At 37.4% G+C, this 144,179-nt stretch overlaps 1 long non-coding RNA gene and 1 pseudogene across 2 annotated transcripts; one reads left to right on the top strand and one right to left on the bottom strand.

Annotated features, from left to right (window-relative positions):
- Window positions 1–7,903: 7,903 nt before the first annotated feature.
- Window positions 7,904–74,790, top strand: LOC141415668 (uncharacterized). 2 transcript variants are annotated; one of them, XR_012440653.1, is made up of 7 exons: window positions 7,904–8,006; window positions 41,652–41,694; window positions 42,349–42,409; window positions 65,935–65,976; window positions 71,982–72,089; window positions 73,552–73,655; window positions 74,667–74,790. It is a non-coding gene; the product is annotated as an uncharacterized lncRNA (long non-coding RNA). The 2 variants fall into 2 exon arrangements; XR_012440654.1 differs by lacking the exon at window positions 71,982–72,089.
- Window positions 74,791–75,073: 283 nt separating this feature from the next.
- LOC109680521 (non-histone chromosomal protein HMG-14 pseudogene) lies at window positions 75,074–75,364 on the bottom strand (annotated as a pseudogene).
- Between the last annotated feature and the right edge of the window lie 68,815 nt (window positions 75,365–144,179).

A 144,179-nucleotide genomic window follows, 5' to 3' on the forward strand; every position in this document is an offset into this window, starting at 1 on the left:
CCAAACATTCTTTCCTGTCTCCCTCTCCACATTGGTAATCACATTGTACAACCATGTGGACACACACACACACACACACACACACACACACACACACACACTGTCCTTGGTTAAGCTCTTGCTCAGCTACTACAAAATGCCTGCAAAGTGTGGGCCACATAGAAGAAAAATTTAAATTATTGTCCCATTTTTTTCCTGAAAAACAGAAGGAAAAGAATTAAAAAAAAAAACCCATATTTTTAAGGCTAATACCTTACATGTGACGTGTTGCTGCACATTATTCCGAGCAAGCCAATTTCCCACCCTGGGCGGGTAGAATGACACCTCTTTGAATTTCCAAGATCCCATCCAGGACATCCTTCACTTTGTGAGTCCTGGCTAATAGTTAGGACAGGGGTTTTTAAAATATGGTAAGAAAAATTCTAATCTCTAGGAAATGATGGATTAAATTGGGGTGTGTAGGAACAAGAAACTGAAAACATTATAAACTGATTTTAACCAAATGGAATAATTTAAAAATGTTAAATATAGTATACTGTCCTTAAAATTACTGAGCTAGCATGCTGCATGGAATGTAGTAAGTGCTCAGTAAACTTTCTGCCAGCGAATCAGGCTTGGTATTAATTTCAGTCTCCCAGAGTCTTAGGCTGCTCATTTGTTCAGATACACCATTCTCGCAGGTACTTTGTTCTCCAAAACAGTCAGAGAAGGAATCTGGGGTAAACTGACCTTAGAAGATACAGTGTGTACTAGGTTAGCCTGTTAGTAGGCCTGTTAGTAGGCCTAAAGGGCTTCCAGATTTTGTTTGGTGTTATTCATGCCATGGACTGTCAATAAGGTGGGAAGGAAGCCTAATAAGAGGGAAGGCACCTGTCCAGATCCCTTGCTTTTATTATTTTATTATTATTATTTTTTAACCACTCACCCTTTTTGCCTTCAACTTGGCAAACTTACACTGGTCATTTTTTTTTTTTACCCATATGCACAAATGATCTTATGTTTCTAAATTCAGATAACCCAGACCTAACAAAATGTAGTATGGAACCCCAAGGTCCAGTTCCTAGTAATTGTCTTGATCTTTATTTCATCTTGATCTTGCCTTTTCTCATCTCTTTTCTTCTTCCTGTCTCTATATCTGTCTTTACTTGGAACTGACTTTCTTGACTCTCATCTCCTCAGCCTCTGTTTCTCTTGCTCACTTTGGACTTGATGACTAATTTTAATTTTTTTTTTTTCATCTTTAACTCCCTTGAAAATGGGTTATGTTTATCTTCTGGCTTCATAGTAGTTTGACTCTACTTCAGTCAAGTTCTTATGCCAAGATCATTGCATGGCTTTGACTTCCTCAGCGGCATCCATTTGGGGCTTGATTCCCCCAGTTTGGAGCTGGGGTGTGGAGGGAATGGGAGGAAGGATGAAGTGAGGATCCATGAAGAATATCTGGCTCAATTTGAACTATTCAGGGAACTGAAGCCTTGCCTGTTGTACCATTTATATCCCTCCATTCCTTGTTCTTCTTCCCCTCCTGTCTCTGACTCTTTCTCTTTCAAATTTTGTCATCATCTTCTTACTGGTCCATTTTCATCTGGCATCCCTTTGCAAGATGTAAGTGGGTGTGAGAGGCAGTGATATCCATTAGCCAAAGTAAGTTTGATAGCTGGGAGATAACTGCTGAATTGGTAGGGTCTTTATAGCACTTATCAAATCCCTTTTAACTGTATTAGTTGGCAAACTGCTCTGACTTGCCAGAGAGTCGGTTGGCAGGAAAGTCAATAGATATTTGTCAAATGAATGAGGGAATGAATGAATATCAACTTCTCAATGTATTCTAGTTTTATATCATTTTATCAGGCTATTTAAATAATATAAAATGTAAGGCTTAGTTCTTGGCTTAAGAAATGCTCATGCCTGTAATCCTAACTACTCAGAAGGCAGAGACTGGGAAGATCATGGTTTGAGGCCAGCTCAGGGAAACAATAAGTGAGACCACATCTTACCAATACAATGCTGGTTGTTGGTGGTATGTATTTGTCATCACAGCTAAACTGGAAATGTCATTAGGGTGATCACTCTTTAGGCTGGCTCAGGTATAAAAGTGAGACCCTATGTGAAACATAACTAAAGCAAAAAGGACTGGAGGCATAGCTCAAGTGGTAGTGTGCCTGCCTAGCCAGTGCAAGGCCCTAAGTTCAAACCCCAGTATTGCTCCCCTGTCAGCTCCCCAAATGCACCTTTTTTTTATTTTATTTTATTTTTTCATTTTTCTTTTATTATTCATATGTGCATACAAGGCTTGGTTCATTTCTCCCCCCTGCCCCCACCCCCTCCCTTACCACCCACTCCACCCCCTCCCGCTCCCCCCCTCAATACCCAGCAGAAACTATTTTGCCCTTATTTCTAATTTTGTTGTAGAGAGAGTATAAGCAATAATAGGAAGGAACAAGGGTTTTTGCTGGTTGAGATAAGGATAGCTATACAGGGCATTGACTCACATTGATTTCCTGTGCATGGGTGTTACCTTCTAGGTTAATTCTTTTTGATCTAACCTTTTCTCTAGTACCTGTTCCCCTTTTCTTGTTGGCCTCAGTCCAAATGCACCTTCTTAATAGCGTAACAAAACCACCAAATATTGTTTAAAGGGAGAGGAGGAAGAAAGAAGAATGTCAAGGAAATATAGTAGAGGGGAGTAAACTTGTTTAAAGTACACAGTATGTATCTATGGAATTATCTCATTGTCATCCCCTTGTCCTATTTAGTGTATATAATAAAAAGAAATGTATCTTCTCACGCCTATTCACCAAAGACTGTTTTAAAATAGTTCAGAGAATCAGACCAAGTTCACAATTCTTTCAGAAAACGAGAATTCATTTCTTCAAATGGGATATTAGTAGAGTCTACATTATGGCAGTAACGAACACCTGCTAATATATTGGAGAAGCTGAAAGCTTGATCGCTATTCATGTATTTTCTATACAACATCTTCACAAACAGCAAAATGCATAAAACGACATGAGTAACATGAAGTTAGCACCTATGGACCTTCCAAAGGAATATAAGTTTGACATTTTCCCAGAAGCCTCCCCTCTCCTGTCTGCATAGTAATCTTTGTATGAGTCTATTGAAATGCCTGAGGTTGTGTAAATTTACAAACAGAAGAACTTCATTTAGTTCACAGTTGTGGAAGTTCAAGGGCGTGGTCCAGGCCTCAGCTGACCTCCGATGAGGACTTCACAGCAGATGGCATCACAGTGTCTGGAGCATATGAGAGGAAGAAACCATATTACCAAACAGGAAGCCAGAGAGAGGGAAGGGGCCAAACCTGCGGCCTTTCAGTAAGCCCCCATCTCTTAAAGGGCCCATCATCTCCCACACTGAGGACCAAAGTCCCAACATGTGAACCTTGAGGTACACATCCAAACCACATCCTAACCCCAGCATTGTTTGCCTACTTTTCTTCATAATTTTCCACCTCTATAAACTTCCTTAAGTTTTATCAAATTTGAACTCAAAATAGATTTAAAAATACAAAATACAAACAACTACATGTGCTTTCAGTATTAGACTAAAAAAAGTTGTTTTTAAATAAGGTATTTTAACGTGTACTGATCTCTACTGGAGATCAAGACATTTAGTCTTGAGTCTAGTTTCATAGTTGCTTATTGTCTGTCTCTCCTCTCCTTAGTACTTCAAAGGCATCCTTTCCTAAGATGCCTTTGTCTCATACAAATGCTTTTGCAGATTCAGTGGAACTTTGAAGGATACTGAGCTCATCATGATGAAATGGATGTTGACATTCCATGATCATCACTGTAATTATTTCTCATTTGAATTTGCTTCAAAAAGTGTCTTCCTCTGGCCCCTTTAGTCTACACTTTCAAAATGGTATCCACAGCTTTAATTATACCTAACAAAAAACTATTCTAACCACAAAATCTGTTTGATCATGTACCACACCCAAATTACATAATCAGACATCATCTTCAACTATTTTACTTAAAAATACCATTAACACCAGACTCTGTTAGGTACAATATTAGTGATGGTATTCATAACTCTTCTTGTGATATTTTTCTGTGATTATTGCAAAGCAAAGTTGTGATCAATGACTGAATATTTGTTGAATTATCTGCCAAGCTGGGATAAAATGATCTTTTCAAATACTCTGTGTCAAATGAGTGTCCTAAGAAAAAATTGAAGTAAATCAGGTAGTGTAGTGTTAAAAGGACACTTTGGATCCAGAAAAATTCTGCTAGTCACATTCCTTCTAGGATGAAAAGGATCTCCTTGTGTATCCTGGTGAGATAGGTTTCAGGATAGCATCTAGTGATAAGTTCCATTGGAACAAAGGAAAGAAGACAAGAATGAGAAGTCTGTATTCACAAGAAGTGATTAGGATGCTAAATTCTATAATGCTAAAGCTTACCACATTGCCACAGTACTTTGTAAACATAGTCATTTGTTGCTTGTTGTTTTTACTTGATTTGGATGTCATCTGTTTCATAATGAATTAAATAGTGAGATTCATTCTCCTCCTTCCAATAAACATATTTTCATTCAAATACAAAGAAGTGATCTGGAAGAATCAATTGTTTCACGAAGATGTCTTGAGAAACAAGATTGGTGAGAAATATTAGGTCAGATTATGAAAACCCTTAAGTGCTTATGTTGACTTCATCTTTCAGAAGTCATTTATTGGTTGGTTATTTATATATTTGTAGTTGGTGTACTATTAGGAAACTGTTTTTAGTGGTTCCTAAGGGATAAAGATTAGCAGGGAGGCCACATAAGATGATATAGTGATAGTTTTGGCTTTTGCACACAAGGTTGCCTTAGGCTCACGTGGCAGCAATGAACTGGAAAGAAAGGGATGGACGTAGTTCACATGATAAGGGAGAATCTGGTTTCTTACTTTTTATCATTTCTGTCTCCTGGACTTGATGCTGTTCAAATTCCTGATTTTTTTCTCTTTCCATTTATGTTTTTCCTCTTCCCTCAGAAGCCTACTCCCCACCTGCATTTTCTTCTCTATTCTTCTTTGCCTACAATAAAGAAAAATCCCCTTATTATTTTCCTATATAGGATAATGACTGAATTAGTCAGGTAGGTATCAGATGGGAGGTGTGGGTGGAAATTCATTAACCAGAAGATTTATTAACTAATTAGAATATGTTGCTGCTTTTTAAAACTGACACATAAAAATTGTACATATTTATGGGGTACAGTGTGTTATTTCAATACATGATGTTACTGCTTAAAAAAATTCTCTTGTTTTCAGTTAAAAAAAGAGGTAATGAGGAGAAAAAGAGTAGAATAGAAAAGATAGAGACAGAAAGCTCTTGGAGAAAAAGACAAAACAAAAGATGCAAAGAAAACAACACAATAAAATATTTTATTGTAATCTTTTTATATATCTTTCCCCCTGATACAATTGGATAGAGTAGAGGTGCCAGGATGGGAGACAAAAGGCTAAGATGTGGTGGGTGGTCTCCTCCCCTTCCTCCATGCACAAATTTTTTTTCATTGTTATAAAATGTGTAATCTAACTCTTTTCCCTTAGAAACATGGCTGACCCCAGTGAGTGGCTGAATGAAAGGAATGTTGTGGAGGTGATCTTCTTGTTGGCAATAATGGCACCGATAGGTTTCAGTTCTTACTTAAGCTTCTGTTTTCCAGGGTCAAGGTCCTGCCTCAAGTCTAGCTTGAATCCTCCTTCTGCTCCAACCTCCAATTGGCATGAACCATAAGATCCTAACCAGTCAGATCATGCTGAGTCCCACTGAGGGGTATTTAAGCCCCTGCCCTTCCTGTTTCTCTCTCTCTTGGCTCTCTCCCTCTCCCACCTGGCAATAAAGAATCTCTTGGCCAGATCACTCCTATCCATGTGGTCATTTTGGGGCCCACATTTCCAACACCTCTGGAACTTCTGAGGGTGCCTTATAAGAAACCTGGGATGTTTGGAATATTGACTCTTGGGAGAGGCTCCCTTCTGGAGCCTCCACATTACGAGAAGCCCAGGTCACATGGGGAAGCCACATGGAGGTATTCCGGTTGGCAGCCACACTTGTGATAATAGCCAGCATCCTCTATCAGCCATGTGGTGATCCCCCTGGAAAAGCAGTCTGATTGAGACTCTGGACCATTGTAGCTCCTGCCAAAATCTGACTATATCTCCTGAAAGACCTCAAGCAAGAACTGCTTAGCCAATCCCAGTTAAGCCCCGAATAACAAGAGTGAAGAATAAATTACTGCTTTAAAGTATGGCTTGTTGAGGTTTGTTACACAGTGAGTTTATTTTTCTTGTTTTTCATCCTTATATAAGACCTAAAGAGTGCATATACTTTAATCAAATGTTTGAAACATGCATAATGTCACACAGAATGCTTGTATATTTTTTTCTGTTTATTTCTTTTCTTTTAAAGATTATTTAACCCAGTTCAGTGATGTGCACTTATAGTCCCAGATACTTGGGAGGCAGAGGGAGGACGATCACTTGAGCCAGCCCGGGCAACAACAAAAATTACTCTATTACTCATTAGCCTTGAAACTGCAATCTGAGTTGACCTGTTCTCAATCAGAAAAATTGGGGAGGATTTGAGCTAATACTGTAAGCACCATAATATTTTGAGTACTTTTCAGAGTAAAGTAATGTAGAAGTGACAATAGTAATTGATTTATAATCAGGAGATGAGCTTAAATATCCTAGTTTGAATGTCAGAACATTTATCATTGTGTGACCTAGGGCAAGTTATTTAACATCTCTGATTCCTAGTTTCCAATGCTATTGTATATGCGAAAGCATTCAGTAATGCCTGGCAAAAACATAGATATTCGATAAATGTTAATTTCCTTCCTTCCTATGAATTTGGAAATCATAAGCATAATCATGTTGCAGCTTAACATATTATCATACTGCTTCCTAAAACTGAATGTTATTATTTTTCGAACATTTCCCTTGGTAACCAATTCATGAGCTTCCATAGTATTGCCTTTCACACTGTGATCTCTCTTAGTTTTCTGTGGGGATGACTTGTTTAATGGGTTTTGGGGACTCAATTCTGTTGCTAGAATCTCACAAAGGCATTTTTGTGACAACCTCCTTTGGTTTTCAAGGTCATGACTATGTTTTACTTCTTGAACTTGGTGCCCTACCCTAGTGCAAATGTTAATAAGTTAAGTGCATATCAAATAAGAATTTTAATTCAGTTCATCATATGTTTATGTATTTAAATTTAAGAGTCAAATTGATATAATTGGTAACATTACCCATTTGCTTTGATTTGAGATGCCAAGTGATTGAAAAAATTTTTAATTTAGAAGCGAATTACCTTGCTTATTTGAATTTATCATTTTTGCATAATTAGGATGAACTAATTTAATTTGCAGTTATCCTTTTAAATGACTTAAATGATGTCTACTGAGATACTCAAGGCCACATGATTAGTGGAGTCATCCTGCATATTTCTCTCTTCTCACAGGGTTAGAAAGTATTAAAGTACAACTTGTAAAGCTTAGAAACTGAAGGCACAAGCTAGATCACAAGTTTGATCCTTTCTCCACCAATACCTGTGTTTTCTGCTTTGTACCTCACTCTAGGCTGCCTTACCTTTTCCAGAAGAACCATACTTTGCATTTGGTGGGGGGGAGTGATTTCCTTTTCAACCCTGTTCTGATTCTATGCCATTTTCCCTTAACGTTTAGCTCATTCCTCAGTTCTGCAAAGCGAAGGCTGGTTATTCATTTGGTGAGTTATGGTAGGAGTCCCTAAGACAATGCTCTTGATGGGGTCTGAGTCTCCTTCAGCAAATATTGCTTTCTGATGATGAATTTAATGAACTTTAAAAAAATTGGACTCTAGAGTAGCTGGAACCTATCATCTTAGAATCATATTTTTCAAATTTCAGGTCTGACTCTTCAGTGGATTATGAAATAATTCTGGGAGTTGTGGCAAGCACTTAGAAAGTAATGAAACAAACTGGAATAGATATTGCTAGATACACATAATACAGGTAAGTAAAGTTTAATAAAACTTTGTATTCATTGCATGCATATGTGGTGTGTGCTGGTTTGTTATGAAAGTTTCTTTTGTATATTTTTGGGTGTTGCTGTCCAAAGAGTTTGAAAGACATTGCATTGGATTTAAAGATGTCTAATGCAATTTGCCAATATTATAGTTTGAAATTACAGTAATATTTGAAATATTAAAAAATAGATAGTTTTTAGCCACATATTTTAAAAGGATGGTGGGTTGCTTTTACCCAAGAAGCCTAGCTCTGGCATGACTGGGCCCAACAGCCAGGACCCAGTTATCTTCATAAATGATAGGAGTCTAAATGCTATCTCTCTGGGAGGGTCTGAGGCCACTGGATTCTCATGTAGTCTGTGATTTTGCTGTTGTCCTGCTGAAATTGGCTGTTGACAGTGCTGTGTCTTACCTAAGGACCAGAAGGGCTCAGTTTCTCTGAGGTCTGTCAGGAAGATGGTTTCACTCCCACCTCCCGCTGTGTGTAGGTAGAACCTGTACTTTGTTTAGGGAGCTGGAAAATTCTAATTCTTAACTCCTTTCTGCTAGAGAACCTCCCCTTTCTTGCCTTCTGGGTCATAGGAAGATGACAGGCAGCATTAAAGGTTATTTCTGTTTCATTCATACCACATGAGTCTGTGTACTTGTATAAAGGCCAACTCATTTAGGGGAATGTCCCATCCCTGGAATTAAAAAATTCACTCTTAATCAGAATAATGCATGCTTTTGATCTGCTGATGATCTTGGGAGGGTTATGGCTTATTCTTCTCCAGCTGATGGATATCCCTTTTTTCGAGGTTGTCTGATAGCCTCAGGCCTTTACTCAGATGATGTGCTAGTCAGCATTCTGTTACTGTTACAAACACCTGAGATAATTAACTTATAAAGAGAAAAGATTTATTTGACTAACAATTTTGGAGGTTTCAGTCCATGATTGATTGGCACTCCTGCTTTGACCTTATGGTAAATCGGCCTATCATGGCAACCTCTCTCATCTTGTGACTGGATGCCAGAGAGGAGGGGAGGGGCGGGGAGGGGAGAGGAGAGAAGAGAAAGAGAGAGAGACATCCTTCTGTGATCTCTTTGAGGGCATGCCTCCAATGACCAGAAGACCTACTGGGCTCCATCTATAAAAGTTCCACAAACCTCCAACAGTTTCATGGCCTGGGAACTGAGCCTTTTTAATTCATGGGCCTTTGGGGGAACATTCCAGATCCAAACTGTAGCACATGAGCAGGAAGTGACCCCTTCCTTTTCTGGCTCTTGCCATTTCGCAATGTACTGTCTCACCTATTCAGATGGCTGGCCATTGAACTCATTAACAGAATTTGCCATATTGTGTCATTTAGCTTTTTCACCTTGCTTACAGTTTTAATTTTTTTTTTTTTGTTGCACAACAGGCTCTTTCCTAAATCCTTATGCTTTTTATTTGACCATTTGACTGACTAGTGAAAATCAATAAAACTGTTTCATCATGCCTTGTCCTCCCAGTCTTCATCAACCTTTCCCTGTTTCCTTGAGTACATTTTAAAATATGAACTCAAGATGACAGGTAACAAAGAAGAGAGAAAACATCAATACTTGTCTTTCTGAGTCTGGCTTATTTTACCTAATGTGATGATTTTCAGATCCACTTTCTTCTTCTTCTCCTTCTTCCTTCTTTCTTCCTTTTCCTTCTCCCTTCTCCCTTTCTCCTTTCTCCACCTGTTTCTCCTCCTCCTTCTTTTTGGTGGTACTGTGTTTTGAACTGAGGACTTCATGCTTGCAAAGTGGGCATCCCACCACTTGAGCCTCACTTCCAGTCCATTTTGTTCTGGTTATTTTGGGGTTTCATGAACTATTTGCCTGGGCTATCCTCTAACCTCTTGATCCTCCCAGTCTCAGCCTTCCAAGTAGCTAGGATTATATGCATGAGCCATGAGTGCCCAGCCATTTTATTTTTCTTAATGGCTGAATAATACTCCATATATAAGATATATATTATATTTTCTTTATCCATTCACCTATTGATGGGCACCTAGGTTGATGCATGACTTGACTATTGTGAGTAGTGCTACAATATGCAAGTTTCTATATTGTATGCTGACTTCAAATCCTTTAGGTATATACTCAGGAGTGGTAGAGCTGGATTATATGGTAGTTCTAATTCTAATTTTTTGAGAAACTTCCATAATGATTTCCATAGTGCCTGGAAGAATTTACATTGCCACCAACAGTGTATTAGGGATCTTTTTCCCCTGCATCTTGCCAGCATTTGTTATTTTTTGTTTTCTTGATGGCAGCCATCAGGACTGGGGTGAGATGGAATCTCAGTGTAGTTTTGATTTGCATTTCTCTGGTGGCTATATATTTAGAATATTATTTTTCATTTATCATTGGCTGTTTTTACTTTACCTTTTGAGAAGCATCTGTTTACTTCATTTGCTTTTTTTATTTATTGTGTTACTTTTTCTTTTGGTGTTGACTTTTATGAGTTCTTTACATATTCTGTATAGTAACCACCGATGGAAGAATAGCTGGCAAAGACACTGTCTCATCATTCTAGTAATTGTTTCCTTTGCTTTGCAGAAGCTTTTTTTTATTTGACGCAATCCCATCTGTCAATTCTTGCTTTTATTTCCTGATTTATTAAAGTTCTATTTAGTAAATCATCGCCTCTGCCTATATGTTGACATGTTTCCCTTACATTTTTCTCTAGTATGTTCATTATTGCAGGTCTTACATTAAGGGTGTTTAATCCATTTTGAGTTAATTTATGTAGGTGGTAAGAGACAGGAATCTAGCTTCAGTCTTCTTCATGTGGATGTCCAATGTTCCCAGTAACATTTCTTTAAGAGGCTTTCTTTTCTCCAAAGTATGTTTTTTGGTACCTTTGTCAAAACTCAGATTGCTGTATTTGTGCGGATTTACTTCTGGTTCTTCTAATCTGTTCCATTGTGTCTGTTCTTATGCCAGTACCATGTTGTTTTTGTTACAGGGGCTCTGATGATACTTCTTTTCTTAGTGAGCTTTCAGACAAATTAAGGGAAAAAAGTGGGTAGATTTGTTAAGGGTATTAGATCTCACAGCCGAAAACATTGCATAAGGCAGATCCCTATTTTAGGGGAATGGCCTTATAAATTGTATTGAAGACTCTTAGATTGTTTTTCAGAGCAGTCTGCTGGTAAGGATGTGAGGCATGATTTCAGGTCATGTGGAATTTAAGTGGGAAAGTGAAATGGTTGCCCAAAGTGCCAAAATTGAGCCATGAGCTCAATTTTACCCTGAGAATCTCTTTGGTTATAAAGCCTTATAATTAGAGTATAGAGAAGGAGGAAATTTGGTGTTCATTCCACCTCTTTCATTTTACATACTAGAAAATTGAGGCTTGGAGATAGGAAGTCATTAAGATTATCCAATTATTTAGTTGGCCACTTGCACTAGAGTAGTTTCAGAAGGGATGTAGGAAAGTGTATTTGAGAGATATTTAGGTGCTGTAATAGTCTGTGCTGATTGACTGGTTGATGGTGGGCTGAAGTGTTTTGGGACTCAGGAAGAGGGAAGATCAAAGTTGCTCTTTTGGGCCTTTTGTGTCAGCATTTATGCAAATGGGAAGCATTCATTTTGAAGGAGGACATAGGAGGAAAAGGAGAGAAAGACTGTGAGTTTTGCCTTTGGAAATCCAAGAAAATGAATTACAATTGAATATACCCAAGAGGAAAACCACAAGAATGTTGAGTCATGAAAATTAAGAGAGTTTAAGAGAGTATTTCCAAGAGGAAGTTATTATCATCTGTATCCTTTATGATGCCAAATGAGATAAAGATGGAAAAGTGTCCATTAGGGTTAGCTATAAGGAAGTTGTTGGTGACCTTGGCAAATGATGTTTTGATGGCACTGTGGAGCTTGACGCCAGACTGCAGTGAGCTGAGAAATGTGTGGGAGGCAAGGAAGTGGAAAAGCGATATAAACAGCTATCAAAAAGTGCGGGAGTCAAGGCGAGGGGAAGGTTGGGTGATACCTGCATGAGATGGAGAGGGATTGTTTTATTGAGATGGGAACAAGTTGGTCATGTTTCAGTGCTGATATGAAAGGGCCAATTTTTCTGCTCTTTTCTGGCTCTTGCCTTCTTTCTAAAGGCCTGTGTAGTTCCTGGAAGTTTTAGGAACAACTGAATTATCTTTGAGGAACCATCATCAGCTAACTATTAATAAATTGCTTTAAAAAATAGCCAATGCATGTTTCCTTTGGATGCCTTTCCAAATACATTCAATTAGATAAAAAAAGAAAGCATCTCTTGAATTGGCTAGTGTGGTCAAAAAGGTCAATTTTCCCACATTTCAAATTAGACTGTATCTGAATTCAAGCTGGAAAATTAACATTTTACACCTTTTTTCTAAGAAAAAAAATTTGGCTGGACAGGGTGGTACACATCTGTAATTCTCAACACTTGGGAGGCTGAAATAGGAGGATAGAGTTCAAGGCCAGGTGGGAGGCATAGCAAATTTCAGGATTTAACATTAATCACACAGCTAGTATCTATTTGCTTCACTGTTATTTATTGATCATCTACTACATAGCAGGTACTGGGCACAAAACAGCTAAAAATGACTTGAGTGTCCTGGTTCTTAAGGGCAGTAGAGTTTGAAGGCTAATATGTGAGGTTTACAGGAATTTTATACATTTTTGGTGCAATATTCTCTGCTACGTCAACACGGTATTCTTTAAGTTATAGTTGGAAAAAAATCTTTTGGTGTACTTCATTTAAATTCCCCTCCTATTTTAGATGAAGTTCCTAGTGTATGATTCTTAATGGGGAAAGTTGGCAGAGAATTGGCATGGGAGTCCTGTCCTGTGTGACAAAGGTGTGACATCCTAGGGGAGAGGCACAATCTCAGAGCCACAGTGCACCAGGGAAGCTCTGTGCCCTTTGCTGACTGGCCTCTTGGGTCCTGCCTATGCCCTGAGCCTGCTTTCTGTTGGTTCATGGAGTTCTCTGAGATCCTTCCAAGAACTTTCTCTGCAGCTTAGATTAGTTGGGGAATTCACAGGGTCACTGCAGAATAATAAAGCAACAACAAAAACATTTGCAGTCAGCTAACATTTGTGCACTATAAATATTGTGCTAAATGCTTTTAATAAATGATGTTACCAAATCCTCAGAATACAGGGTGAGGCAGGCATGTGTTCCAATTCTTTCAAGAATCATCTTCAGGGCTATCTTTTCTGTGAAGGCTTTTCTAGTTGCTTCTCCTTCTTGAAAGTAGATGTGGTTCTTTTGTGTACATTCTGTGTCTGATGAAGAGGGTGGAATGACTTGCTCTCTCTACTTATATATGATACAGATTTTATAAGGTATTATATGAAAAGATACATAAAGTATATGCATATCAACTATAATATTGTATAGACACTTTTTATTTCCTTATCACTTATTAAGCTTTTACTGTGAGTTAGATACTGTGCTCAGCAGTTCATTCACATTATCTCGTGCCATTTCCACCAGAATTCTGTGGCTTAGATTTATTATCTATTTTACAAAAGCGGAAATGAGAACAAGAAAAGTTAAATAACTTTTTCAGGACACCTCTAACAGTTACAATGTTGAGCTCTGAATGCTTGCTTTGCTTTGTTTTTTATTTTCAATGGCTCTGTTCTTAGAACTCTGCAAATTGTCCCCAGCATATCATTGTACTTCTCTGAGTAGTGTTTTCGTCTCATGCTGGAATGAGGTGAGGTCTGTATTTAACCTTCTGTTTTTTTTTTTTCCTTCCTTGATTGCCTGGGAGAGAAGGCAAATCAATGTTATTTATGCCACTTTACCCATTCCTCTGTCTACCTAAAACATCACTAGTCAATGATTATACTCTAAGCCAGGAACTGTTTCAACATTTCCTGTTCAACAGGAAGTCATGCCCAGTTCAGAGCTAAAGCCTACTTGCCATTCCTGGCCTAGAACAATGCCTCTTACACAAATGTGGTTAGTAAATGGTTAGTATCTTGCAATTTTCACCATTTTACAAATGAAGAAATGATGATTAGATAATAATAAGCCACTTACCTGTGGATATTAGCATTCAGTTTTTGAGTTTCTGTGAGGATTAGTTGAATTAACGCACGTGAAACTCTTCAAATAGTATCTTGGCCTAGGTAGGTTAGCTATTATTACTACCACTTAAAACACACAGATTTTGTCCAGAATTGGTTAATCCATTGAGACAGAAAGTATATTGGTGGTTTCCATACACTGAGAGTGAATGAGAAGTAATGGCTTAATAAAGTTTTCTTTTTGGGGACTAGATAGAGGTGAAGGTTGAATATTGTGACTGTACTAAATTCCTCTGAATTATACACCTTGAATGTGGTTTATTTTATATTATGTGAATTTCTCTTCAAGTAAATAAACAAACAAACAAGCCACACAGCTCATAATGGCTGGGGCAGGACCAGGAAGATCCTGGGAGTGAAGGCTGCCTTAAATTTCACACCCTAGACTCCTCAATCACCTTCCCCCAGCACTAGCCCTAGGACTGTAGCCAGATTTTGGCCTTTGCTTCTTGAAATAAAGTGCCGTGGTTTTTTTTTTTTTTTTCCACTTATGTGTTACTTTAGAAATCAAGGAAAGTCCTTCCTCATATGTGGATAGTTGGGTAAGTGGCTTCAATGATTCTTGCTGTAGGAGAAGTGTCTCCACCTCAGACAGGAAAATAAGGCAATTTTCAAAGCACTTTGTAATTTACAAAGCAGTTTGAAAGAACAATGGGCTCCATAGAAGAGGGACTTCTGTATGCCTGATAACCCATGCACTGTGTGGAGTGAACATGACTCAAGGGCAGGGGTGGGGTGAGAAGGTAATTCTTGTGAGTTTATGGGCAGAAACTTCTATTCCTGTATTTTGGGAATTTGTCTTCACTTCCTGAAAAGTAAACTCAGACTTCAGAACTGGGGTCCCCTCATTTGCAAGCACTGCACTGAGCTTGCACAGGCATTTATGAGACTGGAGAGGACTGCTTAGAGTTGGGTAAATACACCTCAGGGTACAGTGGGAAAACACTGGGAGAGTTCTTGCGAAAACAAAATAAAGCCTGAGATCTTCCCCTGCTAATCTCTTATTTATAAGTGAATAAAGGTGTTGTAGTAACATCCTAGTTTTTAAACATAGCTACCTCATTGCTCATTAGCAAGTAGGAAGTTATTAAAAAACAGCTACTTCTCATTTTAAGGCAACTTGACATAAAGAATTTGGGTAAGAAATTGCAAAAGAAGCTTTTAATTTATTATATGTTGCACCATGTAAATGTTTTGAAGGAATGGGAGATGATCTTAACCTGGTTTTGCCAGTGTCAAAATGGGAAGCCCTCAAGACTGCTGGTGGCTTGGTGCCTTGACTGGGATGTACCAGAGAGCACAGGGGAGGGCACAAGGATTACTTCTGTTGGCAATAATGGCGCCAATAGGTTTCTGTTCTTACTGCACCCTTAAGCTTCTGTTTCCCAGGGTCATGGTCCTGCCTCAAGTCTAGCTTGAATTCTCCCTCTGCCCCAATCTCCAATCAGCATGAACCATAAGATCCTAACCAATTAGATCATGTCGAGTCTCAATGAGGGGTATTTAAGCCCCTGCCCCCCCCTCTATCTCTCTCTGCTCTCTCCCTCTCCCACCTGGCAATAAAGAATCTCTTGGCCAGATCACTCCTCTCCGCGTGGTCACTTTTGGGGCCTACAACTTCTAGTGCTAGTGAACGCTTAAAGACATCTTGAGAATCTTTTCAGATGTTCTTTTCTTTCTTTCAGCATAAATTGTGAACCTTCTATCTCTGCCATTAAGAATATAAAAACAAATAACACAGTTTCTGTTTCCAGGAGCTAACAGTCTAATTGGGAAGATAGTCATATAACAGCTAACTGGAAGGTAGGTGATATGGACCAGTTTAAAATGTATGGACCAAGGACCAGGTAAGCAGAGGAAGGGCATGTTTAAACATGTTGGTCAGATTAGGTGTACAGGATGTACAGGTGTACAGGATGTATGGTGTGGAGTAAGATTAGTGAGGCTTGAGATACGACATTTAAGTCACATCTTGAAGGAGTTCCTTTGAAAATGTCTGTGGGAGGTTTTGTGTGTTTGTGTGTGTGTGTGGGGGGTATATCAGCAAAGACAATTTTTGACAGCAATGGAAGAACACAGAACTTTGAGCTTAGTTGAGTTTAGAAGAGAAAGAGACTTGCATGGTTGGAATGTAGGAACCAATTGAAGGAGTAGGGAAAGCATTTAATTGTATATCTCTCATTTCCTTGTTTCATCATGGAGAAAAAACAAAAATGTAGAAAACTTAGGTGACCTTTACAAGTTTCCTAAGATAAGAATGCTGAGAGTAATGGAAAAATGACACAAGGGAAAAAACGATCTTCTGAGGACAAAGATTCCTGTTACTTTCCATGTGTTTTTTACTGGCATAAATTAATTGTATGAAATAATGGACTTCTTTCTGACATTTTCATACACATAAGTAATGAACTTTGGTTGTATTCATCCCCTCCCACCTTCAAGCTTCCTGTTTTCCTGGAAGTTTGAATGATTTTAGATGGACTGCAGATGTCAGAAAATATACCACTGAAGGCTTGATAAGCCAAAAGTGTTAGGGTCAGGACTTCAGTGGTAGACACACCTAAGTGTCCACATGCTGGTCTGGGGCAATGTGAGTATGAGAGCTGTGGCCTCTTGCTGTGGCCTTAAGTAGTATCACTATTTCTTCAGTTTTCATTCTCAATCTTTTATTTTGAGATTTGTTTTAATGATTATTTTCTATCACATATTTATCCATACTCATTTTATGTGAATAACATTTGTGTTTAAACACATTTTCTGCACTCTTAAAGCTGATTTCATTGACCTGAGGTTATGTTTTTTTCCTTGAGGGATGCAATTCCATGATTTCTAAGAGATTCAATGGGAAAATTTCTACTTCATTCTACAAAATTCTATCAGTTTTATGTAATGTGAGTGTCATGTATGAATTACATTTGCATTTGCTAGAATTTGGAAGTTTGAAATATGCCACAGGTGTTGAAATTTGCCATTTGCCAATTCTAAGGCACATTTTGCCTGTCTGTCCTATTGTGTGCTCAGCACTGCCTGGGCTTCCTCTGAAGAGCATCCATGGCCAGAGCAGCTCAGCTTCATGCTTGTGGCTGGGGCAACCACTCCCTCTCCTTCCCCAGCAGACCTAGGATGCTTAAGACTCTCTACTGTTCTGGTTCTGCAATCTTTGGCTGCATAGGAATCCCTTAATCTCCCCAGATCTTTGTCACTAGTCTCTTCATTTAATTCTCCTTAGTCATTCTCTTGGAGGTTTGACCTTCCTTTGCATTATGCTACCAGGTGTTGAACCCAGAGCCTTGCACTAACTAGCAAGCACTGTACAACTGGAGCTACAGCCCAGCCTTGAGTTTCTTACAGATTTGACTGATGTGTCCTTTTGTCAAGTTCAGAAGCAGCATATTGAGTATATGCATATGGTAGCAGTTCCATAACATAAATCAGCCCCATGACATCTTAGGAATGCGGAAGCTCCCACGACTTGGGAGAAGCGAAGGAACCAGCTTGGCCAGATGACCAGGAGATACTGGAGGCCTGCACAGGAGAAGAATGGACCTACAGGATACCGCTACGAACTGTTCTTTAGTTTAGGGTGGAAGCCTTATATATATAAAATTTCCACTCCTGCACTCAGAGGGCACCCGGTTTCCAGACCCTGCTGTGCATCTCTCTGCTCAGCCTTTCTCGATCAATTAAGTTTCTTTCCTGCCTCAGGTGCTCCAGCCTCTCATTCTTGAGAGAGTTCTGAGAGCAAGAACACTTTAGTGTGTCTGTGGTTCCCCTGTTACAATATGATGCTTTGGATTTGCATATTGTTTATTAAATAATTTAAAAGGGCTATAATTAGGAAACTACTCTTCCCTTTGCATAAAAGAACGTAATGTAAAACTTTAAAAGACATTTCCATAACTAATTTCAAATATTGTTTTTTCCCCTCTTACTTCTTGAAATCAGCTTAGGTGGGATAATGTTGAAGAGTTATGTTTTCAGGAAATTAGGAAGTCCAGTCCAATATGAAAACTACCACATGTACAGCTCAATTCTGACCCAAAGTTTGGTTTTTGGCAGTGGAGAGATGGGCAGTATCTTTTCTTTTCCTCCCTTTTCCCTCTCAAGCTCTGAGATTGTGAACCTTGGCAATTGTCCAGTTTGGGTACAAGATACCAGTCCCCGCTTCTGACAAGAGGACCTCTGAGTGAGGCACTTTGGAAGCCTTCCTCAATAGCTCCAAGTGAGTGAGAGCCTTCTTTTCCTTTCTACATACAAATTCGCTTTGGGGGAACTTTCTTTCCAACTTTCTCCCCTGGAGAAATGAACAATGGATGAACTTGGCCACAGGTTCTGAGGCAGGCTAAGATGGGAAAAGTTTGGGACTCTTAAAACCTATATGACTTAATACTGCATTTCAAGGTAAACATTTTTCTCTTGCTCTGAGCCTTCTTTTCAATTGCAAATATGTGCAGATTATTTACACCCTGGCCGAGGGACAATTCAAACCCCTCCCACGTTAGCCCAGGAACCACCCATACCCCGCCCTAATCATTGTGTGGTTGGGAATCACCAGGTTTCAAAAGCACCAGCTTTTAAAAACACCTGGAAAGAGGAAGATGCTCTCTGTGTCTTGCCTCACACCTGACCTATCATGGCAGAATGTAACTTTTTCCACAACTTTTAATAAACTCTCTTACCTACCTTACTACATCCACATGTTCTGCCTGGATGCATTCATGTGGACATAAAAAATTTAGGAAACTTCTGATCAGATACTATAGCGCATAAACATTACTGTCTGGAAAGGATATGTCTGTGCCTCCCTAAGAGAACACTGTCACCTGTGCTAGCAGCTTTGAGGCTTTAGCTAAAAATGGGAGATGTCAGGAAATACCCAACCGTACATTCTGTTATATTTGTATATATTAACATATACATATTATATATAATACAAAAGCATATTGAGAAGAAAAACCGGACTAAAAATGAAAGGAAGAATGTGAGAAAAAGAAGTTTATGAGGTGGGGCATTGTGGTGGTTCTCATGTAGTGGGGTGCCTGCATTACAAGCTTGAGGCCCTGAGTTCAAATCCCAGTCCCAACAAAAGCAAAAAAGTTTATCAGGAAAATTGAGGGAGAGAAAAATAAGAGGAAATGGAAAGAAAGAACAAGAAACTAGACTCTTAACTTGGTTCTCCTGAAATTCTCGCTAGTAACCTTATCTTGCGTTAGTTGACTCTCAGCCTATGGTTGCCCTTGGATGCTAAGGTATGACAGATTATCTGGAAAGGATCTAATGTAAAAAAATAAGTAATAATTTCAAAATTATAAAAAGGCATTTAGGAACACTACTAAATTGCTAAAAATTATTTTTAATCATCAAAGTTATATGAATAATAAAAGAAAAAGGAAAAAAAAATCATTGAAGTTTTTCCTCTAACATCCATTTTAGATCTCTTGAGTGAGAGTTAAATGTTGAGGAGGGATGCACCTTATCTTCATATTGAGAAGAGGACCCTGATTGCTCTAAACCACCAGGAATAATTCCATTTCCTTGTTGTGGTGATTGATGTGCATTTAAGTCAATCAGTGCATGGCATTCTCCAGCTAAAGAAGTTGGATAAGGAAGGGTTGGTCCAATCGGAGTGAAGTTTTGGATTTTTGTTTGGTGGTTCTTTTTTTTTTTATTGTTTTATTATTCATATGTGCATGCAATGCTAGGGTCATTTCTCCCCCCTGCCCCCACCTCCTCCCTTACCAGTTTGGTGGTTCTTGACCTTCAATCTGCTATTTGTTATGAATGAGAAACCATTATGAAGGTTGCTAGCAGCAGTTTTATAAGGTCAACCTAAGAACAACATTTAGAGAAGCAGAGTTTAGAAGAATTGCAGAAAATATTGATCCAGAGCCTGGACAAAGCCATGCCTGTATTAATTAAGCCATGAAAATTTCTGTGGACTTTTCAGTTATAGAAAGCAGAAAATTCCTTTAATTGTTTAAGACAGTTGAGTAGGTATTCCTTTATTTGTTGCAGAGATAATCTCAACAAATAACACCTTTGTTGTGCTTGAGTAACTGAGGTTTAACTAGAACAAACAGGCCTCATTAGAGGTGGTACACATGAACCTTCAAAATATCAACACATACAGTCCCTCACTTATGGTGGCTTGGCTTTTGTATGATCATGTGAAGACATATTCATATAACTATTCTGGATTTCCACCTTTTCTACCATACATGAGATATTTAACACTGTATTATCAAATAGGCTTTGCATCAGATGATTTTGTCCAACTGTTGGCTAGTGAAAGAGTTCTGAGCACATTTGAGGCAGGCCAGGCTAAGCTATGGTGTTTGATAGGTTAAGTGTATTAATGCAGTTTATAATTTTGAGATTTTCAACTTACAATGGCATTATCAGGACATAACCCATCATAAGTCAAGTAGCATCTCTACATTTATAGTTTCTATATGTGCTTATAGTTTCTATATTATATATATCAAAGAATCAGAATTAGAAACTCCTAAAGCCCAACCTCACTGCGTCATATGCACAAAATAGGGACTATGGAATTTTAAGAAAAATAAACCTTCATGATTAAGGTTGTTTGGTGAGAATGGGTCAAAGCTGAAGCAGTTTGAAATAGTGACAGCTATTTTGACAGACTTCTGTCAAGTTAGTCAGAATAGAAATGAAGAACAAATGGTGGTTTCAGATTTACCTTTGCCAGTTACTGTCATATACGTTATCACCTTTAAGTCTTACAAGATTCTTTGAGATTGCTGTTGTCCCATCCCACTGCCATCTCCACTTTACATTTAGGGAAATAGGCTCAGAAAGGAAAAGTCATTTGTTCAAGATCAGTTAAGAGGAGAGGCAGGATCTGAGTCCAGAGCCTAGATTATGCTCTTCCTACAAACCTGCTGGGTCTTTGTGACGCATGACTGGAAACTTGAGGGGTCCTTAGTGCCAGCAAGTGTTGGTGGAGTTTAGAGGATACTTTCAAGCACTGGTTTCAGAATCCATTTAGCAGTTACTTCATGTGCTGGAGGAATCTTACATTGCAGACACTACAGTTTGGACATTTTGTGTATATATGTGTTCATATTGTTAAATTCACAAACAAACTTTGCCTAGGGAAAAGCAAGCACAAAGGAAGAATTGGATTCCACATAACATAACCAAACACAGGATTTCTCATTCTGATGCACTGCCTCCTTTTCGTGAAAAGATTCACTAACCCTCTGCCAATGTGATAAGTGTTGGAGAAATAAGTTCCTGAATTGTCATTCTAGGAATTGCCTTTTGCAGCTGAAACTTCACCACTTAGTTAAGCCCTCCCTTGCCATCTGCTCAGCTCTAAAACTGCAGCAAAGGTTGAGAGGAGCTGCTGAAATTACAAAGAACCATTTTTGTGATAGAAATTCCATGGCATGAAGTATTCTCTCGTGTTTACATCTTGTTGGACACTGGCTCTTAAAATTTCCAGAGCTAGTATCGTGAGGTGATGGGTCTTCAAAGGAAGACCTCTCTTCAATACCAAAATGCATCTGAACTAACTTCATAATCCATGCTTACAAACTCATCTTGTCCCCAGCTCTGGGGCCAGTCATACCTGAGAGAATATAAGGAAATGTGTTCCAGTTTTTAGGGTTTAATATTATCTTAGCCTGTTGGAACCTTTGAAAGTGACTTACACAGTGCTGGACACTCAGTAGGCATTGCACCTCATGTCTAATTGTTAGACTCTTCTGTCATCTTTGTGACCCTGTTCTAGAACCTACGTCCCCATCTCTTATGCCTGTGTCCAAGTCTTTAATCAAAGACTGAAGTTCCTTGAAAAGATCTTGTAAAGGTCTGGCTAGGTCTTTGATACCTGGTTCCATGTTGTTCCATGTTTCGCTAACATCTTCTCCATTCATTCATTCATTCATTCAGTATGTGTGTTTATTAGAGTGTTAATTTTTCTGGGTGTTAATACCAGTCAGGGAAGTTTGAAGTATCTTAGGTCATGCTTCCTAGCATCAGAGAGTAAGGTAGGAATTCTTAAGCAGAGTGAGGGAGTTGCTATAAAGGTAGGAGGTAAACAGAAAAGGGCAGGTAAAAAAGCAAGGTGATGACAGGATTTCCTGGTGCTCTGTGAAGAGTGAGTTGTACCATACAGGTCATTCTTCCCATCAGCAAGGTGGCTGGGCTAATACCCCCTTACCAGCTAGTGCTGGGCTGTAGTCCACCCCTGGGAGTGGGAAGGGGTGGAAGTTAATGTGCAGCTTCTTCAAACTAGGGTTCTGCTGAGGCAAGGACAATTCCTCTTAGGTATGAGCCACTAGCAACCAACACCCATGGCATCTGGGGGATGAGTGCACAAGAATGACACAGGGACCTGGGTGAGGAAGCAACAGCACTTTCTGCACAATGATACCTGATATTTAGTCTCTGAGGTACAGAAGCTCACCCCAGAGAGATGACTGCAAAGCAGTGGGGAGGTGGTCTGATGCACATGAGTATTAAGGAGGACACCTCAGCCCAGCTGGGCTGGGGTGCTGGAGTAGAAGTGGAGTGGGAGTAGTTGTCCAGGAAAGTTTCCCTAGGGCCATGACTTATAAGCTGAGTCTTACAGGGTGAAACAGATCTTCATCTGCAGAGGAAAAGTGAATATCAGGTAGAGTATGAGGTGAGTTCACATTAGTAAACAGGGTTGCATAAGAACTTTCGTGTGTCCTAAACTTAGACCTTTGCTTTTCTGGGACCCCCTCTGCCATAAAAAAATTTAAAATTGTATTATATTATTTCACTACAGGACTATAAATATAACTCCTAAAAGCATGGTCCTTGGCACTATGCCTGTGGGGCTCAATGGATATGTCAGCCTCACTAAGGAAGGTAGGATAGTGTGGGAAGACAGCTCAGAGTGCTTCCGAACTGCTGGAGTGTAGCATGTCTGGTGGTTCTGTGTCCTTATCTTTGCTTCTGTTCTTGCCTGGATTCCCTTACTGACCATCTCTTCCTAAGACCATGCTCTGCTGAGACTGTTCTGTGTCCAGTCCCAAATTCATGTCTACCACTATCCTCACTTATTCAGAAACAGGGACATTTATTTATTTATTTTTTTATAGGGTTGGGGTTTGAACTCAGGGCTTTGTGCTTGCAAAGAAGGCACTATACGACTTGAGCCATACCCCCAGTAAATTTTGGTTTGGTTATTTTGGAGGTAGGGTCTCTTAAAGTATTTGGCCTTGAACTGTAAACCTCCCAATCTCAGTCCCCCAAGTAACTAGATTTATAAGCATGAGCCATTGGTGTCTGGTTGAAACATGGTCTTGGCAAATGTGTTTGATTTTGGTTTAGGTGAGCATCCTGGATTCAGGTGGGCCTGAAATCTAATGACTGGTGTTCTCAGAAGAAGAGACAGCACAGAGGGAACACAGACTCACAGTCAGGTGACTATAGAAGCAGAGATTGGTGTGACATAGCTAGTAGCCAAGAAAAGCCAAGGTTTGCCAGCAGAAGCTAGGAGACAGGCACACATGTTTTTCCCTAGAGACTTTGGGGTGAGGATGAGTTTGCTGACACCTCAGTGTTGGATTTCTAGTCTCCAGAACCTTGAAAGACTAAATTTCTCTTCTTTTAACCCACATGGCTGTAGAAATTCATTACCCTAGGAACTGGTACAAACTGTCTGCAAAATGTCTCATCTGAATCTCAGGTGTCCCAGGTTTGCCTGTCTGGGCACAGTTGAGTGCAGACTCCTAAACTCTTCACTCATTGCTTTCTGAAGCTTGTTGTCTACTTTCCAGAAAGTATTTAGTTTCTCAGCACTGAAGAGCAAGCAGAGAAGTTGCTAGTGGTAACTTGTACCCTGCCCTTCCAGTAGTTTCCTTCTTTCATTCATTGCACCACACTGTTATCAGCCGTGCTGGATGCCAGAAGAAAATGGACTAGTGTCTTCAAACTTCAGAGAAAGTATTCTCTTTTGAGAATAGGAAGTGACATGTGGCCAACTGCACTTATTGTTCAATGTCTTTCTTGAGTCTCTGTTCAGAAGGAATAGTCATAAATAAATACCCTGTCTATAAAACAAGTCTCTCTCAATTTTCTAGCTATATAACAACTAAACAATTGGCTGAGAAATGCTGTAAATACATGCAGATGTGACAAGGACATTATATTGTCCCATAGACTGCATACTCCTTGTGGGGAGGGATCTCATCCTTTTCCACTCGGTGATCAGCATCTAGTACACTCCCCAGAGCACTGCTGACTTCCAGTAAAATCTTGCTGAATTAATTAATCTGCTATTACATTGATTACCAAGATTATTTAGTTTATGTGGGTCACTGGGCACATGTTTCTTGCTGTATCACATGCACAGATCCTAAATCTGCAACTTTTGAATGGGACAATGATTTCTTGGGTGGGATGTAAGAATGGCTACTTAGCTTCTTTAAACAACTACTCTGTACTTCTCAGTCCATTCACTTGGCAGAAGCACTGCCCTCTAGATACAGTGGAGACACAGAAATATCTGTACATTCTAACATCTATTGAGTGCTAAGCACTGAATATGTAATATCTCGTTTAATTGTCATAACTCATTTAATGATAACCCATAAGGTTATTATTACCAGTTTACCAACAAGAAAACAAAATATTGATGGATTGATTAATTTGCCCATTAGTGGCAGAGCCGGGATTCAGATGGTTGTTTTTCCCAACAGCAAAACACTATGATGATGAAAATGAAGCTTTAGTGAACTAAAAATAAAAATCATCAAGGGGAATTGATAAAATTACAGATTCTTAGGTTTTGCTTACACAGAATCAGTGAATCTAAGGGAAGGCTCAGGGTTTTATAGTTTTAACTATTATTTGGGTGACTTGGAGCCAAGTGATTCAATACTTTGAGAAACACTTCTCTGATACATATTCATATTTAGTAATTCATATTTAGTGTGAATTATTTTGCATCTATGCCTGTCATTCAACCCATTTCTCCCCTAGTGAATATCCAGTTGTTCCAGTACTATTTATTATAATGACCATTCTTTCCCCATTTTTGTCACAAGTCAGATGTCCTTATGTTTATGAATTCTGGACACAGCCCTTTTATTTCATTGTCTCCATATAATTTCTACCACTATCCATTGTAAACACACTTTGAGAAATTAGGCTATGGGTTAAAGTATAGAAAACCTTGGAAAATCCCATGGATCACTTATGAGTGGATATAACACCAGCAAATGTACATGGCTACTTGGAAAGCAGTGTTTAGCCTTTCCTGGATCTTTACTTAAATACATGTCAGTGGCCTACATATTCTGGTGTTTTTAGAAATTCATATGCAGTTCAGTAATATCCATCAATGACTTAATTTCTGCTCTTTATTTTTATTGCTTTTCTTCCCCAAAATGTGGCTTGCCAAATCAGTACATTTTGGAAAACAAGTCGTATTTTCTTAAGAACATCTGATCTGACACTCCAATGTCATTAGGAAAGAAAGATAAAATGTAGACTTGGTAATATTTACTTCTCAAGTATTCTACTTTTTATAGAACTTCCCTTTTCAGCAATTTGCCGCTGCCTCAAATATGGTGCCTATTGTCAATTTAGCTGGAATTAATCTATTTTAAAATGAGGCAAAAAAACCTATTTGCCTACTGGAACAATAGGATTCTATTTCAATATGGTTTGATGGCAACAAAGTAACTTTGATATACCATGAAGAAAGCTCTTATAAACATTTTTTCTTTTTATATATTATAAGAAACAAGTTTAAAGATTTTATTTGTAATGAATCCTAGGTGAGGAAACTGAGATACAAGATGTGAACTTATGTACCACAAATCATGAAGGAAATTATACCAGCAACTCACAATTCCACTACATTGCTTTTCATGAGTTCTGCAGGTGGAGGCAGTCCCCAGCTGGATTCCCAGGAAGGGTAAAAGCTTCCATAGAAATGGTTCGAGTTTGCACTACCCACATATCCATTTATATCTGCAGTCACAGATGGTGACGTGCTGACCCAGCCAGCTGGTCACAGGAAAAGCACGTGGGCGAAATGAAGGGTTGCTCTTCAAATGTTACAGTATGGCCATCTCAGACTCTGATACCTTAATAGCACAGAAAGGGTTATTATTGTTTGTTTGTTTTCTTTTTCTTTTTTCTAGTATAGGGGATGTGATGGACTCAGATGGGGCTGTTATGTAGCTTTTATCCTTTCTTCATGGTCTATCAGGAAAAACCCAGCAACTAAGTGCTGAAAGAATTTCAATTGTTGTGTAGCCAGACACACAACTCTCAAGACCTCAACTGATGCTTTAATTGATAGTCAAACCTGGGAGAAGCAAATGAGTTTGGAGACCTAAGAAATCACTCATATAGCCAGTCACTGTGGTAATGGAAAAAGTGCATGGGCTTTCTTCCTTCTCTACAGCGAATCTAGTTTCCCTACTTGCTCACTGTAATTAGCTGGGATTTCCCTCCAGTACTGTGCACACTTCTCTGAATGATCTGCTGAATACACTTATACTTTGACCGGGCTAGCCCTCTCATATTTTATTGTTATATTAGAAATAAAGGTCATTATATAAATTTTTCTTGGGCAGCACAAAAACCCACTGTCCCTGACAGGTGAGTGGATGGTGCTAGGAAAGGGTTGACAAGTTTTACCTGAAATTGGAATGGGAGTTCCCTTTGAAAATACTCAAGCTTCATAAGATCGATAATACAAGAATTCCCTGGAGTATTGGTGAAACATACAGATCCAAGCTTCTTCTTTGAGTTGAATGGGTTAAACTTTGTCTCCGAAATATGTATTTCAACAGCTGTGTGATTATTATCATTAGGGATATGAGAGAAAAACTGTAAGTATAATTTGGAGAAGGTGATTAGACACTGGGAGTCCCTGATGCCTGAGTAACCTCCAGCATTGCCTGGAAGGCATTTCTCTCTCTTCTCATTTTCTGAACCTCTGTTTTATATCCATAAATTGCATTCAGGCCCAGTTTGGCATCTTGTTCTTATGTAAGTTTCATCACATCCTCAACATTTCACTTGAGCCTACAATTTCCATCCTGTTTCAAGTCATCACTATTCCACATACCCTAAGCCACAGTGGGACCAAACACTCTGCTATTCCATCCTCTACCAACCTCCTCAAATCTTTTTTTTATTGTTTGCACATTCTACTTTCTCCACGGAATTCCTTTTCTCACTAGTTTACTCATTGCATTTCCTTTTCTTCCTCAAGAGTTCACGTCATTTCCTTAGAAGTCATCTTTAATTCCACCAGGCATTGTTAATCCTTGCTTCATCTTTTTGCATTTCAGATTTCTCAGAGCTAGATTGCATGTAATGTTATAATTATTTGCTAACTTGTCTGCCTCTGGAGGTAGCATGCATAGGGATGTTTTCACTCTATATATTTATGCGCCTAGCATTAGTATGTAGTAGGAATTTAAAAAAACATTTAGACATTTAATAACTTTATTAAACGATTATTACCAAATAAAAATATATGAATTTATTTATATAACCCTAGGTATTCATTAATTCATTGAGCTATTTACTTAGACAAAAATTTATTGGGCCCTTACATACTAAGCATGTAAGTGGAGAGAAATATTCACAAGATAATCATATAATGAATAAAGTGTGAAGTGTCAAGAATGGTAGGCAGATGGGGCAATGAAAGCATGTGGGGGCTGGTGACAACTGAACTGAGTGCTGCTGATGAAAAAGGATTATCTAGGGGAAGTAGGGAATGAAAAGCCTTCAAGACTAAGGGGAGAATCTGGGTTCAGTGTCTCACACCTGTAACCCTAGTTATTTGGAAGGTGAATATCAGAATGATTGTGATTTGAGGTCAGTCTGGGCAAAAAGTTAGTGAGACCCCCATCTCAACCAAACAAGTCATATATGATGACATGTGCCTGTCATCCCAGATGTGTGGGTGATGGTAGGTAAGAGTACTGTGATCCAAGTTTGGTCCAGGGCATAAAGCAAAACTCTATCTGAAAAATAACCTAATACAAAAAAGACTGGAGGCTTGGCTCAAGTAGTAGAGCACCCGCCTAGCAAGCATAAGGCCCTGAGTTCAAACCTCATTCCACCAAAAAAACAACCAACCAATAGACAAAAGACCAAGGGAAAAGTTTGTTCAAAGATCCTGAGGTGAGAGCTAGATAGACAAGAGCCTGAAAGACAAGATGTGTATTTGGATCAGAGAGAATAAGAGGACTTATGGTTGGAGTTAAAACTGTGTCCCAGAACAGCCAGATTCTTAAAGGTCCTTTTAGGAAGATTTGTCTTTGACCTAAATGCAGTGGGAAACCAGTGAAATGCTGATTTTGGTGGGTGTACCATCACATTTTTGTGGAGACCTATACTGGCCAAATAATAATTTTCACTATTATTTATCTTGTGTAGAGTTGCAAGTTTCTCCAGGACAGGAAGCATGTTATAGTTATTAGTGTTCATAGTATCTAGCACTAGACAATAAATAGAGTGGGTGACCAAAAAAATGTGTGCTGCTTGTTTTATTTTTGGTTCTCTTTTTGGGTGGTACTGGGGTTTGAACTAAGGGCTCTATGCTTGGTGCTGTACCACTTAGCTACTCCACCAACCCTTATTTTGGATTATTGAAAGTGGGACCTTATGTAAACACATTGAGACAGAAACTGAGTCAGCCAAATCCTTTGAAGAACTTTTAATGATTCATAATTTGTGTTAAAATTGTGATAACTGTATGTGGTGAATGGACAGCTGGCTATTCACTAGTATCCAAATGGAAAAGATTCATTCTTGAGTGTTTGGGAAGCTGATTGCCAGGGTTAGTTTCAGAAGAGCCTGATTCCTTTGTTTTATAAAGTTGTTTTTATCATTCATTATGTTGGAAGGTTTACTATTACAGAGTCAGGACTAGGTCCTTAAAGAAGTCATTGGTCTCTAAAAGTCCTTCTTAAAAAATTTAAATATGTTTTGGAGGATAAGAGATATGTTGAGTTTGTCAAATGACACATTTGGGGTACTTGGATGGGCTCCAAATATTAGAAAATCTACATAATGGGGTCAGAGTGGAGGCATCTATGATGAAGTGAGTTTGTCAAGTGGTCAGGTCTTCAGTTCTGCCTCTGCAGTCTCACCATTTTGGCAGTGACAGTATCTCTGACTCTCAATGAATCTGTCTGGATTTTGGTTTAGTGTCAACCAGAGAGTACTTTTCTCCCTAACCACTAGGACACCATGGAATTCAAAAATACTACAAGGAAAATAAGGTGAATGTTGGCAGGTAAGCTATCTTTGTCCCATAAGCTGAGCTTGTAACGTGGTCTACCTGAAGCCTGTGAGTGTCAGTGGACTTCTCCAGTCAATGTCAGAAACAAGTTCTCTTTCTAAGGCCAGAATTTCATTTGAACATAAGCATAGCTAATAATTAAAATAGAGCTTTCTGTGCTGGGGTGTTGGTCAATGGTAGAGTATATGCTTTGCACATGCAAGGCCCTGAGTTCAATCCCCTGCACCAAAAACTAAGCCAAAGCAAGAATAAAAGGTAAAGTAGTGATTTTTAAACTTTCATCATAATTTCTAGAGTTCTTTATTTGTCTCACTGCTTTGTTGAGGGAAAATGAATGAGAAGAAGGGCCTATATTGAGGTTTGGGGGGTGAGAGTGTTTTTTCTAGAATATTCTATGATGATTTGAATTTAATGAGACTTTCTTATTTCTCTGTGTTTTTCTCCACTTTGCCCTCTGCATTGCTACAGTATCATTTTCAAATGTGCCTCATTGAGTGAATTGATGACTATGGCAAACTTTGTATTGAAAATTATTTCAAATGACTAAGACCATTATATTAGAAAAGAAAATGGCTTTATTACCAGATGTATTCACAAGAGATATCATAGCTCTTATTTGGAATTTTAATAAATTAAAAAAATCATCACCTGGGAATAAGAATCTGATTTTTCAGACTACCACCCCAACCAAAGACTGATCTAGCAGCCCATGCATTGCCTCTTCCTCTGAGAGATGCTCATCTCAGGTACTATGATTTTTCTAACAGAGTCTCAATGAAGGCTCAGCAAATCATAGGCCAAATCTGCCCCTCAGGCTTTTTGGTAAACAGGTTTTGATGGGAGATTTCCTAGCCATATTTTTCAGCACTTTCTGTGGCTGTTTTGTGCAACTTCTGTTGCTCCAAGTGAAATTTCATACCCAGGGATTTCACAAAAGGATTTATAAGAATGTCCAGTCTCAGAAGCTGGACAATGTGGTCAAGCAGGGATAAACTGGACTAAGCCAGCCAGTTGGGGATGCTCCAACACCCCACTCATGCATCACAGCAGCAAATTCTGTTTCACAATTGGGTGTTGCATGAAAGTTAGATGTTTGGAAAGCACACATAGCATGTTCTCTGTACTATTTCTACCCCTGTCTGAATGCTACTGACTGACTTTCCTTACATAAGAAAATTTAGAAAGTGACCAGAACGTAAATTTGTTTTTTAAAAAATTCATATGAATATATATATATATGTATATATATATGCATGTATATTCATACATACCTTGTTTGAGTAGGCATTGGAAGGGGCTCAGAAAGAAATAATCATGGCTAATTTCCTGAATCTCCAGTCCAGAGCTGACAAATATGTACAAGTTCATCACCACTATGACTTTTACCATCCCTCTGCTGTCAGACATCACTGATAGATCCCTGCATTCCTTCAGCCCAATCCTCAGAATCCTTCTTAAAGTGTCCCAGGTGGCCGCCTCCAGGTAGTGAGAATCAGCGCATGAGGTGATTCTTCCAAAGCAGACCACGTATTTCTTCCTAAGAACCTTGTTCTGCCTATTATTTCTTCCTTCTCTGCTCCTGGCAAGTGATTGGGATCATGAAGGTAGGAACTCGAGAGGACAACAAACCAAGGCATTCTCAGCAGACTGCAGAGCACAGTCAGAGGAAAAGGGAGCAGACTAAGTGAAGCAAGGTGAACTTGGAAAGTCACAGGAATGAACTGGAAATAGGAGGAGGAGCCAAATGAAGGAAGGCTTTGACATCCAGGCCATGGCATTTAAGGAAGTAGCTCAGGTGATCATGGAAGCTGGCAAGTTCAAAATCTACAGTTGATCAGAGGAGGCCCCTCCATAGGATGAAGGGTGGACTAGTGACTAACCTGGTAATCACATCTAAAAATGACCCTCCTAACAATATCTAGGCTGATTGGTGTTTGACCAAGCAACTGGGCACCATAATGCAGCCAAATTGACACATAAAATTAACTATCACATGTATTTTGTATTCATGCATGAAAATAGAAGAATAAAACCTGTTGAAATTGTTCTAAGAAGTGGGGGGAAGAGAGAAGGAGGAGAATGATGGAGGTGATAAATCTAACTTAAATATACTGTAAGCACATATATAAATATCACAATGTATCCCTGTACAATTATTATATGCTAATAAAATAATTTTTTTAAAAAGAAAAAAAAATTAACCACAGTCAGCATAGACGGTTTTTCAGGGGCAGACAGATTGGTGCTTTAAAATTCTTATTATGTAACTTTAATTTCATTTACACAAAACTTTGGAGTTTATTAGAATTACTGCCTAGAGCAAGGGTAAAATTTTTAAAGTAAAACAGATGTGATTCAAAGAAAATTATTAGAGAAGTATCAAATGAAAATTGCATATGGATGATTCAGCAATACCACTCTTGGGGATATACCCAAATGAATGTGACACAGGTTACTCCAGAGGCACCTGCACACACATGTTTATTGCAGCACTGTTCACAATTGCCAAGTTATGGAAACAGCCAAAATGCCCCACTACTGACGGATGGATCAAGAAAATGTGATATCTATACACAATGGAATTTTATGCAGCCATGAAAAAGAACGAAAGGTTATCATTCGCTGGTAAACAGCTAGAATTGGAGAACATCATTCTGAGTGAGGTTAGCCTGGCCCAAAAGACCAAACATCATATGTTCTCTCTCATATGTGGACATTAGATCATGGGCAAACACAACAAGGGGATTGGTCTTTGAGCACATGGTAAAAGTACGAACACACAAGGGAGGTGTGAGGATAGGTAAGACACCTAAAAAACCAGATAACATTTGTTGCCCTCAACTCAGAGAAACTAAAGCAGATGCTTTAAAACAACTGAGGCCAATAGGAGAAGGGGACCAGGAACTAGAGAAAAGGTTAGATCAAGAAGAATTAACTTAGAAGGTAACACACATGCACAGAAAATCGATGTGAGTCAACTCCCTGTATAGCTATCCTTATCTCAACTAGCAAAAACCCTTGTTCCTTCCTATTATTGCTTATACTCTCTCTACAACAAAATTAGAAATAAGGGCAGAATAGTTTCTGCCTGGTAGTGAGAGTGTGAGGAGGAGAGGGAGGGGGCAGGGGGGTAAAGGATGGAGTGGGGGGAGGGGGGAGAAATGACCCAAACATTGTATGCACATATGAATAAAAAAAAAGTAAAAAGAAAATTACATATGGATATAATTGTTTACTAAAAGTTACACTGAAATGATTGAAATCAGAGAAATAGAATGAAAATGACAGAAAGCCACTGTACTCCTGTAACAGAAAATGTCCTGATGGAAATATGTTTAGAAAGATTAATTGTGCTGACTAAAATAAGCATGAATAGTAAAAAAATCAATAAATAATGAGTGTTAAAATCTTCTGTCTTGATATAGGAATATAATAATGCATTTAATACAAAATTTTCACCATCTATTGTGAGTACAATTGTTCCATTGGACCTTCCTCTTTTAAAAAAATTTTGTATGTCCGAAAATCAATAAACGTAATAAACCACATTAACAGAAGCAAAGACAAAAACCACTTGATCATCTCAATAGACACAGAAAAAGCCTTTGATAAGATCCAACATCATTTCATGATAAAAGCTCTAAGAAAACTAGGAATAGAAGGAAAGTTCCTCAACATTATAAAAGCTATATATGACAAACCTACAGCCAGCATTATACTTAACGGAGAAAAATTAAAACCGTTCCCTCTAAAATCAGGAACCAGACAAGGATGCCCACTATCTCCACTCCTATTCAACATAGTACTGGAATTCCTAGCCAGAGCAATTAGGCAAGAAGAAGGAATAAAAGGAATACAAATAGGTAAAGAAACTGTCAAAATATCCCTATTTGCAGACGACATGATCCTATACCTTAAAGACCCAAAAAACTCTACTCAGAAGCTTCTAGACATCATCAATAGCTATAGCAAAGTAGCAGGATATAAAATCAACATAGAAAAATCATTAGCATTTCTATACACTAACAATGAGCAAACGGAAAAAGAATGTATGAAAACAATTCCATTTACAATAGCCTCAAAAAAAATCAAATACCTAGGTGTAAACCTAACAAAAGATGTGAAAGACCTCTACAAGGAAAACTATACACTTCTGAAGAAAGAGATTGAGGAAGACTATAGAAAGTGGAGAGATCTCCCATGCTCATGGATTGGTAGAATCAACATAGTAAAAATGTCTATACTCCCCAAAGTAATCTACATGTTTAATGCAATTCCCATCAAAATTCCAATGACATTCATTAAAGAGATTGAAAAATCTACTGTGAAATTTATATGGAAACACAAGAGGCCACGAATAGCCAAGGCAATACTCAGTCAAAAGAACAATGCAGGAGGTATCACAATACCTGACTTCAAACTATATTACAAAGCAATAACAATAAAAACAGCATGGTACTGGCACAAAAACAGACATGAAGACCAGAACAGAATAGAGGATCCAGATATGAAGCCACACAACTATGAGCAACTTATCTTTGACAAAGGAGCTAAAAATATACGATGGAGAAATAGCAGCCTCTTCAACAAAAACTGTTGGGAAAACTGGTTAGCAGTCTGCAAAAAACTGAAACTAGATCCATGTATATCACCCTATACCAAGATTAACTCAAAATGGATCAAGGATCTTAATATCAGACCCCAAACTCTTAAGTTGATACAAGTAAGAGTAGGAAATACTCTGGAGTTAGTAGGTATAGGTAAAAACTTTCTCAATGAAACCCCAGCAGCACAGCAACTAAGAGATAGCATAGATAAATGGGACCTCATAAAACTAAAAAGCTTCTGTTCATCAAAAGAAATGGTCTCTAAACTGAAGAGAACACCCACAGAGTGGGAGAAAATATTTGCCAATTATACATCAGACAAAGGACTGATAACCAGAATATACAGGGAACTTAAAAAACTAAATTCTCCCAAAACTAATGAACCAATAAAGAAATGGGCATGTGAACTAAACAGAACTTTCTCAAAAGAAGAAATTCAAATGGCCAGAAAACACATGAAAAAATGCTCACCATCTCTAGCAATAAAGGAAATGCAAATTAAAACCACACTAAGATTCCACCTCACCCCTGTTAGAATAGCCATCATCAGCAACACCACCAACAACAGGTGTTGGCGAGGATGCGGGGAAAAAGGAACCCTTTTACACTGTTGGTGGGAATGTAGACTAGTACAACCACTCTGGAAAAAAATTTGGAGGCTACTCAAAAAGATGGACATCGATCTACCATTTGATCCAGCAATACCACTCTTGGGGATATACCCAAAAGACTGTTACTCCAGAGGCACCTGCACATCCATGTTTATTGCGGCACTATTCACAATAGCCAAGTTATGGAAACAGCCAAGATGTCCCACCACTGACGAATGGATTAAGAAAATGTGGTATCTATACACAATGGAATTTTATGCAGCCATGAAGAAGAACGAAATGTTATCATTCGCTGGTAAATGGATGGAATTGGAGAACATCATTCTGAGTGAGGTTAGCCTGGCTCAAAAGACCAAAAATCGTATGTTCTCCCTCATATGTGGACATTAGATCAAGGGCAAACACAACAAGGGGATTGGACTATGAGCACATGATAAAAGCGAGAGCACACAAGGGAGGTGTGAGGATAGGTAAGACACCTAAAAAACTAGCTAGCATTTGTTGCCCTTAACGCAGAGAAACTAAAGCAGATACCTTAAAGCAACTGAGGCCAATAGGAAAAGGGGACCAGGAACTAGAGAAAAGGTTAGATCAAAAAGAATTAACCTAGAAGGTAACACCCATGCACAGGAAATCAATGTGAGTCAATGCCCTGTATAGCTATCCTTATCTCAACCAGCAAAACCCCTTGTTCCTTCCTATTATTGCTTATACTCTCTCTACAACAAAATTAGAGATAAGGGCAAAATAGTTTCTGCTGGGTATTGAGGGGGGGAGCGGGAGGGGGCGGAGTGGGTGGTAAGGGAGTGGGTGGGGGCAGGGGGGAGAAATGAACCAAGCCTTGTATGCACATATGAATAATAAAAGAAAAATGAAAAAAAAAATTTTGTATGTCACATTTTTTAAACAAGTGGACATTCAGAATATGTTTTCTAAGTGCTTATCTTTTGAATGTGATTTCTTTAAAGGATTTTACACTTAGGAACTTACTCTTGTTTTTTAATTCATAGATCTAATATTCTGTTTGAGTGGGCATTTGGAAAGGATGTTGTAAAAGATCTTTTACTCTTTAATGGTTCTGTAAGGAGTGGGTCTCAATTTTATTTCTATTAAAATTTTACTCAGTTATTTCTGTACACATTAGTGAATAATTCTTCTTTTGTGGGATGCCACCTTTCTAGCAAATTCTCATATGTAATACAGTTAATATCTGTGCAACCTAATTGTGTCCTATATCCATATAAGTTTGTTCTTTTAGTATTATATTATTTTAATTATCATAGTTTTAATATGTTTAAATAGTTTGGCTAGTTCCATGTTGTTACTCACATTTTTCATTTAGAATTATTTTAGACAATCATATCTAGTTTTTCTTCCTGACATCAGAATTTAGTCAGATCTTCAAAAATTTCACAGAATTTTAATGGAATTTTGTAAAAAAAAAAAAATCATAAGCATTGTATTAGCGTATCTATCTATCACCTATCTATCTAATCTATCCATCTATCTGTAGTACTGATGCAAGGGTTAATTGTGAGGGGAAAATAGTGCACTTAATATTTTACACAAAGTGCATTTAAATCCACGAATTCTCATTTCATAGTGATTCCAACACAGTTGTATTACAAAACTCTCAGAGAGAAATGTCTTGTCATTATTGCAAAAATGAATAAGAAATAAAAACAAATGTCCACACAAAACATATCAAGATTCATGGCACTATTTGTAATAGTCAATAAGTAGAAACAGTCCAAATATTCATCAACTGATCAATACATAAAAAAATGTGGTATATCCATACAATAGACTATTACATACAATAGACTATTACATAGCCATGAAAACTAATAAAACATTGATACTGGTTATAGCATGGACAGATATTGAAAACATCATACTAAGTGACAAGACACCTATTGTAAGATTCCCTTTGCATACAATGTCTGGAGTTGACACATGAACAGAGACTAGGGCATATTTATTTTAAGAAATTACTTAACATTATTTAAAATAGATGGTTTGATTATCTAGGGGACTTACTAGTCAGGGCTCTGCTACTTCCTGTGTAATCTAGAAAAATCACTTACTCTCTCTGAGCTTTGGTTTTATTCACTGAGAAAAGAGGCATAATAATATTTGCTCTGCTTACCACACAGGGTGATTATAAAGATTGACTGAAGTGCTTCAAAAGTAGGACAAATGCAATATGTATAGCTGATGTTAGTGTGGGAATAATAAGTGCTATGAAGCTCTATCACTCAGTATCAGTGGAGTTTATGGTTGGTGGTACCAAAAAGAAAAAAAGAAATCTGTAGCCTTTAGTCTCTTATTCCTTTAAGTTTTGAAGGAACTTCTATTGGTCCTGAAAAGAATCTTACCAACATTTTGGGGAAAGTCTTTTTATTGACACTTCTTACAGGTTTTAACTCTAGGCACCTATGTGTATGTCAGGATATCTAAGCCAATGATGCCATCTTAAAAGAGAACAGCTAAGGGCCAAGGATGTAACTCAGTGGTAGAGCACTTGCCTAGAATGTGCAAGGAGGATGTGGGGTCAGTCCCCAGCACCACAAGAAAATAAAACAGCTGTTATTGACAAGCTAATGGGCTACTAATTCATATGAGAAAACTGTGGCTATAGGCAGGGAAACCTTGGTAAGGAGCATGCCCTGTTCTAGCAGTCTGAACTTTTTCACAGGTTTCTTGGCAATTAACCAATGATTTGAGGTGATGGATTCCCCTCTGCATGTGTATCACATTGACCAGTGTGGGGTTTCTCTCTGCAGCATCACCATGTGCTCAAGGGAGAGCCTGGAGTTGCAGACATCTAAGTCTCTTGGGATCTAGCAGTAAGTATTTATTAAATAAAAATTGGCTGATACGCATATCAAAGAGCGTATCAAAGAAAGGAAGACATTTATCCTCTAGGCAGGGAACCTGCTCCTGACTCATTGACAGGAGTCTGCCTGGCTTGGCGCCCTTCTTGCCCCACCACAGGAAATCAAGTAAGATTTCTGGACCACAACAACAAATGAAAGGTTTTGGGGCTTAGGAAAGTTACAGAAAATTAGAAGGCAGAGAAAGGACAGCTCATATGACAATAAAAGTTTAGAAGACAAAGTGTATGAACAGGGTTGGGGTGTGGGATTTAGAGATTATTTCAAACTTACTGGTGGCACCTGAATAGTGTTAATTTTTAGACATTTGCAGGGTGATCATTTTCAGCAGATCTTCTCAATGTTTTTTCATGACATGACACTTAGGAAAAGATCACAGGTACACTTCTGATGAGTAATTAGATGCTGCTGCTCAAGCTGTGACACTCCTAGGTCCCACCCTGCCACCAAGGATGCAGGGGATCCCCACTTACCACACTGTAACCTACCTCTGGTTTGAGAGAAGGGCATACATGTTTTGAAATTGCTGTGTGGGACAAAACTGTACTTTAGGTAGGTAGAAGCAAGGTAAAGTAATAAATGAAATGTTGAAATAAAAGATGGAATCAATTGATTCATGAATTTGAAAATGCTGGATATGCTGGGCGCTGGTGGTCCATGCCTGTAATCCTAGCTATTCAGGAGGCAGCGATCAGGAAGATTGCAGTTCAAACCCAGCCTGGGCAAGTAGTTTCACGAGACCCTCTCTTGAAAAGTCCTTCACAAAAATAGGGCTGGTGGAGTGGCTCAAGGTGAAGGCCCTGAGTTCAAGCCCCAGTACTGAAAAAAAGAAAATGTTGGATTTGTAAGTGTGTGTGTGTGTGTGTGTGTGTGTGTATGTACACCAATTGCAAGTCTTTGTATGGTTTAAACTTAAAATAGCTGAAGAAAAATATGTGCTATCAACATATCCCCAAGACCACTTTGTTTTAATTTTATATCTCTTTAGTTTATACTCATTTTTTGGTGAATGTTGAATGAAGAATTACTCTTGTTAATCATTTGAGTCAATCTTCTCATGAATTTGGGAAGCTTCAGGTTGTAAAAGAATTTACTGAGACAGAGAGTAGGAGAAAGCAAAGATTTATTAGGATGCCATTGCAAGGGGAAACTATGGTGGGTGACTCACAAAGGAGCATAGAGCATTGAGACACAGACCAGAGTTAGTTTGAAATTCTTGGGTTAAGCTGCTTTTGATAGTCTGCTCCATTTGTGGACCTTACTGATTGATTTGTCTCTTCCTTGGACCATACCTTGAATTTTCCCCACACAGGAACATATCTGCAAGCTTGGCTTTTTCTGTATTCTATCTGGGCCCAGTCCACCCTCCACATTCCATCTGTTCCTTGTATTCCTTTGTCTGCCGTATGTCCATAAAATGGAGGCCTCCTCCATATTCCCCCTTGCCAGAATAATAAAACTAATTGTGGTTTTAGAGAGGTGGAGTTCTCATCTTCTAGTAACTTCTTCAAGCTGGGCAGGGTTGTGGAGATGTCCCACCCTATGTATTTGTTATTCTGGCAGAGGACTTTGGAGCAGTCAGTTGGGATTTGGCAAAATCTAATTGAATACCAGAATAAAATTGTACAATAGCCTGGTCTAGGAGGCTAAGAAGCACTGAAGGATCAGGTGGTAGGATCATTTTTGACTTTATTGCTTGGAGGTGAGAAGAAACAAATCAGGTTAGAACATTAATAAAGCAAGAACTGATGGTGAAAAGCAGTAAAATATATAGTAGAGGTCCCAACGAGAGGAGAAGAGAGGATAACCATGACTAGGTATTTTCCAATGACAACCATCTTCTCTAAGTTGAGAAGCTTGGTGGTTAGTTTATGAATATAAGTTTGAACTTTTCTGGATGAATTAATCCTAAAGTAACATTATTACCCAAGTATAACACAGATTTCCCCGTGGGGAAGCAGGGAGCTTATCTAAAGCCTTCTTTAGAAAGTAGAGCAGCAAGGCTATGGAGAGGGTTCAGGAGGGCTACTGGGTAGGGGTGGGGCTATAGGAACGCCTTGTTCCCCTGACCTCATAGATCTTTATGACTCTCTCAAGCTTTGTGATGCAAGCCTGGGTATATAGCCAAGCCCATGCTCTGTCAGAACTCAGTTGCCTCAGGCAGCAGTGCGATTCAGAGTATGGAGAGTATCTCTTTTCTGAATAGCGACATTGAGAAATGGACAATTTTGTCATAAGTGCCTTAGAAACTGACCCCAAGTACACCTTTCTGGGTGCCTTGGGGTTGCTGTTTTTGGGCTTGTGGTATATAACAAGATTGCTGAATAATCAAGACATCGCAAAGGGAAAGAAGGATGGGTGAACCCCAAGAAGGCGAGATTCTTTGTTGGCATTTTTGACGTTCATTCTCACATTATTGAATGAGTTTGGCTGACTCAGAGAGCCATCTGACATGGGAAGTCTGAGAAGAAGACAAAGCATTCTGCTCTCAGGCTTGAGGCCTGATGTGGGGAGGGAGGTTATGGAGGACTAAGGTTTTCAAAGGAAGTCCACAAACACTCTGGTTGTGCTGGAGGGTTCTAGGTTAAAATTCTAAACAGTGATTCAGTGGTCCTAATTGGTTTGGGCTAGTGGGTAGGTGAGGGGCTATGGGCACGCCTTGTTCCCCTGACCTCAGAGATCTTTATGACTCTCTCAAGCTTTGTGATGCAAGCCTGGGTATATAGCCAAGCCCATGCCCTGTCAGAACTCAGTTGCCTCAGGCAGCAGTGCGATTCAGAGTATGGAGAGTATCTCTTTTCTGAATAGCGACATTGAGACATGGACAATTTTGTCATAAGTGCCTTAGAAACTGACCCCAAGTACACCTTTCTGGGTGCCTTGGGGTTGCTGTTTTTGGGCTTGTGGTATATAACAAGATTGCTGAATAATCAAGAGAACCCAAAGGTAAGGAAGGATGGGTGAACCCCAACAAGGAGAGATTCTTTGTGGACATTTTTGACGTTCATTCTCACATTCTTGAAAGAGTTTGGCTGACTCAGAGAGCCATCTGACATGGGAAGTCTGAGAAGAAGACAAAGCATTCTGCTCATCAGGCTTGAGGCCTGATGTGGGGAGGGAGGTTATGGAGGACTAAGGTTTTCAAAGGAAGTCCACAAACACTCTGGTTGTGCTGGAGGGTTCTAGGTTAAAATTCTAAACAGTGGTCCAGTGGTCCTAATTGGTTTGGGCTAGTTGGTACGAGAGGGGCTATGGGCACTCCTTGCTCCCCTGACCTCATAGATCTTTATGACTCTCTCAAGCTTTGTGATGCAAGCCTGGGTATATAGCCAAGCCCATGCCCTGTCAGAACTCAGTTGCCTCAGGCAGCAGTGCGATTCAGAGTATGGAGAGTATCTCTTTTCTGAATAGCGACATTGAGACATGGACAATTTTGTCATAAGTGTCTTAGAAACTGACCCCAAGTACACTTTTCTGGGTGCCTTGGGGTTGCTGTTTTTGGGCTTGTGGTATATAACAAGATTGCTGAATAATCAAGACATCGCAAAGGGAAAGAAGGATGGGTGAACCCCAAGAAGGCGAGATTCTTTGTTGGCATTTTTGACGTTCATTCTCACATTATTGAATGAGTTTGGCTGACTCAGAGAGCCATCTGACATGGGAAGTCTGAGAAGACAAAGCATTCTGTTCTCAGGCTTGAGGCCTGATGTGGGGAGGGAGGTTATGGAGTACTAAGGTTTTCAAAGGAAGTCCACAAACACTCTGGTTGTGCTGGAGAGTTCTAGGTTAAAATTCTAAACAGTGATCCCGTGGTCCTAATTGGTTTGTCTAGAGAGATTAGCTTTTTATGAATGGGAATAATTGTTCCTGAGTTCCATCCCCATGTAAGGTGTCTGTTCAACCAGCCTTCCTTTATGTGGGGGTGGTCAGAAGATTAGTGTTGATCTCTGAGGGCCTCAAAATGTGGCTCTCACAGACAAAACCCTCTTAAAGGAAAACTTGAAAATGCTTGATATCACCTTTAAATGGTAATAAAAGGAAGGAACAAAGTTCTATTAAAATGAAGACTCATGATTCTAAAATGATGAATGTCTGAGGTACAGAGGAGGAAAAGAAATGAATCACATTCTCTCATTCTTTTGTTTTCAGCCACAAAGAAAAATCACGAGGAAGAGGAGAAGAGCGTTTAGAGGTATGATTCTTCTGTTTGACTTTAGTTCTCCAAGGCTGACCCCCTCCTGTCCCTTTCTGTGAGCCCAGGTCCGTGGTCTCTAAGGAAGTCAGCTGCTAGAAAGAGGCACATTCTCCCTAAGCAAACTGAGCCTCTAGAGGAGAGGTTACAGGAAAACAGATAATTCTCAGTCCCTATTCTTCCCAGGCATGGGCATGAGGTAGTGATGGACCTGAGAAGGGGTGTATCAATAAGTGGCCAAAGGAGATGTTTAGGATGGACTATGGGATGCTTTGGAGTCAGAACTTGTGTCCCTGATATTGTGCAAAGTGCTTTCCTCCTGGGTGCTCACAATCATTTCTGAGGTAACCACTGATTTCTCTGCTTCCTGGGGTGTTTTTCTGGGTGAGCTGGGGTTTGACTCAGGGCTTCATGCTTGAAAAGCGGGCACTCTACATTATGGGGTGTGACTTTCAGCTTAATATCTCATGACAGTGTGAAGATACTTATAAGTGAGGTCACACACCCATGAACCTGCTTAATACTGTCCTTGACCACTTGGCTTTGTCTACTGATTCTTAGGACTTTCAGACTTTAATATCCTAAGTGTTTCCCATCAAGGGAATCCTGTATGAACCAATGCCTTCCTCATTATATGTATCCCATTGTCACCAGGTCGGAGAATACGCCAGAGAGAAGAAGCAGAGGGGAGGAGGTTACTGTCTATCCTACAAAGGTGATTAGTCTTCTGATTATTTCCTGGTTCCTTATTTCATGTGTTTCCGTAACAGCCTACATTAGTCATGGGAGGGGTAGCCAAAGCAGCGGGCATGTGAAGGAAGGTTCTGGGGAGAGGCTATAGAGTGCTTTGTGAGGTCACAAGTGTGGGAGAATGTAATGGGTGTGGCAAGCACCCAACCCCCACTAAGCCCCAGACCCTCCTTTCCCCATACCGGTCCTGACTATAATTTTGTACTTTGTTTTCTGCAACCCCCCGGGCCAGCCTTATGATATCATCCACGTTCGGCAACTGCTGTGCCCAGACCCCCTCTGTAAAGTGTGTAATAGAACCATGGCTCAGGTCAATCGTCTCCTCTCTCGGACATCCATGGCAGCTGCTGCTAACTCTGGGTCACATTTGGCTTCCACAGCCCCTGTGGCTAAGTCATCATTTGCTCTGACCTCTGCTTGCTCAAAAATCTCTCCAGGACATTCAGTCCCAGCTCCTCCACCTGAACCTTGTCCACCTTCCTTTTCCACTGTCTCACTCAACCAGGACACTCCTTTGTAGGACTTACTTTCCCCTTCACCACTGGGTGACTCTCTGCCACCAGAGCCTAATTCTCCCTTGGATTCCCAATTCCCAGTGGAGCCATTCCCACCTGAGACCCTTGCACTTCCCCCTCCCCTACTACATCATATGCAGCAAACAGGACCCGTCCTCCAAAGAAGTGACACTTTGTCTCTCATGGACGGTCCTGCTGAATTCTCCACCAATGTCACAACAACCAAAGTTGATGACAGTGAAAATATTTCTATGTCAGAATTCTCGTGTCAGCAACCTCATGCTGAGAATGTGCCAACATCTGAGTTGGCACATGATATTAACCAAGAGCTTGTCGACCTCCATTTTCCTCAAGCCTTTTTTTTGGGAGACACTACAGTCTACGTTGTAGTGTCCGGAATGCTTACATTTCTCAGCCCTGATGTCCTGACACTCTTGGAGAGACAAACTAAAAACAGGGCTGATTTCCTAATGTCAAAAGATAAGGAAAAGAAAACAAAATCATTTCAAAACCAGTTTAAGCTAGAGTACCAACTGAATCCTGCTGGGAAAATCTTACAGTCAGTTACTGATCAGCAGGACTCTGCAATCTCCCTTCCCTTTGGGAGCAGCACAGGGAAACCAGCTGACCTGAACATGTCACAGCAACCCCCATGTCTGAAGACCATTGAAGACCAATTTCAGAAAAACTGCATGCAGCTCTTCTGGGGTCTCCCCTGTCTACACAGTGAGTCCCTGAGACCTACTGTGTGTGCCTCGGGTGACTGTCCCTCATACTTTACTTGCTTCAACAGCATCTTCAAGGCTTCTATAGCCCATGAGCCTACAGTAATTCTTCACTTCACAGCTTCATCCTCGCCAGAGATCCAGTATCAAGCCTTGCCTGAACCCCTGCCCCAATTTCCCTTCCCCCATGTCCCTCTTAACCAGTTCCAGGCCCAGCTTCAATCCCCACTCCCAGTCCTACCACCTTCTTCTCTATCCCAGCCTAGGAGTTGTGGAGTTTGTTTTCACAGCCCCCAGAGTGAGGCACAATCTCTCACTGTACCTGAAATTCACCACCTGGAGTACCATGTGTTACAGAAACAGCAGGAAAGCATGTGGGGTTTACCCACTGTGGTCCAAAGATCCCAGGATCTTGCATTGGCCAGCCGTTCCTCTAAGGCCTATGTTCCAATCTCCATCCTTTCTGGAGATTTTCCCCTGGACAGTGCACTCCGGGGAAAGCTAGAGTATCATCTTCGAAAGAGGCTCATCCAACACCGCTGGGGCCTGCCCCACAGGGTTTTTGAGTCTCTGTCAAAGATGAGACTTTACAGAGAAATTCCTCAGACCTCTGAGTCAGAGAGCAGTCACGGACTCTCATGGATCTCATTCTATAAGCATGAAAGCTGCAAAGATCTCAACAATTATGCATTGAGAAACCTCAGAAATTTCGATGAGAAGCTCTGTAATGGCTCAGAGACACTTCCTCTAGAGAACAGAGTGGAGAAGGAACTGGGACATAGTCTAGAGATTGGTCCAAACAATCATCTGTTGAGCCACCTACAGGGTGCTCCAGATAACAGCCTAGGACGTGACACTAAGACAGAAGTAGAATGTCACACTGGTGATATCTCAGGGTTTTCTGGAACCTTTGGTGTGAGCCTATGTCAGATAAAAAGCAAGGATGCCCTGGAAGTACATTTGAGCAAGAAATTTGAGGAAATCAATGAGGGTCAGGTCCCTGATGTTGTACAAAATTCATGGCATTCTACCAAGATGACATTGCCTCTACCTAAGAAATCCTCCAGCGAAATAAATCAGAGTGATTTGACACAACTAATGTCCCAGGGCAAGAACAAGGACAGCAGCCTTAACACCCCCCAGGGTGTTTCCCCACCTGATTCCAGCAAGCATGAGATTTTGGAAGACCATATTAAAATTTTTCATGGGAGGATGACTAGTGGCCTTCCCCAAAGGGCTCAGGAATCCATTGACATGTTCAATGTAAAAAAGGACCCATCCAACTCCTTTCCTTACTGGAACACTTTTCATGGGGTCATGGAAGGAAGAACCAATTCATTTGTAGATAGTCCCCCCTCTGCCACTTCACCTGTGAGTGGGCAAGGACAGGGGGACCCGAAAGAGTCACCCTCTTACAACAAATTTACCACCCACACAACTGAGAATGGCACACCCACAACTTTTTTACCCCACACATATAACAACATCCAGGAAGCCAGTCAGATAGAGACTGCGCTAGTCAATAGACACAGGTCTGAGCTGACCTGTCCCACAAAGCAAGCTGGGACAGGATGTGAGATAATGCATGAGAGAATGAGAATCAGCAATGATATAGAAAAGCTTCAGAGCAAAACAACAAGGAATTTAGTGCAATTTCCCAAGTCTAACAAGTCCAGAGAAATATTCAAAGCAAAGGAGCTCCATGAATTTCAGTCACGAGCTAATACCATCTTAAAGACCAATGAGTCAGAGAGCTCCCCCATCATAGCCGTGAACCCAGGTGAAGTAGGAACTACCCTAAACACTAAAAGGTCCTCAGTGGGAACATCAGTTTCACATGACCCTGAGCAATCTGCATTTAAAGATCAGCTCATTAGGGAATTGAAACTGAAACTGGAGAGCAGGAAGCAGAGCCAGGCTCAGGAGCTCCCTGCTCATGTGCCCCTGGCCTCAGATGCCTCTTTCAAGACGTTAATTACTCGAGACCAGTGCGTCTCCAGTGGGGACAAGGTAGCTTCCCAGGTGCTGCATGTGCAGTTAAACAACAAAGGGATCAGCATGCAGCCAGAGCAGGAGCCCTGGGTCCCTAAACATGTCTCACGCAAGTGCCAGGACAAGAACGTCCCTCCAGCTGTAAAGAAACCTTGCCTCCCAGCACCCAAAACAGGAGAGCTTGGTGGAGGGGATGCAGGGTTGGTGATTTCCCAGACCAGACGGAAGAGCTGCCAGCCTGAAGACAGGGCATCAAAGATGACACTTGGGAGGAATTCCTCCTCAACCCTGTCACTGAAGCGACAGCCTCCTGAAAACAGCTTCAAAAACCAAATGAAACAGTTTTTTCAGTTTCTTTGCCCTGGGGCAAAAGAAAAAAGTCATGGAAGTTTCCTAGGAAAGGGCAGCTCCCCATCAACATCCATGCAGGGCAGAGACCCAGGTAAAGGAAGAGCTGCCTTTTCTATGAATACTAAAAACCAGAACCTCCTGACCAATGTTGACAAAGTCAACAAAGTCATAGAGAAACTGGGGCAGAAGCACACCATGTCCATGGCCTGTCCCCAAGTGCCCCTTACTTCCTCTAGGAAGTCTGAGAAAACTGAACACAAGGCAGAACTGAAGGTCCAGGCAGAGCCTACTCAGGGACGTCCCTTCAATTATAAGCCTCATAATAAAATGACAAGTGTGAAGTCCAGTAAAGCTGCTGCTTTTTCTGGCCAAATTTATCCTGTCAGCAACCCATGTGTCAAATACAGGGCAGTCCCACCCCAGACAGGTGTGGCATTACAAAGGAAGGCATCCAGACTCCATGCCCCACAGGGAGTCCATGCCCCAAAGACCCATCTGTAAGCGTGAAGTTGGGCAGACACCTCCAGCTGCCTCTACTTTTTCCCAAGGTACAGTTTTGGGAGACTTGTTCGAATTATTTAAACAAAAAAGCCTTCTCCACAATTGCCAAAAATAAAACATTGTTTCTTCCAAATAATTTACCTCTTGTTAAGACTATTGATTGCCCTTAATAAATATTGTGATAAATTGGTGTGCTTTTTTGTGTACTGTGTTGGGGACATGGATTTTTGGGTAACACAGGGCCTCTACATATGGACAGGGAGAAGTTAGTTGTGCTCTGATTGCCTGTTTTTGCTTCTAAAAGATGAGTGGTGACCTGAATGTCTTATTGAAGAATGGACATTACATGGTTCAGAAAGAACCCTTATTTCATGGTGAAGTGGGAAGAGGTGTGTCTACTAGCTTAGCCTTAGTGACATTGTATGGCAGCCCATACCTTCTTCCACATCGACCCTTTAATGTCCTTGAGAACATTGATAATTTAGGTTGTCTGCATCTGAGGAGTGGGTCAAGGACAGGTAAAACTTTGAGAAGAGAGTGGCAGTTGTCAGAGACCAGAGGATCACACAGGTGGTTTGGAGGTTTGTGGCAGGGATTAAAGATGATTGGGAGTGGAGTGCAGGAATAGGGCAGGTGCTGCTGAAGAAGCTCTCATGTGAGGCTTGTTCCATAAGCATATTTTGACCTTGCCCCTGAGTTTTGCCTGCTGGAAAATCATGTAAGGGAAGTGTTTCCCCTCCCCAGCTATTTCTTCAGGTTACCTGTTCTGATATTTTTGCAGAGGAAAAAGCCACCCCACCACCAGTGATAGGAATGTCTGCCAGTAATCACCTTCCTCCCTGGGTCAAAGACAGCAGAGATTAAAGAAAAGATGCTATAGAGTGGGAAATTAAGAAAAAAAATAAAGATGGTAAAACATGACCTTGCTGTTCAAACAGAGGCTAATTGTCCCATCCTCCCCAGATTATGGCCTGCTCCTTTCTTTCCCACTCTGATCCTGTCAGCCCTTCCTCAAGGCTGACCAGGGCTCTGCATAGCTTACTTATGCCACAATGGCAGAAGTGTACTTGGGCTGTCCTTTCAGCACTAAATATCTGCAGTATTGTCATCAGGCATGACATCCTTTCTTTAAAAAAGTCACCATGTACCTCCTTCCATCCATGCTTGAGGAGCACATGGAGGATCTTATCCTTAGTGAGCACAATTCCCATGCCACCTTTCACCTGCATGGGCTTGGTGGAGCCAAGCAGTGAGTCCCGGACAATAACTAGGGTCACAGATAGGTTGATGACATTTCCTGAAATGTCTTTTTAGAGGGATGGCTAAGCTATAGTCTTGGTAGGCTGAACCACCCTTGTCAGCTATCCTTTTTAGCCCCTTCACTCAGGCGGCAATATCTTATTTTTAAAAGGGTTTTGGTAACAAAAATGTGTAAGCATACATAGAGTAGGTAGAGAGTATAACTTCCTGTGCATCCCCAAGTCAACTTTCCCAATTGCCATTTGGCATGTATGGTGCTCCCCAATTTTAATACTGAGCGAAAGGTAAAAGTCCAAAAATCTTGCCACGCATCTCTTAGATTTGCTGTGTGTCTTGTTCAGGGTCTCATGTTGCTTTCTTACTCTCTACATGAACATACACTTCCAGAACAAATGTCCATGGAATTGGTGATTTAAAAACACTGGACTTCATTCTTCTATAATCAATTCTGTTCTGCTATTTAGTCAACATTGAGAAGTCATTTGAATTCATCACCTACTCCTTACACTTGAGTGAATTCCTCCCCCACTCTTTACAAGAAGCAATCTTAGTAAAGGCTCTCTTTTCTAAAGTGACATTACTGCATCCAACAAGCTGCTTTTGCTGGTTAAAATTATCCTATAAGGAATAGATGTGTCAAAGACAGGTCAGGCCCACCTTATATTGGTGTGTCATTACAAGAGAAGTTATGTCAGAGGCATCCTGAATCCATGCCCCACAAGGAGTCCAAGCCCCATCAAAGACCCATCTGCTGTGTCAATTTGATGCACAATACTCCAGCTGTTCCTAACTTTGCTGAACTGCTTTTTGAGTTTTGACTCTATTATTTTAACAGAAAGACTTCTACAGAATTTCCAGAAAGAAAAATTTCTTTCCTTCAAATTTATCCCATTAAGACTATTGATTGCCCCTAATAAGTGTTCAGATAAAGTTTTTGTCTTTTTTGTGTACAATATTGGGGGCATGGCTTTTGGGTAAAACAGGGCTTGTGTGTATAGAAATGGAAAAGTTATTTGTGCTCTTTCTGATTGTCTATTTTTGCTTCTAAAAGATGACTGGTGCCCTGGATCTATTATGAAGAATAGACATTACATACCTCAAAAAGAGGCAGAAAAGTCATGTGGGTGGGAGTCAACAGTACACCCTTACACAGATTTATGTTCTGTAACATTTCACCCATTTTCAATCTCTCTCTCTCACATCCATTCACTCCTGGATATTTGAGAAGACATGCCATACATCATGCACTTTTCCTTGAATATTTCATTGTACAGTAAGAAAATTCTCTTAAATATTCCCTTTATTAAATATAGTGTTGGCATGAAACTTTTAAGTAATATCTCATCCATATTCCATTTTTGTCATTTATATAGGAGTATACTCGGTGGCTTTTATTTTTATATGTACTTTAAATCCTCATTATGGGATCCAGTGTAGAATTACATATTGCCTTTAGTTGTCATGTTTCTTTAGTCCTCTTTAATCTGGAACAATTTCTTAGCCTTTTTAAATGACCATTTCTGAGCAATGTATTCTATGTGAAACACACAGACACACACCTTTTTTTCTCTTGAGACAGGGTCTTGCTATGTAGCATTGGCTGGCTTCAAACTCACTATGCAGCCCAGGCTGGCCTTTAACTCATAACCCTCCTGCCTCAGCCTCCTGAGTGCTAGGATTACTGGCACGTGCCTCCATACATGGCTATTTTTATAAACCCCCTCACCTGGGGATTTTTTTTTGTTGCAACTTATTTTGCTCAGTCATTTAAAGTGTTTTTACATTTGTCAGTCCAAGGGACCTCAGGGTGGTCAGGACTAGATTTTCTATGAATAAGCAATTAATCAAAAAATGCCAGAGATGCAAAGCTACATGGGGTGATTTTTCATAACAGAGAAATGAGGCAGAAGGAGGCAGGCTTGAAGATTACCTCCTCTTGGGTAGAGACAAAAGAGAAGCTGTGAATGCAGAGGAAACAGGCAAAGAAGCTTTTTTACTACTGGTAAACCCTCATCATATGGAAAGCAAAGGACAGGCTGTCTGGGGCCAAGGTAGATTCATCAGATCCATAGGCAAGCAATTCAGGAGATGACACAGGGCTTAATTTCAGCTGTGTATAAATAATGAAGCTTTTAGGCTTTAAGGGTTATCCATGTTAAGCACTTGGCTAATATGGGAAGATCTAATAAATAAGAACCATTAATAAACATGACATTTTGTTTTAACAAGTATAGGGAGAGTATACAGTTTTAGTGAAAAGAAATTGGAGAAATTAGATCATAAACATTTCACAGAGGCAGTAAGTAGGGGTAATTCAAAACAAAAGTCATTGTTAAATATAATTAAAATTGTGCTCATTAGAGGATATATGGTGTCACTGTATGAGAAGCTTATTCCCCATATGAAATGGGTTTGGTCGTGTGGATTTTGGCCCACCACTATTTTGTAAAACTGAAGCAGAATTTTAAAATGTTAGGAAGGAGTGAGTTTTGTAAAAGAATGACAAAGCAGAAGGGTGAGGGCACTGTATGGGTAAAGGAAGCTGGGTATGAGTCATTTAAAAGATGAAGATCGTTTCGAAGATTGTGTGAAGTCCAGGGAAAGACTACCAAGCATTGAGAGGGTCTCAGGAACTTTCTTGGTAATGGGTGCAGTAAACATTTCACTAAAGGCAAATATATGGAGCTGTGAAAAGGTGGAAGTGGAGGGATCTAAAAGGACCCAGGGGAATGGACAGATGAGTTTTGCTGAGTTGTGGAGAAGTCAGTTGTGATGGGCTCATATGGACTCATCTCCCATATGATACCCCATTCCTCAGTCTCAAGAACCTTTGGTATCTGTGCTAAAGCTCTGAGATGTGGGCCTGGAACTGTGATCTAGAACATGGTCTTGGTGCCTGGTTTGTGATGATGTGGGTCACCTTCTTTGATATTGCTGCAGCATGCCTGAGCTCCAGTTTGATGTCTTGTGTAATCCCACCCTTGACTTCCTTGGTTTCTCTTTCTGTCTCTCTGCTACTCAGTGAGAAATCCGTTTCTCCATAGTGTAGGAATAGACATCAGTTAGGTAAAAAAACAGAACTGCTCAGATATGACAAGGTATTATTATTAACTATAGTACTCATGCTTTTGACCAGAGGATAAAGAAGCAATCTTCAGGCTCTCTAGAGATAGCCAGGTTTGTATAGAGAGAAAATTCTACATGCTGCAAGGTTTAATTTCTGCTCTTATTGATATGTTCAATATAGCAATACATGATCTCAAATTTAAATCCTAGCTTGAATTTCAGAATGAGTCACCCAGTTGGTAGAAAAGCCAGTACTAGCCAACTCTGAGCATGTAACTCCCATTCTGGTTTGTTTTCCCTGGACCCATGGCCAACAGCTGTAATCAAAGAGATGTGCAGGCTTAACGAGGCTGAGTGGGTCACATAACGAGTCATGCCTGGTGTCCTGATACTTGTTTCTCTAGTCACAGAAACAATGGAAGGGGCAGTGAGGCAGAATTTGGGCCCAATGTGCATCTAGGAAGTGATCTATCCCAAATGAGGTGGCAACAAGAGTGGGCCTACCTGATGATTATGCAAGTTTATCAATGCCTCACTGTGGGAGGTTCTGGGGCAATGACAAGAGACAACAATTTCCTGTCCAGGGATAATTGCTATACCTACTTATTCAACTTTAAGTAATTGTCATTTGTGGCAGGATCATTTACCAAGGTATTGATTACTGTTTTTACTCTCTGGCATTGGAGACTCCAAAGAAATCCAAGTTAACTTTGCATATTTTTCTTCCAGGAAGTTCTAGGTTCTTGGTCTCCAGGGTTATTAGTGGCTTTCATATTTCCTGATGCTAAACATAGGTCTGAGGCACCTGTTGGAAAGTGCAATCCAGTTTTTCCTATGGGAGCTGAATGTTCCTAGGAGGTTGGAGTTAATTCAGATCCTGGGTTGTCAAAGGGAGAGCTGCCTAATGGTAGCAGTGGCTCCAGTGACTTGAAAATAAGGATGCAAGGAGAGGTTCCTTAAGTAGTAGGTCCCATGTGGGTATATTCTGGGAGGCTGCAGGATTTCCTAAAGGATAAAGTGTTTGCTGAGATGACTAACCATCAAACCCCATTATCTGCAACAAAATACTGCATTGCCCAACCTTGGCATATTGTTTGCCTTTGAATACCAAACTAAATAGGCAAAAGGTTCCCAGGGATGACAAATATTGGATATCTTCCTACCCTTTAAAGTGGGAATTTGTGCTACTTTTGGGCATTTAGAAAAAATAAGTACTGCTTGTTTTCCGTTGGTGTTGTGGAACAAATATGTGCTTTTATGTATATTAGCCCATTCAATTTTTTTACGAGGCTTTGAGTAATATATTTATCCTTTTGTTTAAAAAAAAAACAGAAGGGAAACTGGTGGGGCATGGAAAGTCATAAATACATATATCTAGAGATCTAACATGGATTAGAGTGCCAGGATTGAGAGCCCTCTATTGTGAGGAATTATTTGGATATAAATGACAGCAAATATAATTCAACTAACTTAAACATGAAGGACAACTGTAGACTTAGTCATCTGAAAATGCCTGGGAATAAGTCTGGCAGTCATCAGGGTTCATGCTGGGCTTTCATTGACGCCATCAGGATTAGTTTTGTTTATACTTCTTGACTTTATGGTAAGGATTGTCTTTACTGATTGAATTTGACTCTGGAAAGTTCCTATTCCTATTGAAAAAAAAATCATAGAGGGATATTAGTGGCACCATTAATTTAGGCACTTTCAATGGATAGTCAGGTTCTAACAGGCTTGAAGATATCAAGCCTGTTATCTGATAACTGTCCCAGAAGTGGACAGACCAACGAAGAAACAAAGCTTTCTTTCTTGTTGGAACATAAAGTATTGCTTTCTTAGTCAATTCCCTTGCCCATCTACTCAAAACTATTTCACTTTCCTAAACTTCTACCCTTCCATTAAGGACATGTGCTGGACTGATACCGAAGAAGAAGAAAGGGCTTTTTTATTGTGCACAAAATACAATAGCCCAAATACCTCAGTCTCCCATGTCTCTTTTATTTGTAGTGAAAGGTGGTTTCCTTCTATGCCTGCCAGCATCCTCAGGATCGAGGGTCTGGCCTTGCTTTTCAAATCGACGAGAGTGTGTTGAAATATTTTAATTGTCGATCTTTTACTGACTACCTTTTGACTGCTCTGTGCTAAGTATTTGGTGCACTTTTATTCTTTTGGTGGTAGTGGGCTGAAGTCAGGGTCTCATGCTTGCTAGGCAGGTGCTCTGCCACTTGAGCTGTTCACCAGCATCTAGTAGAGGTCAATAATACCTGCAAGACTGAATGAACACCGGGAATAATCTTGGAGGCGTTAGCCCAGCTGTCATTTCTGGGGGTTGGACCAAGTCTGGGGGAGGGGCAAAGGAGAGGGGCGGGGCCCCAGTGAGAAGTGGAGCCGGACAGGAGACTGGGCCTCTGTGAAAGGCATCTCCTGGGGTATTAGCGACAAGCGGGGCTGGGCAAGAGGCAGGGCCAGGGCAAGAGGTGGGTTTGAGAGGTAGCTACATTCATGGCAGTGTTGGTGACAGCCATATACTTCCGGTGTCTTGACTCGTCTCCCTCACTTTCCTAAGACAAGAGTGCAAGTGATCTTAAAAACAGTTTCTGGCAAAGGTTTCTGGAGACCAGTGACTTCCTCTTGGCCCTCTCTGAGGATCCGTCTCTGGTCTGTCATCTCCTCTGGTGGGCGGAGCACTGAGGCCTCGGTAGAAGAAATGCAGCGATTCAGAAATGGCGCCAAGGCCGGGCAGCTGGGTGGAGCTTGAGACAGGTGGCACTCTAAAAGTTAAGATTCTGACAGCTGTTAGGGCTCCACTGTGCTCTGGCTGCCTGGTCTTGACAGGCGACCTAGTATCACATCTCACCTATTACATGGGAAGGTCCTGGTGTCCACTGACAGGGTGGGCCCTTGTCCAGCCAGGGGCTGGAGGTGAGGAGTGGTCTGGTCCTGCTGCAGTTGCCTCCAGGTCTTTGCCAGGCAGAGAAAGCCCAGGGCTTCGGCAATGCTTGCACCAGACAGAAGGATGGTGGAAGATGTCAAAAATGCCTGTCCACACACCATGTTAGTATCACCCCAACACTCCATAGGACCAGCAGCTACGAGGTGGGCGCTCACAGCCATTTGTTTTCAGTTTTCTTAGATGAGTCGTCCACTTGTGTGCTTAGTTATTTCAGCATTAATTTCTCTGACTTTCAAGGTAAAGAAACTAGAGGCTCAGTTCAGTCTGTTACAATCAATAATTATTTTGATCCCACAATTGTGTCATGTTGAACAAGTTACTTTAATCTGACTTTCCTATGTTCTTTTGGTATATCTCTATCCTGTCATGCTTCCTGACACAAAAACCTGTTTGAAGCTCGTGATGTACTTTCCTTGCATGTGTCCTGCATTCAACTATCTCTTTGAGTTTTCCTGGTTCCTTTAATGCATACACACATATTCACACATCCCAATCTTGAACAATTTCTCTGATTATCTGTATATGTTGAAAATCAGGGCTCACACTAATACCTCCCATTGTGATCCAGTACCAAAAGGTGATCCTATCTTTGTCCCTTGACATGTAAGTCATTTATTTTTCAGACAGTGAGAAGTTGATTTATTATCCTTAATGGGTTTAGGACATTTGCTTCAAGATATGCTTTGCATTCATCTTAGCCTCGCCACTGTCCTGTCCTTGTTTTTCCCACTTGGACGTAGACATAAATGTGCCTGGCAGCTACGTTAGCTACATGCCTTCCTCAACCCACTGGGTAACCAACATCCTTTTCACCTTGCTTGGTCTCTCTTTTTTCTGGAACTCTGCTTCCTGCCTGCCCCTCTCCTTCCTCTTTTGGGGTGTATGTGTATTTTGCTTGGTTCTCTGAATGGGTATAAGATTCAGTTGTTGAGAAAGGGGAGAGGAAAAGAAATACTGCCTTGTCCTTCTCCCATTTCATTGAGGTATAATAAATGTGCAAAAGCTGCATATAGTTAAAGTACCCAATTTGATGCAGTTTGATACATATGCATATGCACATATTAGATCATCACAATAAAACATCCATGTCTCTTTCCATTCACTTTTGAAATTTTTGAAAATTAAATATTTATTTTGAGAGATGAATAGACTCACATATAGTTTTAAGAAATTATAGATCTCTTGTACACTTTATCCTGTTTTGTCTGCTGGACATGTCTTACAAAAGTGTAACAGATGACATGGACATCATCAAGATACAGTGTTTTTTTTATGACCAGAAGAATCCTTTATGTTGTCATTTAATGGACATACCTACTACTTCTGTCCTGCCCAATTCCATCTACTGCTTCTATCTTTATAACTTTGTCATTTCAGTAATGTTATATATAAGATATATAGAACTCTGTGCTATAGTTATTTAGTATAATCTCAGTTAAATACTTTATATATAGTGTGTAACTTGGGATTTTCTTTTTTACTTATTTATTTTACTTGTGCAAGTCTGGTGACTCTTCTAGGCTGTTGCATTTGTCAGCAGTCCACTTTTTCCACTTCATGGCATGGGTGTGCCAGTTTGTATTATCACCCATCAAATAACAATTGGGTTGTTTCTAGTTTTGGGCTGTTTCAAATGAAGTTTCTATAAGTGTTTGTACCCAGTGTTTTGTTTGAACATAAATCTTCATTTCTCTGTGATAAAAGGCCAGAAGTGTAATTGCTGAATTGTATGGCAGTTGCATGTTTAGGTTTTTATGAAACTTTGGAATTGGGACTGTGCAGTTTTACATTTCCATCAGCAATGTAGGAATGGTCCAGTCTCTTCTCATCCTTGTTGACATTTTGTATTGTTACCATTTTTTCTTCCTAATTTTATTCATTATGATAAGTGTGTAGTGATAGCTAATTGTGATTTTAATTTGCATTTCCTGTATGATTAATGATGGTGAACATTTTACATATGTTTCTTTTCCATTTGTTTATTTTCTTTGGTGAGATGTCTCTTTGTGATCTAGTATGTTTTTTATTATTGTTGAATTACCAGTTATTCATATATTGTGCATGCATACTATGTTGGATATGTGATTTGAAAATATTTTCTCACCTTCTGTATGTTGTCTTCAATCTCTTAGGAGATACTTTTGCATAGCAATAGTTTTAAAGTTTGATGAAATTCAATTTTCACTTTTTCCTTTTGTGGATTGTGCTTTTGGTGACATGTCTCAGAACTCTTTGCCTAATGGGACTTCATAAAACTAATTAGCTTCTGCACAACAAAAGAAATGGTCTCTAAACTGAAGAGACCACCTATAGAGTGGGAGAAAGTATTTGCCAGCTACACATCAGACAAAGGACTGATAACCAGAATATATAGGGAACTCAAAAAACTAAACTGTCCCCAAATTAATGAACCAGTAAAGAAATGGGCAACTGAACTAAACAGAACTTTCTCAAAAGAAGAAATTCAAATGGCCAAAAAACACATGAAAAAATGCTCACCATCTTGATCCATAAAGAAATGCAAATCAAAACCACACTAAGATTCCACCTCACCCCTGTTAGAATAGCCATCATTAGAAACACCACCAACAACAGGTGTTGGTGAGGATGTGGGGAAAAAGGAACCCTCTTACACTGCTGGTGGGAATGCAAGTTAGTGCAATGACTCTGGAAAAAAATTTGGAGGCTTCTTAAAAATCTAAACATAGATCTGCCATATGATCCAGCAATCCCTCTCCTGGGGATATACCCAAGTGAATGTGACACAGGTTACCCCAGAGGCACTTGCACACCCATGTTTATTGCTGCACTATTCATAATAGCTAAGTTATGGAAACAGCCAAGATGCTCCACTACTGATGAATGAATTAAGAAAATGTGGTATTTATACCCAATGGAATTCTACTCAGCCATGAAGAAGAATGAAATCTTATCTTTTGCAAGCAAATGGATGGAATTGGAGACCATCATTCTGAGAGAGGTTAGCCAGGCTCAGAGGACCAATAATTGTATGTTCTCCCTCATATGTGGACATTAGATCAAGGGTAAATACAGAAATATGATTGCACTTTGGTCACATGATAATGTGAGAGCACACAAGGGAAGCATGAGGATAGGTGAGAAACGCAAAAAATATGATCATATTTGATGTCCTCAGTGCAAAGGAAGTAATGCAGAAACTTTAAAGTGACAGACCTCAGTAAGAGAAGGGGGTCAGGAACTAGAGAAAAGGTCAGTTCGAGAAGAATCAACTTAGAATGTAACACATTTGTACATGGAAGCAATGCTAGTAATCTCCCTTATCTCAGCCATCAAAAATGCTTTGTTTTTCTTATTATTGTTTATACTCTGTCTTCAACAAAATTAGAGATAAGCACAGAACAGTTTCTGCCTGGAAGTGAGGGGGTATGGGGGAGAGTGAGGGGGTGTGGGGGAGAGGGGTGTGTGTGTGAGAGAGGGAGGGGGTGTGGGGAAGAGGGAGGGGATGGGGGTAGGGGGGAGAAATCACCCAAACATTGTGTGCACATATGAATAAACAAAAAAAATTAAAAAAAAAATTCTTTGCCTAGTTTTGGATACTGAAGATGTTCTCCTTATTTCTAAAAAATTCATAGTTTTGTGTTTGTATGTGAGTTTGAATTCATTTAGGTTAATTTTTCTGTAAGTTGTGATATTAAGGAGTTATTTAAAAATTAGTATTTATTCAACATTGTTTATTGAAAAGCTATCTTTACTCCATTTAATTATTTTTGCAGTTTTGCAAAAATTCCTGAGATGTATTTGTGGGGGCCTATGTCTGAGTTTTATATTCTGTTCCATTGACCTATGTATCTGTATCTATTTTTCTGTTAATACTGCAGAAGCATTACTAATGGAGCTACATAGGAAGTATTAAAATTGGGTAAACTGATTTCCTTCTGCTTCATTTTCTTTTTCAAAATTGTTTTAGCTTTTCCATTTCCTTTGCTTTTCCATGTAAATTATAGAATAGTCTTATGTTCAAAATGGTGTAATTTTGATAGCAATTGTTTTAGGGGTTTTTATCTATTTGAGGAGAACTGATATTTTTAGTATGTTGAATCTTCTAAATGGTGGGCATTCCATTTACTTAGATCTATGTATTTCTTTAACTGGCATCATGTAGTTTTCAGAGTACAGTTTCAGAGTACAGTTCCTGTACAAGATTTGTTAGGTTTACCTCTAAGTATTTTTTCATGATTATACATAATACTGAACTTAAAAAATTTGCTTCTATGTACTCATTGACAATATATAGAAATGCCCAATACTTTTGTGTTTATTTTCTGTTAACTTCTCTGAACTCCTAAATTTGAGTAGGTTTATTGTGTGAGTGTGTGTGTGTGTGTGTGTGTGTGTGTGTGTGTGTATTCCTTGAGATTTTCTATGTAGGGATTCATGTCATCCACAAACAGAAATAGTTTTATTTCCATATTACAGATCTATGCCTCTCATTCCTCCTCCCTCATGTCACTGACTAGAACTTCCAAAACACTGAGCGTAACCTTTTTACAATAAGTGTCATGTTAGATGTAGATTTTTCTGTAGATGGCCTTCATCAGGTTGATGAAATTGTCCTCTTTTTTTCTGTCTGATATTTATTTTCATGAATTAGTATTGAATTTTATCAAATATTTTTCTGTATTGATAAATATGATTCTATGGTTTTTCTTCTATAGCCTATTAATAAGGTGGACTACTTGGATTATCTAATTTTGGCAGTACCATTGCAAGAAATGCTGGGTGGGGTACATTGTGGCATGTAGAAAATTTCTTACAATATATCAAATGTATCATACTTGAATTCACCCTCTCCTCTGCTCTCCTTTACCTCCTTCCCCCATTCCTGGAATAGTTTCAAGAGGTAACAATAAATACTACTTTTTAAGGCTGTGGATATAACTCATTGGCAGAATACTTTCCTGAAATGTGCAAAGCCTTGGGTTTGATACTCAGCATTGCCAAAACAAAAAGAAAATTAAAATTGAAACCTCTAGATTGTTATGATTCTGTTTGGTAATATTTTGTTAAGGATACTTGCATTCATACTCATGAATAAAATTGTTGTGTAGTTAAAAAAATTTTTTTTTTACTAACTTTATCTACATTTGGTAGCAGGGTTGTACTCCATAAAATGAATTGGGATCTATTTCCTCCTCTATTTTCTGAAAGTGAACGTATGGAACTCTTATTATTACTTGTTAAATGTATGGTTGAATTTCCCAGTCTGGGTCTGGAGATTTTTTTGGTGGGGGAGTTTTAAAATTAATAAATCATATTCTTAACAGTTATAGAGCTATTTAAATTATTTGTCCCATGTTAGGTGAGTTGTGCCAGTTTGTAAAAGAAATTCATTTGCATAAGGTTTTAAATTCATTGGTGAAGTTATCAGGACATTTCTTTATTATTCTCTAAACGTCTTCAGGATCTGAAGTGGTGTGTTTTCTCTCATTTCTGATATTCATAGCGGTATCTACTTTTCATTGCACATTCTGGCTGAAGCTTTATCAATTTTACTGATCTTTGCAGAGTGCTAGCTTTTGGTTTCATTGATTTTTCTTTATTTGATCTGTTTTTTTATTTTCATTGAAATCTTGTTTTTATGCTTTCCATTCTTATACACTGAGTTTAATTTGCTCTTGTTTTTTATTTGTTCAAGGTAGACATTAAGGTCATTGTTTTGAGACCTTTGTTTTCTGATACAGGCATATAGCGCTAGGCATTTACCGATAAACACTGCTTTAACTGCATCTTTGGTATATTGTGTTTTTTCATTACATTCAAAACAGTTTCTTTTGCTTACTTCTTTGATTCATGATTTATTTAGAGATGTTTTATTTAAATTGTAAAACTCTTGGGAATTTTCTGATATTGATCTAAAAATTTTGTGGTAAGAGCATGCTCTTTTCCAATTTAATGGTTTTGCTTGTTAATAGATTTTTTAGCTTAGTATATGCTCTATCTTGGTAAATCTTGTCTGTGCACTTTTTTTTCTATTGTTGTGTGGAGTTTTCAATTAATTATGTCAAATCAGTTACTAGTATAATCAACTTCCTTTTGTAGTTGATATTTTAGATCTACCTAGGGTATTAATTATTGATTAAGTGACATTGAAATCTTTGATTCTAATAGTATATTTGTCTGTTTCTCCTAAGATTGCTGTTTTTCTTCATGACATTTTTTTTTTGGTGGTCTTTGAGTTTGAACTCAGGACCTTATTCTTGTAGGCAGGTGCTTTACCACCTGAATCGTACCTCAACCTGTTTTTGCTTTAGTTATTTTTCAGGTAAGTTTTGTGTTTACTTCTGGGCCAACCTGGACAAAGATCCTCCTACTTGTGGCCTTCAAAGTAGTTGTGGTCACAGGCTTATACTAACATATCCAGCTTTTAGTTGTGATGGGATCTGACTATCTTTTTGCTTGGACTCACCTTGAAGTGTGATCCTTCTGTCTCCACTTCCTGCATAGATGGGATTACAGGTATGAGCCACCATACCTGGTTCTTCATGAATTTTAAAGCTCAGCTATTAGGTGCAGCAGTATTTAGGATTCTTATGTCTCACTGATTAATTGGCCTCTTTATCTTTATGAAATAACTCTCATGTAATATTTTTACACTGAATTTTTTGTCCATTGTTAATATAAGTACTCTTGATTTCTCTTTTCTTTTTTCTCCTCAGACTGGATATTTTATTTTGTAATTCTTCAAATTCACTATTCTTCCTTCTTTATGCTCAAATATGCTGTTAAACTGCTTTAGTAAGTTTTCATTTCAGGTTTTCTTACAGTCCAAATTCAAATTTTCTATTTAGTTCCTGTTTATTAATTTTGTCTCTTTATCAATATTCTCTGTTTTGATACCAGTTTTTTCATATCATTTAAGTATTTTTTAGTCCATAGTTTTCTTTATCTCTTTTAGCATATTTAAGACAGTCTTTCTCTAGTAATTTCAGCATCTGTCCGTTCTAAATGAGTTTCTGGTAACTTATTTTTCCTCTTCCTCTCCCCTCCCTTCCTCTCTCTTCTCTTACACTTTTTTTTTGTTTCTTTCCATGCATTGTTATTTTGTTTTATTGAAAACAAATGCTAGTGTTGGCATTTGGAGTATTAGGGTTTGGTCACTTTGGAAATCAGAGTCCTCCTTTCCCCCCAGTATTTGTTTTGGTTGCTCACTGTGGTTATAGATACTTGCTTGTTTTGTTACTTTTCAAAAACTGTTTTGAACACATTTACTGAGATATCTTTAATGTGCCATACAGTGTACCCAATTAAATTATACAATTCAATGGGTTTTAATATAGTCACAGATATGCAACCCATTATTGCAATTTTTATCTAAATTACATTGTAAAGGCTGATTTTTTTTTGGTCATGTGTGGTTTCTGGAATTTTTTTCTTTTTTTTTGGTGGTGGCGGTTGGTGCTGGGTTTGAACTCAAGTCCTTGCTCTTTTTGGCAAGTACTCTACCACGTGAGCCATGCCCCTAACCTTTTTTGATTTCATTATTTTTTGATAGGGTCTTGCATTTATGCCTAGGCTGGCAAGGACCATGAGCCTCTTTGTTTGCTTTCTGCTTAGCTGTGAAAACACTTACCAGAGTGTTTGGCTTTTACTGGTTGAGATGTCTTAAGGGCTTTCTTGTGCTCTTGGTTCTACTGGCCTAATTGGAGGTAACTGGATGTGCAAAAAGGATAAATGATAGAAGAAAAAGCTGGGGCCAGGTGTGCTGGGTAGTTGGATGGAGATGCACAACAGCCTCATTGCTTCTTTTCCCTATTCTTTAAAACTCTGCTGCTAAAGTCTTTCTTCTTTTCTATTCTTTAAAGTCTCTTTCCTTAGACTCACTCTGTTCCATGTTTTCTTTAATCTCTCTTAAAGTGTTGGCCCTCAGACTTGCATTGTCTCATGTTCTTTTTAGCTTTTCTTTAAGTCTCAGTCCTTAGACTTGCACTTTCCCATGTTTCCTCTAATCTCTAGCATAACTCAGCTGCAGCAGCAGCAGAGTCATTCTCACAGCATCCTCACAAGCAGGCCACAGCCAGCCCATCAAAATTCTAAAATCCCCCATCAAAAAACCTTACACCCTCCTTCAGAGAGTCTTTTGTATCCAGTGGTAAACAATGAGGTGGAGCAACAGTTCTCAGGGAGGGGCAGGACATTGTAACAAGAGAATCCTGCTTTATTCTCTGAATGTAAACAACTTAGAAAAAGCAGCTGTGCTGCATTTTTCCTCTCATCTCTTCTGTGGCTGGGTCCATGCCAAACTCAGCCTGCCAGTTATTGGGGACAGCTGTGCTTATGTCAAGTTCTCATAGGCTTCTCATAATCTGCTCCCCACAGAGATGGTGCCTCATGAACTTTTTGTACGAGCCTTTTCCAGGTTGCCTTGGAACTGTGATCTTCCCCAGCTCTGTCTCCCTAGTAGCTAGAATTACAAGCATGATTTACTGTGCCCAGCCCTGAAGTGTTTGTTCTTTTATCTTAGAGTTCAACTAGTGGTCTTTCAGAGATTTTCATAAATAACTAGAGACAACAAAAACAAAACAAATGAATAAGAAATATTTTGAATGTTGTCTCTATGCCCTATGTTAGGATCCCGTGTTTTAGCTTTATTTCCTATTTGTACTGAGCCTAAACATAAGCCAGAAGTGAAAAATGATGTCTTTTCACATTGTTTCTGATTATATGTCCTGCTGTGTGCATGTCTGTTTTCTAGATTCTCTAGTGTATGTGGGAGTTTTCCAAAGTATTTGTTGTGTCTGTTATTTTCTCTAATTGCCATTCATAGCCCAGTGGCAGTGGCTTGTTCACTTGCCTTTGTGTAGTTTTAATTTTTATTTTCATTAGTATATGTTAATTGTAAAATGGGTTTTATTATGACAGTTTCATGCATTCATGTAATACATTTTGATCATTTCATCCCTAATTACTTTTGGTTTTCCAGCTCCCTCCGCATGGTCCCCTTCTTCTTCCCAAATAGTCCCCCTTATGCTTTCATGTCTCTTTGTTTGTTAAAGTCTAGATTCTGCATAGCAGAGAAAGTATGTGCCATTTGTTTTTCTGAGTCTGGCTTATTTTGCTTAACATTCTAATCACCAATTTCATCCATTTTTCCTTCAAATGACCTAATTTCATTCTTCTTTATGGCTAAATAATAGTCCACAATATAGTGTATCTAATTTTCTTTATCCATTTATCCATTGATGGGGAGGCACCTAGCCTATTTTCATAAATTGGCTGTTGTGACTGGCGCCATGATAAACATGGGTGTACAGATCTCTCTATTGTATACTGACTTAAATTCCCTTGGTTATATACCCTGGAAATCAGAATCCTCCCTCTCCCTAGTATTTGTGGGTTGTAATACAACCTGTGGGTTGTAGTTTTTTGCTTCTTTGTTTACTTTTCTAAACTATTTTTAAACAGCTTTATTGAGTTATAATTCCTATACCATGCACTTGTTTTCTGTAATCACTATTCACTGCCTAGTCAGTAGTGGCTTTTTGTTGCTTTTGTATAATCTTAAAGTTTTAATTTTATTATTAACGTATATTAATTATATAAGATAATATGTTTCATTGTGACAGTTTCATACCTGTATATAATGTATATACCCAGGTACTCAGGAGTAGTATAGCTAGGTCATATGGTAGTTATATTTTAAGGTTTTTGAGGAGACTCCATACTAATTCCCACAGTGGTTAGACTAATATACATTCTCACCAACAGTAATTGGGTGTTTTTTTCCTTTTGCATCCTCTCCAGTATTTGTTGTATTTTTATTTTCTTGATGATTGCCATTCTGACTGGAACAAAATGGAATCTCAGTATAGATTGGATGTGCATTCCATTGATGACTAAAGATGAACATTTTTTCATGTATTTGCTGGACATTTGTATTTCTTCTTTTGAGAAGGTTCTGTTATTTGCCCATTTATTGATTATTTGTTCTTTTAGCATTTGGTTTTTTGAGTTATTTATATATTATGGATATTAATCCCCTGTCAGATGAATTTCTGGTAAAAATTTTCTGCCATTGTAGGCTGTCCTTATTTCTCTCACGCTTGTTTATTTTGCTGTGCAGAAGGTTTTTAATTTGATGCAATCCCATTTGCTGACATTTCCTGAGTGTTTGGAGTGCTACTCAGAAAGTCATTGCCTATGCACACAACTTGAAGCATTATCCTATGTTTTGTTCTAGCAGTTTCAAAATTCAGATTATATTATAGTCTTTGACCCATTTTGAATTTATTTTCTACATGTGGATATCCACTTTTCCCAGAGCTAGTTTTTAAACAGGCTGTGTTTTCTCCAACATATATTTTTAGCACCTTTGTTAAAAATAAGGTAGCTGTAACTCTATGGCCTTTCTTCTGGGTCCTGTATTCTATTTCATTGTTTTATTTGTTTGTTTTTATTCAAGTACTATGCTGTTCTTATACCTGTGGCTATATAGTACAATTTGAAGTCAGTTATTGTGATATCTCCAGCATTGTTCTTTTTGCACACGAATGCTTGTACTATTCATGGTCTTTCATGCTTCTATATAATTTTAGGGTTATTTCTTTATTTTTATGAAGAATGAATGTCATTGCAATGTTCATGGGGGATTGCATTGAATTTGTAGATAACTTTTAATAATATTGTCCTTTTCATGATATTAATTCTGCTAATCCATGAAATGGAGGTCTTTCCAACTTACAGTATCTTCTTCAACTTCTTTGTTCACTGTTTTATATTACCACATTGATTAGGTTTATTCTTAGATATTTTTTGAGGGCTATCATGAATGGGATTTTTTTCCTGATTTCTTTCTGAGCATTTTCATTTTTGGTATCTAGAAAAGCTACTGAGTTTGATATATTGATTTGGATCTTGCTATTTTGTGGAAAGTGCTTATCAGATGTATGAGTTTTCTGGTAGAGTCTGTCTCTTTTAAGTATTGGATCATATCATTTGCATATAGGGATACTTTGACTTTTTCCTTTCCTATTTGTATCTGTTTTATTTCTCTCTTTTCTTATGCTATGAGTACAAATTCAAGTACTATAGTGAACAAGAGTGGAGAGAGTAGACACGCTTGTGTTATTCTTGATTGTAGAGGAAATGTTTTCAGTTTTTCCCCATTCAGTATAATGTTGGCTGTAGGTTTGTGGTACATAAGCTTTACTATGTTGAGGTATGAACCTTCTATTCCTAATTTTTTAGAGCTTTTATTATAGGATGCTGAATTTGTATCAGAGGATTTTCTGCATGTGTTGGGGTGATTATGTGATTTTGGCCTTGATTCTATTTATTTGCTATTTATTACATTTATTGATTTGTGTATGTTGAACCATCCTTGCATTCCTGTAATGAAGCCAACTTAATCATGGTATATGATCTTTTTAATGTGTTGTTGAATTCAGTTTGCAAGTATTTTGTTGAGAATTTTTACACTTACATTCATTGATGAACTTATTCTGCAGTTTTCTTTTTCTCTTGTGTCCTTGTCTAAGTTTGATATCAGGGTTATACTGGCTTTGTAGAATGAGTTTGGAAGTGTTCCTTCCCTTTCTATCTTTTGTAATAGTTTGAGGAGCATCAGTGTTCTTCTTTAACAGTCTGAAGGAATTCATTCAATCCTGGGTTTTACCTTGTTGGGAGGGTTTTTATTTTTAATTACTATTATAATCTGATTGCTTGTTATTGATCTGCTTAAGTCATTTGTATTAACTTTGTTCTATTTTTGTAGGTCTAGAAATTTTTCTATTTCTTCTAGGTTTTCCAATTTATTGGAATTCAATATTAAAAACATTCCCTTATGATCCTCTGAATGTCAGTGGTATCTGTTTTAATGTCACCTTTTTGTTTCCAGTTTTATTTATTTGGACCTTCTGTTTCTTTTGTTAGTTTAGCTAAGAGTTTGTCAGTCTTGTTTATTCTTTCAAAGAACCAACTCATTATTTCATTTATCCTTTGTATTGCTTAGTTCCCATTTCACTAATTTTAACTCTGATCTTTATTATTTTTTTTCCTTCTGCTAGTTTTGTGATTGGCTTGTTTTTCTAAGACCTTGAGGTATATTATTAAGTTGTTGTGTTGAGATCACTCTTACTTTTTTGTGTAGGTACCTTGCAGAGCTGCCTTTTCTGTTTCCTTGAAAGTTCTGGTAAGTTGAGTTTTCATTTGATTTTTAGAGATTTAAAACTTTCCCCCAATTTCTTTAGTGACTGAATGATCATTTAAAGATATATTGTTCTCCGTGCATGTGTTTATATAGTTTTTGTAGTTTCTCTTTCTATTGATTTGCCTTTGTCTCTTTTTGAGAAAAGTTCTCTGTATAGCTATGTCTGTATCTTAAAAGAATTCCCAAGCAAGTGAAGCAGACCAATTAGACTCTTTGGTGACAAAATTTTTCTTGCTTCCTTTAGAACCATAGGACCATATTGTGTCCATGGTCTGACATCTTCAGTTCCACCTCTGCAGCAGGGAGTTGTCAAGGACATTATTATGTGTGGAATGAATACATTGAAACTTTCTTCCTCTTTTTGAGAGAGAATATCCTAGGCTGGCCTTGCACATATGATCTTCTTGCCTTAGCCTCCTGAGTACCCGGGATTACATGTACGTGCCACTGTACCTGGCTGGAACTCCTTCTGAGGGAAAGAATCTATTTTGTTTAGATTCCAATAGTAAAAGTGAAGTTATAACATTTCCTGGTCTCCTTTTCCTTCTTTGGCTAACTCCATCTCTGAAGAAGGAGAGGCAACCTTGTATGTGGTTGGTGAAATAGAGCATAGTGGGGAAATAGAGAAGACCATGCCTCCTCCACTCATGTCTCCCAGCCTGAAAGCATGACCAGTTTGCCAGAAAGAAGAAGTTTTAACAGAAAATGAAGTTGTTGGTTTGATTAAAAACCTGGACTGCACATTTTAATTACTGACTTAGATTATTCTTTGCATTATGAATAACTTTAAAGAAATATGTTTAAGAAAATTATGGGGCCATTCTTTACCCCATACTTTTTCAAACTGCAAGAGAAAAATGAGTCTCCAGATTGGTTAGAAAAGCTGTGTAAAGGGAATGAATAAAGTTTTTTTTTCCTTTCCTTTGACTTCTCTTCCTTTTTCCTTTCTCTTTCCCTCTATTCCCCTCCCTTTGTTTCTTTTCTTTCCTCCTTTTACCCCCTCACATGACTAACTCTTGCCAAACCCCAAAAACAAGAAACATGTTCTACTCACAAACTTCTACATGCACCTCTACCCGAAACCCCATAATTTTACTTTTTATTTTATACGTTCAATTTATTAATGTGCCATCTAAGTATCTCATAAATTAAATTACACAACACACAAATCCCAACCACCACATAATCCAACTTTATACTTCCCTCCCTACATACTAGTAAGATACCTAAAATAATTAACCACATAAAAGAAGAAAACAACCTCAAGTACAAAAGTTAATGTAGCTTATATATCAAAGCAAGGTACTGAAAATGCCTAGATGGATTACATAATCCCATAAACAAATAAAGGTTTGGTCCTAGCCTTTTTATTACTTTTCAGTGAAATTACACATGCAAATCTCCATGCCCCAGTGAATATGCCCTCTAGGCCTAATAGACCAAAAGGAGCAAGCATCAAGCACACAAACTCCAACTTCACCATCCTCTTTATAGGAACTAATACACTAAACACAGCCCTATACACCCTATACATATTAACCACAACTCAACAAGGCAAACCTACCTATCACATAAATAACATTCACCCATCATTCACACGAGAAACTAGGATTCACTATCGCAATAGAACTTAACAACATAACCTACAACTTAAAACTAAACCTAAACTCCAACACCAAATCATTTTCTACAATACTCGGATTCTTCCCAACTATTATACACCGCACTTCACCCAAAAACACAATAATACTCAGCCAAAAAGCAGCATCAACCCTTTTAGACATAATCTGAATAGAAAAAAACCACACTCAAATTAATAGCCAACATACAAATTAAAGCCTCTGTCACTGTATCCAACCAAAAAGGAATAATCAAGCTATACTTCCTATCCTTCTTACTACCTATAGCCTTAGCACTAACAATTATTATCTAACTACCACGAGTAATCTCAAGGACAATAAAAATACTTACAAATAAAGACCAACCAGCCAATACCATCAATCAACTTCCATAACTATAAACAGCTGCAACACCATAACATCTTTGTTAACATACCCCACCCCCTTACCACTATAAATAACCCAATCACTTGTATTATAAACGCCCTCCCAACACATCCACCTCATCATTCTTCACCAATAAGACCAAAAAAATCAACTCCACAAACAAACCCAGCATCAAAGCACCCCAAACAACCACATTAGAACCTCACGTCTCAGGATAATCTTCAATAGCCATTGCTGTAGTGTAACCAAATACTACTATCATCCCACCTAAATAAACTAAAAACACCATTAAACCCAAAAAAGAACCACCAAAATTTAAAATCAACCCACAACCAACCCCACCACTGACAACCAGCCCAAAACCACCATAAATAGGAGAAGGCTTAGAAGAAAACCCTACAAAGCCCAACATAAACATAACACTCAATAAATACATAGAATAAGTCATAATTTCCACATGGACTCAAACCAAGACTAATGACATGAAAAATCATCATTGTAATTCAACTATAGAAACCTTTAATGACTTATTCAACCTAATGACTGGCATTTCTATTATGGTCTTTATCCCAGTGTTACTAATCTATTGTTTAGGTGTCAGCTGCCCTTAGAAGATAGTTGCAGCATTTTATTAATCTTGTTTATCCCAGATTCACAAAGTGCCATGTAGTAACTGTAGTGTTTGTTGAATGGCCTGCCTTTTCCCCTGAAGAATTCAAGGTTACCTGAATACCAAAGGTACATGGGCTATCAAAATGTAGTTTTGATTATATATAGGAGGCATATTGCTTATGAATTTAGAGATTCTGTATCCCAAGATTTAGACTCATTTATCACAAGGAAAGTTGGGTATTACCTCTATTCCATGGGAAAACACTTTGCTTCTAACAGGTATCACAGAGTTGTCTTCATTTTCCCCTTCTTATTCAAGCTCTCAGCCACCTTATGTGTCTCTTCTATTGCAGAAAGGTATGAATGTGGCTTTTGTGAAATACAATGTTTGGAATAAATGCTCAAAATATTCAACTTTTTGCATTTTGTATTGTGAAGACACCTGTTTAAAGACAGTGCCTGAATCCTTATTACTGAAAAACTTGAAAAGTAAACATTGTATTCTTGTGGCAAATGAAAAATGAAAAACTTTTAAAAGACTGGGGAGAGCATCTGTGTTTCAGTTTAAAAACTGCAGATTATTGTTATTGTGATTCAGAGATGAAAAGTTATGAAATGTTTTCATTCAAAGAAGTGCCACATGAATTTAGTAATTTTCTTGTGGATTATAATTTTCCAAACAGACTGTAGCCATGAATTAATCCCTCCTGGAAAGACAGAAGTGTTTTGAGTATAAGATCAAACTGCTTAAGCTTTTTGTTCACAGTTTGCTTTTTGAATCACCAAGATGGATTAGAAGGGACAGCATGAGAGCTGTGACAGGTTTGGCTAAATCTCACCTGGCATTCAATCCCTCTTTCCTTTAAAAAGTTCTCCAAATTCACAATTCTACAAAAGGCTAAACTTTAGTCATTGGAGGAGTGCCTTGAATTAGGGCTGGGTGTGGGAAGCAGGGATTTAATATGCCAATTAGAAAAATCTATTGTTACTAAAAAATTCTTGGATTGTTTAATTTGCATAATGAAACATCCCAAGTATGAATGTTAATCAAACCTACTCTGTGCTGACAATGAAGGGAACAAGTAAGCCTATCCCAGTGACTTCAGTGTGTCTTTCCTCCTCATGATATCCCATTGTACTAGGGCACAGTGAAGCCATCATTCCTGGCTTCTAGACTTCATTTCATCCAGACCATATATCCACAATCATATTACATGTACAATACACACATAGTATTCATCAGACTTTTAATTTCTGCAATAGTTACCATCACCTTCATCCCCTCTCACCCTGGCTAAAACTCAGTATGTAAGGAACTAAAATTTATGATAGTCTTTCAATACTTGTCAGAGTCCCAGGCAGAAAAGTTGCAAAACAGAGGAGCAAGTGGCTACCAAGTTATTTCCTCTTTTAGTTCTATGATGTCATCTAAGAAACTTCACAGTGCTTTGGTGAGAATAGGCAAGATGGTGGTAGTTGTTTGAGGTCAGCAATTGGCTAATATTCATCACTCATGAAATGTAGAGCAGATAATTTTCCATTATTCATTTAAGTGCTGATATTGAAGATTCAATTATTTTAAAATGAGAGTGAATCAAAGCCATCCTTACAGTAAAATTATCTTTCATTGAAGCCCCTGAAGAGACTAGAGTTAATATGGAGAACCTCAGATTTCCATGGACATTGATACTCCCTGGAGGACAAAAATATTAAGAACCGATGATTAGGCCAAAAGGCTCTCCAAAGTAAAAGTATTAGATGGCAATATTAGGGACCTGTGCACATTCATTCCCTGTCATAATTGCTTAGATAGGAACATAATTGGTGATGCTTCCTTCTTAAAGTACTCTTTGAGACCTAGTGTCTAATATGCAAATACGTAGCCTACATTCAGTCACACAGCTAATGAGAAAAGAAAGCCATTGGTAAGAAACTGTAAATCAAATCTTCCTTTGAGAATGAATGTTCGATTTCAACCTACTCTATCAGACTTTACACCTGAGTTGTTATTGTATCATTACTATTTGCATTGAACTTCCTTTTCCTTTATTTGCACATGTATGATAGAAAAGCTAAACCAGCAGTACTGGGGTCAAGGATTGGCAACCTATGGGAAAAAGAATTTTTAAAATCTGGTGTTTGTCCCTGGGTCATTCAAGAATGTCACTCAGCTAAAATATTGATGTGTGTTTGTGGTATCATCTATTCAGAAGATTCCAGTAGTAACCTATGTTTTAGACTGTGGGCTTGAAGTTTAGGAAAAGCATAAAATGAGAATGTGGAATTACACAAGTTATTTTCTCTCCTTTGATCTTTGATGAGTGTATACAATAAACTCAAATCTTTTTAATCCTTTAATTATCCAATTTAATTATCATATTTTGTTGTTTTAATATTTTCTTCCAGTTTTTTTGTTTTGCAAATCGTTCACCATTATTTCATTTCAGTGTATTTTAAGACCTGAGATTCAGGTATAATTGTTGCATTGATAATAATACTTTAGAATATTTTGGAGTTTGATATTATTTTATTAGCTTATGTTCACATATTTATTGATTGATTATATATAACTTATATATAATTAATCCACTAATTCCTCTACATATATGCAACCTGAAATGTATTTATTGCATACACATGTTGAAAGCATATATATAATTTTGTGTTATATAGGTATGTGTGCATTTTATAATATTCACTTTCTTTTTTACAAAAAATGACAGTAAACATTTATTGAACTAAGCACCAGATACACAGTTAATTTTATAATGTTTATCATAATTTTTAATGCTTATTTTACAAATATCTATATGTATATATAGATATAGAAACTACTACTTAGAAATATTGATGCATTCAAGATTGCAGAACCAGTAAGTGATATTTATAGTTAGGTGGAGTTATATTTTCAAAGCCATTTTTTCCTTTTATAGACCTTTTTAATTTCTAAGTTGTACTATTAGAACATATCCATACCCTGGATCCAAAATAGAAATAACCTTATTTTAAATTTGGTATTTTATGCTGAATTCTGTATTTGCTAGATTGTTTATATAATCTTATAGGACATATTTATAAATGTACCTAAAAGTAGACCAAACTCAGACATATAGAAAGGTAACTTGAATGTTACTGTTTTAAAATGGTATCTGTTTTATCATGATAATTGCATCCAAGTCCTTTCAACAACGTTCATTTTCAATGTGTATATTTAGATATGTTCCTTTGGCATTTGAAATGAAATTTTAATGTTTCATTCTGTTTTTCTTCTAAATTGATCAGTGTAATTGGTTAAGCAATTAGCATTCATGTTTTTGAGTATGAAATGAATATTTTCTGCTTTTACCTGATAAAAATTTTTTATGATAGTTAGGGTTTGAGGAAGAGAAAGCAGCAGGGAGCTCCCAGTATGAAATTATAAACTCTCTGAAGACATAACTTAGAAGCAATGTAGTGACAGTTTGACTTTGGCTTCATGTAAGTGTGTTTTAGCATGCAATTCCTATTTTGTTGCTCTTCCTTTTCTGATACCCAATGAAAACAAAAAAATAATTTTACTGCACTCTTATCTACTCAAAATCAATACAGAGATTAAATAACTTAATTTATTTTTGAGAGTCTGAGTTTTGTGGATATACTCCAACCGAAAAAGATGAGGAAGACAAATACTTTTTGGTAGTAAAAATAGTAGTGAAGTTTTAGGAAAGGAATCTAGTATAATAGGATAAAAGGGTGGAAAAATGAAAAAAAAAGGGAGAAACATTTCTTGCTTTCCAAGCAGGAAGTGGGAACAAATAATTTTTTGTGCTGAATGTATGTCTGATGTACTAACATATAGTAATATAAATAACAATCTATAAGCAAAGCACTTGTAGAAGACAACTAGAAAGGCAGGCATTGTTATCTACAGAATTGGCATTGTGCAAAACTTGGGGTCACATGTCCTTTGGATATATATTCAAGAATAACACTGTTACACAAAATTTATATGCAGCTTTTTTGGGGAAGCATGGAGGTCCAACAATAATCCCTAACATAAAAGGACTGCCATTTTAGCTTATCATTTTTAAATTATTTGTCAGAGGCATCTTAGGTAAGAACATTGACTATACTTCCATGCTTTCCCAACACCATATGGCTCTCCTCCTTAGGTTTTATTTATTGTACATTAGTACTTGTTTATGTGATTATTTTATACATGTACCTTTAACTTGACTGAAAGCTCAGTGGGAGCAGAAATATCCTCACACACCATTCATTCTATATAATGAACACACGAGTTCCTGGAATACAGTGATCATACAAAGCTTGGTTGAATGCATCAGTGAGTGAATGTAGATTTGACATTAGGTACTGAAGGAAGACAAGACATCATTATATGTGCTGGAGTTGTTGGGGTGGTTTTCATGTATCATGAGTCACCATCCTACCTCACATTTATTGAAGTGCTCCCGGAAGAAGTGAGTAACGGAGTGAAGGGCAGGGAAGAGGCTTCTGTCTGTGTGTTGTTTTTGGCATTTCAGTCTCACCCTGATCCCATTATGGAGTTGTTGGGTGTAAATTACATCTCAGAGTATGTCCAGACCCAAGTGAGGGAGCCAGGAATTCATGCTGTCATGGTAGTTGGACATTAAGTGCTGCCCCCATGGGATGTAAACTTTTAGGCCTTTCCTGTTTGCAGAAGCAGGGGCAGCAACCATCAGAAGAGAATAAATAGCAGGGTACTGGCCATTAGAAGCAAATCACTCCTAAACTAGGTACAGAGAGGTCAAAGGGATTGGAAGGAATCTGGGTAGACTACCAGCAGGGTCTGCTTTAGGAGTTATATCCTAACTTGATGGGCAATAGAGATTTATCACAGTGGTTTCCAAAATAGGCTGTATACTAGACTTACCTGAGAAGTTTTTAAAGAAATATTAATAATTGGGCTTTATTGTAGATGGATTAATTCAGCATCTTTTCATGTTGCCTGGGCATCAGTGCTCTCTACAAGCTCCTCCTGTGGAACCAAAGATTGACTGGATCATGCATTTGTAGCAACTTGTAAGTAGTATTTTAGGGAGATAAATGGGTATACTTAAAAGCTAGACTGAAAGAGAAAAAATGGCATTTAGCCAGAGAGGATGGCTTGGATTATGGTAGTGGCAGAGCAAAGGGAAATAAGGAAATGAAGGAAGGAGAGAAGGAGGGAGAGAGAGGGGAGGGAGAGTGGGAGGGGGGAGGAGGAACGTAGACTAGGAATGATCTAGGAGACTTAGTGACTGAGTGCGAGGGCCTCTGGACAAAGGAGAAAAATGGCTTGAAGATGTTCAGTTGAGAGGCTGGCTTTGAAGCGGTATCCTTTGAAGTACTGTGATGCTCAGACTTTATGGAAAACTTTGTCAGCATAAACTTTCAATGTTTTCAGTCAGAAATGGGAAGATGCATATTATTAATGAGGAAGCTTCTCTCAGGGTCTAGATTGTTCAGTCACAAGTTAGAAAGTCTATGAACACATCAGGCTAAAAGTAACTTTACATCATATGATCTTTTACTATAGCACAAATATTTTTATGTGGCAATATCTGAGATAACTAATTGATGTCATATATTTGATAATAACAAATAGCAGAGAGATTTATTCCCAAGGAACATATGTTCAACTTAGCACTGATTAATTCTGCTACTAATAATGCTAAATATACAGGCTTATCACCACCTAAATTTTAATTTGTTACCATTGATACAACATCTATTAGTTGATAAACATTTAGCATTTTGTGTTTTTTAATGTGTTGAAGTTCTTATATTTATGGAGTAATAAAGACAAAAACATTCACTGTGACACAATAGTTAATGAAGAATTGAAGTTTATATATTTTAATTCATTGTGCAATATTTATTTGTGTGGACAAATCAAAAGATTGTCATGTAACCACTGTTGTCACTTTCTCAATAAATCACATGAAGAATCCAGTTAGATGATGCTAAGGGGCAACATTAGAACAACATAGCTTAAGGATTTTAATTTGCATCATTTCTGATTCTAGAATTGGCCAACACTTTATTTCATAGATGGAGAATTTCAATGAGCTGAGCAGAAGAGGACTGAAAAAAAAAAGCAGAAAGAACAAAAGGTGGATTGGTGATTTCTGGTTGGGAAGCTCATGAGAAGTACATCCTCAGGCCTGGCAGTGGTGAGTACCAGCAATCAAGGCCACTGGTACTGGGGGTGCAATGGACCCCATGTCTGAGTGGCAAGTCTCTTGGCTCATTAGGTATTGGAGGAGATACCTGTTGGACTACGTGACTCCTGTTGTGTGGGCACTACATGGCCTTATGTGCTGGGGTACAGTTGCACAACTGTGTCCAGTTGGGTTTGTGAAGTTGCAGCCTCTTATGTGAGTGTGGTGGAATGTTTCTGGGGTAGGTGAAGGTTTCTGTTCCCTAAGGCAGTATGGACTGTTATGGTAGCTCTGTTCTCAAGGTGCCATGGTGCTGTAGTCCTTTGGCACTCTCTTCATTTTAGTTTCTCCGTTTTCTGCAGGTAAATCTTCTTTAGTTTCTTGGTTAGCCACTTCAGCTTGTTTTCTCTTTGCTCCCCTTTTTCCTTTTGCTTGCACTTTCTTGTCTGAAGACTTTTCCTTCCCCGCTGCCTTTTTGGGCTTCGATTCCACCTTGGCAGGCGCAGGCTTAGCTGACAACCTCGCTGACTTCCTCTTGGGCTCTTCTTTCGCCGCGCCTTAGGCCGAGCTGACCTTCTTCTTGGGCATGATGGCTGCACAGGTGGGAGCGTGCGACGGTTGGGGGGGGTCTGTGGAGCGCGAGAGCCTTCCCGGAGCTACAGCTACGCTGCCTGCTAGGACCCCAGGTGTGCTATTATCTATTAGATACGCTTAGCGTGCCTGCGGTGCAGCAGTCAGTCCATGCATGACCATTTTCCTTGAAATTGTCTATTTCTCTTGTATCTCTTTGAGTTTCCTAAAAATTATTATTTTGAATTCTTTTCCAGTAATTCTTTAATTTCCTTTTCTTTGGTGTTGATTGCTAGAGTTTCATTCCTTTGAAAGCATCAAGTTACCTTGCTTTTTCTTGTTTCTGTGTCCCTGTGTTGATATTTGTTGTCAAGATGTGCTGTGCAGCAGGACCTTTGGTTGGGGAGGTAAAACATGGCCTAGGTACTTTCTCTGGGGCAGTACATTGGTTTGGATTCCCCATCAGCAACCCAAACTGGGCCTTGGCTTCTCCAGCAGCAAATATTTCATGTTTCTGTGGCAGTAGTGGGATCTTTTGGGAGCCTCCTTTACCTTCTGGGCAAAATCATTTTTTAGGGTTCAGGGTTAATCTGTGGAGAGATGGGACCATAGATGTTGTGCTTAGATCCTACTTTAGAAGGCCATCATTTTGTCCCTGTGCTTTGGGTTGTCTCTGCCATAGCTCTATTGAACTTTGGTGCTCTGCTTCATGTACTGTTTTGGAATAGCTGTTGTTTTTTCTTTTTTTTTTTTTTTTTGTTTTGGTCCTTTGTTTGTGGTGGGAACCAAGTGAGGCATCTCAGGTCAGCCATCTTGTTGACTTCGCTTTCCACTGTTTCTGATAATATTGTTTGAACATGGTGATCTTGATCTTATAGTGGTAGAAACTTTGTGTACCTATGGCTTCCTGATGCAGACTACTGCTTAAAGTAGTTTAACCTCCATCAGTTGCAATCAAAGTTTTGTCATTATTTTTTGTTTAGGCCCCATGTTTCTTCTGGAGGATGACAATGTGCTATGTGTATGACCAAATGGAATATTGATTGAGAATCTGCTTGTTTTCATGAAATCCTGATAATCACTTAGAATATCCTTTCCAATACATTTTAAATGCTTATGAAACAAAAAATCCTTTACCTCCATGAAGATATTTTATTAGTGAGTGCTATAGTTTATTTCTGTTAGCTGTATTATTACCTATTAATCTAACTTTATTTTTTGGTGTGGAAATTGTAATTGAGGAAATGTAAAGACAAAAAGATTCTGGGAATAGACATTCTTAAGCCTAGGCACCCAGGCTTAGGTTTGGGAGCAGAGCTTTTGGATTATAATTGTGTGATCTGTGGGTAACATTTTCTTAAGTACAGGTTAGATGCATGTACACATTGTACTAGTGATTGAAATTGTCCAATTGAAAAGGAAAAATACTCATTTTAGGAAATAAAATAAAATGTTCTTTAATGAAGATATATTTAGCGCCTATTATACTTAAAATATATTCAAAATACAGCAGCAAATAAGACAGATGAATATTTTGCCCTCATAGATACTATATCTTAGTAGTATAAAAAGAAAGCAAAAATTAGACACAATCCTACGTTTCTAAAACAATGCATTCATATTTTAGTGCATTTCCTTCCAGGTTATGTTTTGAGTGGTGCGTGTGTGTGTGTGTCCCACACTTTGAATTATGTTCTGTGCACAGAATGGGATTTTTATTTTTTTCCTTTAGCTTTTTATCTTGACTCTTACATTAAGTCATTTGACAATCTTCAAAAGCATTATTTTTAATTTTTTAAATTTTTAATTAATTAATTAATTTATTTTTATTATTCATATATGCATACAAGGCTTGGGTCATTTCTCCCCCCTGTCCCCACCCCCTCCCTTACCACCCATCCCGCCCCCTCCCTCTCCCCCCACCCCATTGATACCCGGCAGAAACTATTTTTTTTATTTTTTAATTTTTTTATTATTCATATGTGCATACAATGCTTGGGTCATTTCTTCCCCCTGCCCTTACCCCCTCCTTTACCATCCACCCTACCCCCTCCCTCTCCCTCCCACCCCCTCAATACCCGGCAGAAACTCTTTTGCCCTTATCTCTAATTATGTTGAAGAGAGAGTATAAGCCATAATAGGAAGGAACAAGGGTTTTTGCTGGTTGAGATAAGGATAGCTGTACAGGGAGTTGACTCACATTAATTTCCTGTGCATGTGTGTTACCTTCTAGGTTAATTCTTCTTGATCTAACCTTTTCTCTAGCTCCTGGTCCCCTTCTCCTATTGGCCTCAGTTGCTTTTAAGGTATCTGCTTTAGTTTCTCTGTGTTGAGGGCAACAAATGCTAACTAATTTTTTAGGTGTCTTACCTATCCTCACACCTCCCTTGTGTGCTCTCGCTTTTATCATGTGCTCAAAGTCCAATCCCTTTGTTGTGTTTGCCCTTGATCTAATGTCCACATATGAGGGAGAACATACGATTTTTGGTCTCTGGGGCCAGGCTGACCTCACTCAGAATGATGTTCTCCAATTCCATCCATTTACCAGCAAATGATAACATTTCGTTCTTCTTCATGGCTGCATAAAATTCCATTGTGTATAGATACCACATTTTCTTGATCCATTCGTCAGTAGTGAGGCATCTTGGCTGTTTCCATAACTTGACTATTGTGAATAATGCTGCAATAAACATGGGTGTGCAGGTGCCTCTGGAGTAACCTGTGTCACAGTCTTTTAGGTATATCTCCAAGAGTGGTATTGCTGGACCAAATGGTAGATCAATGTTTAGCTTTTTAAGTAGCCTCCAAATTTTTTTCCAGAGTGGTTGTACTAGTTTACATTCCCACCAGCAGTGTAAGAGGGTTCCTTTTTCCCCACATCCTTGCCAACACCTGTTGTTGGTGGTGTTGCTAATGATGGCTATTCTAACAGGGGTGAGGTGGAACCTTAGTGTGGTTTTAATTTGCATTTCTTTTATTGCTAGAGATGGTGAGCATTTTTTCATGTGTTTTTTAGCCATTTGAATTTCTTCCAAAAGCATTATTTTTAATGGCTATTAATAGTAAATCAAATAAATTGACCTTTAAAGTGCTTTTTATTATAACACTGTGATGAGTAATTTTGTCCATAAATATTTGTCTACACCTTGATTATTTCATTAAGATACATTCTTAAAAATGAAATGAATGGTAAAAAGACAGGAGCATGTTGAAGATTCTTTTAATTAAATTTGAATTTTTTCCCCCAAAAGATTGAATTATATTATATTTTTGCCAAAGAAAAGTATAAAAATGCTTATCTCACTTTACCCATACCATCATTAAATATTGGTGCATATTTCTTGTTAGCATTATTTTATGCTTTTGTTTTTGTTAAAAGATACTGTTCTGCAGTATACTTTCTAATTGGCTATTTTAGTCATATAGGAAGTCAATTGATATTTTCTCTGCAGTAGTCTTGGGTTTAGTGCACCAGCAAACTTGCAAGACAGAAGACTTCACCCAGCTTTAAGTTAATTTAGCATTAGGAACAGATAAAAGATGGAGAAGAAAACAATGCACAGTAATAGCATAGAAGAGGTTTGTGATTTTCTGGGCACAGATTCACATTTCCCAGTTACATCGCACTTGACATATGCACAATGATGAGTGGACAAGCCATTTCAATTTAAGGAATCCATCAGTCCCAGGAGCCCTCCAACTTTTATATATAGATAATCAAGTAGCCTGTTCAGGCATATAGGAGAGGCTCCTATTCTCTAGTGCAGTTGTACTTTATCTCATAGATTCCACATTTCTTCTTAAATACATTTAATGATTAGGTACAGATTCTTTGTGTAATACAAATCCTTGGCTAGAGATTCTTATGTCTCTTGAACCATTGTGGATACGCCTAACAATTCCTTGAATTAGCCATAGATACCTGTAAAATTAGAGGAAAAGGAATCAAATGTTGATTCTTCCGTTTGATTCAGCATCTAGAATTTTTAATAAGTATTTATAACCTAAGATTTTGAGTCCATTATCTTGTGTATGATTGTGTGTTATGGGTAAATAGTTAGTATGCCAATGATAAACAAGGTTGTAGATGTGAAGGCAATGCTATCTCGAACCAGTTTGCCTAGTTGCACTCCCAACTCTTGCTCCTACTTGTTACTTGAATTGTCTTTGTCATAGCTATAAAAAGAAGATAATAACAGCATCCACATCATGGGGTTATTTTATGGAATAAATGAATTAGTATATGTGAAGCAATTAATTTCTGGCACCTGATAACTATATTAGATACTGTTTTTTATCCTTGATAATCAGGTCATGTTACAAATTTTGTTTCATCCATCAAGAATAATTTAGAAGATTTAAGAGGAGAAAGTATTTATCCATACTTTTACTTACTGTCTTCTTCCTGATACTATTCATTGCTTCTTATGCCATTTAATTTTATTTTAAAGACATTTCTTTAGTCATTTTTGAAGTCAAAATATACTGGTAACACATTCTCTTAGCTTTCCTTCGTCCAATAATATGTTGATTTTTTTCTCCTTTCCTGAAGGGTATTTTTACTGAGTACAGTATTCTGCTGTTAGAACTATTTTATTTCAACATGTGAAAAATGTACCCTTTCCTTCAAGTCTTCATGGTTTCTGATGAGGAATATACTGTCTTAGAATTGGTTTTCCTCTAAAAGTAATGTTCATTTCTCTAGCTGTTTTGAATATATTATCTTTGTCTCTAGATTTTAGAAGTTTGGCTATGATTTGTCTTGACAAATTTTTTTTAAAAAAATTACCATTTGGGTTTCATTTACTCTCTTTATTCTGTAAATTTGTGCTTTAAAAAAATTTTGGATGTCTTCAGCTATTATTTCCATAAGTACTTTTTCAGCATCACTTTTTTTCCTCCTCTTACATGGGTCTTTTTTGTTTGTGGTGCTAGGAATTGAACTCAGGGCCTTGTGCTTTCTAAGTAAGCACTCTGTCACGTCACTTGGGCTCCATTCCCAGTCCTTCTGCTGTTTAGTTTTTTCTAGATGGGGCTAACACTTTTGTCCTGGACAGCAACTACCTCCTGAATAGCTGGGATTACAGATTTGTATCACCACACTTGGCTTGTTTTTTGAGATAGGGTCTTTCTAACTTTTGTTTGGGCTGGCTTCAAACTGCAATCTTTCTGTCTCTGCCTCTCAAATAGTTGGGATTACAAGTGTGCACTACCATGCCTGGCTTCTCTCTGGAACTTTTATCATGCAAATACTACATCTTTTTAAAAATTAGTTCCAAAAATTCCTGAGTCTGTCATTTTTTAAAGTCTATTTCATCTGTTGTACAAATTAAGCAATTTCTATTGAAATGTTTTCATGTTCACTGATTTTCTCTGTAGCCCCATTCTTTTGTTGAACCCAAACACTGAGCTTTTTATTTTGGTGGTTGTATTTTTTAGTTTTAACATTTCTACTCGACTTTTATTTTTACCATCTATATTTTTACTGAGATTTTCTGTTTCTTTTTTTTTTTTTTTTGACAGTGTCTCACCTATATAACACAGGCTGGCCTTGAATTTGCAATACTACTGCCTCACCTTTTGAGTGCTGGGGTCATAGGCACATAGCATGCCTGGTGACATTTTCTATTTCTTTACTAGGATGATCAGTTTTTTCACTTGTTTCAAATCTATTTGTAATTGTTGAAGTATTTTTGTGATGGTTTCAATTTTTTTGGTCACATAATTCTAACATGTCTGTCATCTGTATGTTAGCATGTCTTGGATTATTTTTTTTTCTATTAATTTGAGTTTTTCTGCTTTTTGGTATGTGGTGTTTGGCCTCAGTAAAGCTGTTACTGTCTAAAAGTTTTCTGTCTGGCAAAGATCCCCTTTCCTGGACTTTTAGTTAGAAGCATATGTTGAAGTTATTTTTTTTTTGTACCCTTTGCCATTTGTTCGTTAAATTTTTCAACTCCAATTTTGGAATATATGAGGCAATAGGAAAATGAAGAGAACTCACCACCACCATGTCTTTCCTTGGGTCCTGAGTTCTCTTGCTTGTCTGTTTTCTTTTCTTCATCTTTCAGAGTCTTCTTATATGTGTCTAACATAAAGCATCAAGGGGTTTTAGTCACACTTAGCAGGGAGAATAGGAAAAAGTATATCTACTCTATGTTCTAAGAGGAAGTCCACTGTTTTGATAATTTTTTATGCCTTCTTTAAAGGTAGTGCTACCTTTAACCTAGTATTTGCTAACATGAATATATATATATATCATGTAGATATAAGCTCATTTTTTATTTGGGAGCTGATTGAACCCATTTCTTACTGAAATGTGGGTAGATGTACTGAGTTCCTGCCATAGATTTAGTGTGTAATATCTGTATATCTGTATCCTGAAACTCTCTGTCAGTGTAGGCATTTAACAAACTGATTCACAATACTATTACTCCTTAGCCCCCAGACTGACTCTTTGACAATCTAGTTACTGGGGAGTATATTTTCATCTCCTAAAACAAAGTTTTAAGGGGTTCTTCCAGTCTCTTCTCCCTACAATGTAAAGCTATGGGATCTTGCTCCCCAGGATATAATATGTGACTTCTGATCCTCACGTCCTCTTTTTTGGGGGGGGGCACTGAAGGATAGAGAAACATACTGGGGAGTCAGAGGAAGAGAAGTATGAAGTATTATGGCTGTCTCATAAAGTCTTCCACTCAACTGAAGTATAATGAATCCCTTTTTTCAGACTTGATATGTGTGTTTCTTCAAACTGAAGGAGCAGAGAGTTGGTGAGAAAAAAAATTCTCTAACCTTTAGGTAGGTTATCTTCATTTTTAGAGTGATGCAAGGATCAGCCATTACCTGTTTTGCTCAAATCAGTGCTTTTGGGTTAAATAGTTAAAGGAAATTCCCTCAAAATTTAGACCATAGTTAGTCAGATTTTAGCACTGTTGTTTATAATCTCTTATTCTGGATCCTTTAAGGTATTTTAGGAGAAGACAGCAGCATATAGCCAGAAGCTATTTAAAACTGTAATTTCCCAGACTGCACTAGTCTTCAGGGAAATTTAAAAGGAATTCTGAATGAAAGCAAGTTTTTAAAAAATTGAATTGAACAATTAAGTTGCTCAAATATGTCTTCATTTAAAAATCAGTGACATAAAAATAATTTTATTATTTGAGTTCTTAAATATTTTCAAGTCTGAGAATCAAGTTTCTCTTGGTGCTTGAGTGGGTGCCATCTGCTGATCTGTAACTGAGCCAATTTTTACATTTGGGCTTAAATTTAATATTTAATTCTAATAGATAAAACATGCATAGGTTCATAAGCAATGAAATATTAGTAGATTTTTATTTTAATACTTTCCTAAAAGATTTACTTATTAGTAAATCTAATAACAGAGGTTTTCAAAATACTTGCTTATATACTAGACATTTTAGTTACTATTATCACATTAAAAAAGGAAACAAAAACCACCCAACTTAAAATTTTAGAGCAGAAGCTCATACTAGTAGAGTCTGTATTTCAGCTGGTTGGTTTCTTCTGACTTGGACTGGGCTTGGCAAGTCCCACTCATATGTCTGTGGTTAGCTGTGACTTGGCTAGGTGACTCTGATGATCTCAGGCTGTGCTTTTGCATATGTCTGGGGACTTGCCTGGGACAATGTATTGACTTACCACTGGTCCATGGTTTCATTCTCTAGCAAATTAGCTCAGGAATGTTCTTGTGGTAACAGCAGGGGGCAAGGGGTAGAGAGATAGCATGTGAGAGTGTGCCAGGTGAGTCCAGAAAAGGCATCATGTCTCTGAGACCTAAGCTTGGAATTGGTAAAATGTTACTTCTTTTGCATTTTATTGGCTAAAGTTCACTGTGGTTGATGAAACAGTCTCCACATCTTGATGGGGTAAAGTATAATGTAACATTTGAAAGGTTGCAGGTATAGGGAAGGGTGAATAATTAGGACTAGTTTTGACTCAGTCCACTCTTAGGAAAAGATGGAAATGATAAATAGAGCTCTATTTTATGGCTCAAACCAGATTTCCTTTAATTGTACTAGTTGTTCTTCCTGTTCACCCGTACAATGAGTCTGGATGTTTATAAGGAAAGCAATATTTGTTTTTAAAATTTTTTTATTTATTTAATTTTTTTACTCATTTATTTATTTTTATTGTTGTGCTGGGTAGGGGGAAAAATATTTGTGCCTAGAGTATGCCTTGGTCCTGAAGTACTGACCTAGATATCTGTCAGAAATTCACAACCTTTTAATGTATTGAGTGCTTAGTAGTTCTTCAAATCTGTTTTAGAAATACAGATTTGAAAAAAATTATGCAGTTGAAAATGTCTGGTATTTTCTAAATGCTGTCATAGAGAATCTTTTGAGAGTGAAGAAGCACTTTTTGCATTGCTTTACTAGTTCATTTCTTTTGATTGTAAGTCTCAGAGAACTGGAATGATAACATCAGGGTTATATTCCTCTGGTTATCAGTGTCTTAAGTTATCTTCACACCTTGTACTTGTAAAAGATTCTTTTTGGAAAGTAAATTACAAAATAAGATATAAACTTCAGAGTGTGTTTTTATTCATATGAAAATTTTTATAAGAGCTCATTTGCCCTTTGTGCTGCCCTTGCCTTTGTGGTCCTGGAGATGGATGAAAAAGAGAAAATTGTTACTGAGTTACGGCAGCTTCAAGCTGTCCTGTTTGTTTGTCCCCAAATCTCTCTATGACAGTTCCAAAATCCTCACTTGCCAAAATTAGGTTTGGAAAAATAACATATTTTGTATATGACATATGTTTGAAATTAGCAGGAAATGCAGCCAAGATTTGGAAATTAACAAGGAAAAATTTATTTCTGAAAATATTTGAAAGCCAAAGAAAAGTGTTTGGCTCACAGCATTAGGACATTTCATTGTTTAGTAAATTAAATAATATTTTTAAAATCCCAGAAGGAATAGAATAACACTTCTTACTTTTAATCTGTATAAATAATTCCTACTTAAAAACCTTTTGTCACAAATTAAATGAGTAACCTAATTGTATTATGTATAGAATAACTAGTCTAATGAGCTAGTAAATCTTCTTCTTCTTTTTTTTTTTTTTTGGAGATTAAGTCGTGTTCTTAATTATGATTGATTTGCTACCTGCAAGATAGGCATAGTTGAAGGGATCCAGAACAAGAATCCAGTCACTTTTAAAACTGTTTGGGCCTGATTTCTTGATTAGCACATTATGATTTCTGTACTTAATTTGGGATTGTCATCTCTAGAAACTTATTTCTTTGAATTAATTCAAGTCAAGGCAGAAACATTTACTAAGTAGTCTCCATAGAAGGCAGTGAGATGTGTAGGAGGGATACAGGATCTTTGTAAACTGTGATCACTGATCATAGGAGACTTAAAATCTAATTGAAGAGAGCAGGATTTCTAAAATGGGAGGTATTCTTACAAGGGCCTCTTCTATAAGGAGGGCCCTTCCTGTAGGGCTCTAAAATAATATATGAGAAGATGAAGACTTACTTGGGTTAAGAATCTCTGGTTTTCTTGATTTCACAGTTCCTAGCTGGACTCATGAAAATGAGGCCATATATGTTTTCAGGTTAGCTCAAAATTATGCACTTTGAATAGGCTTTCATAAATTAGAGGAAAAACCCATTTGTTATTGTAGTATTTTGCAATGTCTTCCTAATTTATCTCCTCTCATGATTATGAGATGGGGTATTATCAAGGGGGTGTTAGACTGGCACTATGACCTCTGTCCCTGACATAGAGATGTTTGTTCTGGGAGGTTGCCTCATTTCCTCTTTGTGAAGTCTCAGCATGCTGTATCATTGATATGGGATCCAGCAGCAACAAATGAGACAAATAGCTAGAATTATGCAGATCCTAGATGTCCACTAGATGAAAGGTGAACAGAGTAAGAAGAAATAACAAACAAGAAACTTCTACCACTTTAGTAAGGAATCCAGTAGAGCATTTTCTTTAATGACACCATCAACAAGAAGCAGTGAGTGGGATGTGCAAGTCAGACAAGCCAGTTACCACTGTTTGACATTCATCAAGCTGCTTAACTCTCAAATTTCTTGTAGCTCTAAAATATAGATAATGAAAGTACTTATCTCTCAGAATTCATCTGAGGACTAAGTGAGAAACTATATTGAAAAGTGCCTTTAAATACAAAGCATATAGATATAGCAGTTGTTTTTATAGTTCAAGGAATATCTAGAAAAACTTGCAAAAAGTAGAAAAGCACACAGGCAAAACTTAACCCGTATTTACTCTGGAATGGTTATATACAGTGAATGCACCTTGTGCTTATAAATATACTGACTTCAAAGAGCTTTCTGTCTATAGTAAAAATTAATAGAATAATATGAATATTTCTTGATTATTATGATTATTAGCAGTATTAGCTAAAACCCCAATTGGAAAGTGACAGGTGACATGAGGAAATTATTAGCAACAATTCAAAGAATCAAGGGATCACTTTTTTTCTGAGGTTATTTGGAAGTTTCTTTGTGAAGCAATACTATTAGGCAATTAAAAGAAAATACCTGAAAGAATAGAGACAGACAAATTTTTATTGCAGCTGTTACCAAGTATTATAACAGCTCAGATAACCTGAAACTGATTGATTAAGAAAATGTGGTATATGTACACAACAGAGTATTACTTAGTCATAAAGATGAATGAAATTATGTCACTTGCAGGTAAGTAGATGGTACTGAAGATTATATGTTAAATGAAATAAGTCAGGCTCAGAAATACAAAAGTCACCTGTTTTCTCTCCTATGTGGAAGCTAGACTTAAAAGATAAATGCATTCACAAATATATTCATGATCATATATATATACAGATAGATATAGAGATACATATATATGTATATATATATATATATATATATATATATATATATATACATATATATGTATATATTGGATATGTGCATATTTCATCTATGGAAGATGGCATAGCAGTGTACTGAAAGCTGTTGAACAATAGAAGGGTGAGATGATGGGGAAAGGAGGTAAGGTACTTTAAAGTACAGTATATTCATGTGTCAGATACCACAGGGAAAACTTCTTGAACAATGAATATACACTTAAAAAATGGAGGACAGGAATATAAAAAACTGCTCCTATTTGTGGGGGTGAGTACTAGTGAGAGGGGAAGATAAATGGATAGGGTGAAGGAGGATCAATATATATGGACAATATATTCCATATACTTACATAAAAATAGAACAATATAACCTATTGAAATTGTCTTAAGAAAGGGGGGTGGGAGGAGGAGAAGGAAGAATGATGGTAGGGTAAATCTAACCAAGGTACATTGAAAGTATGTATATATATGGAAATGTCACAATGTAACCTACCCCCAACTAATATGTACTAACAAAACCTTTTTTTTTTTAAGTGGGTCCAGGCCCACTTTAGACAATGGCTCAAGTGCCCACTTTAGACAATGGCTCAAGTCTACAATCCTAGCAACTTGGGAGGCAGATACCAGAAGGATCACTGTTCAGGGCCAGCCTGGGCAAAAAGCTCATGAGATCCCATCTCAACCAATAAAAGTTTGGCATGGTTGGTATGCTTGTCATCCAGCTACCTGGGAAGCATAAATAGTAGGATCACAGTCCAGGTCAGTTGGGGACAAAGCAAGATCCTATTTCAAAAATCCCCACTGCAAAAAGGGCTGGAGGCATGGCTCATGTGGTACAGCCCCTGCATATCATGAGGCCTTGAGTTCAACACCCAATACCACCAAAAAATGTGGGTCCTAAGGACAAAGTGTATTTCAACAGGGAAACATGGCAAGGGGAGGTAGGAAGACATTCCAGACATGGGGATGGGTGTCAATAGAGATAAGTGGGTGAAGGTGGTGAATGCTCACTCTTAAAAGAAGGAGGACTATGATTTATAATTGTGGTAGTCTTGGGATCCCTTCTTTGGAAAATGTAGAAAAGGGTTTAGGTTGGGAAGGAAGGAAAGAAGTCAATCAGAGAGGCAAAGATGTGACAACAAGGAGATAAGGGGGACCAAGGGTAAACTCCTGGTCACAGGGACTTTAAGAAGCAAAGTTGAGTCTGTTTGTCAGGTAGGAAATTTACTGAGTGGACACAGAGAGGGCAATGTGTTATAAAGGTGATACAATGGTAGTGATGATGATTAAAAGAAACTTACCACATTGGGTAGGATAGAATTATTCTTTGATTTGTACATGGTCAGTTAAATAATTCCTGTTATTCATTGGTTAGAAACAGTCTTCTTTGTGGCACTGGGGTTTGAACTCAGAGCCTTGTGCTTGCTAGGCAGGTGCTATACCACTTGAGCCACATCCCCTGCCCAGAAACAGCTTTAATTGGTCTAAGAGATTCTGGGTCATTCAGAGTTCATGGTCATTTTTCAGCTTCAGTTCCTTAGAACCAGTTGTGATGAAACTGTACATTTCATCCTGGGCAAGTGTTACTGTAGGCAGAAAGTTACTTTTTACATGAGTTAGCCAGAGAAAAGATGAAGTAACGTAACGTGAAAAGGAACATGATACTGGCTTGTCCTTTGCTTTCTTTTGCCCCATGGTAAGTCTATTTTGATTTGAAGACATTATGCTATTGTGACCACTATTAAAGTATGCACTCCAAGCATTCTTTTAAAAAATAGCTTTCTGGAAATATAACTAACATGTTATATAATTCATTTAAAATATATAATGCAGTATTTTAAGAATATCCATAGATATGTGAAACTATCCCTAGTCAATTTTAGAACATGTTCATCACCTTAAAAATGCTGTTTCCTTTAGCTATTGCCTCTTTTCTCACCATCCCCTCTTCTCTAGGCCTACGCAACCACTAATCTATTTTCTGTCTATAGCTCTCCTTGTTATGGAATTTCATATCAATAGAATTATATCATATCCAGTACTTTGAGACTGATTTCATTTGATCATAATAATGTTTTCAGGGTTCATCCATATTGTAGCATGTATCAACACTTTATATGGCCAAATAATTATCCATTGTATGATTGTATGGATTATTGCATTTTTTAAGTCCATTCATCAGTTTGTGGACATTTGGGTATTTCCACCTTTTGGCTATTATGAACAAGGGGCTATACAAATTCACTACAGGTTTCTGAGTGAACATATATTTTTAGTTCCCTTAGCTGCATACCTAAGCATGGAACTGCTGGGTCATGTGTTAACTGTGCTTGGTTGTTTGAGTACCTGCAAGACTGTTTTCCAAAGTGTCTGTACCATTTTATATTCCCATCAGTATACAAGGCTTTCAGTTCTCCATATCCTAGACAGCACTTGTTATTATTTGACTTTTTTTGGTAGTGTTGGCATTACCTCCAGCCCTTTTTGCTCTAGTTATTTTTGAGATAGGGTTTTGATTTTTCCTGAGACCAGTCTGCACCACACCCTTACTACTTATGTTTCCCACGTGCTGGGATGACAGTCACACATCACCATGCCAAGCCATTGGTTGAGATGGGGTCTTGTAAACTTTTTGCCTTGGTGAGCCTCAAATGGTGATCCTCCTGATCTCAGCCTCTAAAGTAGCTAGGATTACAGGATTGAGCTGCCACACCTGGCTATGGTCTGATGTTTTGATTCTAGCTATGTAATGGGTATGAAGTGATAGTTCACTGTGGCTTCAACTTGCATTTCCATGATGGCTAATTATGTTGAGCATATTTTATATGCTTATTAACCATTTGAATATCTTTCTTCAAGAAATGTCCATTCAGATCCTTAGCTTGTTTTAAAATTGGATTATTTGTGTTTTTATTATTGCATTCTAAATGTTCTTCATATATTCTGTTACAGGTCCCTTATCAGATACATAATTTGCTAATACAGTTGATTCTCATTATTTGTGGATCCCGTATTTGCACATTTACCTCTTTGCTATATTATTTGTAGATCCTAAATCATTACTTGTGCTTTTGTGATATATGTGGATGTATATAGATGGGTAAAAAGTTATCTGTATGTTCCCAGTAGAGGTAAAACACTTGCCTTTTTGTTTTTGCCCTCCTTTTGTCATCTGTTTACTCTTACACTTTTCATATTTTTGTTCTTCTTGGTTATTTGCTGTTTAGTTCACAAGTGTACAATGAAAGTGCTTTGTAGTGCTCTGAAAACCAAAAAGACTCCGGTGTACCTTATGGAGAAAATATATATGTTTAATAAACTTTGTTCTTGTATGATCTATAAGTGCTGTTGACCATGAGTTCAATGTTAATGAATCAGTAGTGTATATTAAATAAGATATCTTTAAACAAAAACACATAAAGTTATGTATTGATTAGTGAACAAAAATGTGACCAGAGGCTCGCAGGAACTGAATCCTGTATTTCCTTTAAGGGAAATGATCCAATATTTGTTAAGTCAGTGTTTACAGCAATTTTATAGAACATAATTATTGTGAATAATGAGAACCAACTTTATTTTTCCATTCTGTGTGTTGCTTTTTTATTTCCTGATATGCTTTGAAGTACTAAACTTTTAAACCTAAAAATTTTTTATTGTGTATATTAATTGTACAAAGAACATTGTTATATTTCCATACATGTACACAGTGTGTTTTGATCAAATTCACCCCTTCTATTACTCTTTGAAATCCCCCCTCTCCCCTTTTAAAACAATTTTTAGCAGGTTTCATTATTTTATCTTCATACATGCATATGAAGTATTTTGTTCACAGTTACTCCCCCTTCACTTTCTTTCTCCTCTCATTGGTTCCCACTACCAAACAGTATCCCCAATTTATACTCATGCTTTTCTTTTTCTTTTTTTGGCAGTACCTGGGGATAGATCTCAGGACATCACATTTGTTAGGCAGATGCTGTAGCACTTAAGTCACTCTACCAGCCCTTTGTGCATTGATTATTTTTGAGATAAGTCTTGTGGTTAGGTCGAGGTGGGCCTAGACTGTGATCCTCCTATTTGTGTTTTCCTGAATAGCTGTGGTGACAGGCACATGCCACTATGCTTAGACTTTGGTTGAAATGGAGTCTCATAAACTTTTTGCCTGGACTGGCCTTGAACTGTGATCCTCCTGGTCTCTGTCTCCCAAGTAGCTAAGATTATAGATTTGAGCCACAATGCCTGGCTACCTGTCTCCCTCCCTCCTTTCTCCTTTCTCCTCCTTTTCTCTCTCTTCTCCTCCCTTTCCCTCTCTTCCCTTCCTCCCTTCCTTTTTTCCTTCTTTTCTGGATTCTAAAATGAGAAGAGAACGTGAGATATTTGTCTTTCTTAGTCTGGCTCATTGCACTGATGACTTCCAGTACCATCCTGAAAACAACATAATTTCATTCTTCCTTATGGCTAAATATTATTCCATTGTGTATATATCACATTTTTATCCATTCATCAATTGATGAACACCTAGGCTGATTCCATAGCTTGGTATTTGAATAGTATTGCTATAAACATGGGCGTGCAGCTATTTTGATTGGATGTTGACTTGTCATCAAATATAGCTGACATACCATCAGATATATGCCCAGAGTTATAGCAGGATCATATGGTAATTTTGTTTTTAGTATTTTTTTTTTGAGGAACCTCCATACTAATTTCCATTGCAGCTGCTCTAATTTCTATTCCTATAACACTGTATAAGGATTCTTTTCCCTCTCCCCCTGCGTGCTTACCAGCATTTGTTGTTGTTTGATTTTGATGATTCCCATTATGTCTGGGATGAAATGGAATCTCAATATAGTTTTGATTTGTATTTCCTTTATGGCTCAGGATATTGAACATTTCTTCATGAATTTATTGGCCAGTTGTACTTCTTTTGACAACTGTCTTTTCAATTTATTTATGCATTTATTAATTGGATGATGAATTATTTTGTTGTTTAATTTTGGAGGTCATTTATATATTCTAGATATTAATCCTTTGCCCAATGGCAAAGATTTTTTCCCATCCTGTAGACTGTCTCTTTGCTCTGGTAATTGTTTCCTTTGCTGTGTGGAAGCCTTTTAATTTGATATAATCCCATTTGTCAATTCTTACTCTTATTTCCTAAGCAATTGGAATCTTCCTTAGAAAGACATTCAATATACCTATATCTCCCGATGTCTTCCAGGGTTTTTCCTATGTTTTTCTGTGGTAGTTTCAAAGTAATAGGTTTTACATTTAGATCTTTAATCTATTTTGAATTAATTTTTGTACAGGGCTTCAGTCTTCTACACGTGGCAATCCACTTTTCCCAAAAAAATTTGAATGAAGTCCCATTTACATATTTTCTTTTTCTCCTTCTATATTCTCTGCCCCCACCCCCCCAAATGGGCCTTCATCTTACTCTGTAGCCCAGACTGCCAGACTAGCTTTCATTTTGACAATTCTTCTGCTTTAGCCTCTCAAGTGCTGAGATTACAGTGTGTGCCACCACACACCCAGCTATATAGTTTTCTTTTCTTATTTTTGTTTTCTTTGTTTCTTTTCTTCTTCTTCTCTTTCTTTCTTTCTTTCTTTCTTTCTTTCTTTCTTTCTTTCTTTCTTTCTTCTTCTTTGTCTTCTTCTTCTTCCTTTCTCTGGCAGTACTGGGGTACTGAGTTCAGAATGCTTTCTAGGCAGGTGCTCTACTGCTTGAGCCATTCCACCAGCCCATGATTTTTGTTATCATATTTAAAAATTCTCTACCAAATGCAAGGTCATGAATTTTTACTACTGAAAGTGTTATAGTTTTAGTCCTCACCTTTAGTTCTTTGATCCATTTTGAATTGATTTTTTTCATGCTATAAATAAAGGTTCAACTTCATTTTTTTGCATATGGCTATCCAGTTGTCTTAGCACCACTTTATTGAAAAGGCTGTTCTTTCCTCATTGAATGGTCTTGGTGCTATTATTAAAAATCACTTGACTATAAATCTTAGGAATTTTTGCTTGACTCTTAATTCTATTCCATTGATCTATTTGTCAGTTCTTATGCCAGTACCAGACTGTTGATTGTTGTTGCTTTGCAGTAAGTTTTGAAACTGAGAAGTAAGAGTTTTCTGATTTGGTTCTTCTTAAATACTCTTTTAATTATTATAGGCCCTTTGCAATTTCATATGAATTTTAGAATTGTCAATTTCTATGAAGAAATCTAGTGGAATTCTGGTGGGAATTGCATTAAATCTATAGCTCAGTTTGGTAAAATTGCCATCTTAACAATGACATAAACATGGTGTTTTCACCTATATTATTTATATCTCTTTAATATCTTTCATCATTATTATATAGTTTTTGGAGTATAAGTTTTATACTTTTTTCTTAAATGAGTTCATAATTATTTTATTCTTTTGGTGGAATTAATAGTTATAAATGGAATTACTTCCTGATTATTGCAATCCACTTATTCTTATTTATAGTCTCAAACTTGCTGTTATTTTATATCTCTAGGACCTCATGGATACTGTACCTGTGCCTAGAAAATTTTCCCACTCCAAGTTGAATTCTTATACACTGCTGGTAGTAGTGGAAACTAGTTTAGCCCCTATGGAAAACAGTATGGAGGTTCCTCAAATATTAAAAATAGAATTATCAAATGATGTACCAATTACACTTCTGAATGTATATGAAAGAAATGAAGTTAGTATTTTTAAGAGATATCTTAAAAATATCATTGTAGCATTATTCATAACAGACAAGATATGGGAACAACCTGTGTAGCAATTGATAAATGAATGTGTAAAGAAAATGTGATACACACATGCACATGCACACGTGCACACACACACACACACACACACTCTTTGGAATATTATTCAGCCTTAGAAAAGAAGGAAATTTTGTGTTTGTGACAACATGAATGAACCTGGAGGACATTATGTTACGTGAAATAAGCAAGGAAAAAAATGACAAATATTGTATAATCCCACTTTTATTTCAGATCTAAAAAGTTGAACTCAGTAGGGAGTAAGATGGTGGTTACCAGTTGCTGGTGGGTGTGGAAATTGAGGAGAGGTTGGTCAAAGCACGAAAAGTTACAATTATGCAGGATCAATGCTTTCTGGAATTCTAATGTATGCCATAGTAATTCTAGTTATAGGTATGTTAATTAGCTCAATTAGCTCAGTTGTGATAATCATTTCACAAAATATCACATCATATGACTTAAATATACACATTTTTTTGGCAGTACTGGATTTGGGGTTTCAACTCAGGGCCTTGTGCTTGCTTGCTAGTCTGGCACTCTACCACTTGAGCCCCACCAATCCTTTTTTGCTTTGGTTATATTTGAGTTAGAGTCTCACATTTATGGGCTGCCTGAGATCTTATTTATGCTTCCTACCTATGATGACAGGTGCATACCACCAAACCAGCTTTTAATTGGTTAGGATGGGGTCTCTGAACTTTTTGACTGGGCTTGCCTCCACACTCGATCCTTGGATTATGCCTCCTGAGTACTTACGATTATTGACATGAGCCACTGCACCTGCTTAAATACATAGAATTTTTATTAGTCAATCATGCCTCAATAAAGATGGGCAGAAAAGGCTCAGTTCTTCCTCTGTGATGTATTCTATGTTCCTTTCTACAACCTTTCCTAAGAAGTTGACTGCAGTTTTCTTCATATTAAATTTGAGCATACATATACATTAGAGTACCCTTGTTCAGTGGTTAAGAGCCTGTCTTCTTTTAACTGGACACATCTGGGTCCACTTCATAGTTCTGTCATCATCTCTGATATCACCTGTGATTTGGGGTGATAAGTTAACTAAATTCTCTGAATCTCTATTTTCTTGTATATTGAAGGCAAGATGTGTAACTTTTTGCACTAATTTCCTTATTTCACAGCCTTGGTGATAGTAACGTGTTAAAATGGGACAGATTCCAAGCTTGTAGTAATTCCTTATTAATTTTATCTGCCCAGTTCTTAAGATCATGCTATTTTCACCAGGCCATACTGCTCACATAGCCTGTGCTTGGTTTGTTGCTAGAAGAGTTGTGGTAATGGTAGCAGTTGTGGTGGGAGCTGTTTCAATTGAAACTCAGTCCTGAAGGAAAATATCAAATGGCTTTCTTTTAATGAAAGTATCTAATTACCTGATTATAAGTCAAATGTCAAGTTTTTCTGTTTGTCTTCTGTGAGATGCCTTCTTGGGAATGATTGTCCTCTCATTAAATACATTTTATACTACAAATTTTTGATTTTTAATTTGTCAACTATAGTGAGAATTCAAATGGCTATAAAATCTGCAGAACATATATGCTTTGAGATCTAGTTCTGAGTATTAATCACTTCCTATGAATACCTCATACATAGTAGTATCATAGACACAATGAGACTAAGACATGTGATGATGCTTTATGTAAAGAACCCTAGTTATAAAATTCTTCCATTATTCTCATGGGCATATGATTAGAGAGTGCATAGGATCTTGGAAAATATACCCTTCCATAAAGGAAATCAATTTTCTTTCATAGTCATCTCCTTTTTCAGTAAACCTGACCTCAGAAGATGTTCTTTGTCCCCGTTTAAATGAGGAAGTTGTACAAAATGACAACTGATTATGCTCATTTATAAGATGTATTTGATTTACTTTGAACATGCATGATTTACATCAAGAGCTATAAAAAATGACTTTGCCTCTTCTTTGGATAGCAAACCACAAGCTGGGTCAAAATAGGTTTTATTAATATGTGCTGCAGATGTTTTGGAAAATGTACTTTAGAAGTGACCTAAAACAACTTTCAAAGTATCATCTCCAGTGTATTCATAAATTCAGTAAATAAATATAGGTCAACATGTATCTACCATTAAAAAACAAAACAAAACAGTGTGCTCGTCTTATACATCTGTGATTGGCGGAGTCCCCTTAGCCGTAGATGATTAGTTCTATTTATGCAAACCAGGTGGGACTCTATTTTCCTACATTTTCATACCTCTTGGAACTTGGTCTTGTGAGTGGTATAGCTTGTAAATGGCTTTTAATTCTGTGAGGTGCATTTACTCCCTCCTCTGGTACTCTCTTGTACTTATATACATATTTTCCAATTTAGGTCTCTACTCTTCTTCATCTCAAGATGTTCTGATTCACCTGAAAGTCATCTCCTGCAATGTTTTCTTCCATTCTCTTCTTATGCAAAAGCTCATTTTAAATGAGATTAGGTCACTTCTCTGCATAAGTTCTTGTGGGTTTAACACCATTCTTCAGTGGGAACTAGCTTGTTCACTTTTGCCTTACAGTAATTCCTGCACCTTGGGATGACTCTGGAGCTTCTATTATACATAGTTTGCTCATTCGTTCTTTTGTTCATCATTCATTCATTCATTCATTCAGTGTCTCTGATCAGAAATAGTTACTGTTGCATTCTCTGTGCTAGAATTCTTTGCGGGATCTTAATGTACATTGATAAATGAGAGAGAAAACCTGTTCTGTATTGTTGTTTACTGGACTATAAATGTTATGAAGTCAGAGAGTATATTTTTTTGTTCCCCCTCAAATGTTCTGCTCTGATAGCAGTCAACAGGTAATTTTCTCACTGAGTGACAGAAATATTAGGGGAGAATACTCAATTTTATTTATTTTAAAGAAAAGAAGGGAAACAACTATTCTATAACATTAGAACAAGGGAAATTTAGACTAAAATGAAAATAATTTAATCCATACTCATTTGTTAAACCCCACAACTACCTTCAGTGAAAATCCTTAGTAAAGTGTGATAGGGCTGTAAGTGTTTTAGTAACCAAATGGTAAAATCTCTTCTCCCTTTCTAGTGAAGCAAGAAAAATTAAGGGGATCACCTGGATTCCCACAGTTGTCATATATAGTTGGAACTATAATATCTGTTTTAAGCATCCCACACTTTGATCATCTTATTATACTGTGACACTGTGTGAAGATCACCTCAAAACAGTGACTCTGTGTTTTACACTTAAAGCTTTATATATCAAGTGAAATTGTATCACCTTAGAAAGGTCTTAATCCTGAGAGAGTTCCTCAAGCAAGTCAGGAGGCAGATGTTAGTTGGCATCACATTTCAGGAAAAATAATTTGAATTGGCTCAATCCTAGAGCTTATACTTGTCTCTTACATGAAAATGTTGCATGAAAATGTATTGGGGTTTTGACATGTGTGGAAACCAATACTCAAAAGAACGAGTCACACCTCCACCTACTCTGCAGCTGTCAGTGCTGGCTTCTAGCAAAAGGTTGGAAACACTGCAGTCTTGTGGCATGGTTTACTAAGAGAGAAGAGACCATGAGCCAGGAGAAAGCAGCCCTAGAGAAAAGTCAGAAAGAATGTAGGGCAAAATGAGGATTAAAAATGGAGCCCCAGATAATGAATCTGACCACTGGATATAGAAGCTAAGGAGGAATGAGGTGAATCTGTCCATTAAAAAAAATCCACCAGCTTCAATTCCTACAAAGAACAAATAGTGGTATAGTTTTGAAGACACTGAGATATGGGGTTTCAGAGTGAGTTGTTATCATACAATAAAGGAGGCCAGTAGGGTAGAATGAGCAAATTGGTTCTAGACAGAAGACTGGGAAACAAAGTATAATCCCTCTTATGTAGCTTCACTGGCTGACATTTTGATAGTGCCTTGCTATCCTATAGTCAGTCAGAAGCAATGAATGCATTCCACCCTTCCTACTTTCAGGGCAAACTGTTGGTCCATTAGTTTTGTTATTGGTTCTAGGGCAGGGTTGTGGCAGGGGGATTCATGCCAAATAGCTGAGATAGGCTAGAGTTTTGTGGAAAATGATCATAACTTAAATAAGAATCCTGAAAAATGCCAGGCACTGGTGGCTCGTACCTGTAATCCTAGCTACAGATCTTCCTGATCTAGGCAGTTCAGGAAGCCAGCTCAGGCAAATCAATCACGAGATCCTATCTCAAAAAACCCTTCACAAAAATAGGACTGGTGGAGTGGCTCAAGATGAAGACCCTGAGTTCAAGCTCAGTACCACACACACACACACACACACACACACACAGACAGACAAATAATAAATAAAAGAACCATGTGTTGGAGTGGATCTTCCATGACTAGGGAGTTTTGAAAATATAAAAGAAAAATAAGAGAAGATAAAAATGAAGATAGTATATAATAGTATATTACAGAAGCAAGTAGTAATGGCAATTTTATTGTATGCAGTAGGGTGTGTGTGTGTGTGTGTGTGTACAGGGGAGGTGTAATGGAGTGAACAGTCAAAAGGCAGTCTTTATAGACAGAGTAAGTTGGCTTCTGACTCAGTCAGGGGCATAACTTTCTGAGTACAAGTAGTAGTACATCATATGACTTTCCTCTGTAAGGAAGAAGTGAAAATTATTAAACTGGACACATAACTTAAAGGTATGATTCATCACATTTGTGTAGACTTTTAGTGTTTACAATTGCTTTTGTGTGGTTTCTCTATTTTTCCTTGGGAAAAACATGAGACTAGATATTATTTTATTCTTTTTTTTATTGTTGTGTTGTACCTTGTGGCATTTACAAAAGTTCTTACAATATATCAAATATATCATAGTTGAATTCACCCCCTACACCATGCTCCTTTATTCCCTTTCCCCATTCCTGGGGTAGTCTCAGTAGCTATCATTTTTACATTTACATGCATGTGTACACACTATTTGTACCATATTCACCCTCCCATGCCCTTTCCTCCTGTCCTCCTCCCTCCCACTGGTACCACCTCCCCCCCAAAGGCAGGAGCTGTTCTACCTTCCTGTTCTCTGATTTTGTAAAAGAAAAAAATGACATTTTTGCTTGATTAAGATAGTTACACAGGGAGTTTCCTTGTGATATTTCCATGTATGTATATATTATAACCTGAATTGGTTTATCTCCTCCATTTTTCTTCTTTCTACCTTAGGCCCCTTCTTATGAGGGTTTCAATAGGTTTAAAAATTCTGTGTTCACCTTCTTAACTTCTTTGTTTCACCCTCCCCCTCCTGTATGTTTCCTCCCCTTATGGTGATCTGTTTTTCATAATATTGCTATATTTGTATTAGATCTACATTCCACATACGAGAGAAAGCATGCTGCTTTTGGACTTCTGAGCCTGGATAACTTCACTTAAGATGATGTTCTCCAGTTCCATCCATTTACTTGCGGATGACAAAATTTCATTCTTCTTTGTGGCTGAGTAAAATTCCATAGTATATAAATACCATATTTTCTTGATCCATTCATCAGTAGTGGGATATCTTGGCTGTTTTCATAGCTTAGCTATTGTGAATAATACTGCAATAAACATGGGTGTGCAGGTGCCTTTATTGTAACCTGATTTACATTCCTTCGGATATATCCCTAGGAGTGGTATTGCTGGATCAAATGGCAGTTGTATTTTTAGATTTTTAAGGAGCCTCCATACTGTTTTCCATAGTGGTTGTACTGATATACATTTCCACCAGCAGCATATAAGGGTTCCTTTTCCCCACATCCTTGCCAACATTTGTTGTTTTTGGTGTTCTTGATGGTAGCCATTCTAACAGGAGAGAAGTGGAATCTTAAAGTTGCTCTGATTTGCATTTCTTTTATGGCCATGGATGTTGAACATTTCTTCATGTGTTTTTTAGAATTTGGATGTCTTCCTCTGAAACTGCCCTGTTCAGTTGATTTGCCCACTTATTCACTGGGTCATTGAGCTTCTGGGAGTGGTTTTTAAAGCTCCCTGTATGTTCTAGCTGTTAGTCCCTTGTCAGCTGTATAGCTTGCAAAGTTTTATAGGTGAGGACACTGAGCCTCTGAGTCATATATAATTGCCTAAGGACACACAAATAGTGAATTGGGGACTAATTTCAGGTCTTGTGAATCTTAATTCTGAGTTTTCTCAGAATTATAAAGCTTCATTTTAGTGAAGTTTGGGCATTGCTTTGGGTGATCTTGGGTAGGATCTGGCTCTCTTGGTCACAGCTATGTCTAGAGTACCTAATCTGATACATCATATATGGAAGGCACTCAGGAAGTGGGCTTGTGGGACAGATAATCAAACAAATGTGTTAGGAAATACAGATGATGTTTAGTGATGATAAGTGATTTTCTAATGTAGGTTGGACATTTATTCCCATAAACTGTACTCCTAGAGATAATATTTTCTCATCTTTGATGAATGTTGATCCTCTCCAAATCCAGAGTTCAATTAGTGCCTGCCTTATCAAATGGGTTAAATATTACCCCATGGCAAAGCACATCATGGATCAGTTCCACTCATTCTATGTTAAAACCACTGGTACAGAAGAAACTGTACTAGTCCATAATGTTTTTGTTTTATTATTCATTCTCCTTCCCAGTTATAAGGAGTGATAGCTTTATTTTACTAATATCTTCCACTACTTTGGTTGCATTAAGTATTTTTTATTATTACTGTGTAACAATACATATATTTTTGGCATTTTAAAGATGTTCTGTTTTGAAATCTCCTTAAGAAATAGCAGCTTATTTTCTGTCTTCTATATCTCTGTAATTCTGAATTTAATACTAAGTACTTAGTTGACTATTAATAAGTACCTGATGATGAAGTAATTTTTTTGAAAAGAAAATGAGTTAGAATTATTCTCCTTAATTTTATTCTTATCTGTCACTGCATAATAAAAATTATATGAAGCATAGTATGACTTTGCTTGTCATGGAAGAAACTGTTTTTTGTATAAGACATGACTAAGCTTTCACTTCTTCCCAGCATTTAATAGGACTTTAGTAAGATTTATAATATTCAGAGCCTCAGTTTTTATCATGTGTGAATGGGAATAAATAATTCTTATACCACAGTATTATCATGATAATTACATGTGCTGAGAGATGAGAGACCACTGTAATGATGTGTAATGTACAGCAGGCTTTTAATCTTCCTTCTGTTCTACCTGTGAATAGTATTCTAGGGGAAAGGCTAGTGCAAACTTTAGTGCTCTCACATTTATAAGGTGTGTAATTCTGGACAAGTGACTTAATCTCTCCAAATTCCATTTTCTGCAAAATGAGACCAAGACAGAGGATTAAACATAATAGTTAATGAGAATAGATTTTGTAAACTATAAATCCTTTTACAAATAAAAGATCTTTTCTGTCATCTATATTTTATTGGCCATGATAAGGCACAAAGAAAGGAGCTTGTGTTTTAATTTTATTTCCTTTTTCAGTAGAAGAAACTTGCCCAGTGAATTAAATGTTTTCCAACCTTACTTAATTTTTGCAGATCTGGCCTTAAAGAGGGTATTATCTTTTATGTCCTGGGCAAAACAGTCTAATGATGGAGTTCTAGTTATTACCACATACATTCTTTAATAGAAATGTTAAATGTATATTCTTCCATTGTTTGTAAGAAAATCAGCTTTTTCTAATGTTAGATATACTGTCAGTCCATTGACATTATTCTAGAACCAACATTATCACAGCTAATAGATATCAAACATGTTTTGAAACACATATATTTGAAAGCCTTAATTTTAAGTGGAATGAGAAACACTCAAACAGTCATTTATAGAAAACATGGAAGAGGGTAGATACCCCATACACATTTTCTTAAGGCCTTGCAGGAAAGAACTACCCAGTACACAGGTCCTATGTTAGTTTTGGCTTTGTCCTATATTTGAGCTCAAATGGCCACGTGAATATTTGGCTTCCATTCACTGAACTTCCAGAGCCTTCTTAGTTAACATTTATCTTTTCACATGGAAGTATTAATCAAGATAAATTCCATCACAACTGTTGCCACACATTTCTTGCCATGGGCTGTGTAGCTAGTTTACTCAGAGTCTACTTCAAAGGACTATAATCTCAGTATTTCATTACTTCAGCATTTCATCTGTTGCTCTGGCAATATTTGATACCTCTTATCCTTCAGTTTTTTTTCTCCATATAAACTATTAATATATATGAAAATGCATGTGTCTCTCTTAGACTCTCATTACCATCTTGCCTGCACTGCTAGTTTTACATGCAGCCTGTAGTAAATTCAGTGTGGATGGTCTAAGTAAGTTAAGGAAAAGCCATATGTGATTGGACAGATTCATAAAATGTAGTCAGATTGTATACTACTGAATATATATTTCTTTTTCCTTCCTTTACCCACACACAAGGCAATGTGTTTGCATATAAACACACTGTATGGGAGAAGTCTTGGCTGCACATAAATAAGCTGATAAAGTCCAGGAGTCACATAGCACTTATCAGACATTGAGTTGCAGCTCATGAATCAGCTAGCACAAACTATAAATAAATGGCCATGGGCTCATTATGGTGCCAGTTATGGGCCTTTTCCAGTGATTGGTTTTTAATCTAAAAATAGGGACCAGTAGGCTGTTTCAAATATTTTATGTGAAGGGAGTAAATATCCATAATCAGCTGCCCCCTTTTTTCTTCTTGAATCAGGACTTATTGTTAATGCACAATGATTAGGAAAAATGATTGGCTACAGAATTTTAGATTGTAATTTTACCTCAGATGTCAGAGAACAGAACCTTATGTGACCTTGCATTAATGTTTTTCCATCCTTATGTTCTTGTTTACTAATTTTCTGAAATGGATTTGCAATCATGTAAGAAATTTAATCTCAGCTGGCTAGCTGGTTAGTTTACTTTCTGGACACCCATTCCATTTTTTGTGATCCTTCTTTTTTTCTTATGCAGTGTATTTGTCAGAATTCTTTTGGTAGTAAGTGACAGAAATGCAAGTAGAATTGGTTTAAAAGAAAGGGGCCACTGATTGACTTACATGCTTGCTTGACTTGCTGGTGCTCCACCTATAACAGAGATTCAGAGAGCAGACACATGACTGCTCTTTCTAACAAAAGAGAAGCTTTCTTATTTTTGAGGTTTCACCTTTCTGGACTCTGCCAGATCTTCTGGTGGGTTCTCCAGAGCTTTTATTCCAGAATATCCTTGGTGTCTAGGCTCTTCATATGAAAATTTTCAGACAGAAGAAACAGATGACAGTGGGAGAAAGATTCTCCTTGCTTCTTTCAGTGGGAGGAAACAAATCATTCCTCCATGTTTTCTCAAAGGTGCTGTTGGGCTTAAATCATTAAGCTTAATTAGACATAGTCTATAAGGACTAAAATCTGGTACTCCTCACCCCTTTTTAAAAGATGATATAATCAAAATTATAAAGGATATTTGCAAAATTTTGTTGTTATGGTTGCCTTTAATACATTTCAGAAATGTTTTCCTTGCTCATTTTCCCCTAAAATTTCTACAAGCCTTCAATGTATGCAATTTGATGAAAACAGTAAGTTTGGCCCCCAATATACATTTATACTTACTGCTATCTTTCCTACCATTTTTATACCATTTTTAGATTCTGTCATAATATTTGTTTTCTGATGATAGATTGACAGATGAAAAACATACCATATGCTTTCTTCCTCAGGCTCAACATCCTTCATCAACAAAGGCCTTTGCTTCCTTCATATAGCTACTGGTGTTAAGGAGTACCTAACAACTGCCTCCCATTGTCTTTTGGTGATGAGTCACCATCTGTATCCCCAATGGGAATCCTTTTGGTATGTATAGCTTGTCACTGAAGGGTATGCACCCTTCCACCTACAGCAGCTTCAGGCTTGGACTTCTTCATATCTGAGATCAGATGTTCTGAGGTGGGATTTGTTTCAAATTTCATTATATAACTGGTGTCTTTATATTAGGGATCATGACTATCTGGAGGATGTGTAATGAACTGGTGAGCAGATGGCCACTTTTGATGGACCAATTTGTATAAAATTTCCCTTTGTGTTTCTTTTGTTTTGGTTGGAGGAATCTGGGGAAGTATATACTTGAAATGGGAGCCCAGGGAAAAAGGAGTTCAGCACAGATCTGTGTTTTTCAGATGAACCCCTTGAACTGGTCCCATGGATGTTTGTCTGAGCAGTTAAGCAAGAAAGGCAGGGAGTGTTGATAAAGCCTAGGAAACCCTTTTCTTAAACCTCTGTGAATCACATGTGTGGATCTTCACTGCTGCAGTTCTTTGTGGTAAAAATTTTCAGAACATGGAGAAGCCACACTTCTGCATGAAGCATGAGGCTGTTTTAGAACATTGAGGCTTCTTGGGAAAAGTAGCATCATTTTTTCTCAAGGTTTTGCAGGCTGCATTGCGAGCAACAAGAGGCAACATCTTTCCATGGACATCCACAGCTTCAGGGCAAGCTTCTCTGGCACTCAATTCAGTAAAATGCCCTCATGTTATTCCTCCAGCAGCAGACATCAGCAAAAGGAGTTAGGATGGGAGAACTTGGAGAACCCACTTGATAGCAGGGAGGACTGTTCATGAACTCCCATAAGACACCTTTGAGGTATTCCTGGGTATCACTAAGACTGAGATCCTATGTGACAATTTGAGCAAACAGGCAGTGACATAGTATTATTTCTTTTAATCTGGCTACAGATATACTTGATGAGACCTGGACAAACAGTGTATTCTTGCAAAGGTTTTGACTTCATACTCCTTTTAAGAAGGTATTACACAAATTAATGTAAATATTGAGGAGAAATATCTTAAATAAATGCAAAATTGCTGTTGCCCTCTTGTTTGTCAGATAAATTTTGTGATACATCAAAGGCATATGTAGCTTGATCAAACACATAAATATATATTATGCACATTATATATACACACAGATGAAAAAAGAGAGGTGGGATGAAATGGATGGTAGGCATGTACTTCTTCCTGGGGTACTGGGATCGGAGTTAAGCATTGCTAGAGCGCAGTAAAATACCATGAAAGCACTATTATTGCTAATTTTATGTCTCTATTGTAAACATTCCTTTTAATATTTATTTTTCCTTCAAGTGTGCTGAGATGTTGGGGACTGGGGCAATATAGCAGCCTAATTGATGGCTGTTAGACTTTTCCCTGGGGCCCTGTCTAGCTTGAGTGAGGGACTATCAGTCAGGCAGCTAGCTGGGCTGCTCTTGTGCCAGCACCAGCTGCTTTGAACACTGAATGGACACCTTGAGGGAGCCACATACCAAAGCACAGCTCTGGCTCCTGAAGGCACTGTCCCAATAAACAGCTTGCACAGGACATTTTGCCATTACAAATCTTGGTAAACTCCAGATGATCCATTTCCTCCTTGCCCTGGGGAAGGATGTCCTCTAGTGAGTGACCCAACAAAAGACCTGTGATAAAGGACCGCTGATTGGTGCAAACACATCCTTCATTTGCATGAGAGGTTTGCAGTGATTGGTGCAGACACTGCTCTGCTCACTTCTGACTATATAAACAGGCTGCTCAACTTTATGAGCAGCTAGGAGATACCCTCTACCTGTGATGATACACAATTAGGTCCCAATAAAGACTTTCTCTCCAGTGTTCTTCACTACCTTTGCTGAGCTAGTATCATGAACAAAAAGAAGAGAAGCAGCAGTGACAGTGTTGTTAAGAAGGAAGTTGTTGGCAGCAAGGCAATAGTGAAGCCAACAAGTGGGTCTATAGTAGCAGACTGGCCCCCAGTGTAGTGGCCTTAGGCAGGTAACAGTAGATGGACCTGGGGGAAACTGACAGGAGCTGCAGAGGAGGCTGCAAAGTAAAATTGATGTCAGTGGCAAAAGCAAGACTAACTTTCTGACTGAGAGTATCTGCTGGCAGAGAGACCTTCCTCTCTGCAGGTCCTTGTCCAAGGCACAAAAAAACTGTAACATTTAGGACCTCAGGCCTGAACCCCAGGGTCCAACACCCCTAATGCGACTCTAGCTCAGGGACCTTGGGCCTGAGCACCAAAGCCCAAACCTTGTGCTACAGTCTTAGCTATTAAAGGCCCAGGGCTGACTGACACTGACCGCTGTCATCTACTGCCACCACCTAAAAATATTCACCAAATGCCTGGAATTACTGGAAGAGCTTCTCCTCACCCCTGCAAGATTTCTGTGTGGTTAGAGCAAAAGGACCCCAGCCAGCTGGTTTGTAACAGGAGGAAGGAGAGAGAAAGAGAAGCAGATGATTTTAAAGAATGGATGACTATAGAATAATGTTAAATACAAGCAGTTCTGATGTATCTTCATGTTTTTACTATTTCTAGAGACGTATTTTACATAATATCAGATAGTTGGAAATACTGCTATTTAGTAGTCAACTTCTGCTTTTCTATAAGGGTGATAAGCTCCAAGAAATACTCTCATACTCTTGAGAATATTAGGTGAGATGGACCATGCCATCTATACTTGTCTACTGACTGGGTTGGGGAAGAGGAGGTTGTCTTTGCTATTTTCCCACTGAATTGAGCTAAGGCTATTGTCTCTGACATCTACTCAGTCATTTCTTTTTTTGAGGGAGAACTATTAATAAAACACCGATGACATCAATATATACTCCATAGCATCATTTACTTTATCCAGTTTAGGATATTTAATCTCACTTACTAGAAGTGCTTGATTTGTTTCACAAACAAAGCAACACTAACCCATTTCATAGCAGTGCTTTCCACTCATCTCTGGGTTCCATTTTAGCTAGCCTATTAACTAAGTCACATGTGAAGCTTGAAGGCTGCTGTGGAGTCTTACCATGTCATCCTCATTATTTATTTTCTATGGAAGCTCTTAAGAGAATATAAGATGTTTTTCTGTGGTTGCCTAGATTTGTGTTTGGACACATAGAATTTGTTTCTACTTCATTGGCTGTGACTTACATTTATGTGACATTTTTGGTTAAATATTCCAAAGATTTCTATAAACACAGCCAAGACAAAAGCCTTCCTTTCTTGAAGTATATCCTCTAGGAATAGTAATATTTATGCTTCAGCTTATCCTCCTCTCTTCCTTGGTGGTATGCTGACATCATGAGAAACAAGTTTTCCTTAGAAGGATCAATGCCATCATCTCAAGTCATCAGAACCACCTCTTGCAGAACTGTGGCTTTGCGTACTTTCAATTTCCCATTGATATTTCATGTAACTGTAACTAGGTCAGGGAATGCTGATGGGGTTTAGACAGGACTTCATTTTTCCCTCCCTTGGCATGCCTAGTTTCAAAGTTTTCAGTAGAGGTTATTTCCAAGCATCTTCCTGTCTCTTCAAACCTTCAAGAGATGTAAAAATAAATAGGAAGAATGAAAAAAAATACATTTTTTGGTGAAGTTTGGAAGAGAGCTTGGCACAAGAAACCAAAACTTGTCTTCCTATATTCAGAGATTTTTGCTTATGATAAAATATGACTTCCTGTTTGTAAAGCTAATCCAGGGTTTGAAATTCAACTTCATTATCAGAGATCTCTTACCAAATTGTGTTTTAGGTGATGTAAATTCAAATGATTAAAAATCTTAGTCATTGAAAATCTTATTTAAATATAGGACAGAAATATTAAAATATTCTTTGGTGAAATATTACATGAATGAAGTGTTCCCAATGAAACATATATAATTTTAGCAGGCCACAAAATATATTAAAAATATTAGCACATTTTTATTCATATATTGCATTTCAAATACATTGATCACTATTTTTTATCTTCATTATTTAATGTGTTGAATAAACTTTTGTGAGAGCAACATTTAAATTACTCATGATAAACACATGTCTTAGAAGGGATAAGCAGATTCTGAGATGCCTCTGTAATAGACACAAAGCAAATAAAATATGACATGTGCTTAACATTGTATGTAGAAATCCTGTGTTTAATGTCAGATATGAAATAAGTGCTTCATGTTGAATGTGATTGTCAATATTCATAAATTTAGAAGTTTGGCTTTCTTGTGATGCTTTTGTATTCACAGACTGGAATGGTCATGGGGAAACCACACCCAACTGACGTTGGGTACCTAGCATACCAGCCATTATATGGGGAAAGATGATCATCTGGGGGCAGGCAAAAGGCTTCTGGATGTTGTGTAGTTGGTGTGTAGCAGGATAATCAAGGTGCCTAAAGACACAGGTGTCTGAGATATGTAGGGTCAGCGTGCTTTGCACAGTTTCGTAGCCCAGAATGAACTACTTCCTGTTGGGTGGATAGAGGGCTCATAAACAGCCAAGGCCATGCTGGCAGTAGGAGTGAGGGTTGGGTCATATTGCAGGTTCTTTTTTTTCTCCTTAGTTTTTTATTTTTAAATGTTTTTATTAGTGTATATTAGTTGTACAGGGGAGATTCTTTTTTTTTAATATAAAAGCAGTTCATCAAGAGGAAAAGTCATTTTTTTCTTTCTCCTTTTATTTTATCATTTTTACATTTACTTGCAGGTGTATTCATTGTTTGTGCCACCTCCCTCTCAACCCCCCACTTCCAGGAAGAACCTGTTCCACTCTCTTCTCCAATTTTGTTGAAGAGAGAACACAAGAGATAATAAGAAAGTCATAGTGTTTTTGCTAGTTTGGGATAAAGACAGCTATACAGAGAGATTCCTAGTGTTGTTTCCATGCACTTGTGTATTGAAATCCACATTGGTTCATTTCTACCAGACCTCTTCACTACTTCTTGGTCACTTTCCCATAGTGGCCTCTGATAATTTAAGATTACTTTATTTGCTCCTCAACAGGGAGCACATGAACCACTTTCAAGTTTTAGGTTTCCTTCCCTTTCCCTATTTCTCCCATGCATGTTCCCCCCTTAGTGTGTGACCCATGTCCAATAATATTTCTGCATTTGTTTTAGGTTTAGTCTGCATATGAGGGAGGACATACGATTTTCGGTTTTCTGAACCTGGCTAACTTCACTTAAGATGATGTTCTCCAGTTCCATCCATTTACTTGGTAATGACAAAATTTCATTCTTCTTTGTGGCTGAGCAAAATTCCATTGTGTATAAATACCACATTTTTGTGATCCATTTGTCAGTTGTGGGGCATCTTGGCTGTTTCCATAACTTGGCTTTTGTGAATAGTGCTGCAATAAACATGGGTGTACAGGTACTTTTGTTATAACTTAAGTCACATTCCTTTGGGTATATCCCTGGGAGTGGTATTCCTGGATCATATGGCAGATCTATGTTTAATTTTTTAAGAAGCCTCTATATTGTCTTCCAAAGTGGTTGTACTAGTTTACATTCCCACCAGCAGTGTATGAGGGTTCCTTTTTCCCCACATCCTCAACAACACCTGTTGTTGGTGTTTAATGATAGCCATTCTAACAGGGGTGAGGTGTAATCTTAGTGTGGTTTTGATTTGCATTTCCTTTATGGCCAGAGATGGTGAGCATTTTTTCATGTGTTTTTTGGCCATTTGAATTTCTTCTTTTGAAAAAGTTCTGTTTAGTTCGGTTGCCCTTTTCTTTATTGGTTCATTGATTTTTGGGAGAGTTTAGTTTCTTAAGCTCCCTGTATATTCTGGTTATCAGTCCTTTGTCTGATGTATAGCTAGCAAATATTTTCTCCCACTCTGTGGGTGGTCTCTTCAATTTAGAGACCATTTCTTTTGTTGTGCAGAAGCTTTTTAATTTCATGTAGTGCCATTGTCTATCTTTTCTTTTAGTTGCTGGCCTGATGGAGTTCTACTGAGGAAGTCCTTGCCTATACCTATTGTTTCCATGGTATTCATGGTGGAGGGAGGGAATTCATTGCAACATTTCCATTTATGCTTACAACGTGGTTCATCCCTACAATTTTCCCCTCATTCACCTCCCTTTTACTTAAAACAATTGTAACAGGTTTCATTGTACTATTCCATGTAAGTATATTAAATACATTGACCATATTCACCTTCTTTTATCCCCTCCATTCACCCTCCCCACTCCCACATGTACCCACCCACTCACAGAACCTGTTTTACAATCCCATCCTTTATTTTTAAAGTCATATTAATTGTTAAGGGGATTTTACAATGATATTTCAGCTGGGAATATACTGTACTTTAGTTAGATTAGCCTCTGTTATTACTCTCCCTTGCCCTTTCCACCCATCCCCTCTAATTCAAGGGCTTTCAGTGTGTTTCATTATGCCATACTCCTTTACAGATACAATGTATTTTAGTGTTGTTCACTATCATTCTCTTTTCTTCTCCTCTTCTCTGCATCCCATCAAACAGTTCCACTATTACAAACATGCTTTATATATAATTGTATATATGATTATTTTTGTATTTGTGTATACATTTTTTTTTGGATCTGTTTCCACACATGAGAGAAAACACGCGAACTTTGTGTTTCTGAACCTGTCTTACTTCACTTAACATGACAACATAATTTCTTTCTTCTTCATTACTGAGTAATACTCCATTATTTGTATATACCATGTTTTCTAAATGCATTTATCAATTGTAGAGCATCTGGTCTGTTTCCATAGCTTGGCTATTATGAGCAATGCTGCAATAAACATATACAAGTGTTTCTGTTGCATTCTGACTTACATTCCTTTGGGTATATGCCCAGGAATGGTATTGCTGGATTGTATGGTAGCTTTATTTTTAGTTTCTAAAGGATCCTCCATACTGCTTTTGATAGTGGTTTTACTAATTTACATTCCCACCAACAGTGTATGAGGGTTCCTTTTTCCCCACATTCTCACCAACATTTGTTGTTTGTGTTCTTGAAGATAGCCATTCTAACTGGGGTAAGATGAAATATTAGTGTAGTTTTGATTTGTATTTCCTTTATGGTCAGGGAAGTTGAGCACTTCTTTATATATTTATTGGCCAGGTGTACCTCTTCCTTTAAAAATTGTTCAGTTTACATGCCCATTTCTATACTGGGCTGCTCATCTTGCATGTTCTTATTAACAAAATCAAGGTCTTGCCTTAACCTTATCTTACCTTACCTCATTCACATTTTTTTCTCTTGAGTCTATTTAAGCTTTTAAAATTCTAGTAAACAGGTTCATCAGTTAAATAAAGATTATATTCCATTTCCAGAAGAGAAAAGTTATAGACCACATTGTGAGTAGTTTAAAAAGTAATGATGAGAATGAAGCCTTAGGTCATGTTAGTTCTTTTTTATGAATACAAGTTTATTGATATATAATCCATGTACCATAAAATTAATGTATTTAAAGAATACAGTCCAGTAGTATTTTTTTAGTACAGGGATATGCAACATTGTCAAAATGTATTTTAGGATATTTTTATCTTTCCTTAAAGATATCCTATACTCATTGGCAGTCAATTCCTATTTCCTCACTCCACTCTCCCCCATCCTTAAGCTACCATTAACCTGTGTTCTGTTACTGTTATTCTAGATATTTCATATAAATGGAATCATATGGAATTGTATGATTTGTGATCCTTTGTGATGACTGGCTTCTTTCACTTAGCAAGGTTTCATCTGGTTACAGCATTTATCAGAACTTCGTTTCTTTTTATTAACAGTATTCTCTTGAGGATATAGTCACTTCTTATCAGTGATTTTGCTCTCTGAGGTTTTAGTTGCCATGGTTCAAAGACATTAAATCGAAAATTCCAGAAATAAACAATTCATAAGTACATGCTATTCTGAGTAGTATGATGAAATTTCCTGCTGTCAGGTTCTGTCCCACTACATCCTGACTGGGATGTCAGTCACCACTGTGTCCAGTGTATCCACACTGTACATGATACCTGCCCCTAGTCACTTAGTAGCTATTCTGGTTATAAGGTTAACTTTGTGGTATTGTAGTATTTCTTTTCAAGTAACCCTTATTTTACTTAATAACGGCCCCAAAGCACAAGGGTAGTGATGCTGGCAATTTGAATCTATTAAAAGGAAGCAGCAAAATGCTTCTTTTAAGTAAAAAGGAAAGAAAAAAAGTCAAATGCCAAGATCATAATGCCTGTGTCATTTTTAATAATAATATAATACTCTAACATAATAATTTTTCTTACTATTGTTAATTGTTTTTGTGGGACTGGGGCTTGCACTCATGACTTCCAGCTTGCAAAGCAGGACCTCTACTGCTTAAACCACACCTCCAGTCCTGTTGTTAATTTCTTACTGTGCCTAATTTACAAATTAAACATTATCATTAGTATGTATGTATGGGAAAAAATATAGTATATGCAGTTGTTGTTAGGTATCCACAGAGATTAGGTTTACAACCCTGTACAGATAGCAAAATTTATGGATACTCCCATCCCTGATACAAAATTACATAGAATTTACATATAACCTACATTTTATATTCTTTATATGATCCCTAGATTACTTATAGCTAAATACAATGTAAATGCTATGGAAATATTTGTTACACTGCATTGTTTAGGTACTCAACTAGGAGTTTTGGGACATTTCCTGCAGATAAAGGCAGAATACTTTGGAACTTTTTGTAAGAGAGTGTCTTCTCTCTCTCTTTTCCTCCCCTTTTTATTTTCTCTTTGATGTTGGGGACAGAACCCAGGTCCTCATGAGTACTGGGCAAGTACTCTACTACTGAGCTGAGTCCCTGATCTTTCTTTTCTTCATAAATATATATATATATATATTTTTTTATCTTTTGGCATAAAATGCACTCCACTTAGAGCCCAAATTTTAATTTCATAAATTCCCTATAAGCAAAGATTTGAGGAGTTTACTAACATTCATGTGTCTTAACTTGGTTTCATGCATTTAAAAAACTTTTTTAGGTTATGAATATTATAAAACTATCTGACTTAGCATCAGACTTTTAAAAAAACATTTTTTTAACAAAATGGTTAAAAATACAGATGGTTTGGAGAAATTTCTGAGTTTTCATCTTCAAACTTCATAATACAGAAGCATTGAGCTCCTTTCCTGTCTACCACTTTTATTTGTCTCCATCTTCCTAATTTTTTGGTAATTATCACAATTCATTGTTTCATTTTGTTGCTTTTGTAAAGATACACATTTTTCATATAACCTCTATTTCTTAGTTTGTTAACATTAGACAGTGTCTTTTAATTCCCACTTTATATGATGAATATATTAACCCCCTACTCTTCCTTCCACCTGTTCTTTCCTCTTTCTACTTCCCAGCTTCTGGTAGCTGCATTTTTCACAAGGCTGTTAACATCATCATTCCAAAAGTTTTAATAATAACAACCAATATTTATTGGATACTTGCAATAAATGCACTATATATCATTTAAACTTTTGTACACACAAGAACTCAAATTTTTACATGTATGTTTATGTGCATTAATCCTCAAACAACACTATGAGCTAGCTAGCTTATTTTACTTATATTTCACAGACATGGAAACTGAGGCATGGAGAAATTCAGTAACTTATTCAGTTACGTAACTGAAAATGATGAACTCAGGATCTGAACCAATGTAATCTTTCTCTGGAGTGCACGTCTGCTTGGAATAGCTTTTGTCATGTAACAAACCATGCTAACATTTCAGTCAGTGGCTTAAAACAGCAACCGTTGTCTCATGACACTGTGGGCCAAATATCTGGGCTGATCTCGATTGGGCAGTTGTTCACATCTTGACTGGGTTCACTCCAGCATCTGTGGGCAGTTAGACAGTTCTGCCTCTCAAGGGCAGGTGAATGCTGGTTAGCGCTAAGGGAAAGACTGGGCCATGTGTGTCTCATCACCCAGCAGGTTAGTCTAGTCATCTTACATGGCCACTGGCAGGGTTCCAAGAGAGAGAGAGCAGAAGCAGGTTGGGTCTGTTGAGGCCTGCCTCAACAGAAATGGTACAGTTACTTCAGCTGCATTCCATTGGCTGAAGTCACAATATCAATCAGATTCACAAGGAAAGGAAGAAAATTGCACTTCTTGTTGAGAGTGACTGTAAAGTTTGATTGTTGTTGTGTGTTTCTGGGAAGGTGGAGAACTGTGGCCATTTTTGACATAATCCTTTGACCATTACACACGTTGTTCCTGTGTTATGTAAATATTATTCACTGCAGAGTCAATATGTGTTAGAGTTTTATTTTATCTATACAGTTCCAATATCACTCAATATGAATAATAAAATTGAAAAATACCTTTTTCTTAGACTTCATCAAAAAAATTTAAATTTTATTTTAATTTGTTTTGTACTAGACCATTTCTTTTTGGAGGTTTTTCCCCCTTAGGTTTAGGACTGCTCAACATGCTTACTTTAGCATACCTATAATGTCTTACAGTTCTTTATTTTCTCTAACACAGATTGAATATCCCTTACGAAAAATGATTGGAGCCAGAATGTTTCATATTTCATGGTTCTTTGAATTTAGGAATATTTACTGGTTGAGCTCCTAATCTAAAAACCCAAAGTCCCAAATTAGATTTCAGATTTTTGGATTAGGAATGCTCAATCTGTATTTATATTCTTTTTTTTTCTTGATGATATTTTGAATCTAAGTGTTTCTGCTTATAATTTGCACAGATTGCTTTGTAGGATGTCATCCTGGAATTTATTTTCATGTATAGTTTGGTTTGTTCTTTCTATCTTCCATCTTCTTTCTTGGTTTTCACTCTTGTTTTGCTGGGGGATATATTCAGACATATTCCTCAGAATTCAACTAAGCTTTTTGAGGCCTTCAATGTCAGAAAATGGATCTATTTTCCTTTTATGTTTCCCTGAAATTTTTCTGGGTGTGGAATTCCAGCATCAAATTATTTTCCTTTAGAATGATGGAGGGGGTGAATTCAACTATGACATATTTGATACATTGCTAAAACTTTTGAAAATGCCACAGTGTACCCCCAATACAACATTAAAAAATAGTCTTCCCTAAAAATTATTTTCCTTTGATATCTTGAAAATCTTGCACAACTGTCTTCCAGCTTCTAATAACAAAAAAATCCGATATTATTTTGACTTTTGCAGATTCTGTGCTTTGCTTGTTCCTCCTCTCACCCCCTATATCCTGAAGGATTTTCTCACCTGGCAAGTTTGGCCTTAATATGAGTGAGTAGGAATCTTGTTGTTTTGTGTGCAGATGTAAGGGAAAGGGGCAAGGGGTTGAGCATTCATAGACAGAGCCCTTTTCTTGACTTGTGTTTCTTCAACCCCATTTCCATCCACTGATCTGCTAATTTATATTTCACAATAAATCCAGGACTCTACTCCTCCACCATTAAAAATTCTAGCACAAATATTGTTCACAAATTTTTCCTTTATATTTCACTTAGTGACATTCTTTTCTTTCTTTTTTAGATTTGTTGACATTTACTCCCCCTGAGCACTATTATAGATTTGTAGCATTGTTATTCCTTCACTATAATTATGATTTAATTCTGGACAGGAAAGGGAGGGAAATGTGGAGTCTCAGTTAAACAATTTCACCCAGAAATTTTCTTCATATTTTACTTTTTACAAAAGAAGAATCCTAACTTATATTCTTTGTTCAAGAGCAATATTAAGTCTTCTTTAACTGATGAAAGGATCTTCTTCTTTATATGACAATATCCACATTTTCTGTATCTTCGGTCTTTTCAGCTAAAAGATCTTCAAAATAAAGATGCTGTTTATGGTCTTATATCTACTTGGGTAGGAATTAAATACTCATATTGGTATATTGCTGTGCTATTGGATGTTACTATATTAAGGAATATGGTAATTATGGCAGGGCTGATATATTCCCTTTTCTCAGCTGTCCTGGGATTATCTGATATATGGGAGAGGAACTCTTTCTATACTTCTACATAAATATGCTTAATTAACATAGACAGATTCCTTGTCAGTGGTTGGTATATTAATCTGGCAAATCTTTTTTCCATCCTGCCAAATTTTCGATCTTCTGAAAATCTGCCAATCTAGTTCTTAATGGCTCTAAGTTTGGGGAACCCTTCATTTGGACTTCTTGAAGTAAGTGCTTGCCTTGTTGTTACTTTTATTTCTTTTGGGCTGTTCTGTTTCTTGCTCTTTCCAGTTCAAAATCCTTGAAATTTACTCCTTTTCTATGTTAGTTACTTTTTTTTGTCTCTGTGACAAAATATCAGATATAAGTTACTTAAGGGAGGAAGGTTTTATTTTTGCTCATAGTTTCTGTGGTTTCACTGCATGGTCCACTTATTCCATTGCTGTGAACTTGTGGATGAGGTGGAACATCATTCTAACAAAAGTGTATGGTAGAGCAAAGTTGCTTACCTCATGGTGGACTGGAAACATAGAGAAAGGATGGGGGTTGGACCAATATAAAGTCTCCAAGAATATATTCTCAGGATCTATTTCTGAAAGTTTCCACTACCTCCTAATAATGTCTTCAAGTTATGAATCCATCAGTAGATTAGTTCATTAAAATCAGAGCCCTTTTGATCCAGTTACTTCCCCAAAGAGCCTTTTTAGGGGCCATTTCATAGCCAAACCATAACTTTTTTCAGTGGATTACTTTCAGCACAGTTCATTATTTACTAAGTCCTCTTTGAATTCTCCAGGGCCATGGTTTCATATCCATACCTGTTTCCCTTCCCTGTAAATGCATCCAGCTCTGTGTCTCCATCATCAGCCAGAGTGTCCGTTGGCTTCCCCTTGAGAGTTTTCACATACACTTTTCCCAGTATGATGACAGGCTGACTTCTTTTTTGTCTACGGGAGACTTTTAGAAACACAAGTCAAAAAAGGACTAGAAATTATTTGTACTTTCAGCAACCTTAAATCTTTTTTGGGAAGGGAGGTTAATGATGCAAAGTTAATTTTTTTTAGAAGTCTAAAGTATCTTGTATTAACTTTACATATGTGGACATTCATTCATTTAAGAATATACATCGGAATGGGAGTATTGCTCAGTGGTAGAATGTGTGCTGAGGATGTATGAAGCTCTGGATTTAATCCCTCTCCAGCCCTACCCGAAAAAAAATTATGTGATAAGCACAGGAAGTATTATGGAGATTAAGAAACAGATATGGTAGCTACTTGGGAGGCTGAGATGGAGGACTGTGGTTTGTGGCCAGCCTGGGAAAATAGTTTGTTGAGACCCAATCTCCAAAAACAATCAGAATAAACTGGACTGGAAGTGTGGCTCAAGCTGTAGAGCACCAGCAAGCACAAAGCCATGAATTCAACCCCCATCCCATCTCCTCCCCAAAGAAAAAGGTGCTGATTCTATTCAAGTATAAATAAAATCATATAAATGAAGGTTAAATCACACAATAACTGAAGGAGAAGGACAATGACATGAAAATTAGTTATAGTATTGGAAGATAGAAAAAGTCTTTTGGGATGTGATATTTCACTTCTGGGAAAAATGAAGGATTGTATATGCATTGAAAAATATTATACAGATTGTCAGTATTTTATGGGGATTTAGGAAGAATGAGAGTGGAAAAATGAGAACAATAGTCCAGGTGAGATATGATGACAGTTTAGATTAGGATGGCAACACTGGATGTGGAGAGAAGGGGAAAATTGTTAGTTTTATTTAGAAGGTAAAATCCACAAGACCTCATGATTGGTTAAACTGTGTCAAGGTGGGTGAGAAAGAGAGGTGTCAAGGATGATTTTGAGGTTTAGGACTTGAATGAATAGGTAGAGTGTGTAGGTAACAGTACCAAGTTTGTCAGGGAGGGAAAAGAACAAATGTTGAATTTTGGACATGCTGATATTGAAGAACTGTTTTACCTTCCAAGTACAGATATTATGTATATAAGTAGACATAACTATAGGCTCTATTCAAGACACTACTTAGCTATTGAGACAAGTTACGGGAATTGTGAAAATTTTCCCAAGACAGAATACTTAGTGAGTCACAGAGCCAGGATTACAACCCACATATCCTCATTTATAGCAACAATCTTTCTGTCACAACTACTCACATATTCCTATTCAAAGGTAGGATTTACATCACAAAACAACAACAAAAGTATTCACTTGTACACCTTTTTCTACATTGTAGTCTCTCAGTCTAAACTTCTATTTACCCTTATTTTCAAGACCTAATTTTTTAAAGTAGACTTTATTTTAGAGCAATTTTAGAAAAATCGAATAGAAAGTACAGTTTTACATGTCTTTTACCCTTACACATTCATAGCCCCCCAACCCCAACACCACAAGTGGTGCATTTGTTGCAATCAGTGCATCTACCTTGATATATCATTATCACCTACAATTCATCCTTCACATTAGAGTTCTTGGTGTTCTACAAACTATTGGTGTTGACAAATGTATGACATGTAGCCACAAGTATACTATGATTCAGAATAATTTCACTGCTCTAAGTATCCTCTGTGCTCTGTTGAATCATCCTTTCTCTTCTTAACTGCTGTTCTTTGCCCTATCTTCATAGTTTTGTTCTTCCCAGAAAGTCATAAATTTAGAATCATATAGTAGCATAACTTCAATTTGGCTCCTTTCACTTAGTAATGTGCATTTAAGTTTCCTCCATATATTTTCTTTTTCTACATCTTTATTTTTTCTAACTTTATTAAGATGTAATTGACAAAAATTTTATTTATATATATAAATTATATATATTTATATATAATATATATTTATATATCATATATATTTATATTATTTATATGTTATATATATTATGCATATTATTTTTAATATAAATTTTATAATTATAAAAATATATTATTTATAATTGCAAAATTTATATTATTTATATTATTTATAAAATTTATATTATAAATTTTAAATATAAAAATTTATATATATATATATATATATATATATATATATATATGGTATACCACATAACATAAGATCTCATGGTAGTTGGTAGGATCTACTCTTTTACTAAGTTTCAAGTATGTTCTACAGTGTCATTAGCTATAACTTCCATATTATAGATTTCCCAAACTGAGTCATCATCCTCTTTGGATGATCTTCTCTCTTATCTCCCCCCACCCCAATCTAGGCCCTGGCAACCAACATTGTCCTTTTTGCTGCTGAGTTTGACTTTGGTACATTCTACATAAAAGTGGGATCATGAAGTATTTGTCTTTCTGTGCCTGGCTTGTTTTACTCAGTATAATGTCCCTAAGATTTGTCCATGTTGTTGCCTTCTTTTATGTGACTGACTAATATTCTGTTGTCATACACACTTTACATTTTCTTTATATATTGATCTGTTAATGAGCACTTAGGTTATTTCTATGCCTTGGCCATATGAATAATTCAACAATGAATGTAGCAGTACAGATATCATTTGAACATAATGATTCATTTTCTCTTGGATTGATAACCAGAAGTGGAATTCCTAGATCACTTGTAATTCTATCTTTAATTTTTTTGAGGAACCTTCATATTATTTTCTGTGATTGGTGGCTGTACCGATTGACATCCCCACCATCAGTGTACAGGATTTCTTTTTATTCATATCCTTGCAACATTTGTTACCTTTGTAATAATAGACATCCTGTTAATAAGATGATATCTCATTGTAGTGATCACTTGCTAATCCTGATGAGTGATGTTGAAACTTTTTTTCATACACCTGTGGACTAGTTGTATGTCTTTTTCTGAGAAGAAGCTGTTCAGGTCCTTTGTCAGCTAGGTTATTTGTGTTCTTGCTATTGACTTGCTTGAATTCCATATATATTTTGAACATTAACCCCTCATCAGATGTATGCTTTATATATATTTCTCCCATTCCATTAGATTGCCTTTCTCTATGTCTTGTTGTGACTCGGTAAGTCATTTCTTTTGTGCTGAATAATGACACCTTGTCTGGATGTACTATAGTTTCCTTACGCATTCACTTACTGAAGAGCATCCTTCTTTTTTCAAGTTTTGACAACTATGCATAAATAAACCCCTGTAGGCAGGTTTTATGTAGACATGAGGTTTAAGTTCATTTGGGAACACTGTTGCTGGATCTTATGGGAAGACTTATGTTTAATTACATAAGAAACTGCCAAACCATCTTTCAAACTAACTGTGCCATTTTGTATTCCCACCAGCAATGACTGAGAATTCTTGTTGTTCCAATCCTAGTCAGCATTTGGTTTCTCAGTATTTGGGATTTTGACATTCCAACAGGTGTGCAGTGGCATTGCACTATTTTTAAATACACAATTTTCTCATGAAATATGATGATGATCTTTTCATGGTCTTTATTTGCCATCTATTATCTTCTTTAGAGAGGGTTTTATTCAAGTCCTCTGCCTATTTTCTTTTTCATTGGTGGGGATTAAACCCAGGGCCTTGTGCATGCTAGGCAGCAAGCACTCTACCACTGCATTACAACTGAGCCCCTTTTGTCTGTTTTTAATTGTCTTATTCATTTTAATACCAATCTTTTCCTTTTGTGGTACTGGGGGTCAAACTCAGTGCCTTTTGTTTGCCAGGCAGACACTTTATCACTTGAACCATGCCCCCAGCCTTATTGCTGCTAAGATTAAAGTTCTTTATGTATTTTGGATAACAACATTCCTTTGTCAGATATGTCCTTTGCAAATATTTTCTTCCAGCCTATTGCTTATCTTCTCATTCTCTTGACATTGTCTTAAACACTAATGTTTAATTTTTATATAAAGTTTTATTTTCTTTGCTTTCTGGCTTTGTGTACTGAAGAGTATTTTAGGATTTTGGAAATTCATGTTGAAAGACAAAGTTGCTTTTGTGAATTCTGAAGTATTTTTTTGAGCAACATTCCAAATTTGATGTCTTAGTTAACCCTTAAAGTCTCACATTATAGGGAGGTGGAGATGGGAATATTATGGTTTGAGGCCAGCTGTGCAAAAAACTATTGAGACCCTTTTACAGAAACAATCCAGATGTGCTAGTACACACCTATAATCCCTGCTACACAAGAGGTAGAGGTAGGATTGCTGTTTGAGGCTGGCACAGGCCAAAAAAATCACAAGACACTATCTGACACTATCTGAATCACAAGACACTATCTGAAAAATAAACTAAAGCAAAAAGGGTTCAGGGCATGGCTCAAATTGTAGAGCATCTCCAAACCCCAGTATTGCTAGGGGAAAAATGCCTACTTTCTTAAAGGGAGTTGAATGCTTTGACAATGAGCAGGCAAAGGGCTTTGACTTTCAAGCAAGAGCTAAAAATAGTAGAGATTCTGGGTTTCTCACTAGAAGGAATGTAAAATGTTGTTCCACAAAAATTGAAATCTAGTAAAATAAGGTAAAAGTCAATATGCCTAGTAAAATATGCATGTGGTGAAGAGTGAACAGATCTGATTTTAGTGTACATTCCTATAGGTGGTGGTTGGTGACTTTGGTCAAATAAGCTTTATAAAGCCTATTTCCTTATCTTTAAAATTGGAATAATACTAACTGTTGTGATGGTTAATTTTGTGTGTCAACTTGGCTAGGCCCAGAACCCAGATTTTGTTCAAATACCAATCTAGATGCTGTTGTGAAGGTATTTTTCAGATGTGATTGACATTTAAATCAGTAAACTTTGGGTAAAAACATATTATCCTTCGTAATGTGGGTAAGTTTCATCCAATTAGTTGAAGGTCTTAGGAGAAAAGATTGAGGTATAAAGAAGGAATTCTGCCTTCAGTATGTCTCTGGACTGAAGATAGCAATATTAACTCTTTCCTGGGTCTTCCACCTGCCCTGTAGATTTTGGACTTGCCAGTTTTCATAAGCATGTGAGACAATTCCTTAACACCCTCTAACACACATCCTATAGGTTCTGTTAGCTGGAGAACATCATGCTATGGTTTGAGTATAAATAGTGTCCTCCAAAGCTCCATATATAAAGGCTTGTTCCTCACAGTGGTGGTATGGGAAATTGCTATGGACCTTTAGGAAGTGAGGCCTAGTGGGAGATAGGAGTCTTCTAAGAGAATTTTAGAATGCCAGTTTCTCAGTGTGTCTATGCCTGCTGGCTCAAGATGTGAGCAGCTTGCTGTATCATGGGCTTTTGTCATAATACTGCGCTGGCCAGAGGCCCAAGCCAATGGGGCCAGCTGATCTGGCACTGGAACTTCCAAAACCATGGGCTGAAAGTATCTCTTTATTTCATAAGTAACTGTGTCAGGTATTTCATTATAATAGACAAAACTTACTAATGCAGCTAGGTGTTACCACAGTGGAATAAAATCAATTAATTAATGCATTTGTTATTAGATAAACTTCAGGGCATCACACACAAATACAAATAATGTATTACTGAAACAGAAATATAGACACAGAGGTTTTCCTGTGTGGTAATTTTCTTGTTGCTTATTGACATTAATTTGCCACATCCACTTCTAAAAATTGTTACAAGTGTTAAGGAGCAAATCCAGCACCTAAAAATAAGCTCTGGAAAGTCATTGAAGTACCAGAATTTATAGGATCTCAGCAGATTAAAGAAGAGATGGAGTTGTGTATGAGTACAAGAATGGGGATGGACTAAAGTTCCTGGATTAGGCCTTCAGGAAGTGACAGGTGACCCTCATGGAATAGGAATAGGTTCCATAAACTGGTACTATTGGAACTCCATTTGTATGGGAGAACCCAAGATCATATAATGTGTTTTTGAAGGTTATGTTTTCAAGAGGTACTCTCTAGAGGCAGAGTACATATGGTACTATCCTCCTGTAGAGTCATCTTGGTAGACATTTACTGTCTTTTTTCTTTTATTTTTTAGGTGGGACTGGGGTTGGAACTCAGGGCTTAATGCTCACAAAGCAAGTGCTCTACCTCTCTAGTCCATTTTGCTCTGGTTATTTTGGAGATGGGCTCTTGAGAACTATTTGCCCAGGCTGGTCTTTAACCAAGATCCTCCCAATCACAACCTCCCAACTAGCTAGAATTAAAGGCATGAGCCAATGGTGCCTGTGAAGCATTTACTCTCAAAGACTGTCATGCATCATCAAATGACCAGGACAATACCATGATACTATGGGGTAAGAATTCTATTGGTACATTTGAGTGAGGAAAGCATTTTGATATCTTACTTTCTTTGCTCAGATCTCTCTTCAGTTATATAGAAAATTCTCAAATAAATTAAATACAGGGAGTAAGAACCTTACTTAACATACTTTAATGCATACTTAATATGCATTTTTGATGCCATCAAGATTGGCAAATTTGCTAGATAAAAACTGCTATTAATGCACTGCCTTTTTTAGGCAATATATTTCTGCTCAAATTATCTACTGTGTACAGACATGCAAGAGAAACATAAATTCCTAATAAAACATAGCCTGATACTGTCTAATGTGTTAAATCTAGGGGTCATCTCAAAAATACAAAGTTTAGTAGAACTCTTAAAGGACTGCAGTTAATAAATATTCATTTTTGCAGTAATTGCATGATCATCTTTTTTTTTTTCATTTTTCTTTTATTATTCATATGTGCATACAAGGCTTGGTTCATTTCTCCCCCCTGCCCCCACCCCCTCCCTTATCACCCACTCCAGCCCCCTCCCTCTCCCCCACCTCAATACCCAGCAGAAACTATTTTGCCCTTATCTCTAATTTTGTTGTAGAGAGAGTATAAGCAATAATAGGAAGGAACAAGGGGTTTTGCTGGTTGAGATAAGGATAGCTATACAGGGCATTGACTCACATTGATTTCCTGTGCGTGGGTGTTACCTTCTAGGTTAATTCTTTTTGATCTAACCTTTTCTCTAGTACCTGTTCCCCTTTTCCTATTGGCCTCAGTTGCTTTAAGGTATCTGCTTTAGTTTCTCTGCGTTAAGGGCAACAAATGCTAGCTAGTTTTTTAGGTGTCTTACCTATCCTCACCCCTCCCTTGTGTGCTCTCGCGTTTATCATGTGCTCATAGTCCAATCCCTTTGTTGTGTTTGCCCTTGATCTAATGTCCACATATGAGGGAGAACATTCGATTTTTGGTCTTTTGGGCCAGGCTAACCTCACTCAGAATGATGTTCTCCAGTTCCATCCATTTACCAGCAAATGATAACATTTCGTTCTTCTTCATGGCTGCATAGAATTCCATTGTGTATAGATACCACATTTTCTTAATCCATTCCTCTGTGCTGGGGCATCTTGGCTGTTTCCATAACTTGGCTATTGTGAATAGTGCTGCAATAAACATGGATGTGCAGGTGCCTCTGGAGTAACAGTCTTTTGGGTATATCCCCAAGAGTGGTACTGCTGGATCAAATGGTAGATCGATGTCTAGCTTTTTAAGTAGCCTCCAAATTTTTTTCCAGAGTGGTTGTACCAGTCTACATTCCCACCAACAGTGTAAGAGGGTTCCTTTTTCCCCGCATCCTCGCCAACACCTGTTGTTGGTGGTGTTGCTGATGATGGCTATTCTAACAGGGGTGAGGTGGAATCTTAGTGTGGTTTTAATTTGCATTTCCTTTATTGCTAAAGATGGTGAGCATTTTTCATGTGTTTTCTGGCCATTTGAATTTCTTCTTTTGAGAAAGTTCTGTTTAGTTCACATGCCCATTTCTTTATTGGTTCATTAGTTTTGGGAGAATTTAGTTTTTTAAGTTCCCTGTATATTCTGGTTATCAGTCCTTTGTCTGATGTATAGTTGGCAAATATTTTCTCCCACTCTGTGGGTGTTCTCTTCAGTTTAGAGACCATTTCTTTTGATGAACAGAAGCTTTTTAGTTTTATGAGGTCCCATTTATCTATGCTATCTCTTAGTTGCTGTGCTGCTGCGGTTTCATTGAGAAAGTTCTTACCTATACCTACTAACTCCAGAGTATTTCCTACTCTTTCTTGTATCAACTTTAGAGTTTGGGGTCTGATATTAAGATCCTTGATCCATTTTGAGTTAATCTTGGTATAGGGTGATATACATGGATCTAGTTTCAGTTTTTGCAGACTGCTAACCAGTTTTCCCAGCAGTTTTTGTTGAAGAGGCTGCTATTTCTCCATCGTATATTTTTAGCTCCTTTGTCAAAGATAAGTTGCTCATAGTTGTGTGGCTTCATATCTGGATCCTCTATTCTGTTCCACTGGTCTTCATGTCTGTTTTTGTGCCAGTACCATGCTGTTTTTATTGTTATTGCTTTGTAATACAGTTTGAAGTCAGGTATTGTGATACCTCCTGCATTGTTCTTTTGACTGAGGCTATTCGTGGCCTCTTGTGTTTCCATATAAATTTCACAGTAGATTTTTCAATCTCTTTAATGAATGTCATTGGAATTTTGATGGGAATTGCATTAAACATGTAGATTACTTTGGGGAGTATCGACATTTTTACTATGTTGATTCTACCAATCCATGAGCATGGGAGATCTCTCCACTTTCTATAGTCTTCCTCAATCTCTTTCATCAGAAGTGTATAGTTTTCCTTGTAGAGGTCTTTCACATCTTTTGTTAGGTTTACACCTAGGTATTTGATTTTTTTTGAGGCTATTGTAAATGGAATTGTTTTCATACATTCTTTTTCCGTTTGCTCATTGTTAGTGTATAGAAATGCTAATGATTTTTCTATGTTGATTTTATATCCTGCTACCTTGCTATAGCTATTGATGATGTCTAGAAGCTTCTGAGTAGAGTTTTTTGGGTCTTTAAGGTATAGGATCATGTCATCTGCAAATAGGGATATTTTGACAGTTTCTTTACCTATTTGTATTCCTTTTATTCCTTCTTCTTGCCTAATTGCTCTGGCTAGGAATTCCAGTACTATGTTGAATAGGAGTGGAGATAGTGGGCATCCTTGTCTGGTTCCTGATTTTAGAGGGAATGGTTTTAATTTTTCTCCGTTAAGTATAATGCTGGCTGTAGGTTTGTCATATATAGCTTTTATAATGTTGAGGAACTTTCCTTCTATTCCTAGTTTTCTTAGAGCTTTTATCATGAAATGATGTTGGATCTTATCAAAGGCTTTTTCTGCATCTATTGAGATGATCAAGTGGTTTTTGTCTTTGCTTCTGTTAATGTGGTTTATTACGTTTATTGATTTTCGTAGATCATCTTTATTTTTAATTGGTGTAATAAATGACTTTTGTTTTAGGTAGATAGAGAGTTTTGTTCACTGATGTAAGTGCTGGTGTGCAAACAGCAAGAATCTGAAAGCATTCATAATCAATAATGCATCAAGAGGCTCTCAACTATTTTGTCAGAGTATCTATTAAACCTTGTCTCAGTATCTCATCTCTCTAGCTAATTATTCAAAGATTCCAGGGAAACTTAGCTGCATTAACCCTCCTTTCTTTGGACAGTGAGGGGAAAGAAATCCACAGAGGGATGAAAAATACTTTCTGCAGAGGCTCCATTCGTATAAGAACCCATGCTTCTAAGAATATGCATAACCAGCATATATCTGAGGGTCTTTAACTTACTCACCCTTCATCCCAAAGAATTTATTATGTGCTTTCTCAATGACAACAGTTTGGGGATGCAGTGGAGAGTTTCCCTGCTGTTTCTGTATAGTTTAGCAGGAGAAGACAGAAAATAAGTAAACCAATTAATAATATGCTTTATAGCTTATCTATCTATCTAATCTATCTATCCATCTATCTATATCTTAAAAAGGAGTGAAATAGAGTATTAACATGTAGGAAGTGGGGTTGGCTGTTGAACTGAAAATTTAGCAATGACTTATGGAAACATGAAAGGCCTTTTGAAAGAAGAGAAAGAAAGCCTGTCCGGCCATTGTGCAGATTAGGTTTAATGGTGTTCTGAGTGAAGAGTGTGCATGGTCTTTTAGGTTGTGGTTGGGAAAATGTATTGTATTCTGACTTTATAGCATGTGAGTGTTACTGGAGTGTTTGGGGCCGTGGAAGGCCACAATAAGTTCTTCTTTCTTTCAGCCATTATTCCATTGTACTTTTTCAGGTGCCTAATATTCAGCTTATCCAGAGATTTTTTTTAAAAATTATTTATTTATTTATTTTAATTTATTTTTTTAAATTTTTATTTTAATCATATGTGCATACAATGTTTGGGTCATTTCTCCCCCCTTCCCCCCGGTCCCTCCATTCCCTCCCCACCCCCCCACCCAGCCTCTCCATTACCCCCCCTTACCCTTTGCTACCCTGCAGAAACTATTTTGCCCTTATCTCTAATTTTGTTGAAGAGAGAGTATAAGCATAATAGGTAGGACCAAGTGTTTTTGCTAGTTGAGATAAGGATAGCTATACAAGGAGTTGACTCACATTGATTTCCTGTGCTTATGGGTTACCCTCTAAATCAATTCTTCTCAAACTAACCTTTTCTCTAGTTTCTGGTCACATCTCCTATTGGCCTCAGTTGCTTTAAAGTTTCTGCTTTAGTTTCTCTGTGTTGAGGGCAACAAATGCTATCTAGTTTTTTAGGTGTCTTACCTATCCTCACACCTCCCTTGTGTGCTCTCGCTTTTATCATGTGCTCAAAGTCCAATCCCTTTGTTGTGTTTGCCCTTGATCTAATGTCCACATATGAGGGAGAACATACGATTTTTGGTCTTTTGGGCCAGGCTAACCTCACTCAGAATGATGTTCTCCAATTCTATCCATTTACCAGTGAATGATAACATTTCGTTCTTCTTCATGGCTGCATAAAATTCCATTGTGTATAAATACCACATTTTCTTAATCCACTCGTCAGTAGTGGGGCATCTTGGCCGTTTCCATAACTTGGCTATTGTGACTAGTGTTGCAATAAACATGGGTGTGCAGGTGCCTCTGGAGTAACCTGTGTCAGTCTTTTGGGTATATCCCCAAGAGTGGTATTGCTGGATCATATGGTAGATCAATGTTTAGATTTTTAAGTAGCCTCCAATTTTTTTTTTCCAGAGTGGTTGTACTAGTTTACATTCCCACCAACAGTGTAAAACGGTTCCTTTTTCCCCACATCCTCGCCAACACCTGTTGGTGGTGGTGTTGCTAATGATGGCTATTCTAACAGGGGTGAGGTGGAATCTTAGTGTGGTTTTAATTTGCATTTCCTTTATTTCTAGAGATGGTGAGCATTTTTTCATGTGTTTTTTGGCCATTTGAATTTCTTCTTTTGAGAAAGTTCTGTTTAGTTCACTTGTCCATTTCTTTATTGGTTCATTAGTTTTGGGAGAATTTAGTTTTTTAAGTTCCCTATATATTCTGGTTATCAGTCCTTTGTCTGATGTGTAAATATTTTCTCCCACTCTGTGGGTGGTCTCTTCAGGTTAGAGACCATTTCTTTTGTTGAGCAAAAGCTTTTTAGTTTTATGAAGTCCCCTTTATCTACACCATCTCTTAGTTGCTGTGCTGCTGGGGTTCCATTGAGAAGGTTCTTGCCTATGCCTATTAATTCCAGAGTATTTCCTACTCTTTCCTGTACCAACTTTAGAGTTTGGGGTCTGATATTAAGATCCTTGATCCATTTTGAGTCAATATTGGTATAGGGTGATATACATGGATCTAGTTTCAGTTTTTGCAGACTGCTAACCAGTTTTCCCAGCAGTTTTTGTTGAAGAGGCTGCTATTTCTCCATCGTATATTTTTAGCACCTTTGTCAAAGACAAGTTGGTTATAGTTGTGTGGCTTCATATCTGGGTCCTCTATGCTGTTCCACTGGTCTTCATGTCTGTTTTTGTGCCAGTACCATGCTGTTTTTATTGTTATTGCTTTGTAGAATAGTTTGAAGTGGGTATCTTGATACCTCCAGCATTGTTCTTTTGACTGAGTATTGCCTTGGCTGTTCATGGCCTTTGTGTTTCCATATAGATTTAACTGTAGATTTTTTGATGTCTTTAATGAATGTCATTGGAATTTTGATAGGAATTGCATTAAACATGTAGATTACTTTTGGTAGTATAGACATTTTTACTATGTTGATTTTACCAATCCATGAGCATGGGAGATCTCTCCACTTTCTATAGTCTTCCTCAATCTCTTTCTTCAGAAGTTTATAGTTTTCCTTGTAGAGGTCGTTCACATCCTTTGTTAGGTTTATACCTAGGTATTTGATTTTTGTTTTTTGTGGCTATTGTAAATAGAATTGTTTTCATATATTCTTTCTCAGTTTGTTTGTTATTAGTGTATAGAAATGGAAATGATTTTTCTATGTAGATTTTATATCCTGCTACCTTGCTATAGCTATTGATGGTGTCTAGGAGCTTCTACATAGAGTTTTTTGGGTCTTTAAGGTGTAGGATCATATTGTCTGCAAATAGGGATATTTTGACAGTTTCTTTACCTATTTGCATTTCTTTTATTTGAACTTCTTCTTGCCTAATTGCTCTGGCTAGGAATTCCAGTACTATGTTGAATAGGAGTGGGTAGTGGGCATCCTTGTGTAGTTCCTGAGTTTGGAGGGAGTTTTTCTCCATTAAGTATAATGCTGGCTGTAGGTTTGTCATATATAGCTTTTATAATGTTGAGGAACTTTCCTTCTATTCCTAGTTTTCTTAAAGCTTTTATCATGAAATGGTTTTGGATGTTATCAAAGGCTTTTTCTGCATCTATTGAGATGATCAAGTGGTTTTTGTCTTTGCTTCTGTTAATGTGGATTATTACATTTATTGATTTTCATATGTTGAACCACCCCTGCATTCCTGGGATGAAGCCTACTTGGTCGTGGTGAATAATCTTTTTGATGTGTTGCTGAATTCGGTTTGCTGTTATTTTGTTGAGGATTTTTGCATCAATGTTCATTATGGAGATTGGCCTATAGTTCTCCTTTTTGGAGGTGTTTTTGCTGGTTTTGGGATAAGTGTAATACTGGCTTCATAAAATGTGTTAGACAGTTTTCCTTCCCTTTCTATTTCATGGATATTTTAAGGAGGGTTGGTATTAGTTCTTTTTTAAAGGTCTGATAGAATTCAGCAGAGAATCCTTCAGGTCCTGGACTTTTCTTTTTGGGGAGACTCTTGTTGCTGCTTCAATTTCATTTTGTGTTATAGGTCTATTCAGGTGATTAATATCCTCTTGGTTCAGTTTTGGATGATCATATGTATCTAGAAATCTGTCCATTTCTTTAAGATTTTCAAATTTATTTGAATATAGGTTCTCAAAGTAGTCTCTGATGATTTCCTGGACTTCCATGGTGTTTCTTGTTATCTCCCCTTTTGCATTCCTGATTCTACCAATTTGGGTTTTTTCTCTCCTCATTTTAGTCAGGTTTTCCAGGGGTCTGTCGATCTTGTTTATTTTTTCAAAGAACCAACTTTTTGTTTCATTAATTCTTTGTATGGATTTTTTGGTTTCTATTTCATTGATTTCAGCTCTTATTTTTATTATTTCTCTCCTTCTATTTGTTTTGGGATTTGCTTGTTCTTGTTTTTCTAGGAGTTTGAGATGTATCATTAGGTCATTGATTTGGGATCTTTTAGTCTTTTTAATATATGCACTCATGGCTATAAACTTTCCTCTCAGTACTGCCTTTGCTGTGTCCCATAGGTTCTGGTAGGTTGTGTTTTCATTTTCACTGACTTCTTGGAACTTTTTAATTTTCTCTTTTATTTCATCAATGACCCATTGTTCATTAAGCAATGAGTTATTCATTTTCCAGCTGTTTGCATGTTTTTTTGTCTTTATTTTTGTTGTTGAGTTCTAGTTTTATTGCATTGTGATCATATAGAATGCATGGTATAATTTCTATTTTCTTATATTTGCTGAGGCTTGCTTTGTGCCCTAGGATATGATCTATTTTGGAAAAGGTTCCGTGGGCTGCTGAGAAGAATGTATATTGTGTAGAAGTTGGATGAAATGTCCTGTAGACATCAGCTAGGTCCATTTGATCTATTGTATATTTTAGATCTAGGATTTCTTTATTGATTTTTTTGTTTAGATGACCTATCTATTGATGATAATGGGGTGTTAAAGTCTCCCACAACCACTGTGTTGGAGTTAATATATACTTTAATCCTTCAGGGTATGTTTGATGAAATTGGGTGTGTTGACATTGGGTGCATATAGGTTGATAATTGTTATTTCCTTTTGGTTTATTTCCCCTTTTATTAGTATGGAATGTCCTTTATCTTGTTTAATCAATGTATGTTTGAAGTCTACTTTGTCAGAGATAAGTATTGCTACTCCTGCCTGTTTTTGTGTGCCATTGGATTGGCAAATCTTCTTTCATCCTTTCATCCTAAGCCTAAGCTTATTTCTGTCAGTGAGATGGGTCTCCTGTGAGCAACAAACTGTTGGATCTTCCTTTTTAATCCATTTCATCAAGCGGTGCCTTTTGATGGGGGAATTAAGTCCATTAACATTAAGTGTTAGTACTGATAGGTATGTGGTGATTCCTGTCATTTATTTGTCTTAGTTGTTTGATTGTCTGGTTGTATGTACCTAAGTTGAGGTTACTCTCTACTTTCTTGCTTTTTCTTTTACTGTAGTTTGGTGGTGCCTGCCCTTTCATGGTTATGTTGGGTTTCACTTTCTGTGTGCAGAATCCCTTGAAGAATCTTTTGTAGTGGTGGCTTTGTGGTCACATATTGTTTTAGTTTCTGCTTATCATGGAAGACTTTTATTGCTCCATCTATTTTGAATGATAGTTTTGCTTGGTAGAGTAGCCTAGGGTTGAAGTTATTTTCATTCAGTGCCCGGAAGACCTCACCCCACGCTCTTCTTGCTTTTAATGTTTCTGTTGAGAAGTCTGCTGTGATTTTGATGGGTTTACCTTTGTATGTTACTTGTTTTTTCTCTCTTATAGCCTTCAATATTCTTTCTCTAGTTTCTGTACTTATTGTTTTAATGATAGTATGCTGTGGGGTAGTTCTATTTTGATCTGGTCTGTTTGGTGTTCTGGAGGCCTTGTGCACTTGTGTGGGCATAGATTTCTCTAGACTTGGGAAATTTTCTGTTATTATTTTGTTAAATATATTATGCATTCCCTTTGCTTGCACCTCTTCTCCTTCTTCAATGCCCATGATTCTCAAGTTTGGTCTTTTGATGGAGTTGGTGAGTTCTTGCATTTTTTTCTTCACAGGTCTTGAGTTGTTTCACTAATTGTTCTTTGGTTTTTCCTTTCATTACCATTTCATCTTCGAGTTCTGAGACTCTGTCTTCTGTTTGTTCTATTCTGCTGGATTGGCCTTCCGTTTTGTTTTGCAGTTCTGTTTCATTCTTTTTTCTGAGATTTTCCATATCCTGAGACCCTTACTCTTTAATGTTGTCTATTTTTGTCCTGAGTTTCTTTATCTTTTTATTAATTGTGTTCTTTGATTCACTTTGGTGTTTATACAGTGATTTTATGGTTTCTCTTATTTGTTCTTGTGCTTTCTCAAATTCTCTATTTTTGTTGTCTAGGAATTTCTTGAATGTCTCCTGTACATTTTTGTTGACTATATCCAGTATCATCTTTATAAAATTCTCATTGATTACCTGTAGGATTTCTTCTTTTTTTTTTTTTTAAATATACCATAATTTCTTTCTTTCTTTCTTTTCTTTTTTTTTTTAATTATTCATATGTGCATACAATGCTTGGGTCATTTCTCCCTCCTGCCCCCACTCCCTCCCTTACCACCCACTCCACCCCCTCCCTCTCCCCCCTACCCCCTCAATACCCAGCAGAAACTATCTTGCCGTTATTTCTAATTTTGTTGTAGAGAGAGTATAAGCCATAATAGGAAGGAACAAGGGTTTTTGCTGGTTGAGATAAGGATAGCTATACAGGGAGTTGACTCACATTAATTTCCTGTGCATGTGTGTTACCTTCTAGGTTAATTCTTTTTGATCTAACCTTTTCTCTAATTCCTGGTCCCCTTTTCCTGTTGGCCTCAGTTGCTTTTAAGGTATCTGCTTTAGTTTCTCTGTGTTGAGGGAAACAAATGCTAACTAATTTTTTAGGTGTCTTACCTATCCTCACCCCTCCCTTGTGTGCTAAAGCTTTTATCATGTGCTCATAGTCTAATCCCCTTATTGTGTTTGCCCTTGATCTAATGTCCACATATGAGGGAGAACATACAATTTTTGGTCTTTTGGGCCAGGCTAACCTCACTGAGAATGATGTTCTCCAATTCCATCCATTTACCAATGAATGATAACATTTCGTTCTTCTTCATGGCTGCATAAAATTCCATTGTGTATAAATACCACAAGGATTTCTTCTTTTAGACTATTTCTTGTGGGCTTCATAGGGTTCTTTGGCATAGTTTAATCTTCATTTTGTTGGATTCTGGATCTGAGTGTCTGTTTTCTTCATTTCCCTCTGGTTCCTGTACTAATTCTTTGCTGTGGGGAAACTAGTTTCCCTGTTTTTTCTGTCTTCCCATCATTACACTTGGTGTTGTTACTGTCCCTGTACTGTGTGCAATTAAGTATTTTCTAGCTTGTAATAATAACAATGGTGATACTTAGAATGGAAGGGTGAGAGGAGAGGGAAAACAAAGAAGGCAAAGAAAAAGGGAAAAACAAACAGACAAGTAAAAAAACTATACAAAACAAACAAACAAAAAGTTTCAAAGATATAAACAGGGAGAGATAGTATACTTATCAACAGTAAGCTAAAGAGGCATTAGAGGCAGAAAGCGGATTGAGAAAAAAATAAAATAAAATAAATTAAAAAATCTCCAAAATCAAATGCAATAATGTGTCAGTCTTAATAATTTTGGTGTTTGTCCCTCAGCCTCCAATCCTGGAGATGGTGTCTCAGAAGTAGTTCTGTTGTCTCATCAAAGGGGAACATCCCCATCCCTGCCCAAAAAAACCCCCAAAAAACCAAAACACCACAAAGTGTCCCAAGTTCAAATGCAATTCAGTTTCAGAAAGTTTTTCAGCATGCAGGTGTAGTTGGGTTGTTGTTTCATCAAAGGTAGAGAGAAAAAAAAAAAGAGTCTGGAGACAGTTCTGTGAATGGCCATCTGAGTCTGTGGCTCAACTGTCTGCTGCTGTCAGCTTGCTGTTGCTGGAGGCTTTATTTATGCAGATCTCAGGAGTGAGCTTAACACTCACCTAGCCCCTCAGGCTTTGTTTACTTAGAGTTCTCCTGGGTGCAACCTCCACTGTTACAAGCTTTCCTCTTTCCAAGCACACTGGGGGAGGTGATGCTATACCCGCTTTCTCAGGCTTTTGTGTTTATTTACAGTTCACATGGGAAGTGGGTCTTCCCCCCTTCTCCTGTGGAGTTTTCTTCCCACCACCACTTTTACAAGCTTTCCTGCTCCTGGCTGCTGGGCGGGTGCTGCCCGCTGCTCCTGCCTTCTCTGGCTGGCTTGTTTATTTACAGTTTTGTGGGGAATTGCTCCTCCCCTCCTCTTCGGTGCTCAGGGCGCCCTGCCCTCTTTGCTACATGTCTTTTTTGTTGTTGTTGCTTATTATTCAGTTTTCTTCTTTTTTCCCTGGGTGGGGGTCAGTCTGACCCACCCTGATCTGGCCCAGGGTTGTCTGTGGGAGTACCACATGCTGCGTAGCTCACCTTGTGGTCTGCATCTTCCCCAGTGGTCTGGGTGCTGGCATCTGCTGTATAGGAGCCCTTCTGGTTTCTTCATTTAATGTGGAGTGGGAATGCTATGCATGGGCTGGGGGTGTGGAGGAGTCAAAGTTTTGCCTCTTCTTAGTGGTTTTTCCTGTAAGGTGTGTCTCCAGCATCTCTCTAAGAGTTTACTTTAGGAGGCATGCTTTCTGCTTCCTCCCTCTAGTTGCCATTTTGGAATCTCCTTAGATTTTTTGAATCATATAATATATTTTATAGACAGTTCTTGTCTGTTCAAGTATCCTAATTCTATGAAGTGGTAGTAGGAGTATTCTTACTCCTTTGTGTAATTGTATAACATTCTTAACATTTTGATTAATTTGGTTTGAATTGGTCCATTTGAAATTTTACAAATTAAGAATTTAATATAAATATTGAGAGTAATGTGATGAGCACAAGTACATGTATACTTGTTCGGCTGAAATTTCCCAACAAGTTAATGGAAGAATCCTATCTGGGAATTCAAGTCTTTTAAGAAGCTCTGTTATATATAAGTGTTTCAAGAGTAATTTGGTTAATTGGGTTTGGGCACCAAAAGTTGCCAGCTTTATCCCTGTTTAGCCCAAATTTGTGTCTTAAATCAGTAGTTTCTCTCTCCTTCTCTTTCTTATGATCACATGATTATCTTCTCTCTTTATCTTGCTTATATTTATTTATTCATTTGTTCATTTTTTATGATTGTATTGTTGTACTGAAGGTAAATTTTGACATTTGCAAAAGTTCTTGCAATATATCATACTTAAATTCACCCCTTCCATTTTTTTCCTTTACCTCCCCTTCCCCCGTTCCTGGAATAATTTTAACATGTCTCATTTTTTTCCACTTTCATACATGGGTACATAATATTTCCACTACATTCACCCTCCTCTACCCTTTACTTATATCCTTGCCCCTCCCACTGGTACCAGTCCCCCCACCCCAGACAGGACCTGTTTTACCTTCCTGTTCTACATTTTTGCAAAAAGGCATTTTTGTTTGTTTGAGATAGCTGTACAGCGAATTGTGACATTTCCATGTGTATGTATATATCTTATAACCCAAATAGGTTCATGTCTTGTATTTTTCTTCTTTCTACCTCAGTCCCCTTCTTATGGTGATTTCAACAGGTTTAAAAATTCTTTATCAGTTCTTGTATAGAAAGTACATCAAGCATATTCACCTTAACTTCCTTCTTTTACTCTTCCTTTCTTATTAGTGACCTCCCTTAGACACAAATGTATTGTGTCTATCTCCCACATATGAGAAAAAACATGAGACCTTCGTCTTTCTGAGTCTGGCTTACTGCACTTAAGATGATGTCCCCCAATTGCATCCATTTGCCTTCAAACCACATGGTTTCATTCTTTCTTATGGCTGAATAAAACTTCATTTTGTGTGTCTGTGTAACCATGTTCTTAACCCATTCATCATTTGTAGAACATCTGAGCATCTGGGTTGTTCCTATAGCTTGGCTATTGTGAACAGTTCAGCCTACTTTGTCTTAAACATTATTGAGGGCCCAAAAGAGATTGTGTTTATGTGGGTTGTGTCTATTTATATTAATGATACCAGAAATTCCATTTGATAAACTTAAAAAATTAGCATTTAACTAAAAAATATGCTATAATAACGTATTTTAATATAACCATTAAAACTATTTTTCCCAACTAAATATTTAGTGGGAAAAGTGACATTGTTTTATATTTTTGCTAATTTGTACTCTCTGTCACAAAGACAGTTGGATTTTCATTTCTACTTCTGCATTCAACCTGTTGTAATATTGCTGTGAAAAACTCCAGCATACATTCATCTTCTTATTTATTTGAAAGTAGTTTCAACTTGACGCAGCCTTCATAGTCTTAGGGACCCCTAGAGATCCCAGACCTTGCTTGAGAACCACTGATTGGATAAAATCAGAGACTTGAGATGCAAGATACAAGTCTCTTAATTTATATTAGAAGTAGAACTCAATAGCTAAGAACAATCTGTTCTAGTGAAAAAGAAAAGCCTCAAACATTTTGTTGACATTGCATAAGATTAGTGACTCCAGTTATAAACTACACAGTAGATGTCCACAGTGCCCCCAGTGTATTGTTTGCCTAAATGTAAAATATCACCCACTTATTGGCTTCCCAAAAAATGTATCTAAAGGAGTTGAAGTGAAATAAAGATGGTGCTTAATTGCTCAGAAATAAATTAATGAGTAAAAGAATGCTCTTAATTCATAAGGACATGAGAAATATTCTACATGCCCACTTATCTTTCTTTGTGTTTCTCCAAGCTCCTTGGTATTCGTCAGTGGTTTAATAGTTTGGTTTGTGATGAGAGTTGGGTAATTCCAGTGGCTCCTTTTTACAGTTGATGAGCTTAGATGGGGATATTTGGAGCATAATTTTTACTTTATAATAGACTCAATGACCTAGGAAGAATTCAGTTCTTTTCTTCTTATCTGTTAGATCTTTACAGTTCTGAAGACTGACCAGTACACAGAACGATTTAGAGAAAAAATTTATTTATAATGAACCCAGTAAAGCACTGATATTTTAGGTTGAACATGGATGAGCCTTTTCTTGTAATGGGTTTCATTCTGATAAGGTCTGAGTATTTGTGAACTTGTGAATAGGCCAGATAATTCATCTCTCTCTCTCTTTCTCTTCCTCTCTCTCTCTTTTGACATACTCTTGCCATATTGCTCAGGCTGTCCTGGAACTTGCTATATAGCCTAGACTGGCCTGGAATTCATGACCTTTCCTCAGCCTCCCAAGTGCTAGGATTATAGGTATGTACCATCATGCCTGGCTAGGTATTTCATTCCATTCTTCAAAACTCAAAGTCTCATATTCTCTATTAATACTAGCTATAATTCACTCATTTATTCACTCAAAATTTGTTGACTAGTTACAGTTGCCAAACATGGTGGTAAATACTGGTGACCTAATGGTGAAAGTCTAAAATTTATATATTTGTATAGCTGGATAGATAGTTGTAAATTACTTATATGAACTGTATACTAGAGACATGGGACATAGTGCTCTAGAAGACAAGCAAAAGGAAACTAATCCTACTTCAATGATTTGTGAAAACTTTCTTACTGACAGTGCCAGGGGAAGTAAGAGAAAAGCATTCTTTTTTTTTTAATTATTCTTTTATTATTCATATGTGCATACAATGCTTGGGTCATTTCTCCCCCCTGCCCCCACCCCCTCCCTTACCACCCACTCCACCCCCTCCCTCTCCCCCCCACCCCCTCAATATCCAGCAGAAACTATTTTGCCCTTATCTCTAATTTTGTTGAAGAGAGAGTATAAGCAATAATAGGAAGGAACAAGTGTTTTTGCTAGTTGAGATAAGGATAGCTATACAGGGAGTTGACTCACATTAATTTCCTGTGCATGTGTGTACCTTCTAGGTTAATTCTTTTTGATATAACCTTTTCTCTAGTTCCTGGTCCCCTATTCCTATTGGCCTTAGTTGGAGAAAAGCATTCTTAATGAAGGGAACAGAATGAGTATTGTGGAAAAGCCTGAGATTTGCAGGAATGACATATTCCATGAAGTTACAATGTAGGGTGCATATGACTAGAGGCTAGAACAGGCTGAAAAGAGGAGTTGAGGTCAGACTGGGAGAGGTCTTGAAGGCTGGAAAGGGAAATTTTTACTTTATTCTGTAAGCCACAGGGAGCCATTCATCAGTGGATGTATGTTTTAGAAAGATAATTTTGGTGGATGGGCAGGAAAGGGAATGAGTTGCAGATGGAAGCAATGCTCCACAAAGGATAGAATGGTTTTGTTCACTCAGGCAGTGGTGGTGGGAACTGAAAGGAGGCAGTAAGGACAGAGTTGAGAGGTATTGAGAAGCTTAATTAGTACAAAAACTAGATGTGGAGAATGAGAGTGATAGCCTTAAGAACACGTCATAGAAAATGGAAATGATGAATTAAAATGATTACTAATCCAGGTACAGAGAACTAGAGCAAAAACAAAAGGTAGTAGGAAAGCTGATAATGATTTTGACAAATTTTTCTTTATGTAGGTGGCACTCTGAAATAAGTCTCAAGAGAGGTTGGGAAGAAAATATGTCTTCTTTCTACAAATTTCTGTAACATGCCTAGTCTATACTACATGTAGACTTGTTGACAAACATTTTGTTTCATTTGTATGGATGTTTTATGTTTTCAGTTAGAAATAAAATTTTCAAATGCTCCCACATGTTTTGTGTCCCTAGTATTAAACTTTTAAAAAGGCAGGAACCATGGGTTCAACCTCTTTTCGTTTCTCACAGTGCCTAATACAAGTATAGATACAAATCAGGAAATGAGCACTCAAAGCCCTTAAAGTCAGAACAGAAATAGAGAATAAAGACAAAAATGAATTTTTTGGAAAACTGAGCAATTTTAAGTCATTTTCAAGACTTAAAAAAGAAAAGAAAGAAAATCCCTTGTAAAGACTCCTAGTAGACTTGTACACTCATGTTTATTGCAGCATCACTCACAATAGCCAAGCTATGGAAGCAGCCAAGATGCCCCACAACTGATGAATGGGTTAAGAAAATGTGGTATTTATATGTAATGGAATTTTATTTAGCCATGAAGTAGAATGAAATTTTGTTGTTTGCAAGTAACTAGATGGAACTGGAGAACATCATCTTATGTGAAGTTAGCCAGGTTCAGAAACCACATGTTCTCTCTCATATTTGGAATATAAGCCCAGTACAAATACAAGGAATGTTACACATACATACAAATATATACAGAACATGTATCCAAAAGTGGACTTCTGGGGGAGACCGAGGGAGGAGGAAAAGAAGGTAAGAAAGGTAGTAAATAATAATGAAATGCATTACATCTATGTAGGGAAAAGGCACAGTAAAGCACACTGAAAACTGTTAAACAATACAGGATAAGAGGAAAAGGATGAGGAAGTACAGTGGAGGGAAGATTACATTGACTTAAGCTCAATGTATGTACAGGTATAATACCAAGACAATAATCCTGGTAAACAATGAACAGACTCCTAAACATTGAAGGACAAGAATGAAAAACAGGTTATACTAAAGGAAGGGAGAAAGAAAAAGAAGGTAAAAAAGGTGAATATGGTTGATGTATTTTCTATCTAAGAATGAATATAGAATATTTAAATTTGTTGAAATCATCATAAGAAGGGGCATTAAAAGAGAAAAATGGAGGGAATACATCATTTTAGTATATAATACATAAATATATGGAAATGTCATAATGAGACCCTTTGTATAGCTATCTTAAACATAAATAAATGCCATTTTTTTTTTCAAAAATGAGGGACAGGAAGGTAAAATAGTTCTTGTCTGGGAGATGGTACCAGTGTGTATGGGGAGGGCATAAGGAAAAGGTGAAGGAGGGCAAATATGGTGGAAATATTATGTACTCAGGTATGAAAATGGAACCATGAGACCTACTGAAGCCTTTCTAAGAAGGGGGAGGGGCAGGAGGGATAAAGGAGAATGATGGAGGGGTTGTATCTAACTAATATATATTGTAAGAACTTTTGTAAATGTCACAATATACCCCAGTACAATAATAATATGCTAATAAAAATAAACATTTAAAAAAAGACTCTTAGTAGGAAGTAGGTAGAAAAGTACAATATAAAAATAGAAATAAATATAAAGGATAGGGACAATGGTATTTAAAAAGTTTAGTGATAACACTAATTGGAAGAAAAGTAGTTGCTTGAAGGGATTTTTTTAATGAAGGGAATTAACAAAATATAAAATATTTGTAATAGTACATGCTTTTAGAAAATATAAACAAAAACCTTGAGGGTTAATAAGGTGGTTGAATTTGATAATTTCAGTAAAAGATCTTGCCTCTAAACACTGCATCAACAAAAGTGTTATAATCAAGATAAAACAATGATCACCATCTTTTTATTAGTATATATTAATTGTAGAAAGGGGTTTCATTGTGATATTTTCATACGTGCATATAATGTACTTGGATCAAATTCACCCCCTATTACTTTCTTAACCCTCTTTCTCTCCTTCCCCTTTTGACAGCTTTTAGTGGGTGTCATTATGCAATTTTCACACATATATATAAATGGTCACCATGTTGAACACCTTCAAAATGAGATTTCAAACGTTTTACAGCCCTTAGAGAGAAGACACTGACTGATGGACTGAAGGGCGAATCTTACTGTATAGAGGTAGCAATAAACTCAGTGGAACAAATTAGGTTTTTTTGTTTGTTTGTTTTTGTTATTTGTTGTTTAGTGAAGATGACTTTGTTTTCAGGCTACATGTGGTTTTCTTTCTGTCTCATGATCTGTGGTTATTTAAAACTCTTTCTTTACTTGGTAACAGGAATTGGATTGCTTTAGAAATTAAGAGTCTAAATTCTGATTGGCTTGAGAGAACCTGGTTTCTAGGTGATCCATACAATTACTTTAACTTTGTCTAAGTATATTAATATTCAAACAAAAATAGTTTGAGAGATCCTGCCAGATGAATGAGATGGTGTCATATCTCTTTCAAATAAAAATCTTGCTAAGGCTGGCACCTAGGGGAAAGGCTAGTGAGATTAAAATCAGCATTTCTTTCACCTCCCTTTGCTGTGTCAAGCATAAAAAGAGAAAGGATTGGGAAGCCTTGAAGACAGAAGAGAGTTTAATTGAGGGCAAGGAGGGATCAGGCCCCTTTTCCCCCTAATTGTAGATGTTCTTTCAAACATCAGAGGTACAAACTTAAATGTATTGCAATTTACTGGAAACTACAGCCCACTTAAATAAATGACTGTTTAATTCAAAGAAATTTAAAAGGCTTTTTCTTCAGTCAGCTACCTGCATATTATACTCTTGTATCCCTGGAGAACCTGAAATTCTGAATGTGGACCTGAACCTTGCCATCCTTTCCCTACTTGGATCTTCTTTGGTGTGTATGCAAATGTGTTTACACATGTCTGCTATGGCCTCCAGTTTGCTTTTCAGTATAGAGGAGTTTCCTGATGACCAGCACTCTTCACTTATAGTTATCATGACATATATTACTTTTATAGCTTCTGTGCTGCCATTTCAATGAATGAGAAATATGATCACAGGTCAACTGGAGTTAATAACCAATTTTAGGAGGATATTGCTTAAATGGTTTCTCAATTACGTTCCAGTTGGCTCCTTGTGTTGATAAAATGAGAGCTTCTTAACAGTATAGTTCACATTATAAAGTTGAGTTGAAGTTTGCGAATTCTTACTATCATTTAACATTTAATTGTTCTCAATTTTCCTGACTTGTATTTTTGACATAGTGCTTCACTTTTCATCTGTCACAGAAGCATTCCTATGTGAACCCCTGGGCCACATGAACTCTACCTATAAAATTATGTGACATATCATTCAAATGTTCACATATTTAATAGGCTGTTATTAATTTAATGAACCTGGTCTCTTTCACAAATGTTGCCATAGATGGAGGAGGGGTTCACATGTTTGTACAGTGTTGATTTGGATTTTTGTCATGTGCACACTACACAAGCAGCCCTGTAAGCCAAAATTTCTTGGTGGCCCAAATATAAAGCCTTCTAATTAGAAGTATGAGCTGTTATAATGAAAACATTATCAAACCAGCTGTACTGTGTGCACAGATTTTCTGTTTTTATTCATGTGTGTGAATCTATTACAAACATAGCACAAATAGAATATAAAAATAAGTTAACACTCACAGCCAAACCTGTTAAATTTAGTTCAACAAATTGTATGAAACCCTCCATCTGTTTGCTCCATTATCCTCACAATGATAATAGGCAAGGCAGATTTGCTAGTTGAGTTTTATAGACAGAATTGCTTATTCAAAAAATATATAATAAGCTCCCCTAAATGAAACCAAACCAAACAGCATTGTATTCTTTTCTGTGGCTTTGAGTATTTATGTTGTGATATTACATTTACACAGATGTTATTACTCATCTGTTGTGCCAAAGGATGGCTTTGAAGCTCATTTATCAATAATTATTGCTCTGGTCAGTCTGAATGTCCCAAAAGAGCAAACCCGTATGAGAAACAGATCTTTTGATTTCTTTGGAAATGGAGCATGAATAGCTATTTTATGCCATTAGTACCCTTTCTCTACAGTTTACTCTTGGCATTCTAAATGCAACATTTATGTTGCTAAAAATACAGAAGACAATAAAGGTCTTTAGCATGCAATAATTTGTAAATGGAATAGTATTCACATCTAAGGGTTACTGATGATTGCACTTGATAAAGAAGTACCTGGGACAAATGTTAATTTCTGAGCTGACAAAGAACTTTTACTTACCTCCCAGCACCCACATCTCATTAGCAGTAAATGTAAATTGTTGGGGGTATTTTAACAGTCCCTTTCTAAAAACTCAAAATTATTCTAATTACAGTTTTGTGAACAGCTGACTTGGGTCTCAGATATCTTCCTCATAATAAGTTAAAAGCATTTTCATCTTTAATGAATAATTATTTAACTATTATTATGTGTGGAACATTTGTGTACTAGATATACAGAGGCCAAACATATATGAAGCACAGTCTATATAGGTTCAAATATTTATTAAAAAACTAGTCACACTTTTGTTCCATTCAACACTGTTTCCTCTCAATTTTTGGATATTTTGGTTATGTGCATGAAAAAAAAAACCTTAAAACCTGTCAAGAAGGCATAACTACATGTCATACATCTAATAGTATTATTTTAATCACTCTTTATTTATTATTTTTATATAAACAAGATTGGCGGTATCATTCAGAAATAAAAACTGTGACACAGAACAAGTTTTTTTTTTTAATTTCTTTTATTCATATGTGCATACAATGTTTGGGTCATTTCTCTCCCCTTCCCCCTACTCCCCCTTCCTCCCCCATCCCCTCCTTCCCCCTCCAACCCCCTTGCTACCAGGCAGAAACTATTTTGCCCGTATTTCTAATTTTGTTGAAGAGAGAGTATGAGCAATAATAGGAAGGAACAAGGGTTTTTGCTGGTTGAGATACAGATAGCTATACAGGGAGTTTACTTGCATTGCTTTCCTGTACATATGTGTTACACTCTAAACTAATTCTTCTCGAACTAACCTTTTCCACAGAACAAGTTTAAATACACATTGTCTTCATCAGTAAAGCAAGTGTCCCCACATCTCTAGGTGTCAGGAACCCTTTAGTATCTAGTAATAGTCCACTTTCCCACTGCCACATCCAACATAACCACAGGAGGAATGTCTTCAGGTTCTCATCCCTCGTGTATCTGGGAAGCCTGAGGAATATGCCCCTGTTCTCCAGATCCCATTCTTGGAGGTGCAGCTGAGGTTCTTGTGGCACATTTCTCCAGGCTGCTGCCACACTCTCACTGGTTTGTTCCATGTATGTACACAAGCCCCTCATCTGACTCTGTACCAGTTACAATTCAGCTTCAGCATTTTACAAAGTCAATGTAAGGACTGCAGATAATTCAGGAAATGAAAACAAATGAATTTTAGATATGAATCTTCACATTACAACTTCCATAGTTCTAAGGCTGTATTCCTTTGGTTTTCCTTTTCTGCCCCAATCTCATGGTTATATTGACCAAATTTCCTCTTTTCAGAGTCCTGACACCTTAACTGCTACTTGCACTAGCTGAAAACTAAGAGGAATAATAAAACATTTTCTCTGTACCTCCAGATCCAGTCCACAGCATAGTAAATCCATAACCTCATTCTCAGATGCAAATCCACCTCCATTTTAAAAAGCCTTTTGTGTTACTGACTAGAAGAGATTAACATCTGTTCCTCTCAGCTCATCTATTCCTGAAAAGCAGGATTCACAAATACTGGTACATATACGTTTGCAAATTCTGGTGCCTATAAATGGATGGTATGGGCTAAGTATAACAAAAAATAGTGTTGTCTTCAATTTTTCTTGAGATAAACGAGTAGATGTATATTTTATTATATCCTTGATAGAAAAAGTTACAAGAAATGTGATGACATTTATCACCTGACACATAAGAAGTAGGGAAAGATGGGGACTAGGTGAATGGAGAGTGCATTTTGGATCCACAGAGAACTCTACCACTCACCTTTAGCAATCACATGACCAGAGTCTAGCTAGATGTTCCTAGATTTTCCTGCTATTTTGGGAGACAACAGAAACCTACAACTATTTAAATTCCTAAATTTAAAAAGTACTATAAGGATCAGCATTATATATTTGAAATGGAATACATTTTCAGGCCAGATCTGACCATTAGGCTGCCATTTTTGCAAACTGTGTTTAAAATAATTTAAACTTTACTCTCACAAAATCAAAAGGCCCGAAGGTCAGTGGGACTTTGTTTGGTTTTGTTTTTGCCAAGCTATTGACCCATAAATAGTGTTTTTACTCTCCCATGGAACAAGTTGTGACATCATAATAGTATTTTGTCTCTGCTATACAGACAAGATAAAGATTTGGAAGAAGAATGGTATTTTACCCCAAAATGGTTAATTTGTTACAGGAATCAGCTGGAATAGCAGAAAGGACTTAAGAAGGTTGGCATTCGGGTGTAAATTGGCTTACCTTTCTCATTTATAAATTGAGAATAATAAAACTTAAAAATAATAGTAAAGTCAGGTAATTCACACAAATGACTGGTCCATAGCAAGCATTAAAAATACTAATTTTATCCTTCCTACTCCCTACTTACTCATTTATTAATTTCCACATTTACCTTAGTTCCAATACCAAACTTCCTTTGTTTTGTTTCTGCATGGGTTTTGCAAATGTTTAGATGTGTGATGGCTATCTCAATAAGGTCCACTGAAGTATTAGTTTTACCAAGTGGCAGACTGTCTGGTTTTTTGCCCAGGATCAGTGATGGCACTTCCCCAGTACATGTCATGTTCTTAGTGTAGTGTTGATCCATCTAGCTGGGCTCACTTGATGTCTAATGGCTGATCCTGCTGACAAAACCTTATTCTGCTTGTTAGTATCATCTTCTGTAGCCAAGTAAGTCCTCCACCAATTACACATTTAATTGCTTTGCAT

The sequence above is a fragment of the Castor canadensis genome, chromosome 13 (assembly GCF_047511655.1).
Source record: "Castor canadensis chromosome 13, mCasCan1.hap1v2, whole genome shotgun sequence".
NCBI lineage: Eukaryota > Metazoa > Chordata > Mammalia > Rodentia > Castoridae > Castor > Castor canadensis.